General features: G+C 50.1%; 2 protein-coding genes and 2 non-coding genes across 7 annotated transcripts; 2 read left to right on the top strand and 2 right to left on the bottom strand.

Moving 5' to 3' along the window:
• Positions 1-18,671: 18,671 nt before the first annotated feature.
• Positions 18,672-55,801, top strand: Igdcc4 (immunoglobulin superfamily DCC subclass member 4). Of its 3 annotated transcripts, none has more exons than XM_075965473.1 (20): positions 18,672-18,788; positions 29,966-30,319; positions 32,073-32,214; positions 37,356-37,492; positions 39,113-39,253; positions 39,905-40,060; positions 40,550-40,963; positions 41,392-41,556; positions 42,055-42,192; positions 43,081-43,251; positions 44,654-44,890; positions 44,972-45,073; positions 48,576-48,759; positions 49,356-49,483; positions 49,640-49,810; positions 49,977-50,114; positions 51,187-51,292; positions 51,767-51,995; positions 52,518-52,682; positions 53,036-55,801. In XM_075965473.1, the coding sequence occupies exons 1-20, from the start codon at positions 18,725-18,727 to the stop codon at positions 53,450-53,452; spliced, it is 3,759 nt and encodes a 1,252-aa protein (XP_075821588.1). In that variant the 5' UTR covers positions 18,672-18,724; the 3' UTR covers positions 53,453-55,801. The 3 variants fall into 3 exon arrangements, with proteins under 3 accessions (XP_075821588.1, XP_075821587.1, XP_075821589.1); XM_075965472.1 differs by having other exon boundaries at positions 43,078-43,251; XM_075965474.1 differs by lacking the exon at positions 39,113-39,253 and having other exon boundaries at positions 43,078-43,251.
• Positions 55,802-58,927: 3,126 nt separating this feature from the next.
• On the top strand, positions 58,928-102,629 carry Igdcc3 (immunoglobulin superfamily DCC subclass member 3). 2 transcript variants are annotated; one of them, XM_075967760.1, is made up of 14 exons: positions 58,928-59,234; positions 62,202-62,507; positions 93,549-93,693; positions 94,043-94,173; positions 94,469-94,606; positions 95,868-96,026; positions 96,953-97,118; positions 97,408-97,655; positions 97,842-98,006; positions 98,231-98,422; positions 98,534-98,638; positions 99,389-99,467; positions 99,574-99,781; positions 100,808-102,629. In XM_075967760.1, exons 1-14 carry the CDS (start codon positions 59,120-59,122, stop codon positions 101,003-101,005), a joined length of 2,355 nt encoding a protein of 784 aa, XP_075823875.1. In that variant the 5' UTR covers positions 58,928-59,119; the 3' UTR covers positions 101,006-102,629. The 2 variants fall into 2 exon arrangements, with proteins under 2 accessions (XP_075823875.1, XP_075823874.1); XM_075967759.1 differs by having other exon boundaries at positions 99,329-99,467.
• An 11,738-nt stretch (positions 102,630-114,367) lies between these two features.
• LOC142847484 (U5 spliceosomal RNA) lies at positions 114,368-114,483 on the bottom strand. Its single transcript, XR_012910231.1, has one exon. It is a non-coding gene; the product is annotated as a U5 spliceosomal RNA (small nuclear RNA).
• Positions 114,484-118,841: 4,358 nt separating this feature from the next.
• Positions 118,842-118,957, bottom strand: LOC142847483 (U5 spliceosomal RNA). The gene has a single exon (XR_012910230.1). It is a non-coding gene; the product is annotated as a U5 spliceosomal RNA (small nuclear RNA).
• Positions 118,958-122,308: the final 3,351 nt, after the last annotated feature.

Below are 122,308 nucleotides of genomic sequence, written 5' to 3'. Positions count from 1 at the left end.
TTCAGCCTGGACTGACTTCTGATGAGAAATCAGCTTTCCACCAGCTTGCATGCTGGGCTGGAAGTATTAGAGATATCCAGTGGCCACAGCTTCCACAGTGACAGGAGCAAACACAGCCCTAGAACCTTTCCACTGTTGTTTGCGTAACCCCACCCACCCAGTGAATACAGCTGGCAGCAATGTGAGGATCTTCTAATTAGAGCATGGCTCCATGCGGGGGCTGCTATGGTTTCAGGAATTGCTGGGATTTAAGTGCTCATCAGTCTGGCCCACAGTGCTCCACAGATCTGATGCCCTGGCTTTTCGACTCAGAAAACATGCTGCCCCTGACAGAAATAGAGGTTTCAGCTATAACATAGACACTGGGATTGTCTAGATTGCTGTTTGCTTCTTCCTGAAACATTGCCGTCTCTGAACTTGAGTTCTTGAGAGAGAAGTTTAGGGAAACAGCAGCGTAGTGGACCCACGCATGTGCCAGGAACACACACACCTGGGTAGGTAGTCTTTCTTGTTCAACAGTCCACTCGGGTGCGGGTGCAGTCCTTTGCAGGAAGTTGTGAAGTGTGTCCTCTGTGCAGGCTTAGTCAAGGAACACGTGATCATAAATATCCATACACTTGCATAGGCCTGTACGTTTCAGTCCAGTGCTGTGATGTCGGCCTTGCCAGTTAGCCCCTGAGTTGTCTCTGCAGTTCAGTCTTTCCTCCTCATTCCTTTCACCGCTCCTGAAGCAGCTCTCACACTAGCCTGATGGGGTAAAGAAAAAATTCCGGCCCGGTGGTGGTGGCTCACACCTTTAATCCCAGCACTCGGGAGGCAGAGGCAGGCGGATCTCTGAGTTAAAGGCCTTGGTCAGTAGAGGGATTTCCAGGACAGCCATGGCTACACAGAGAAACCCTGCCTAAAAAAAAAAAAAAAAAAAAAAAAAATCCTGAAAAGGAGGAAAGGAGAAAAAGCAAACATCTGAGCAGGCGTGATGGTACATATCTTTATTCCCAACACTAAGGACATGGAGGCAGTTAAGTTGCAAGTTGGAGACCAGGCTAGCTACACAGCAAGACCTGTCCCTACCGCAGCAACAACACAAGTTTCCAGAGAGTCCAGTGGGTATGGTGGTATGCACCATGGTCCCACTCAGGAGGCCACTGGAGCACAAGATATTGAGGAAGCTTGGGTAATATAGCAAGACCTTGTTGGGGCAGTGGGAGGGGGCTTGGGAAGAATTGTGTCACCTGACCTGGTTTTATTTTCCCTCTCCCCAGCACATGAGGCGGGGGGGTGGGGGCTCTTGAGGCTTTCAATTTTCAGTCAGTATAGCTTGGGTCTCCATCAGAGCTTTTGCCTGTGTGGGGTTTGGGATTGCTGTCCAAGAGAGGTGGAGAAGCAAAATGGCAGCCACATTAGCTCTCAAAGCTGGCTGCACCTTTGCTCCCTGCCAGTTTTAGGCGTTTGGGCCTGGTCTACAGTATCCTGACCCTCTGTGTCCCTAGGTGTAAGATGGCAATGATAAAACCGTCCTCAAAAGACCCTGCCCAGAAGGCACCTGCAGCGCTGGAGGACTCAATGACAGTCAACTCAGAATGAGTACTTCATTTTATGCCACACAGTCCCTGCTGGCTCTCTTCCTCTAGTGGGATTACAGAGTCTGGAGGTAGCGCTCCTAAGCTAGTTGGCTTCTCTTCGGGTGTCTGTGGAGTCAAATAGGATTCACTTGCTAGATACTTACTTCCAGAGTTTTCCAGATAATACACGGCCACTGAGGTGACTCAGCAGGTAAAGGCACTTGCCTCCAAGCCAGGTGACCTGAGTTCAAACTGGGGACTAGCAAAGAGAGAGCCAATGCCCAAAGGTTGACCTCTGACCTCCATACATGAGCCGTGGCATTTGCACGCACACAGCACACACAAAATGAAGGAAACAGAAAACAAATACTGGAGGGCTGGGATGTAGTTCAGTTGGCAGTGCTCAGCCCCAGGCTGCATGCTGGCATTCCTTCTGCACACAGCCATCAGCATTTTTCTGTCTTGTGTTGATGATAGCCATTTGACTGGGTGATGGTATAGATCTGCCTTCCCCTATTCTGAGTGCTTTTCATGAAATTGTTAGCCATTTATTTTGGTTTGTATATTTGTTTGGGTTTTGTAACTTTTTAAAAATGTCTATCACTGGGCTGGAGAGGTGGCTCAGAGGTTAAGAGCACTGGCTGTTCTTCCAGAGGTCCTGAGTTCAATTCCCAGCAACCACATGGTGGCTCACAACCATCTGTAATAAGATCTGGTGCCCAATTCTGGCGTGCAGGAATGCATGTTGACAGAACACTGCATACATAATAAATAAATATTTTTAAAAAATGTCTATGACTGTGGTGGTTTTAATTAGATGTTTCCTATATTCCCAGGCATCTGAGGCCTTTGTCCCCAGTTGGTGACACTGTTTGAGTAGGTTTAGGAGGTATGGCCTTGTGGAGGAAATGTCACTGGGGGCAGACTTTGAGGTTTCAAGAGCCATGTGCTATCTGAGTGCACTCTGTCTGCTTCCTGCCTGTGGGTGAAGATGCGCGCTCTGCTGCTGCTCTTGCCACCGTGTCTGCCACCGTGTCTGCGTGCCTGTTGCCGTGCTCCCCCTGTGATGTGATGAACTCTGGAATCGTAAGCCCGAAATAAACTCATCTATAAGTGGTTTTGGTCATGCTATTCCATCCCAGCAATGGAGCAGTAATTAATGCAATGAATGTTTTGCCTGTGTGTGTGTATGTGATCCATGTGTGTGTCTAATGCCCAGGAGGTTTAGAAAAGAGGGTCAGATCTGGAATTGGAGCTCCCGTGGGTGGTCAGCCACTGTATGGGTGCTGGGGACTGAACTCTGGTCCTCTACAAGAGCAACAAGTGCTGTCAACTGCTGAGCCATCTCTCTAGCCCTAGTTTTTATTTTTTAGGAAGGCAGTTGTGGGTTTGGGGTTTTTGTTTGTTGGTTTTTATTTTGTTTTGCTTTGTTTTGAGACAGGATCTCACTGAGTAGCCCAGACTGGCGTCTAACTCACAATCCTCCTGCCTCAGTCTTCCAAGTGCTGGGTTACAGGCATTCACCACTTTGCCCAGCTCTATACCAAAGCCTTGAACAACAGTTCCCATGTTTTATTCTCGGAGTTTCACGGTTTTAGGGCTTACATTTCGAACTTTGATCTATTTTGGGTTGGTCTTTGTACGGAGTATTAGGCTTCACCATTTGATCTTATTCGATCTGTTGAAAATGCTGCCCTTTCTCTGATGAGCTCTTAATGTGTTTGTCACCAGCTGGCTGCAGATACGTGCATTTATTTCTGGGATCTCTATTAACAACAGGAAGAAAACTCTAGACCAATATCCTAAGGAACACAGATGCAAAGTATGTACAAAAGCAACCCAATTCTAGCAACTTGAGCCCTACAGCACACAGAAAGATCCTTTACTACGATCAGGCTGAATTTATCCAAGGGTTACAAAGATGGCTTATTGTATGCAAGTCATCTACCAGGATGAAGAAGAAAAATCAGTTCCCGATGAAATACAGCTCAGTGGTAAGAGCTTCAATCTCCAGCAGTAGGAAAAAAAATATACACAGGCATCTCAAAAGCTGCTGGGCATGGGGGCTGGAGAGATGGCTCAGAGATTAAGAGCACTGACTGCTCTTCCAGAGGTCCTGAGTTCAATTCCCAGCAACCACATGGTGGCTCACAACCATCTGTAATAAGATCTGGTGCCCTCTTCTGGCTAACAAGCATACAGACAAAACACTGTATACAAATAAATAAAATCTTTGAAAAAAAAGCTGCTGGGCTGAACAGTGGAGGCGCACGCCTTTAATCCCAGCACTCGGGAGGCAGAGGCAGGTGGATCTCTGTGCATTTGAGGCCAGCCTGGTCTACAGAGTGAGTTCAGCCAAGGCTCTACAGAAAAGCCCTGCCTCAAAAACAACAAACAATCAAAAGCTGCTGAAAAGTATTTGATACAATCCAATATGCCTATGCCTTCATGGTGAGAATTCTAAGCACATTATGCACAGGGCCTTCCATACAAGCATGAAGACCTGCATTTGCTCCCCACAACCCACGTGACAAACGTGGTGTATTGGTTTAACACTTGTAAGCCCAGCACCAGGGAGGCAGAACCAGGTGGGTTTCTGGGGCTCCATGGAAGCTGGCATAGCCTACTTGGTGAACTCCAAGCCAACAAAAGATCGTGTCTCCGAAAACACTGAGATGACCAGAGGCTAAGAGCACTTGTAGAGCATGAGGACCTGGGTTCAAATCCCTAGGATTCACATAAAGAGCTCGGCATGGCAATGCACACTGTAATCCCAGCATTAGGGATAGGAACAGGCAGATCCTGAAAGCTCTCTGGCTGGCCATAGCCAAAATGATGAGATTCTGGGTCAGTGAGAAAACCTGTCTGGAATCAGTGAGGCAAAGAAGGATAGAGAAAGACATCCAAAGTTTTTTTTTTAACTAATTAATTAATTAATTTTGTATGCAGTGTTCTGCCTGTATATATATGACTGCAGGTCAGAAGAGGGTACCAGATCTCATAGATGGTTGTGAGCCACCATGTGGGTGCTGGGAATTGAACTCAGGACCTTTGGGAGATCAGATAGTGCTCTTAACCTCTGAGCCTTCTCTCCAGCCCCAGGACACCCAAAGTTTTACTTGCGCCTCTGTGAATACACATAGGTATGCACACCCACAGCCCATATGTACATACAACACACACACAAAGTGGTTCTCCTGAGGAAGACCTGAGTTTGACCTCTAGCCTCAAGCACACACACACACACACACACACACACACACACACAGAGTTGAACAAAAAGCACAAAGCTGGAGGCATTATAATATCTGATCTCAGCTCAGCTACAGTAACCAGAACAGCGCAGGGTTAGCAGAAGAACAGACACTGAGCTCAACAACAGAACAGAGCATCGGGATCCTTTCTCATGACGTCCCACTGAGGCTTCAAGCCAAGAGGAGAGCTTTCCTCAGCCTGCTTGCTGTTACAGTTGCCTGGGGAGCTTTTAAAAACATGGTGTCTGAGTTCTTCCTGGGATCAATTACATCAAAGCAAAGGGGAGGGTCCTGCCATCGTTCAGTTTCTATAAACTCCCCAAGTGATCTTAACGCACAGCTAAAGAGCCTCTGAGGTGTTACCGGTTGAAGATGTTCGCAGAATAGAGCTTTACAATCTATTGCTTCACAGAGCTGAGACTGTGCCGGGAAGTGGTTACACTCTAGCCATGCCAGGAGGGAAGAAGGGGAGAGAAGGAGAGAAGAAGGAGCGTGTCTGTGGGGCTGGTGATAAGGCTCAGTGCTTAAGAGCACAGCTGCTCTTCCAGAGGATCTGGGTTCGATTCCCAGCACCCACATGGCAGCTCACAACTGTCTGTAACTCCAGTCCAGGGCACCTGACAGCCTCTTCTAGCCTCAGACACTAGGCATGCATATAATGCCCAGAAATACACAGGGGCAAACACCACTCATATAAATAAAACATAAAAGTTAATAAATCTTTGTTTGTTTGATTGTTTTTCAAGACAAAGTCTCTCAGTGTAGCCCTGATGACCTGGAGCTCGCTTTGTAGACCATGCTGGTCTCAAATTCCACCTGCCTTTGCCTCCCAATATTCTACCAAGCCACATCACATCCAACGCCAAAGTGAAGGTGTCTGGGTGGACCACAGAGAGTGAGGAGGGCTCTGGGTGTCTAGCCCTCCTCCATCCTGAGCAGCTGGGCTTTCACTCCTGAGTGACGGGAAAACATGGTAAATGAAAACGCCCAAAATTGAGCTGGAGGGCTGGAGAGATGGCTCAGTGGTTAAGAGCATTGCCTGCTCTTCCAGAGGTCCTGAGTTCAATTCCCGGCAACCACATGGTGGCTCACAACCATCTGTAATGAGGTCTGGTGCCCTCTTCTGGCCTGCAGACATATACACAGATAGAATATTGTATGCATAATAAATAAATTAAAAAAAACTGAGCTGGAGAGATGGCTTGTTCGCTGTGTGATCATGAGGACCCGAGTTACAATCCCCACCACCCACATACAAAGTTGGGTAGTTCAATAAGAGACCCTGCCTCGAAATATAAGGCGGAAGGCCTTCTAGATGGCTCAGGGGATGAAACTGCCAGCTGCACAAGGCTTGCAACCCGAGTTCAAGCTCCTGAGCCCACGGAAAGATGTAAGAAGGAACCTGACTCCACAGAGCTGTTCTCTGACCTCTACACGGCCCCTGTGACATGGGTACCTGCACACGCATCATATGTACCCATACACACGCACGCTCTCTCTCTCTCTCACACACACACACACACAGGCACACACATCATGTACCCATACACACGCACGCTCTCTCTCTCTCACACACACACACACACAGGCACACACATCATGTACCCATACACACGCACGCTCTCTCTCTCACACACACACAGGCACATGCATCATGTACCCACACACACGCACGCTCTCTCTCTCACACACACACAGGCACACGCATCATGTACCCATACACACGCACGCTCTCTCTCACACACACACAAGCACACGCATCATGTACCCATACACACGCTCTCTCTCTCTCTCTCTCTCTCTCTCTCTCTCTCTCTCACACACACACACACACACACACACACAGGCACACACATCATGTACCCATATACACGCACGCTCTCTCTCTCTCACACACACACAGGCACATGCATCATGTACCCACACACACGCACGCTCTCTCTCTCTCACACACACACAGGCACACGCATCATGTACCCATACACACGCTCTCTCTCTCTCTCTCTCTCTCTCTCTCTCTCTCTCTCTCTCTCTCTCTCTCACACACACACACACACACACACACACAGGCACACACATCATGTACCCATACACACGCTCTCTCTCTCTCGCTCTCTCTCTCTCTCTCTCTCTCTCTCACACACACACACACACACACACACACACACACACACACACACACACACACACACAGGCACACGCAGAGGAGGGAGAGAGGGAGAAATGAGAGAGGAGAAAGAGAATGGAGACAGAACACCAGCCAAGCGTGGTGATGTGCACCTGTGATCTCAGCACTTGGAAAGCTGACACAGTAGGATAATGAGTTCAAGGCCAGTCTGAACTACACAGTAAAACCGTGTTCTAAAACCTATGTCCCTAAACCCTAGCAAGAAATCTACTGTCTTTTACTAAACTGTCATCTTTTCAAACTGCCTTCTAAAATATTTTATACACACATACACACACACACACACACACACACACACACACACATAGAGAGAGAGAGAGAGAGAGAGAGAGAGAGAGAGAGAGAGAGAGAGAGAGAGAGAGAGAGAGATGACTGGCTACTCAACCCTAAATGTAACATCTACATCAAGCCCCCTGTCTTCAAGGTTCAGGGAACATTTTGGAAGAGGGGTAGAAGCCTGTAAGAGCTGGAGGATGGCAAGGAGTCCTGTGAAATGCTCTCTTTAGAAACGGCACACATGCCCTCATGAGCTCACCCCGCTGTCCTCAGATGCACAAGATCAAGTCAGTTAAAATTCTAGTTTGAGCAGGGCGGTGGTGGCGCACGCCTTTAATCCCAGCATTCGGGAGGCAGAGGCAGGAGGATCTCTGTGAGTTCGAGGCCAGCCTGGTCTACAAGAGCTAGTTCCAGGACAGGAACCAAAAAGCTACGGAGAAACCCTGTCTCGAAAAATAAAAAATAAAATAAAATAAAATTGTAGCTTGAGCTGGGAGGTGGTGGCACACAACTTTGATTCAAGCATATGGAAGACAGAAGCAGACAGATCTCTGTGAGTTCAAAGCCAGGTCTACAGTGCAAGTTAGTTTTAGGATGTAGTCAAGGCTACATACAGAAACCCTGACTCAAAAAAAAAAAGAAAGAAAGAAAGAAAGAAAGAAAGAAAGAAAAAGAAAAACAACAAACAAAAAGGGGTGTGGAGAAAATTCCAGCTTGGAGGCTGGAGAGATGGCTTGGGGGCTAAGAGCACTGTTGCTCTTCCAGAAAACACAGGTTTTATTCCCAGCACCCATGTGATGGCTAGTAACTGTAATTCCAGTTCCTGGGGATCTGACACCTTTTTCTGACCCTCACTAGCACCAACCATGCAAGTGGTACACAGACTTAAATACAAGCAAAACACCCATACACATAAAAAACAACAACAAAAAAAAAACAAAACTTAAATCCAGCATGGACTGGGGAGGCCCCACCCCTAGCTGAGGAGACATTGGCAGTTGATGGCTCCTGGGTTAGAGAGAGCCAGTTTTCTTTGGGAGTGTGGCCAACAGTAGATTGCCAATTCTCCAGGGGATGACTCCATACCCATCCTCACATGAGCAGCAATAACCGGACTCAGTGAGTTGTTTAAAAAAGGAAAAGGACATGAAGTTAGGAGGAGAATGTGTTGAAAGGCATTGAGGAGAGCACTGAGTGGGTATGATCAAAACCATTGTACAGGACTGGAGGGATAGCTCAGGGGCTGAGAGCACCAGCTGCTCCTCCAGAGGACCCATGTTCAATGCCGAGCACCCACGTGGCAGCTTACAGCTGCCTATACCTCCAGTTCCAGGGGATCCAATGTCTTCTGGACTCCAGGGACACTAGGCAGACACATAATGTACCTGCATACATACACACAAAACACATAAACATAAATAAATACATTTTAAAAAAATGTGTTTCATACAAGTATCAAATTCTCAAAGAATGAATTAAAATACTACTAAGAAACTAACAACTACCTCGGTGGTGGTGGTGGCACACACCTTTAATCCCAGCACTCGGGAGCAGAGGCAGGCGGGTCTCTGTGAGTTCAAGAACAGCCTGCTCTACAGAGCAAGTGCCAGGGCAGCCACAGCTGTTACACTGAGAAACCCTGTCTCGAAAAACCAAAGAAAATAACTAAAAAAAAAAAAAAAAAAAAAAAAAACCACCACAACAAAAGAAAGAGCTGTGGCCCTGTGCTGTTCTAGAATCAGCTGCTTCCATGCCTCCCGCTCTGTCCTTTGGTTCAGGGTTGCTTTGGCTCCTCAGAGTCCTTTGTGTTTCTATATGACCGTTAGTATTGTTTCAGAATGACGTTGTTAGGTGTGTTTTATTATTTTATGTTTATGAGTGATTTGCTTGCGTGTATATCTGTGCATCGTATAGTTGTTTTTCTTTGCTTTTTTTTTTTTTTTTTTTGGTTTTTCAAGACAGGGTTTCTCTGTGGCTTTGGAGCCTGTCCTGGAACTAGCTCTTGTAGACCAGGCTGGTCTCGAACTCACAGAGATCCGCCTGCCTCTGCCTCCTGAGTGCTGGGATTAAAGGCGTGCGCCACCATCACCCGGCTTTCTTTGCTCTTTAAGGGCCCACCACCCCACTTCCAAATAAATACATGGAGACTTATTCTTTCTTATAAATGCCCTGCCTTGGATTGGCTTCTTTCTAGCCAGCTTTTCGTAAATTATCCCATTCACCTTCTGCCTCTGGGCTTTTGCCTTTCTCTATTCCATATGCCTTTCTTTACTTCTTATTCTGTAGCTGGCTGTATGGCTGGCTGAGTGGCTGGTCCCTGGCATCCTCCTTCTCCTTTTCTCACTCCTCCTCTTCTCTCTTCTTTTCCTGCTGGTGCTCTCTGAATGCCAGCCCAGCCAATTTCTCTCTCCTGCCTAGGTGTTGGCTGTTCAGCTCTTTATTAGACCAATCAGGTGTTATAGACAAGTAAAGTAACACAGTTTCACAGAGTTAAACAAATGCAACATAAAAGAATGCAGCACATCTTTGCATCACAAAACAAATATTCCACAGCACAAAAGAATGTAACATTTCTAACTAATATTCTGCAACAGCATCATATGCACACATTGTGCCCTTGGCTGTCAGAAGAAGGCACTGGATCCCCTGGGATCGGAGTTACAGATGCTTATGAACGACCGTGTGGGTGCTGGAAATTGAACCCAGGTTCTCTGGAAGAGCAATAGGTCTCCGAACTGCTATACCACCTCTGCAATCCTAACATTTGTATTTTGACATGATTTGTAAATCACTTTGGATAGTATGGACATTTTGATTTTTTTTGAGACACAGACTCATGTATTCCAAAGTTACCTCAAGCTTACACATTGCTAAGGATGATCTTGAACTTCTGATTCTCCAGCCTTCACCTCCCTGCTGAAACTATAGGCAACATCACCATGCCCAGTTTATTTTAACTATTTTTTTTTACATTCATTCACTTGTTCGTTCATTTTGAGCGTGTGTGTCTGCACACGCATGCAATGGCATGCACATCGGGCTCAGAGAACAACTTGCAGGAATAAGTTCACTCTAAGTTCGCTCCTTCCACTATGTGCGTCCTGGGATCGAACTCAGGTTCTCTGGCTTGGGATGAAGTCCCTTCATCCAACAGACCCTATCACAGGTCCTTAATTTTTGTTTGTTTGTTTGTTTGTGATGCAGGGTTTCTCTGTGTAACAGCCCTAGCTGTCCTGGAACTAGCGCTTGTGGACCAGGCTGGCCTCGAACTCACAGAGATCCACCTACCACTGCCTCAAGAGTGCTTGGATTAAAGGCGTGCGAAACCCCACCCAGCTCTTAATTTTTTTTTTTAACTATGAACATAGTCTGTGGATGTGCCTCAGGGATAGAGAGTTTGCGTGACTTATAAAGCCCAAGATTCAATCCCCAGCGTTGAAACGACCTCGCGAGGGATGTGTATCTTAAAATCAAGGAAGTGTAATATTTGCTTGAAATTTGAGTTCCTTCAGAGCTTGAGTGGCTGCCTAGCACAAAAAGCGGGCTTTGGATATGTCTTGGAGACGAGTCTTCTTGCTCGAGGGATGGGGGGAGCGTGGGAAACAGAAGGCATCTTGGAATCTAGTGGTGCTCCGCTCACGCCCAGCAGCTGTGGTTCCCAGCGACCCTCTTTTTCCCTCGCTGGAGCGTTCCTAACTTAACATGGGTTTTCCAGACTTGTTCTATGAGCCGCTGTGAAGCCAAACTGGAGAGCAGGAGGTGGTGCTTGGCGGTGATTTGTGAAGCTGAAGCTGGCCGTCTGCCATTGGTCTGACCCCACCCCTTCACAGCTGCCAGTGGGAGCCCTCTGCTATCCAGGACCTGGCTGTACAGCCACAGGGAGATGACAGATGCTGGGTGGGGGAAGGACTGTGACTCAGCCTCTGGGATCTTGAGAGATTGGCAGGTTCTGGGCCATGAGCAAGACAGGGTTCCAGAAGCTTCCATCATGGTGACCGGACTCTGCCTGGCCCCAGCTTCTTCTCACCTTCCTGACGCACGTACTGATCTTGCAGTACGGTGCATTGCTTTGAATGGCGCAACTCTAACTGTAACAAGGCCACTGGTAGGAATGACACATTTTACCGAGTGAGCAGGTGACACATCATCCTCGTGACACAAACTACTGACGTGCATACGTTGAGTTCCCAGAAGGCGCCACAGTGGGAGTGTGAAGGTCAGAGGACAAACTCAGGAGTCAGTCCCACTTTCTACCTCGTTTGAGACAGCGTCCCTGATTGTTCACCAAAGCACTTGCCTGGTTAACTGTCTGGCGAGCTTCGTGGATACTCGGTTTGGTTTCCCATCTTGTTGCCTCTGGTTCTGCTCCCCATGCTTCGGGGGCAAGCGCTCCATCCCCTAAGCCACTGCCCAGGCCCCAACATGTTCAATTGGCTCGTCACTGTGTAATAAGAAAAATGGAGAGGCACAAACTCCCAGGTCTTTTTTGTTTTTTATTTTTCTGGAGAATGAAATTGAAGCCCAGAGATATTGTAGGCCTTGTCCACAAAACAGGAATGCTAACCCTGATCCCACTGGCTCACGCCGATGGATCCGGGAATCAGGGCATTGTCAAAAGAATCAGATTTTCCCCCTCTGAAAGGGCTCTCGGTCTAGTAGTGGGGACAGATGTGTAAACAAAAAGTGTCAGTGCCAAGAGAGCTAAGCTGAGCGCTGGTTGAACCCCAAAAGGTGGGAGAGAAGAGGAATGTGAGCTTTGACCTTGAGAGTTGTCCTTCTGCCTCACTGATCCAGTACCTGTCCTGTGACCCTAAGCAAATGAGCTAACTTCTCTATGCTCTCCGCTGTACTGAGCTTCACCGGCCTTTAGAACATTCCTCACATACTCGGAAGCTTTCTGTGAGACCACCTGAAAAGAATAGAATGTTTGGTTTGTTTGATTAAAAATTAAAACAGGGAGCAAACACTGCCTACTTCTTAGAGGTGCAGGTAGATAACAGGCTGCGTCCCGCACCTCACCCCAGGAAGCCACTAAAGTTCACGGGACCAAAGTAGAAGCTTCTAAGAAATAATGGATGGAGAGGGGGAAACCCATGGTAGCTGTGAAGGAAGGCTGTGTCAACCAGCGGCTACCGATGGCCATAAATTTGCTGTGAAAGAAAACAGACACTAACATCAGGAGCTGGGAAGCTGTGTGGAGGGGCCAAGTCAGTTTGCTGAGACAAAAGCAATGAGGTTAATTTTAGAGAGATCCCTTCGCTGGAGCCGACTAAAATACACACATACCTTACACAAACAGCTCCCCCAGGGCTTCTGAATTTCCAATTGCACGTGAAATTCCACAGGAACAGCCAAGGGCTGCAAGCTTCCTAGATTATTAAAGAAAATGAATTGTAGGAACCAGAGAATTTTCATTTTTTTTAGTATTTAAAAGAATAAATAAATGAAATGGAGTTGGGCGTGGTGGCATCATTCACCAATGATAAACCAAATCCCAGAGAGAGGATAGAAGTCACCCAAGTCTACAGAGAACCACATTCTACTTCACTGTTCTGGGTTAGGCTGCCCCCGCCCCACGCCTGTCACTCTTGCTCCGCCCTCTTCCTCTCTCATGCCCACTCTCCACCTTTTTCACAGGGGTCGCCTCAGACCATCAGAAAACACAGAATAGCCGGACGGTGGCGGCGCATGCCTTTAATCCCAGCACTCGGGAGGCAGAAGCAGACGGATATCTGTGAGTTCGAGGCCAGCCTGGTCTAGAAGAGCTAGTGCCAGGACAGGCTCCAAAGCTACAGAGAAACCCTGTCATGAAAAACTAAAATAAAAAAACCCACAGAATATTTACATTACAATTCATAACAGTAGCAAAATTACAGTTATGAAAATAACTTTATGGTTGGAGGTCACCACAACATGAGGAACAATATGTATAAAGTGTCGCAGCGGTGGGAAGGTTTAGTCTGTGGACTAATGCATTTGTATTCCTTCTTTTTACTTTTGGGTGCTGTGGTTGAACCTAGGGTCTGCATGTGCTAAGCACACACTCTGCCCGTGAGCTGCACCCCAAAGCTGAGATTGGGATAGAGAAAAGTTAAAGGACCTTTTTGGTGGCTTGTGGAATTTACCTCTTTATGCAGTGATGTTCCTTTACACTTTCATTCCACACCTAGCTCTTCAACTGCTTAGGGAAGATGCAGGACCTCCCTTCCATCCCCAGCCTCTCTGTGCATGGCCCAGTTCACACTTCCTGGGTTCTGCCTGTCTAGATTTCCTAGAAAACCCTCCCTGTTTCACCAAGTCTGGCATGACTCCTGGCTCCCAGTCTAAACCACAGAGCAGTAGAGCTGCACTCGGTAGCCCAAACACTACACAGGGAAGGCAGGGAACCCTTTTCAGCTCTGTGCTCCAACTAGAGTGTAGTGGTGTATGTGCGGACATCAGTGGATCCGAACCCTCTCTCCTTAAGACGGTGTGTGTGTGTGTGTGTGTGTGGTGTATGTGTTTGATATATGTGTATGGTGTGTGTATGTGTGTGTGGTGTGTGTTTGTGTATATGATGTATGTGTGTGGTGTGGTGTGGTGTGTGTGTGTGTGTGTGTGTGTGTGTGTGTGTGCGCGCACGCAGGTACCAAAAGAGGGTAATGAATCCCCGGGAGCTGGAAGTTATAGGTGGTTATGAGCCGCTTGACTACTTCTGTGCTGGGAACGAACTCAGGTCCTTAGGAACAGCATCTAGTACCCTTTAACCTCTCGGCCACATTCTAGGTCCAAACAGCCACTACTGGAAGGTGTCCTGTGTTCTTGCAGCACTAGGAGCCCCAGAGGTTTGTACTCGGCTACTCCTGTTAGAGCCACCCACCTTTTGCTGAAGTCTTCATCCACGGTTCAAAGTCCCCCACCACAAACATTGCATCCTTCCTGCTGCCCCCGCCCTCTCTGCCACCCCACACCTCTGAGTACTCTCTTGTCACTGAGTGGTGAATACCTCTTACCCAGCACTCTTCTAAGCTCTGGATCTCGTCTACGTGCTGAGAGGTCAGCTGTGAACCTAGGGAGCAAAAAGTCCTGTCCTTCTGAGGTTCGAATGGACAGAGGGTGTGGGGGTTCAGACTAAGTTAAAATGTAGAATATTAAACACAAAGACAAGAACAAAGCAGGGGGTGGGTGAGATGGGCCAGTGGGTGAGGGTGATTGCCATCGAGCCTGTAGACCTTGGGACCTACAAGGTAGAAGGGAAAACTGACTCCTGAAATTTGTTCTCCGGCTGTCACATGTGCTCTGTGGCGTGCTCACACACACAAATATAAATAAATAAGTAAGTAAATACATAAATGTAATTTAAAAAATTAAAGCGAAATAAAACAGAAAACAGGTAAGGAGAACAGGAAGAGGAGGGGAAGTTGTAAGAGATCTTTTATTTTGTTTTTGAGACCAAGTGTCATGTATCACAGCCTGGGCTTGAACTCCTTAAATAGCTGAGGATGACACTGAACTTTTGATCTTCTTGGCTCTGCCTCTCACGTGCTGGGATTAAAGGTAGGTTTGAACATGCAGTGCTGGGGACTAAATTCAGGCTTTCACGCATGCTGTGCAAGCTCTCCAACAACCAAGCTACACCCCCGGCTTGTTTGAACTTCAGCACAGCGTCTGTGCCTTAATCTACTGTTGTCTCAGGCAGCAATCGCAACTCCACAGTTACCCACCTGCTTCTCTAGCAGCAACCTGGCCACTCAGGCTGCAGCCTGCGGGAATTCTGTTCCTGCAGGCACTGGCTGTTGCTGCTGCTAAAAGAAGCCTTAACTGAATCTCTATTGTTCTATTTATAAATAAGACTCAAGATTCAAAGGCTATGGTGAAAACCTGCTAGCTCAGAGAAGCTGGGTCGCAACTAGCTGACCTTCTATTCTTGCTGGTGTCTCTGAAAGACCCACACTTCTGCTCAGCTAAACCAGACAAAAGCTACGCCACGCCAAATCCCTCCCTACTATTTCTTGTATCTTTCTATTTTAATATTTATTATGTATACAATATTCTGTCTGCGTGTATGCCTGAAAGCCAGAAGAGGGCACAGACCTCATTACAGATGGTTGTGAGCCACCATGTGGTTGCTGGGGATTGAACTCAGGACCTTTGGAAGAACAGGCAGTGTTCTTAACCTTTGAGCCATCTCTCCAGTCCCTTTCCTGTATCTTTCTATGTCTCCGGAATGCCCTCTAATGCTCTATGATTACTCTCTGTAGAAACTCAAGTTTCACAGTGTGATTGACTATCCCTCAACACCAGCTCCTGGAAGGCTTCTTAACAATGTGTAGTATGGAAAAGTAAAGTGCTCAACCTGTGTTGGGTAGGGAAAGTTTATCATCATTTCCCCCTCCTCCCCCCCCCTTCTGCCTCCTTCTCCTCCTCACTATTTCTTCTGCCTCCTCCTCCTCTTCCTTTTCTTCTTCTTCTTCTTCTTCTTCTTCTTCTTCTTCTTCTTCTTCTTCTTCTTCTTCTTCTTCTTCTTCTTCTTCTTCTTCTTCTTCTTCCTCGTTTTCTTCATGATGAGAATTGAACTTCATCCCCAGTCCTGGGCAAAGTCTTGAAGCTGGAGGAGAAGGATTTAGTGTGATTGGAGAAAGGGTAAACAAGATAGTTTCAAGGAAGAGTCAGAGACAAAACTTTGGGCTTTTTCTTTGAGACGGAAGCCACCGATGAGATTTGAGCAGAACTGTGACATGATCTTGTCCCGACAGGAATTCACTGGCTGCTGTATGGACCAAAGCACTGAAAGGGGAAAAGGTGACAGCCAGGTGCCAAAGAGGTTACAGCTACAATCCAGGGGAGAGGTAAGGAGTGTGATCAAGGCAGAATGGACAATCAGGTGGGGAAGAATCAAAGCGGAATGCATGATATGATGTAGACTTGAGCTGCAAGGTCATGAGGAAGCTCAGCAGGTATAGGTGACTGCTGTGCAAGCCCAACAAACTGAGGCCAATTCCTAGAACCCATGTAAAAGATGAAGGGAAATGCCACTAAGCTGTCCTCTGATCTCCAGGTTGCACTGTGGCAATCATGCCTAACCCCCACACAGATCACACACACACACACACACACACACACACATACACACACATCATTTGTATTGAAAATCAAAAAATTAGATCTGAGCTACAGGAAGGATGTTGGTGTTTGGAAGTGACATCAGGATGTGGACTACTGAGCAGGTAGCTGGATATGCAAATCTGGAGATGACTCAGGCTGGTCCATTCAGCATCACTACTATAAAGATGAGAGCCTATCAAAGCCTTGAGGACCAAGGGATCACTCAGCCTCAAGGAATGGGCATCCATCAAGTTAAATGCTAATGGTGACTCTAGAATAAAATAAAACAGCAGGAAATGGGGCAATGCCAGATTCCATTAGCTATGTAAAGTACAAAAATTGGGACTGTGGCTCAGTTGGCTGAGTGCTTGCTTGACATTTGTGAAGCCCTGGGTTCAGCCCCATCACTTGTCAATGGGGCACAGCGGTGCATAGCTGTTATCTCAGCGTTCTAGAGGCCGAGGCAAGAGGATCATAGGCTCAAGGTCATCTTTGACTATATAACGGATTTGAGAGTACAGTCTTAACCTCTCTCTGAAGGTACAGTCCAAAAGTGTTCCCAAAGACATAGTAAGGGCTAACTAGCAGCACATGAGTCAGAAACTAAACGGTTTTGAGTCATGGGAACACCATGTGTATGTATATTTACATGAGTTTATATGAACCGTGTGTGTCAGCTCCCACAGAGACCAGAAGAAGGAATCAGATCCATTGGAACTGGAGCTACAGATGGTTGTGAGCTGCCCTGTGGGTGCTGGGACCAGGACTCAGGTCCTCTGGAAGCACTTTAAGCACTGAGCCATCAGCTCTCCAGCTTCCAATGTGGTGGGGTTTTTGTTTGTTTGTTTCTTTGTTTTGTTTTGTCTTTTCACAACAGTGTTTCTCTGTATTACAGTCTTGGTTGTCCTGGAACTCACTTTGTAGACCAGGCTGGTCTTTAAAGAGATCCGCCCATCTCTGCCTCCAGAGTGCTGGGATTAAAAGTGTGACCCATCACTATCCATAGGTTCTTGGGTTTGGTTGTGTTTTTTTTTTTATATAAAAAGATTTATTTATTTATTTATTATGTATTGGTGTTTTGCCTGCATGTATGTCTGTGTAAGAATGCCAGATTCCCTGGAACTGGAATTACAGACAGTTGTGAACTGCCATATGGGTGCTGGGAATTGAATCTAGAGCCTTTGGAGGAGTGGCCAGGACTCTTAACCACTGAGCCATCTCTCCAGCCCCTTGGTTTTGTTTTTCAAGGTTCGTTTTATAATTGTAGGCAATTGTGTGTCTGCCTGTAGGTACTAGTGTCACAGAGGCCAAAGGTATCAGAACTCCCAGAGCGAGAGTTACAGAGTGATGTGAGCTGCCCGAGTGGGTGCTGGAACCCAAACCTAGGTCCTCTGCAAATGCAATAAGCACTCTAGCCAGTGACCCATCTCTTCAGTCTCAAATGTGGCATTATTTAAACAGCCGTTGTGTGTGCATTCCTCTCCCCAGTCCAGCCTGACAAGACACTGAGGCAAGTGACCTGGCTATGTCAATTAGAGAAATGTGGAGAAGACCTGAAAATGAGAACCACACAATGGGACGGAAAAGGTGGAGAGGACCCAACACCACAAGGGCAGGCCCTGCACCTGCTGCTCTAAGCCTCCTGCCCTCACAAAGTCCACCCTCAAAGCCCCAGTATTCCCAGCATGCAGGTGGGTAAAATGGGACCAAGCAAGTCTTCATTGTCCCTCAGAAAGGCGGAACACAGTCCGGACTGGGTTGGCAACTGAGGAGGAAGGAAGGAAGCCAAGAGAACCTTCAGCTTGGGATGACAGAGGTAAAGGGGACTGTGGTATCTCCTGTGGGTCTGTTGGTACAACCTGTGGAGAAACTAAGCAGGACTCAGGCCAAGACGTGAGGTGGAAAAAGACAGCCTCAATGAATTGGCCTCCACTGAGCCTAGAACAGAGATGGAGGAGACCCTGAGGTAGGGTCATGACAAGGACAAGATCCAGAGGCTCAGGTGAAAAGATGAACAGAAAGAAGCCGGAGGTGACCAGGAGGGAGAGCAGAAGGCGCCGCGTGCAGAGTGGGGCGCAGGAGTAGTTCGGTGGTGCCCTGGCGCGGGGTCCCCTGTGGGGCACGGTGGCCACACTGGCGGGGCGGCCCCGCGCGGGCCGCCCGCCCAAGATGGCGATAGAGGGGCGGGCGAAGTGGCCGCGGCCCCGGCCCCCGCGCCGGCCCCCGCTCGGGCCCGGGCCCCGGAGGCCGCGCCCCCGCCCGCGGCGCCGCGCCTCCCGGAGCCACTGACGCCCGGCGCGCCCTCCCCCGGCGGCGGCCCAGGCGCCCGGACGCGGCGGCGGCGGCCCAAGCCCGGCCCTATGGCGCGGGCGGACACGGGCCGCGGGCTCCTGGCGCTGACCTTCTGCCTGCTGTCCGCGCGCGGTAAGGGCCCGGGTGGCCGCAGTCGCGAGTGGGCGTCCCCAGCGCCCGCGATGTTTGCACGCCGGGGGATGCGGGGACTTGCCCGCAGGGGGTGTGTGTGTCCTTGCTGTGTCCGTGCGTGTCCCCCTGCGCGTGGACCTTGTGTGTGTGAAGTGTGCGTGTCTGTGTGTCGGGGTGGGGGTGTCCTGCGGGAGAATGTGTCCACAGCGCGTGCCTAAGGCGCCGGGTGGCATTGCCGGCGCGCGGGTGGCTGCGGCGCTGGTAGCTCTAAGCCGGGCATGCTTCTGCCCTGCCTGCACGCGTCTCGCGGTCGCGAGTGTGCCTGAGAGAGCAGGCGGGGCGGGAGTGTGCTCTTACACCTCCATTTGTGTCGGGTGCGTGTGTAACTGGATGCGGCTGAGCTAATATTTGGCCTTGGCTTTTGGGGAGTGTCCTTGCTCATGGTGGGGGCGGCGGTGAGAAAAACCACACTCAACTTTGCCCAGTGGGTGTGGCCCCTGGGGCCAGCTAGAGCGGTAGGGGAATATGGGGTTGTTGTGGACCCAGACCTGGGGTTCGGAGAGGGTTGGGGGAAGGGCAGGAAACCAGTTGCTTTAGTGAACGGACCCAACATTTGGTCTCTGGATGGGACGCGTGTCACTCCTGCCCCACCCCAAAGGGCGGACAGGGGAAGCGTGGACGAGGTCAGCAAGGCCCCCTCTAGTCTCCCGGTCCTACCGTATGGTAGGGTCAGGGGTAAAGATCACAACTGTACACATCGGAGAAAGGGCTGGGAGGGAGTAACGAAGTGTCCAAGTGTGTGTGCCAGAGCTGCTTCTGCCACCCCTGGGTCCTCTGACTCTCAGTGGGACGTGCGTTTGCGGGGCGGCCCAAGGGAGGTTAGGTGGTAGGGCCGCGAGGGGGATGGGCTGCCCGCTTTGTTCGATTACTTCTTGCCTTCCCTGCCGAGGGGGGAGTTGAGGATGTGTCCGGGGCGAGTCGGGGAGGGACTTGGCAGTGGGGGTGGGGAGGGGGATTTTTCTCCAGCTGCTGCGGCTTTCCAGAGAGACTGGGCCAGGCCACGTGGGAGGGAGGCAGGGAGGACGGCGGGAGTGGGTTGGGGGGGGGCGGGAAGGAGCCTCGCCGGGCCAACCCCAGGCCCATCTCCAGGAAAACAGCGTGTGGGAGAGTGCTGGAAACAGCTCGGACCCTAGCTCGCCCAGCCAGACACGCCCCTTTCCCTCTGAGACCGTGGACCCAGCTGGAAGCCGGTGGTGGCCGCTCGGTGCGTGGGGCTGGCTGGGCGGCAGAAGCTGGGGGCCCGGGAGTTGTCAGGTGAATGTGGCGCGGGCAAATGTCAGAGAGGTGTCTGTCTTCCTGGAGCCCAGAGGATTAGGAATAGTTGCGTGTCCCCTCCTCCTCCTGCTCTTCCAAAGCTCCAGTAACGCGGGATCCTGGCTGGCAATCTCACTCGCGCTTTATTAAATACTTCTGAGGCCTCGGGCCGGGGCACCGGAGAAAGTCTGGAGACTGGCCTTTTCCTGCTCCCCACTACACAGGCAGAGAGCAGAGTGCATTGAGTCTTCCTGGCCACCTGAATGACTAACAGCAACTACTATTCTTGCCCTGGCTTAACCTCCTTTGAGTGTTTAAGCCTCTGCAGTCTGTGGACACCCCTTTAGAGTAGAGGTCATCCATTCTTTCACAGTTTTTGTTGGGCTGTCTTTATAGGTTAACGTTTGCCTGACGCCCAGAATGTTGCAAACAAGGTCCTAGCGGCAGGCTGTCAGTCTTAGGGTCAGGGTCGGAGCCCAGGACTGGCAAGGTGCTGCGGAAGAGAGGCGCCTAAGCCATACTGGGAAGATAAGGAAAGGTTCTGAAGAAATTGATGGAGAGGGGAAGAGCCAGCCCCGCAGAGGGAGGAGTCATCCAGATCAAGCAGGGGGTGCCAATACTGGGAGGAGATTTCGTTCACATCATTGCATCAAGCTAAATCTGGCTGGCGGTTAGAATACGGGGTGGGAGTGGGGCAGATGGGGGAGGGGTAGGCTACTACCGTGTCAAGAGAGGAGGCTAAGGAAGGAACTAGTCCCAGCTCCCAAAGAGCAGTGTTAGTCCCACCAAGTCTGGCCTGAGACCCCCCCTACCCCTCTACGGGCAGGTTTTCAGACCAGCTTTGCATCAGCTCACGGTAGCCTGCGTGGAGGGTGCAGGGCGAGACAACAAGCCCTCCTGGGGAGGAGGTGGGGATACAGGAGACAGAACGGTGGCAGCTAGTGGCTTGCATGGCCAGAGGCACTGGATTCTAGAGATATTAAGGAAATGGAATGGGAAGGGTGTGAGCATAGATCAGTGGGTTTTTCTTTGTTATCAGTTTTTTATCTGTGTATGGGCATTTTGCCTGCAAATATGTCTGTACACCACGTGTGTGCCCAGTGCCTGTGGAAACCAGATGACAGTGTCAGATTCCTTGGAATTGGAGCTACAGATGGTTGTGAGCCATGATGTGGATGCTGGGAGCTTAACCCAGGTCCTCTGGAAGAGAGTAGCCAGTGTTTTTAACCCCTGGGCCATCTCTCCCGCACCTATAGATATAGTCTATTTGGAGTGAAGAAGAAAGTCAAACAATAGTCTTCCCAGAAAAGTCAGTGTGGGCCAGAATGAAGGGCTGGGGCTGGGTTAGGACAATGCCCAGTCCTTTGACCTTGCCTATGGGTCAGAGGTTGTGGCTGTGAGCTCTTAGGAATAAGATTTTCATCTGAGGGCAGTGGCTGGAAGCTGTGCTCTTTTACCATATGAAGGAGTGGGGCTCCCCCTTCCACTCAAGTTAGAATTTGGGGCTTGGGGGACCCAGAGAGCTCTGAGAACATAGGAGCTTTACCTCACCTGGAACGCCTCCTCCCTGTCATCTCTGTCTCAGCCTTGAGACTCAGGCTCTTCCTAGAAGTCAACACTAGAAGTCTTTTGTTTGTTTGTTTTGAGACAGGGTTGTAGCCCTGGCTGTCCTGGGACTTGCTCTGTAGACCAGGCTAGCCTGGAACTCAAGACATCTGCCTGCCTCTGCCCCCCATGTACTGGGACTAAAGATGAGGAAGCTTCTTTTGATAGTGATTCTTGCAGGGAATTTACCTAGACCTTTGTGTGAACCTGTGTGTGTTTCCATGGCCTCATTAATCACATGTTGATATATGGATATTTTCCTGACAGTATCTCTTTCAAACTAAGAAATCTCATGATCATCATGTAATGTCAGCACTCAAAGAGACATAGGAAACTGGGCATTCTGGTGCCTCTCTGTAACCCTAGTGTTTGAAAGACTGAGGCAGGAGGATTGCTGTGAGTTAAGTGCCAGCCTGGTCTACATAGCTACTCAAGTTACTCCCGTCAAAAAATAGAAAGTAATAGAAAGAATTTATTGTGAGTCCATTTTTCAGATGAGAAGCCTGTGTGGCTTTCTGGCATTACTCAGAAACTGATCTTGGGTCCTACCAGTCTCCTGGCTCCTCTTTGTAAGACCGCCCAGTCACTCTTCCCAGGGATCTGGGACATAACCCTCTGCACTTCTTCCGTAAGACAAGTTAGCAGCTTTAGACCTGAGTTTTCTCTCTGGCTGGTCCGAGGATGTGGGATTCTTTTGCTCATCTCCTGTTCACTCTCTGAGGTACAGCAAACAGATTTGGAATTCCAGATGCAGAACACATGTGGCTGCCAGACAGGCCTGGGGCTCCCAGGAGGGCAGGGGGAAGAATTGATGGGATAGAAAGTGGGGTTCAGGAAGGAAAACCAGAAAGGTTACCCTGGGGTCCTGCATTCTCCTCTGGCCAGGCCAGCTGTAGGACTTCTGTAGCTGTGGAGGAACCACGAGGTCACTGGGGTCAAGGAAGCCAAGGGCCAATAAGCTTTCTTCCAGGTACAAGTCAGGACTCCTGATCAACTAATAGGGGAGTCTCTTTCTTGTTTTGAGGACAGAGCTATGGCACCCATCAACAGTTCATATGAGGAGACAGGGTGAACTCAGAAGAAATCCTTTTTTTTCTAAATATTTATTTGTTTATTATATACACAGTGTTCAGCCTGCATATACACCTACATGCAAGAAGAGGTCCCCAGATCTTACTATAGTTGGTTGTGAGCCATCATGGGGTTGCTGAGAATTGAACTCAGGACCTCTGGAAGAGCAGTCAATGCCCTTAATGTCTGAGCACCTCTCCAGCCCAGAAGAAATACTTTTAAGAATATGAGATGTATAACAGAACCAGCAAGCTAAATGATTCCCTGCCTTAATGATATTTAGACAAAATTTTACTGTGAATTTGCTGTTCTGTTTCTGTGTGGTTATAGTTTGCTTGTTTCAGATAGGCCCATTGTAGCCCAAGCTGGCCTTGAACTTACTATATAGCTTTGAACTTCTGATTTTTCTACTTCTACCCGCTGAGTGTTGGGATTACAGGGTTTACCAACACATGCAGTTTATACAGTGTTGGGACTAAACCCAGGGTTTCATGCGTGCTAGGTAAGCATTCTACCAGCTGAACATATCCCCAGCCACCAGTCTAGGTGGTTTTAAAGCATTTTATTAGGTGTCTAATAATAATATGCCAGGCAGATTCTGTCTGTATTATTCAGATTGTTCCTAACTCTGAAGGGATTTACTCTATTTTCACAGATAACAAAGCCAAGGCTTGGAAAGGCATAAGGGTAGAATTCTATGATATGCTTGAGAGGGTCTGCATATCTACACAGCTATTTAAGTAGAGGATCTGCTCTACACAAGACACTGTTACAGATGCTAAAGCCTAAAGGACAACTAGGATATTAACCCTAAGAGATTGTGAAAGTCAAGCCAAAAACAGGGCCAGGGTTGTTGCTCAGTTTGTAGAGTGCTGTGCCCAGCATGCCACTGGCCCTGTGATCCAACCTGTGATCCATCCTGTAATCCCAGCACTTGGGAGGTAGAGGCAGGGGGACAGAAGTTCAAGGTCATTCTCAGCTGCATATAGAGTTCAAGAACAGCCTGAGTTATATGGGACAAGGGTCTCAAAAATGGTCTGGAGTGGTAACTGCAGCAATCTAGGCACGCAGTTTCCTCAAGGCCGGAAGAAGTGCAGGGACACGTGTCCTAATCAGACAGTTCCAAAGCCATTCTAGGAAGAAGTAGCCAGGGGAACCACAAGGTGTTCACTTGGGGGTGGCTTGTTTTGTATGGCTTGGTGGGCACAAGTATTGGGGACCAGGAGGAGGCAAGCCATGTTGAATGTGGCTTTGTTGTCACCCCAGATGACACTGAGTCTCTGGATTGGAGAGAGAGAGAGAGAGAGAGAGAGAGGACTGAGGCCTTTCTCGTGTCCATGCCACCTATTCAGACGCCCCGTCCAGCTGTTGGAGGGAGGGACTTAGTATGTGGTGAGGATGGTGGCCAAGGCTCTGGAAGAAACTGCCTTGTGTTTCTTGGGAAAGAAGAATGGCCTATGGTGTCAGGGAGGACAGCGAGGAAGCTCTGATGTTTGGCCTTACTCTCCCTCCCCCACCTACATGCCCTGTCCTTCTTGAACATTCCCTGGAGAATGGAACCCAACTCAGGCTCCTGATGACTTCACGGAATAACTCCAGCCAGACCCTGGAACGCTATAGCAAATTGCCTTCCTGACTAGGTTCTCATTGGTCTCATAAAAATCTAACTTGTCCTCCTAAGTGGGCAAAAGAGTTTCTCAGAGCCCAACATGGTGGCACAAACCTGTATAAGAAGCAGGGGTAAGATTGGGCAGTCCTGGCGCATGCCTTTAATCCCAGCACTTGGGAGGCAGAGGCAAGCTAATCTCTGTGGGCTCGTGGCTAACCTGATCTACAGAGAGAGTTTCAGAACACCTAGGGCTGTTACACAGAGAAACCCTGTCTCAAAAATCCAGAGGTGGGGGGGGGAGAAAAAGTAGAGGCAGGAGGGTCAAGGACAGCCTGGGCCACATAGTGAGACCAGGTCTCAGAGAGAGAGAGAAAGAGAGAGAGAGGGGGGGGGGGAGAAATATCCCTTTGAAAGATTGAGGGGCTGGGGAGAGGGCTCAGTGGTTAAGAACATTGGCTGCTCTCCCAAAGGACCCAGGTTCAGTCCCCAGCAGCTCACAAGTGTCTGTAACTCCAGCTCCAGGGGATTCGACACCTTCATACAGACATACATACAGGCAAAACCACTAGTACCCATAAGATAAAAATAAATTAAAAAAAAAAGAAGAAAAAAAAACAAAACAAAGAAAAAGAAAAATAAGATTGAGGGCCAGGGAAAGTGGGGAAAGCCTGTAATCCTAGTAGCCCTTAGGTGGCAGAGGTAGGAGGATCTCTGGATCTCTAAGTTTACCATGTGAGTTCCAGGACAGACAGAGCTAAGTCAAAAGACCCTGTCTCGAAAGAAAGGAAGGAAAGAAGGAAGGAAGGAAGGAAGGAAGGAAGGAAGGAAGGAAGGAAGGAAGGAAAAAAGAAAGGAAGGAAGGAAAGAAGGAAGGAAGAGAAAAGAAGACTGAAAATGGCAGGGGATCCCCAAAACAGAAGTTCTTTATCTCTGTTAGGGGATTGAGGGGAAACCCCTGGAGGCTAAAGACTGGTGATCAGCAAGCGTCTCTGATGCCTGCAGTGTGCTAGAGAAGAACAGGAAAACACTGGGTGGGACACAAGACTTGGGAGTCAGCCATGCAGTGGGTGGGGGAGCAAGGTCCCTTGAACAAGTAAGGTCCACCCACTTTCAGTCACCACTCTTACAGGTTTGGTGGCAGAGGAATCATACTTTTGGTTTTGTTTTGTTTAGTTTTTCAAGTCAGGATTTCTCTGTGTAACAGCCCTGGCTCTTCCAGAACGCCCACTGTAGACGAGGCTGGCCTTGAACTCACAGAGCTCCACCTGCCTCTGATTTGGTTTTAATTACCCCAGACTGGACTTGAATTTCCTACGTCATTGTGGGTGACCTTGAACTTTATGTACGCGTGTTAGGAATTGAATTTAGGGGCTCAAACATATTAGGCAAGTACTCTTTTCTTTCCTCTTTGTTTTGTTTTTGTTTTTCAAGACAGGGTTTCTCTGTGCAACAACCCTAACTGTCCTAGAACTCACTTTGTAGACAGATCTACCTACCTCTGTCTCTTAAGTGCTGGGATTAAAGGCATGTGCCACCAAATCCAAGTTTTTAGGGTTTTTGTTTGTTTGTTTGTTTTTTTGGGTTTTTTTGTAAGCACTCTTATCACTGAGCTATGTTTCTAGCCCTGCTCTTGAACTTCTAATCCCCCTGCCTCCACCTCCCTAGGGCAGATATTTCCTATTTCAGGTGTCTAGCTCTAAGCCGCAATTACCCAGAGCTAGGGATCAACCCCAGATCCCCCAGCATGCTAGGCCTGAGCTACTACTTCCCTAGCCCAAGAAGTTTGATGCAAATGTTTGAGTTTGGAGATTCCCCTGTTTAAGGCTGGAAAACTGAGACAGAAAGGGAGAAAAGGAGCTAAGCCAAGGTTGTGCAAGAAACGTTTGGCCCTAAAGTCCTGGAGAAGACCAAATGATGGCTGGAGCACGACGTTGTTTCAGCTCTAACAGGAACGAAGAATGCTTAAGAGACTCTCGCAAATGGCATGGGAAAAACTTTCCTAGAGGAAGGCAGAGCTCTCTGGGAAGTCTCTTTCTCAGGAGCATCTCCCCCACATCCCTTCCGGGTTCATCTCCTGAAAGTCAAAGGACAGTTTGCTCAGCTCTCCCCACCGCACCCCTGTGTCTGGTCCCTAGTTTCTTCATCCGTGGACTGGACCTTGAACATGGGGAAGTTGCCACTGAAATGGGTCCATTAGTCTGCGGCACAGTGCTGCTGCCTCTCTGAGACGGACCCCCCTCCTTCTGTGTCTTCATCCCTGTGGGTTTCCCTGATTCCGCCTAGCTGGGCTCCTCTGAGGTAGTCAAGCCAGACATCTGCTGATCCATGAATATTCAGGAAGGGAACTGGAGCTCCTGGGGCCCCCCTGCCAGCCACCAGCCCCTCTGGCGGCTGTCCTGCCCGCCTGAGCCCAGGCTGCTGACATACCCAGCAGCTGCTCGGGCCCCAACTGTTCACATTGTTTGTTCAGCGCGGCAGGGGATTTTCCAAGCCCCGGACATGCTTTAGGGGGTGGGGAGGCTGCCAGAGGGCTCGAGGATTCGTGTTCTGTGGGTCTTTTTCTCCTCTGAAACCCAAGCCTGCAGTTCTGCCTCGGGACTAGAGCATTTGAAGCTGCTGGGCTGAGAGCCCATGCTTGCCTTCCACAACTCTGAATTTGAATCGTGGAATCTAGGGCTTTAGAAGAACAGAAAGGACTGGGTGCTAAGGGCCGCAAAGAGCATTTGTGTAACTCCTTGCCGTGTGCCCAGGGTCTTAAAGAATGCGCCTCTGCAGCTTCGGGTGCAGCCGTGTGGTGAGCTTTTGCCTAACCTTACAAAGCCGTTAGTGCTATCCCCAGCACCCCACCAAAAGAGAATGAGCCCCTCTACTTCTTGAGCGATGTCCTTCATGCCCTGGGCTGAACCTCTGACATGCAGCACTTAGTTGATTCTCAGAGGCTCATAGCACCTGCATTTTAAATGTGTGGAAACTGAGTCCCAGAGAGGACGCCGGCTGTGAAGACAGCTGGAAGTTGAAGCGGCAAGACTGAGACCTTGATCTCTCTGTCTCCATCTGTGTGTGTGTGTGTGTGCATGCGAGCGCACATGTTGTCTGTGATGTATGTACATGTTCACGTGTAAGTGTACATGCAGAGTCAGAGGTCATTGTCTTTTTTTTTTTTAAGTGAGGGCATGGATGAGATGGGGTTCACTGAGGATAACAAATAGCAAGCAGCTATACCAGGATGCTACAGCTGGGGGGGGGGGGTGAGAAGGAGGCAGTCTATAGCTGTCTCAGCAGCTGAGGAGTGGCAGCAAGGTGAACCCTTTATTCACTCCCAGCTCATCTGCTAGTGCTAGCCGTGTCCTGGCATCACTCGTACAAATCCTGCCTCTCGAGCAACTTCATGGGGAAAAATAAATAGAAAGAAAGAAATAAAAGTTTAGAGTTGCTTATTGTATTCGATGTGTATGAGTGTTTTGCTTGTGTATGTATGTATTCATGGCATACACAGGCAAAATGCCTATATACATAAAATTAATAATAACAACAATAATACAGGGGAGGAAAACGGCAGTCTTAGCTGGCTGAGGCAAGGGATGAGGGAAGGAATGTGAAGGATGGAGAGTCAGCAGGAAGCTGACTGGACCACTGTGCTCACGCTCTGTATGTGCTCAACTGCATGGACCTCAGACCCCTTAGAACTGGAGTTATAAATGTTTGTGAGCCACCATGTGGGTGCTGGGACTTGAACTCTGGTCCTATGCAAGAGTAATAGCCTTAATGGCTAAACCAACTCTCCAGTCCCGTCCCCCCTTTTTTTTTCTGAGACAGGGTTTCTCTGTGTAGCTCTGGCTGTCCTGAAACTTGTTCTGTAGACCAGGCTGGCCTTGAACTCATAGAGATCCACCTGCCTCTGCCTCCCAAGAGTGCTGAGATTAAATGTGTGTACTGCTGTCTAGCTCATGGACTATCTTATTCCTCTTTGAATGCTATGGGGAGGAAGTAATAGGGACACAGAGGAGTCTAGGTGTTGACCAGCGTAGCAGACAGAAGAACATGTATACAGGGGAACACAGATGAAACCGTGTGGGGTGTGCGTGGGATGGTGCTGTGTTTTCTCCAGAACCAATATCTCTATGTCATTGAAAAACCTGAGACCTGGAAGAAATGCTTAGCTGGAGTCATACATCTCCCAGAATGCCTAGCCTTCCTGCTTCGTGTGGCTCTGTCACTCCGGACTTGCCTCATACTGAGGATGTCATCTCCATCCTTGGTCTGGTCAGGCCAGAGACTAAGGGGAGACCTTGGGCTACTGAGTTTTTATGGGACTGGGGGATAGCAGTTCAGTTGTGATGATGGACTTACATGGGGAACCGTTGCTCTATTATGATGATGGGCAGGCCCTGTTGAAGCATTAATTATGACAAGAAATATTTCCCTCTGTGATTTTTGTCTTGATTCAGGGTAGTGTGTGATCCTCCTTCTTTTCCCTTTGTGGCAGGGGCAGTGTTAGGGTCTACAGGCAGTATGTGCATGCGCGCACACACATACACATACACACAGGCACGCATGCTCATACTTGCTTTACCCTCATAGCACGTTTCTCAGAGTTTTCCACCTACAACATTTTTCTAGCTTGTGGTGTGTATTTAGTTGGGTAATAGTGGTGGAGATGACCCATTGGATTGCAGAGGGAATAAAACCACTGAGCCACCACACAGAGCAAGGCAATGCTGCAGTGGGCATTCATGACAGCCCTAAAGGAAAGAATTGCTATGTATTTCTTAAACCAAGATACAATTTACATAGAATTTGCCACGTGTACGAGTATGCTTTTTTGAGAGAGTTTCATGCAACCCAGGCAGGCATCCAAGTTGCTATATAGCTGAAGACGAGGAGGAACCCGAGCTATTGATCCTCCTGGCTTCATCCCCAGAATTTGGGGATTATAGGTGTGCACCACCCACCCCACTTATGTGGCTCTGGGGTTCAAATCCAGGCCTCATGTGTGCTGTGCCAGCAGTCTCCTGCGCACCGCACCCTCCACCCTGTGGTTTTTAATATACTAATAAAGTTGTGTTCCTCAACTGCTGTCTAAGCCTAGAACATTTTCACCCCAAGGGAACCTCGTGCTCCTTAGCAGTCGCTCCCCTATTCCTCTCTGCTCAAAATCCTTGGTAACCGTTAATCTCTGGACATTTCCCAGAGATGAGTTCACAAAGTTTGTGGCATCTGGTGGCAGGCGGCTTGCACTGGGCATGACACTCCCAGGGTTCCTCTGTGTACTAGCCTGTAGAGCTCTTCGTCCCTTTTGCTGACTGAACAAAACAGCCACCGCTTATCAGGTGGAAAGCAAACATTTGGGTCTGATCTACTGTCCGGCTGTTGTGATAGACTGCCATGAGCTGGGGTTTGTGGTAGGTGAAGAAGTCATGTTCCGGGAAGATGGGACCCAAGAAGGAAGGAACTTCTAGCAAAGGAAGAACTGGCTTTGATAGACAGGGTCTTTCCATAAGTGATTGGTACCAGGTGGTGTGTCTCAGCGACCAGGAGGCCACCCGCCCACAGCCCTGGTGGTTCTTCCTCCTCACAGGGGAGCTGCTGTTGCCCCAGGAGACACCCGTCAAGCTAAGCTGTGATGCAGGGCCACTGCAAGTGGTCCTGGGCCCCCAGCAGGCTGCAGTGCTGGACTGTAGTTTGGGGGCTACTGCTGCTGGACCACCAACCAGAGCGACATGGAGCAAGGATGGGGACACCGTGCTGGAGCATGACCACCTGCACCTGCTACCCAACGGCTCCCTGTGGCTGTCCTCACCTCCAGAACCAGAAGATGGTGCTGATGAGGAAGCTTTTAGAACATGGAAGGTCATTGAGGGCAGCTATTCCTGTCTGGCCCATGGCCCACTGGGAGTCGTGGCCAGCCAGGTTGCTGTGGTTAAGCTTGCCAGTAAGTGCTTGCATCTGGGGTGAAAATTGAGATTTGGAGACCAAAGGGAAGGGATGGGGTGGGGGTAGAACTACGGTTAGTTACCCACACCAGAACCAGGAGCCCAACCCAGGTTCCCTGCCTCCTGTCCTGTCCTGCTCAGTGGGTCCCTTCCTGCTATTATCTGCCCTTACCATTCAGGGCTCCTTCAACTGTGTCTTCACCCCCTCACCGTCCTTTCCCCACTCTTTGAGTTTTAGTGTATAGGATTAGCTTCTCTGCCAGGAAGAGGTCAGGGCCCCAGAGCTGTCTCTTTGTGTTTCCCACCCACACAGCACTGTGCACAGGGATATAGCCGACCCCTATCTGCGCTGTGCACAGGGATATAGCCGGCCCCTATCCGTGCTGTGCACAGGGATATAGCCGGCCCCTATCAGTGCTGTGCACAGGGATATAGCCGGCCCCTATCCGTGCTGTGCACAGGGATATAGCCGGCCCCTATCAGTGCTGTGCACAGGGATATAGCCGGCCCCTATCCGTGCTGTGCACAGGGATATAGCCGACCCCTATCCGTGCTGTGCACAGGGATATAGCCAACCCCTATCAGTGCTGTGCACAGGGATATAGCCAACCCCTATCTGCGCTGTGCACAGGGATATAGCCAACCCCTATCCGTGCTGTGCACAGGGATATAGCCGACCCCTATCCGTGCTGTGCACAGGGATATAGCCAACCCCTATCTGCGCTGTGCACAGGGATATAGCCAACCCCTATCCGTGCTGTGCACAGGGATATAGCCGACCCCTATCCGTGCTGTGCACAAGGATATAGCCGACCCCTATCCGTGCTGTGCACAGGGATATAGCCGACCCCTATCCGTGCTGTGCACAGGGATATAGCCGACCCCTATCCGTGCTGTGCACAGGGATATAGCCAACCCCTATCAGTGCTGTGCACAGGGATATAGCCAACCCCTATCCGTGCTGTGCACAGAAATAGAGCCGACCCCTATCCGTGCTGTGCACAGGGATATAGCCGACCCCTATCAGTGCTGTGCACAGGGATATAGCCGACCCCTATCCGTGCTGTGCACAGAGATAGAGCCAACCCCTATCCTTCTGGCTCTGGACACTCAGGGCTCTCTAGAGCACATGTTACTAAGAAATGTACCTATAGTATGAGCATGATGGTGATGCTGAGCAGGAGGACCTTGGAATTTACTCAGCACCATCTAAGTAGAAACCCCTGGCCTCCTCTCTCTGCTCCCCACCTGTGTCTGCCTTGGCCACCTCCCTCTGCTCCCCAACTGTGTCTGCCTTGGCCACCTCCCTCTGCTCCCCACCTGTGTATCCCTTCGCCACCTCCCTCTGCTCCCCACCTGTGTATCCCTTGGCCACCTCCCTCTGCTCCCCAACTGTGTCTGCCTTGGCCACCTCTCTCTGCTCCCCACCTGTGTATCCCTTGGCCTCCTCCCTCTGCTCCCCACCTGTGTATCCCTTGGCCACCTCCCTCTGCTCCCCACCTGTGTATCCCTTGGCCTCCTCCCTCTGCTCCCCACCTGTGTATCCCTTGGCCTCCTCCCTCTGCTCCCCACCTGTGTATCCCTTGGCCTCCTCCCTCTGCTCCCCACCTGTGTATCCCTTGGCCTCCTCCCTCTGCTCCCCAACTGTGTCTGCCTTGTTCTGGATTTGCTTGGCTCTATGTTCTGTGTCCCTATTCATACTGTGTTCACGCCCTCACGCTCGTTCCCTCTCCTCACTCTGCTTATCCCCAGCACTCGCTGACTTCTCTCGGCACCCAGAGTCCCAGACCGTGGAGGAGAATGGGACAGCACGCTTTGAATGTCACACAGAGGGGCTGCCAGTCCCCATCATTACTTGGGAAAAGGACCAGGTGACAGTGCCTGAGGAGCCTCGGTGAGTGTCCCGCAAGGGAATCTGCCCCAAAGTGCAGGGCAGAGGGTTCCCGTACATGCTTAGAGCTGGGATTCTTAGAGGCAAGGTGATTCTATCCACCTAAACTCAACCAAGAGCCAACTGCTAGCCTGACTTCTAGTCAAGTTAGGTTTTTTTCTCTAGAAGAAAAGCCACCAACCAGAACTGGAGGACAGTCTAGAGCCCTCCCGTAGTCTGCTGACTGCTTTACTGGGGCACTAAGTGCCAGGGAGCTGCCGTGTTCTATTTACGACCACACCAGGAGCCACTGCAGAGGGCTGGCTTCTGCTCAGATTGCTCTTTCCAAGGTTCCTCTGGAGTTTCTCCCTGGACTCCTCTTCTCTTCCTGACTCCACTCTACCCTGTCAGGTGCAGACATCTGACCAGGAGGCTACAGGGTCTATCTTGTTTCATCCTCTTCTCTTCCTATAAAAATAGTGGCTTGGTGGAACAATCCAGGCAAAGTTTCAGGTTGGGAGCAAAGCAGAGAACAACCAGGACTTTTTCCCTGCGGTGAGCTCCTGGCAAGTCCAGATACACACATAGCAGGCCAGAACCCTCCCTGCCTCTGTGGCCTCTGGGTTGACGTCAAGTCCTAGGCCTCACCTATGGATTACACATCTTTGAGGCGTGCGGCTCCAAAGATCTCTCCCAGGCATTCCACAGTCCTCTCCTGCATCTGTCTGTCAGCTGTGTCTTTCTCCCCTTCTTCATGGAAGTGAGATCCCCCAGCTCAGAAACACTAACTTCCAAATCACTCCCAAGCACCACGCCCAACTTGCTTCGTGACTGTTGGGCTGCTGCCAGCCTTGCTGACTTTTGCCCAAGTCAGGGTGGAAGGTGTAGAGAAGTCACAGGACAGCTGTGATCAGATAGAGTCAACGGATAGGATCATCGTTGACCTAGTGTAGCTTGGCCTCCACTTGTCCTTAGTGTACCACTTCATTGAGCCCTATTCTACCCATATCTGCAATGAAATGGGAAGGACATTCAATTAAGTTGTGATTTCCCAAAATGTGGTAATTTATAACATGTTAGTTTTTTTTTGTTTGTTTGTTTGTTTTTTTTTTTTTTTGAGACAAGGTCTCATTATAGTTCAGGCTGGCCTCACACTCAACATTAACCTAGGGTGATCCTGACCTCCTGGTCTTCCTATCTGCTGGGTTCAGAATAACAGTTTATGTGGTACTAGTGATGGAACCTAGGGTTTGGAGCATGCAAAGCAAATATTCTTAGCGACTGAGCTACCTCCTCAGCTCAAAGATACATTTTTAAAATTCATATAAACAAAAAAGAAAGGAGAATTGTCTCATTGCCCAACTACTGTTATTTTCTTTTGGAGGGGATCAATTGTTTCCTTTTTTTCTGACATAGGGTCTTGCTAGGTAGCCCAGGCTGGCCTCAGACTTATGACCTTTCTGCCTCAGTTTCCACAGTCCTGGATTATAGGCCTGTGCCACCATACTTGGCCCTATTTATTAATTTTTGTTTTTGTTTCTCTCATTGTTAGGTTTCTGTTTTGCTTTAAACATGGTCTCCCTGTGTATCCCAGGCTTGTCCAGACCTCACTATGTAGATCAGGCTGGCCTCAGCAAAACAGTGGGGGATCAGACTTCCCCTCCCAGCATCTAATTCAGGCATCTTCCCATGGTGTTACAGGCCTCACCCATGAGGTGAGGCTGCCAGCTCCCAGCTCCAGCAGTGCTTGCCACCAAGTCCTCTGAAAATTGATCCTGGACTATAAATAGCCCAGGCTCACATGCCCTAGCACATTGTGTCAGGGAATAAAGAAATGTCTAAAACAGCAACTTGATTTAGGCCAAGGTATGTATTTTTGCACGTGGCCAGATGTACAAATACGATAGTCGTAAACTCAGCCCAGTGGTTATAGGAGATTGTAAACTGAGCATCTGTAGCACAGGGGTACCCTGTCGGGGGAAAAGCACGTATTCTCCAACCAATGATAGCGCTAAACCCACGGCAATTCCCTGGCGTTTAGTATTTATTTATTTACTTACTTACTTACTTATGTACTTGTTTACTTATTTAAAGGCAGAATCTCAGGAGCCTAGGCTGGCCTTGAACTCCTAATTCCCCCACTCCCTACTTTCCTAGTGCTGGGACTGCAGGCATGAGCCACCGTGGCCTGTTCACAAGGTGCCGAGGATAGAACCCAGGCTTTTGTCTGTGTCTATCCTACCAGCTGAGCTACAGCCCAACTCCACTTACATGAATTTCTACTAATAGGGGATACTTTTTCTTCCATAGGAACCAGTCATGAATGAGACTAAAAATTGAATTTATGTTAAGATTTATGCCAAAAATACACAACTTTATAGAATGAGAAGAGAAGCCACTAACGTTTTGAGCATTCCATCCAGGTCCTTTGAAATATATACGAGGCTCATACCTGTATAGATGTGCTTGGAACTGGTAACTTACAGTGTCTCTGTCCCCTGTAGAATGTGAGCTCATGGGAGAGGGTCAGGGCTATGAAGCTTGCAGGGCAGGACTCACTGGGTCCCTTTTCCGGACAAGAACCCTGTTGCCCAAACACGTCACATCACTCGCTACAACGACACGCATGAGAACAAGTCCTCACCCTTCCACACTGCTGCTTGTGTGCGGACATCCTCTGTCACAAAACAAGGGGAAAGGCACACACTTTGATGTTTCACATTTGAAAAACGTCCTCTCCCGGCATTTAGAAGGTTGAGGCAGGAGGATCAGAAGTTCAGGCTCATCCCCAGCTGCACAGAATGAGTTCCAGACCAGCCTGTGATAGCCTATCACAAATAATTATTTATCTCATTTTGTAAAGCTCAACCAGTAAGAATCCCTACTAGTCCCCCTCACTACACAAGCTTCACTGACCTTGCTTTTTCTTCATCCATCTCAACCTATCATTATCTGTTTTTCAAAACTAGAATTTCTTCCTAAGCAATACTTCGTGACTTCTTCCCTACTAACCAATACATCTCAAACATCTTTCCAGAATCAGAGCTTCCAAAACCACACTGTGGCAAAAACAGAAAAGGTTTAGACAGCCCTGAGCAGGCAGGGTCCCACCTCGCCTCCGTCTTAACTACAGCTCTGTGCCCAAGGAAGGAGCGTGTCCACGCATGCACACGAAGCAAAGCTCAATGAACGGATTTGCTCTTGGCGCTTGGTACACCATTTTCCTGTCAAGACCGAGACCATTAGGGTTAGAAAGTGGAGGCAATTAGCTGAGCACTGTCTGGATGGAGGATGGAGAGAAGAGAAAAGGCTGCGGAGCACAGCATGTTAGGTAGAGTCTGGAGTGAGGGGGTCTCACCAGGCACCTGCTTGCTCTACTTCTTTTTCTCCAGACAGGGGGTTGGGTAGCAACCCAGATACTTCCCTGCATTCTGTCCTGCTCTGCTGCCCCCACCTCCCTACCTTAACGCATGTGGGAGTGGATCTGGAGCTGAGGTCAGAGGTTATGGGGGGGCAAGGGTTCACCTGGGGGACAGGGAAAGGAGTCATATTGCCTCTGTAGATTTCTAAGCACCTGTCTAGAATGTCTCCCAGAACCCTTCTTCAGTCCCTGGGCCACTCCACTTCTCTGACAGTTGGGTTTTCTCAGCCCCTGCTTCTCCAGGAGCAAAGGGTCTTCCTCCAGCACACAACTGCCCTGCCCCCTCTGACTCCACCCAGTCTGTACACCTAAGATTGTCACCACCCGGAGCTGACCACTTCCTGCTTGGTTGAGTATGCTCAGTGCTCACCTTCCCAACCCTCCTCCTGCTCCAGATTTCCTAAGCAAGGTCTCCTGGCCTCCTCATCCCTCCTGGCCCTCCAAACTGCTGTGCAGATTGCTGGATGGGACCTGCTGGAAACCTTGTCCATTCCCTCCCTTAAGCCTCCCTAGCTATGAGTAGTGGGCTAGGAGACCTGGGCTCAAGATGTTTTGGTTTTGTATTATGGTGTCATGTCATCTAGGCTGGCCTCAAACTTACTACGTATTACAGGATGACCTTGAACTTCTCATCCTCCTGCCTCCACCTCCCTAGTGCTGTAATTGCAGGCATGGAGCATCGCTGGTTTATACAGTGCTGAAGATGGAAGCTAGGGCCTGGTGCACGCTAGATAAGCACTCTGCTTAACTGAGCCATATCCCAAGACCCTGGTTTCAGGGTTTAACTGCCCCAGCTTGAAGATCCTAGGTCAACATTCTAATCTGAGATTCTCTTTCGTTACCATAAAATGGAGGTTGTAATTCTCCAGTCTCTTGGGATTCCTCTGAGGGTCAAATGAGATAAGGGGATAAGGGAGTTTTTCTCAGGGAGAGGAAAAGGAAACACGGTAAGAGGTTAATGGCGGGGGGGGGGGGGGTAGCAGAGAGATGGCTCAGAAGTTAGAATGTGTACAGCACCTCCAGAGGACCTGAGGTTAGTTTCCAGCATCCATATCAGCTGCTCCAGACTGTCCATAACTCCAGCTCCATCTGTAATTCCAGCCCTCTTCTGGTCTGCAGACACCTGACAAACACTTGCATATACCTACGCATACGTAATTTTTAAAAAGTCCAAATTATTAAAAGGGTATGTCTGCATAATAAAAAATAAGTTCCTCATACACCCAGCTTCCAGGCTCCCAGGTCCCCTCCCCAAAGACAACCTCTGTTTACAGGGACATTCAGTTCACACACAAACTGGTAAGAATTTTAGTCTGGCTCCTGCCCCTGCTGTGTCCCATTTCAGGAAGTCCCCAAACCTGTGAACTCAGGCCAGGCCCAACAGTTTCCAGCCTCTGGCCTTGTGGAAGGGGGGGGGGTGTGTGCAGTGAACACTGGCATGTGTTTGTGCACACGTCTGGGACTCACTCGATAAACTCCAAGAAGTGCCAGGGCTAGATGGAAACCTCCTTGATGCTGAACGGTGGGGCTTGCCCAGGAAAGAGGATATATTCAGTGACAGCTACAAGACAGTTGTGCCTTCCTCGATTTCCTCACCCACCTGAGCTGTCACTAAGTCTTCTGGTCTTGGCCAGTCTGTTAGCCGAGGTTGGATCTGACAGTTTTAATTTGCATTTCTGTCACCATGGGCCACCTCGTACATGCCCTTCCCCCACCTCACAGGCTCCTTCTGCTCCTTCTCAAGGCTTATCACTCTTCCCAATGGCGTCCTCCAGATCCTGGATGTCCAGGACAGTGACACAGGCTCCTACCGCTGCGTGGCCACCAATTCCGCCCGCCAGCGCTTCAGCCACGAGGCTTTCCTGAGTGTGGCCCTCAGAGGTAAGGGGATAGGTGAAGAAAACCTGAAGCTTTCTGGGGATGAAAGGGATCAGGCAAGATCTTCAGACAAATGATTGGATAGTAGTTCTACATGAAGACAGAACTGGGGTTTGAGAACCAAACCCCAACTTCCAGTGGAGGGGTCCTTCCTTCTCACCAGGTGTATGTGTTTCCTAGAATTAGGCAGGAACTGGTGAGCAGACGAGGTATCAAAGGAGAAGTGTCAATGCCTCCATAGGTCTCTGGTTCCCTTTCGCCCTCGGGTGCCCTAACTGACCCACTCTCCCTTTCCTATACCATCAGTCTGGCTCCTGCCGCTTGTACGCCGGTCCTTTTCTTTCTGCCTTTCTTTCTTTCTCTTCTTCTTCTTCTTTTAAATATTTATTTATTTATTATGGATACAATATTCTGTCTGTGTGTATGTCTGCAGACCAGAAGAGGACACCAGACCTCATTTCAGATGGTTGTGAGCCACCATGTGGTTGCTGGGAATCGAACTCCGGTCCTTTGGAAGAGCACGCAATGCTCTTAACCGCTGAGCCGTATCTCCAGCCCCTTCTTCTTCTTCTTCTTCTTCTTCTTCTTCTTCTTCTTCTTCTTCTTCTTCTTCTTCTTCTTCTTCTTCTTCTTCTTCTTCTTCTATTTTTACATTTATTTTTGTGTGTTTGTGCACACGTCCATGACAAAGAGAACAATTTGTAGAAGTCAGTGTCTCCTTCCAATAAGTGGGTTCCTGGGATCCGACTTATGTCTCAGGCTTGGCGGCAAACACCTTTAGCTGCTGAGCCGTTTTGTGAGTCCCTTTTCTGCTTTTCTTTGAAAGGCTCCTGCCGGGATAAGATATGGGCAAGGGCACCCCCTGGTTTTGGGGTCACAAAGACCTGTTTTGAATCCTTATCCCTCAGCGTGGCCCTGGTCTGGCGATCAAATGTCCAGCTTAGAGGGGTGAGAATAACAGCTGAGATGGGAACGCACAGTGTTTGGCGCTCAGCAGCTGCTTAACAGATCTCACTTCAAGCCTCCCCCAAGGTCGCTCTCTTGTGCCATTCCTCCCTTCTCTGATCCCATCCTCTCCTCCCTGGCTTCTCTAAAACGCTGCTCAGGGAGATCTTTGCGCTCTCTTCTGCACTGGGTCTCTGCCTCCCCCTGCTGGACAAACAAGGTGTTCACCATTTAGCGGTGCCGAGAGAGTATTGGACAAAAAACACAATGTGAAGCTTCCTGGCTGAAAATTGGAGCCCAATCCTTGCTTTTGCACTTAGGAACCCCCCTTCCCGGCGCTTTGGGAAAGGGACCTGCCTAACTCACACAACGCCTTATCTGTCTAGGCAATGCTAGATCTAGAACTGAGTGCTGGATCCAAGGTAGAGGCTGGGTAGGATGGATTTGGGAGGAAATATGGGTATGATCTGCCCAATCATTTGAGGAAGGATTCATTTGTGTCGGAGAGCATTCTTGTGGCTCCAAGATAAGCCCTGAGGCCTAAGTCAGCTCTTTTGAACTTAGTAGCTGTTTTCCCCCTTCTGACATAAGGAATTTTGATGCCCCCTGCTCCCCTGGCTCAGCCATTACAGGAGCAGCAGGTGGTAGGTAGACCCCATCCTCCTATTGTCTCTCCAGGGTCCTTGGAGGCTAGCAGGGGCCAGGATGTGGTCATTGTGGCAGCCCCAGAGAACACCACAGTAGTGTCTGGACAGAGTGTAGTGATGGAGTGTGTGGCCTCCGCTGACCCCACGCCTTTTGTGTCCTGGGTCCGACAGGGTGAGTGTGGAGGGAAGAGGCGAAGAGTGGGGGAGTGGTCGGGATGGTACAGTGTCTCACAGGCTCTAAGTCAGGAGCTACCTAAAGATGGAAGGAGAGGACTGGAGAGATGGCTCAGTGGTTAAGAGCTCTGACTGCTCTTCTAGTGGTTCCGAGTTCAATTCCCTGCCCTCTCTGGCCTGCAGACATACATGCAGACAGAACACTATATATATATTACATAAATCTTTTTTTTTTAAAAAAAGTGTAAAGAAGGTTGTATTTAAAAAGCCCAGTGGTGGTGGCTTATGCCTTTAATCCCAGCACAGAGGGAGGCGTATCTCTGAGTTCAAGGCCAGCCTGGTTTCCAAAGTGCGTTCCAGGAAAGCCAGGGCTATACAAACTCTGTCTCAAAACACAAAAAATAGAACACCAAAAAAGAAGGCTATATTAAATGCATGCCCCACCCACCAGAGGCCACCTCCCATCTCTCATCTTCCATCTATCTAGGGATCAGAGTTCCAGGTTTAGGACCAGAGGAACTGGGATTCTTCAAGCCAGTCACTGTGATCCTGCTTTGTCCGGGAGGGTGGGGAGGGTCTCCTAAGTTGAAGAGGACGTGGAGGGACAGCCCCAGAGTCCCCCTCCAACCTGCTCCTTCTCTGTTCCCAGATGGGAAGCCTATCTCCACGGATGTCATCGTTTTGGGCCGGACCAATCTACTCATCGCCAGTGCCCAGCCCCGGCACTCTGGTGTTTATGTCTGCCGAGCCAACAAGCCCCGCACCCGCGACTTTGCCACCGCTGCAGCTGAGCTCAGAGTGCTGGGTGAGGCCTGGAGCTGTGGGACACTAGGGACAGTTGGGTGTCAGAGGGAGGAGAGGGGTTGCTAGAAGATGAAGCGTGGAAAGGGGTAACATACATGGAAGGAATCTTTGGAGGATAGAGTGGAGAGAGTTGAGACAGGGATGGAGAGGGGTATGTAAAGCCTGGTTTGGATGATGGAGAGAGAGAGAGTGGGTGAGCTGGAGTGGGGTGAGGTTATGGGAGGAGATAGTGGAATGGACTATATGGTGTGAAGCCTGGAAACCAGAATCTGGACATGGTAGCTCTTGCCTGCAATGCCATCACCCGGAAGGTTGTAGCAGGAGTGTGGGTTCGATGTCAGGCCCTGAAAGAGAGAAGAGCTATCTAGGAGGGGCCAGAGCAAGTGGGCAGGCGGGTGGACCCAAGCTTGGCCCAGGTGACTAGGGGAGAGGACCTCAGGGAGAGACTGGGGGTGCGGTGTTGGGACGCTTGAGACTCTCCTGTCTCCAGGGGCTCCTGCTATCTCGCAAGCGCCAGAGGCTCTGTCGAGGACACGGGCCAGCACTGCGCGTTTCGTGTGCCGCGCGTCGGGGGAGCCACGGCCCACGCTACGCTGGCTGCACGACGGGGTCCCGCTGCGACCCAACGGGCGAGTCAAGGTGCAGGGCGGTGGTGGCAGCTTGGTCATCACGCAGATCGGCCTGCAGGACGCCGGCTATTACCAGTGCATAGCAGAGAACAGCGCAGGAACCGCGTGTGCGGCCGCGCCCCTGGCGGTGGTGGTACGCGAGGGGCTGCCCAGCGCCCCGACTCGGGTTACAGCCACGCCTCTGAGCAGCTCCGCTGTGCTGGTGGCCTGGGAGCGGCCTGAACTGCACAGCGAGCAAATCATTGGCTTCTCCCTTCACTACCAAAAGGCAAGGGGTATGTATACTCAAGACCAAGTGGCCCCACTTAGGGCAGCCACGGGTTAGATGACTGAAGGATTGCCCGGTGGGGACCTCTGCGGATGGGGTGAGGGGCAGCGATCTAGTATTAGAGTTCGGAGCCGTGCATATACTCCCCTGAAAGGATGCTTGCTTTTACAGGGTTAATGGAGCCGTCGTCCACCCTAGTTAACTAACTGCAGTAGTAACTACTTAACTAGACAGCACAAGGAACTTCCTGACCAGTTCTGGAATTAATACAATGGGTAGACTAGAAGGCGAGGGCCTTTATACCCGTCAGCCTAGACTGTCTTCCACGATTTAGCTATACATAGACCATTAGGATCCCCAGACCAACTCCCGACTGGTAAGACCTGAAGTGAGTGGGCTGCGACGGTCCTTTTGTCTCCTGTGCCACCACCTCAGGAGTGGATAACGTGGAGTACCAGTTCGCAGTGAACAATGACACCACAGAGCTGCAGGTTCGGGACCTGGAACCCAACACGGATTATGAATTCTACGTGGTGGCCTACTCCCAGCTAGGGGCCAGCCGCACCTCCAGCCCAGCCCTGGTGCATACACTGGATGATGGTAGGACCTCTGAACCTGCAGTGGCCCGGAGCCCAAGGACATCCCTACCCAGAGACTGTGTACCCCAAGGACCTCTTCCTTACCTTGTGATGTCTTTTGTGCCCTGTAAAGGAGTGGGCAGGGTTTCTTCTTCCCCGTGTAAAATGGGGAAACTGAGGATCAGAAAATGAAAGTGACTTGCCCAAGGTCAGTAGGACAGCTGAGATTTGAACCCTGCTCTTGTGAGTCCCCATATTTTACAGCCCTCCTTCCTTACACCCATGGACCATCCAGCCATTGGATACAAAAATCTTCTGACCCACACTGTCCTCTAGCCTTGGGGTAGGAAGGAGGTCTCCTCATCCTCCAGCTTGAGGCTCCCCGAGAGGCTCCCTTCCCTCCCTCTGATCCTGGGCCTGCTCCTGAGTTGCTGTGTGACCTGGGCAAGTCTCTGACCACTCCTGACCTCGCCTTCCCCGTCAGTGGGGCAGAGCTCATGCCAGCGTTCTTCTGTCTCAGTCCCCAGTGCGGCACCCCAGCTCGCCCTGTCCAGCCCCAACCCCTCAGACATCAGGGTGGCATGGTTGCCCCTGCCTTCAGGCCTGAGCAACGGCCAGGTGGTGAAGTACAAGATAGAGTATGGCCTGGGAAAGGAAGGTGAGTGGGGCTGGGGCAGTGGGGAGCTGCCAGTGGGAAAGGAGGTTCTCCCCCAGATGGGGGGGTCTGTGGGAGTAAGTCCCAGCGGGGCATGGGAAAGCTCTGGAAAAGAGCGGTGGGAGGCTAGAGAGATAGCTCCATGCATAAAGTACATGTTCAAGGCCAAGGACCTGAGTTCAATCCCAGTCTGCCATGGTGGTGGTGCCTGCTTGTAATCCCAGTACAGGGAGGCAGTAGAGGAAAAGGGAAGAAAAAAGCAGAAACAAGATAAGGAGGTGCCATGTGTATAGCCAGCGGAGCCTCCGACTCAGTTTCCTTTCTGTGAAGCAAGCAGTTCACCTAGTTGGTCCTTGGAACCCTTCTAGTTTAAGCACCAGAGAAGAGATGGGATGCTACGGGTGTGCCCACGGGGCATGGGATGTTCTTGTTGGGGAGATTGTGGTGGTCTAGGGGCGCTGATGTGGTTCTAAAAGGAATGGGGGAGTGCAGAAAAGAAAAGAGGCTAGGGTCAGAGTAAAGCTAAAGAGAGAGACAGGAGGCTAACCCAAGGTAGCAGTCAGGGCTCCTGACAGCAGGCACTGCTGGGTGCTCTTGGCTAGCCCTTGGGACTGTACGGACTGTACAAGGGGTGTGTACTGGCTATTTTGACCATAAACAGAGAGGAGAAAAACATGCTTTGGTCTTTTCTTGCTGAACCAAGATTAATGGGCTTCAGCAGTTGGAGCCAGAAGCCCCAGGGTCAGCCTGGAGGCGTAGAGACTGCCTCCAGCTGAGGGGTCAGTGCCCAGAGGACCTCGGGGGCCTAAGTGGAAGAGTCAGTGTGATAAGTTAGAGATCTCGGTTTCCAGATGAAGAACACTCAGCAATCCATCTCTTCTGTCCTAGAAGATCAGGTTTTCTCCACTGAGGTACCCGGAAATGAGACACAGCTTACATTAAACTCACTTCAGCCGAACAAGGTATACCGAGTCCGAATTTCGGCCGGCACTGGGGCTGGCTACGGAGTCCCTTCCCAGTGGATGCAGCACAGGACACCTGGTGTGCACAACCAGAGCCATGGTATGGAGCTTCAGGGGCAGACCAGACAGGGGGGACGGGGGCCTTGGAACCCCAGGCCACACCCAACACAGACCTGTAATTGTCACCTTCCTCCTCCGCCTCCCTCCCCACCCACCCCACCCCGCCACACACACACTCAATGCATCAGGGAAGCCTTTGTGACCTTTGACAAGTCGCATCCGGAAAGCTTCATTACGACTGTAAGGGGCAGCAGGGTCAGTAATGCAATTATACATAAAGTGGTTGGCACAGAGTAGGTACTCCGTGAGCTGAGAATGTGGCTCGCTTGGTAGAACACTTGCCTAGATGCACAAAACCCTAGGTTCGATCCCCAGCACTGCACAAACCCAGCATGGTGGCCCATGCCTGTGGTCCCAGCAGAAAGATCAGAAATTCAAGATCTGCCTCACCTACATAGTGAGTTTGGGGCCAGCCTGGGATGCGTGAAGTTCTGTTTCAAAGGAAGGGAGGAAGGAATCATTAAATGGTAGCTGCTTTTGCCAGAGGCCTAGTAGTAGAGTGATTAAATGCCCACAAAGTCGAACACTGTTTTCAGACATCTGGCAAGTTACTTGACATCCCGAGCTCAATTTCTATCTGTAAGATATAGGTGATAGCTTTTTTTTTTAGTTTTAGTTTTGTTTTTTATTTGTTTGTTTTTTGAAACAGAGTTTCTCTGTAGGTTTGGTACCTGTCCTGGAACTAGCTCTTGTAGACCAGGCTGGCCTCTAACTCACAGAGCTCCACCTGCCTCTGCCTGGGATTAAAGGCGTGCACTGCCGCCGCTTGGCTGCTTTGTTTTGTTTTGTTTTGTTTTTTACTGGATTATAGAGTTATAAGAATGAAGGGCTGCCAAGATGGCCCAGCTAGTAAAGGGGTTGCTCTTTTTATCAGAGGATCAGACTCCCATTGTCTCCCCAGAATCTATACGATGGAAGGAAATAAATGAGTCCACAACTTGTCCTCTGACCTACACACACACACACACACACACACATAAATAAATACCTAAAATTTTAAAAATCCATATACGAAGTGTTTGAAACAGTGTTTTACACATAGCCAGCCCTCTATTCTTGAGCTCCGAGTAGGGCTCCTCACTCTAATGGTTCCAGACCTCTTTCCTTACCTCTGCAGCCCCTTGTCTGTATTTATTTCAAGAGACTAGCAGAAGCCCCTCTGTTCCCTCTGACAGACGCGCCCCCTGCCGTCTCTTTTGTGCATGCCTTGCAGGCCCGCCCTCACAGCTAGCATGCAGTGCTCAAGACCACCGGGAGGTGGCAGAATGGAGCAGTAGGGAAAGTCCTGGCATAACTCTGTGCTGTGCCCAGCACCCGCTCAGGTTCCTGACGTCCTCACTCATTCTCTTCCCCTTGTCCCCATCATCTCCCTCTGTCCCCAGTTCCCTTTGCCCCTGCAGAATTGAAGGTGAGGGCAAAGATGGAATCCCTGGTGGTGTCATGGCAGCCGCCCCCTCACCCCACCCAGATTTCTGGATACAAACTCTACTGGCGTGAGGTGGGGGCAGAGGAAGAGGCAGACGGTGACCGCCCCCCAGGGGGCCGAGGAGACCAGGCTTGGGACGTGGGACCTGTGCGGCTCAAGAAGAAAGTGAAGCAGTATGAACTGACCCAGCTAGGTGAGCAGGCCTGGGCTTGGGAGGGTCTTGTGAGCTGGGCAAGCCCGGTGCAGGGAGAGTGACCCTCGTGGCCTTCCCCAGTCCCTGGCAGGCTGTACGAAGTGAAGCTCGTAGCTTTCAACAAACATGAGGACGGCTACGCAGCTGTATGGAAAGGCAAGACTGAGAAGGCGCCCACGCCAGGTGAGGAGGCGGCAGGGGGGTTGTGAAAGCATCTTTCCCTCTTTCCCTGATCAGCCAGCAGGCAGTGTATGTGCCACGCTCACTCCTGCTCACCCTCTCGGGCAGGAGTCCTCCTGCTGTCGGATATGCCCCTCATTCTCAAGCTAAGCCGGGCAAATGGGAAGAGTGTGAAAAGGTTTAGGAAACCCCATGCTCGATGCGTGATCCCTGGCTCCAACCTTCAACCTTTAGTTTTTCAACCACATCCACCTATATCGCGTTATCCATCAGATTATCCCATAATTCTTTTTTTTGGGAGGGGGCGGGTTTCGAGACAGGGTTTCTCTGTGGCTTTGGAGCCTGTCCTGGAACTAGCTCTGTAGACCAGGCTGGTCTCGAACTCACAGAGATCCGCCTGCCTCTGCCTCCCGAGTGCTGGGATTAAAGGCGTGCGCCACCACCGCCCGGCTATCTCATAATTCTTTTTTTTTTTAATTTTTTTATTTATTTATTATGTATACAATATTCTGTCTGTGTGTATGTCGGCAGGCCAGAAGAGGGCACCAGATCTCATCACAGATGGTTGTGAGCCACCATGTGGTTGCCGGGAATTGAACTCAGGACCTTTGGAAGAGCAGGCAATGCTCTTAACCACTGAGCCATCTCTTCAGCCCCCTATCTCATAATTCTTAAACAGGGAGAATATCTTTATGGTTTACTTAAAAATAAATTAATTTTATATGTATGGGTGTTGTGTCTGTGCACCACCTGTGTTCCTGGTGTCCCTCAAAGCGAAAAAGGGCTCCGAATCTACTGGGACTGGAGATAAAGATGGTTGGGAGCCGCCATGTGGGTACTGGGAATCGAACCCAGATTCTTTTTTTTTTTTTTTTTTTTTTTTTGCTTTTTTTGAGACAGGGTTTCTCTGTGGCTTTGGACCCTGTCCTGGAACTAGCTCTGTAGACCAGGCTGGTCTCGAACTCACAGAGATCCACCTGCCTCTGCCTCCTGAGTGCTGGGATTAAAGGCGTGCGCCACCATCGCCCGGCTTCAACCCAGATTCTTTAAAAGGGCAGTAAGTGCTCTTAACTGCTGAGCCATCTTTCCCCCCTCCTGTCATATTGCTTCTACTCAGCGTGAACCATAAGCTTGCTTACAATATTTTAAGGTTTGTTTGGATATAATCTTTTAAAATTATTTTTTAATTTTTTATTACATTTTGTTTATTTTGTGTGCACTTGTGGGGGTGAGAGGAGCATCTGATTCTCTTCCGTCACGTGAGCCCTGGGGATCAAATTCAAGTCCTCAGGTTCGGTAACCTTTACCCACTAAACCATCTCTTGCTCCATGTTGGGGGGCAAGGGAGGGTCTGATTTGGTTTTGTTGTTTGTTTGTTTGTTTTGTTTTTCTCGAGGCAGGGTCTCACTATGCTGTTCTGACTGTCCTGAAACTATATGGACCAGGTTGGCCTTGAACTCACAGAAACCCACCTGCCTCTGCCTCCCAAGTGCAGGGACTGAAGGCATGTGCCACTCTGCCCAGAAATTTCACAGCTCTTTGTTGGCTTTGTTTTTGTTTTTGAGACAGGGTTTCTTTGTGTGCCCCTGGTTGTCCTGGCTGACCTCAAGCTCAGATCCACCTATGTTTGCCTCTCAGGTGCTGGGATTAAACACATGTGCCCCCACCACCAGGCTAATTTCACAGTTCTTGATAGTGAACTTTATAGGTGACAACATCCTGTCACAGTGTCACAAGGGCCAAAGAAGCAAAGGGACTCATCTAAGGCCACATGAAGCCTAGACTAACTAGGACCCAGAACCCTGCCTCCCAGGGAAGAGTGGTTCTCACTGTGTTGTGCTGCCCTGAGGCCCTGCGTTGTCTGTCACCTTGAGGACCCATCCTGACACTCAGAAACAAAGAAACCTGGGTTCTAATTCCAGACAGTTCATTTCTCTTCATTGAGCGAGTATTTTACTAAGTATCCGCCATGTACCCGCTCTGTTCTGGAAATTTAGTGTTGAACAACACAAATAAACTTCGTTCTCTTGGAGTTTATTTTATTTTATGCTTATCTAATAAATGGTTGTCAAGAAATAGTATACACTATACCAGACAGTTTTCTACCTGCATTGTAAGTATTCATTAATTTAATCTCATAAGAACTCCCGTGAGGGGCCGGTGAGATGGTTCAGCAGATGAAGGGCTTGCTGCAAGCCAGCTGGCCTGAGTTTGGTTTCCAGGCTCCTCCAAGTTGTCCTCTGACCTCCACAGGCACAGCGTGGCACACCCACTCCCTTTCCTTCACATAACAAATACATGTGTGGCCAGGCAGTGGTGGCGCACGTCTTTAATCCTAGCACTTGGGAGGCAGAGACAAGTGGATCTCTGAGTTCAAGGCCAGCCTGGTCTACAGAGTAAGTTCCAGGACTGGCTCCATAGCTACTGAGAAATCTTGTCTCAAAAAACCAAAAAAATTAAAAAATTAAAATTAAATTTTAAATAAATTAAAGAAAAAAGAAGAACCTCAAGACATAGGTACTGTCACCAGATCCGTATAAGAACTGGAAATGAACTTGGGAGGCAGAGGCAGGCGGATCTCTGTGAGTTCGAGACCAGCCTGGTCTGGTCTACAGAGCTAGTTCCAGGACAGGCTCCAAAGCCACAGAGAAACCCTGTCTCGAAAAACCAAAAAAAAAAAAAAAAAAAAAAAAAAAAAAAAAGAACTGGAAATGAGCCGGGCGGTGGTGGCGCACGCCTTTAATCCCAGCACTCGGGAGGCAGAGGCAAGCGGATCTCTGTGAGTTCGAGGCCAGCCTGGTCTACAAGAGCTAGTTCCAGGACAGGAACCAAAAGCTACGGAGAAACCCTGTCTCGAAAAATCAAAAAAAAAAAAAAAAAGAACTGGAAATGGAGGCACAGAGAGATTGTGCAGCTTCTCTAAAGTCACACAGCTAATAAGCGGCAGAAATGGAATTTCAGCCAAGCCTGGCTCACGATGCATGGCATGCTTTCTTTGTCACATGCTTGTCAACCATGATTCATAGCCGCTCTGGGTGTGACCTTGGCGGGGGGGAAATCACTTCAGTTCTTGGGTGCCTCAGTTGCAGTGGGAATGATGCCACCCAACTCACAGGGTCAAAAGAGAGAGCCAGTGACAGTCATGGTAGCACACAGCTCCAACCCCTGCACTAGAGAGACAGAGGCAGGAGGATGGAGAGTTAGAGGCCAGCCTGGGTTACTACATAATGAGACACTGTCTCAAAAATAAGAAGGAAAAAGACCAAATAAAGCTTCTTGGGGGGGCTGGCGAGATGGCTCAGTGGTTAAGAGCATTGCCTGCTCTTCTGAAGGTCCTGAGTTCAATTCCCAGCAACCACATGGTGGCTCACAACCATCTGTAATGAGATCTGGTGCCCTCTTCTGGCCTGCAGGCTTAATAAATAAATAAATATTTTTTAAAAAAAAGCTTCTTGGGACTATGAGTGTCTGCCCCCTCTCACCACGCTTTGATGTCCCCTCCTAGACCTGCCTATTCAGAGGGGGCCGCCCCTACCTCCTGCCCACATCCATGCGGAACCAAACAGCTCCACCTCCATCTGGCTTCGGTGGAAGAAGCCAGACTTTACCACTGTCAAGATTGTCAACTACACTGTGCGGTTTGGTCCTTGGGGACTCAGGAATGCCTCCCTGGTCACCTACTATACCAGGTATCAGCAAGGGGAGGCGGCAGGGGCGGAGGGGCTGCAGGGCTCAGCTGTGGCGAGAGCTCACCAGGACCTCCATAGGTGTCTCTTCCCTGGCTGCTGACCAGGGTGTAACAGCGAGAAGGGCAAGCTGTCTGGTTCTATCCCGACGGCAGAGCCTGTGGGTCACCGTTTGGTGAGAGTGAGGTACAAGACTAGAAGCTTCCTTCCTTCTGATGGGGCTCTGCCTCCCATCATGCAGAAGAAGGCTCAAGTTGCTGCTAGTCTAACTGAGAGAACAACCGAAAAAGGCAACAGAGACACAGGCTAAGACAAGAAAAGATGCCTCAGAAGTGATTGGTCCCCCAGGTGCAGAATAACTTAATTAATCCAGGAAGGCTTCCTGGAGGCCAGGAGGGTCTGGTTTGGAGTTTAGACGTGGAGTAGCGTACATCCGGTCTCTCTGTGGATTGCCTGGGTGTGTGTGTTGGGGAGGGTAGTGGTCCCAAAGAGCAGCTTCCTCCAGCATAGGGTCTGGCTGGTGACAGGAGCTTATGTCTGGGGTTCTGCCTGGCTTGAAGCCTGTCTGAGGGCACTAGCCCTGTCCCTTCCCCCGGAAGCTCCGGAGAAGACATCCTCATTGGCGGGTTGAAGCCGTTCACCAAGTATGAGTTTGCGGTACAGTCCCACGGTGTGGATATGGATGGGCCTTTTGGCTCCGTAGTAGAGCGCTCCACCCTGCCTGACCGTGAGTAGCCGCTGCCTCTCCCCCATGTGCCACCCATTTGCTGGGTCCAGTGAAGGAGGAAGAAGGGGAGATGGTGCCCTCCCTCATCCCCTAACTTCCAGCCACCCTCCGCCGGGGCTGTGTCTCTGACCCTTCCCTCCCTTCCCTGCACTGCAGGGCCTTCGACACCCCCCTCTGACCTACGCCTGAGTCCCCTGACACCATCCACTGTTCGGCTACACTGGTGTCCCCCCACGGAGCCCAATGGTGAGATCGTGGAGTATCTAATTCTCTACAGCAACAACCACACTCAGCCTGAGCATCAGTGGACGCTGCTCACCACAGAGGGTAAGAGTGCCCTTTCCCTCTCCCAGGTGACCGAGTTAGTCATTAGGACGTCCTTCGGGCTTCTGGGGTTAGAGGCAAAAGCTACTGTCCGGGTGCCAAGTCAGTGGTACTTCTGCCTCCTGCCCCTGCCTTCTGCCTGCCCCCCTGCTCCCCACCCCCACCCTAGGAAACATCTTCAGTGCAGAAGTGCACGGCCTCGAGAGTGACACCCGGTACTTCTTCAAGATGGGGGCCCGCACAGAGGTGGGGCCTGGCCCCTTCTCCCGCTTACAGGATGTGATCACTCTCCAGGAGACATTCTCAGGTACCAGGGAGGAGGGAGGAGGCCTTTGGGGCACCCTGGGGCCCTAAGACCCCTGGATTGGCTCCTGAGGCCCTGCTTTTGGAAACTATACTCTTTCGACTTTGGAGTCCTTGGGGGTGGAGGGTGGGTGAGACAGTGGCAGCTTGGTAGAGGGGCTGTCGTGGTCAGAGGCTGTCAGAGAGATGGTTTTCTGGGAGCTCTGTGAAGGGGAAGTGGGCAGCAAGCTGGACGGGAACTCACAGCTTTCAATTAAGATAAACGTGAGAGCCCAGGGCCGCTATTGAAAGTTGTTACAAATATGAATGGAGTATTAAGCACACATAGGACTGAGGAGATGCTCAGTTGGTAAAATGCTGCCATATGAGCAACAGGACCCGAGTTCAAATGCTCAGCACCCGTGTAAAAGGTAGACACGGCCATTTCCGTTATACCCCCAGTGCTGAGGAAGTAGAGACTGGATGATCTCTGGGACTGAGAGAGGTTGAGGAAATCTTTTGATGTGGACCTCTGACTTCCACAGGACACATACATGCGCCTATGCACCCCCCACATGAACGTCCACATACATTACAGAAACACATGTGTACACACCACACCTAGCCCTCCTACGTTATACATGTATACACCATGAAAGCCCTTGTTGGCAGGTGGGGGAATACGCCACTGAAAAACTGATTCTGTAAAGTCCAGTTTTCCAAGTAGAAACAAGTGGTGTATACCAGGGAAGACCATGGTGGGCTTAGTGTGAGGCCTAATGAGGTTCTGTAACCTTCTATACTCCAGTCAGAAGAGAGGGCGCTTCCAAGACAGGTATGCTGGCACACACCTTTGATCCCAGCTCTCCAGAGGCAAAGGCAGGTAGATCGCTGAGTTTGAGGCCAGCCTGGTCCACAGAGTGCATTCCAGGACAGCCAGGCTACACAGAAAAACCTCATCTCAAAAAACAAAACCAAACCAAAAGAGAAGAAGAGAGGGGTGTCCCCAAAGGGTGGGACTGAGGCTAGCCATCTTCTGCAGAAGCCCCTCCCCTCCTGGATTTACGAACACTGTGTCCTTCTGTCCTCCCCACCAGACTCCTTGGATGTACACTCAGTCACAGGCATCATCGTAGGCGTCTGCCTGGGCCTGCTCTGCCTCCTGGCTTGCATGTGTGCCGGCCTCCGACGGAGCTCCCACAGGTGAACCAGGGAACCATCGGGACTGAAAGGGTTTCCAGGAGAGATGCAGAGTGGAAAAAGGAGCGTATACTTCCCTGCAGCACATGGAGCCTGTTAAAGTTAGGGCTATGGAGGAGGTGTGGATTCAGGGCGGCGTTTGCCCAGCCTATGTGAGGTCCTGCAGAAAAACAGATCAGTAATTTATTTATTAGTATTCCGAGATGAACAATTGAGGCGTTGTTCTCATGAGAATGTGAAATGAACTTAGGGGAGCCCCAGTCTCCCCACCTCGGTAAAAGCAGGCGGAGCCACCCTGTGTGCTTCCTTCGTAGCCCCCAGCAGCGTGAATGGAGAAGCCCAACCTCTCTATATGAGGAAGGGTGCCATTTGAGGGGTCAGGCTGGACGGGCAGTATTCCTCCCTTCCTGGTTGCACATGCCACACCTGGAAACCAAATCCACTCTTGTCTGGCTCATAACTTTGTTCCTGTTGCAGGGAAGCCCTCCCAGGGCTGTCCTCCACAGCCACCTCTGGGAATCCAGCACTGTACTCCAGAGCTCGACTTGGGCCCCCCAGTCTCCCTTCTGCCCATGAGCTGGAGTCCCTCGTGCACCCCCGCCCTCAGGACTGGTCCCCACCGCCCTCAGATGTAGAAGACAAGGCTGAAGTGCACAGCCTTATGGGTGGCAGTGTTTCAGATTGCCGGGGCCACTCCAAGAGAAAGGTGAGATTGAGTCCTACATGAACCCATTCCCAAACTGAACAACAGGGGGTGACAGAGCACAACTTCTGACCGTGAGACATACTCCAGGCCCTGGGCCAGCTAGGGAAGTCTGTGTGCGGTTCCTTATCCCTTGGATAAGGGTAGCCAGCCTTATTTTCACTTGGGAGCACCCAGATCTCACTTCCCTGATCACTTAGGCTGTGGCCAAGTAGGACTGGACCCAGGATAATGTAAGACCCCATAGGCCAGGTCCCCTGGGAGCTGCAGTGGTGAGACACCCTGACCAAGAAGACAGTCAGTCTTCCCATCTCTCACCCTTCCTTTGCAATGAGGAAGAGTCCACCAGGCTTGGGAGCCTCGGGCTTTGCACATCAAGTGTCGTTAGGGTTATGATTCTGCCCTTCCTATCTCCCAACCCAGTGCTCACCCCTGCCTAGGGGAGAGGTTTTAGCATGGGTCCTGTCTGGAGATAGTAGGGGTCCACAGGCCTGGACCATCATTTGTCATCTTCCTTCTTTGCAGATCTCCTGGGCTCAACCAGGTGGCCTGAGCTGGACAGGCTCCTGGGCAGGCTGTGAGCTGCCCCAGGGGAGTGGTCCTAGGCCTGCTCTGACCCGTGCCCTGCTGCCTCCAGCTGGAACTGGGCAGACACTGTTGCTGCAGGCTCTGGTGTATGATGCCATAAAGGTCCGTGTCCTGAGAGGAAGGGGGAGGCAGGAGGGAAGGGCCCTCCATGCTTTTCCAGGGAGTGATGTATTCAGGAGGCCGTGTAGCTTCCAAAGGGGAGTGGGTGACAGGAAGTCCAGTTTGAGGGCAGTTCCTTCTTCACCTGGAACTGAGTGACCCCTCAGATACCCCTCAGAATGGGTGGCATTCTCATTCCCTGCCTTTGCCAGGGGCTGAGCATCATGTCAGGTGGGACAGTCTTTGGTATATTATCTATGGAGAGTCAGCCTTCCTCCATCCGGCATATGTTGGCCATTTTTCTGATAACCATTCTCAGTGATGTTCACCTGGACTTCTGTTCTCTGCTCTGCCAGAGCAACGGGAGGAAGAAGCCGCCCCCAGCCTGCAGGAATCAGGTGGAGGCTGAGGTCATTGTCCACTCCGACTTCGGTGCATCCAAAGGAAGTCCTGACTTCCACCTCCCAGACCTGGAGCCTGAGGAACCCCTGCCTACAGAGGCTCTGCCTTCCACCTCAGGGGTTGTGGATCTGTCTCAAGGAACAGACTGGCTGGGCGTGGAGCTGGAAGGGTGCGAAGAGGCAACCAGTGGGCCAGAGAGGCTCACCTGCTTGCCAGAGGCAGCCAGTGCCTCCTGCTCCTGCCCAGACCTCCAGCCCAGCACCTCTCTAGAGGAGGCCCCTGGAAAAAGCTGTCAGCCCAAAGCCCTGTGCCCTCTCTCGGTCAGCCCAAGCCTCCCCAGGGCTCCTGTCACCTCTGCTCAGCTTCCCTGAGCAAAGGCTGGTGTGGCTCAGGAGCGTGACATGCATGGCCACTTGTGCGTCCTAGCGACAAGCCTTTTGGAGCCTCTTAGGATCCTTTGGCTGGGATGGGGGAGATCTTTACTCACTCCTCCATGTTCTCCACATACGGGATGCTGGAGGGACTTGAGGCCAGCTCCATGGGCTAGACATGTGTGAAGTCCCGTGTGTGCGCTGGTTGAGCTGGGAAACCTCACCCTATGTAGCGGTCACCGTGGCCTAATGGATCCTCCATGGCAGGATGGTGTAACAGTGATCAGTGCCAGCTCTTTGAGCCATAGCGTTGTCACCCAGCCTTTTATTACACTCTGAGAGTGTCTCCAATGCCGTGTCTACGAAGACAGCCCCAGCCCCTCTGCCGTCAGCTGGGCTGAGCTGAGGGCCTGTCAACTCTGCAGGCCCACATTGCAGCTGCATGGCCGTCATCCCCCCTGGCCTCCTAAGGCCCAGAAGGCTGGGGGAGCCCAGCTCAGCCCCCCTCTCCCTGGAGCAACCCTGCACCTAATTTTGTAATATGGGAAGTGCCTGGTTTGGGAAATCTTCTTTCTCCCCGTCCCCTCTTTTGTGCCCCTTCATTGTTCTAGTGATCTGTCTCTTGTTGCCTTGCTCTCTTATCCCAGGGCCCTTCTCTTTCCTGTGATGCCTCTCATCTTCTCACTGCTCTTTCCCTGTCTCTGTGTCTCCCATGCTTGTCATTGTGTCCTGTTTCTCGTCCCTGGCTTCAACCTATGCACCCTTCCCTAACAACATGACTACCTCATGTCTGCTTCAGACCATAGTGTGACCCCTGGGTCCCCACGGCTCCCTGCCAACACCCTTTCCAGGCAAATGATCCACTCAGGGTAGATTTGGGAAAGACCTTTTGGCTTCCCTGGTCCCCTTCTCCTTGGAATTGAGATGGGTAGGTTTTCTATGGAAGTGATGAATCCGGCTGTACCAGGGAAGCTGCAGAAGGGGTAGGGACTGAAACCCAGAGGCTGAGCAAAACGACCGCCACCCATCTGCACAGAAAAATGGGTGTGCGTTTTTGCCACGCAGTTTCCAGTTCTGGCTGAGGCTGGAGGGGATGAGGGTAGCTGAGTTAAGTGAGCAGCAGTAGCTCAGCTCCCTAAACCTTGAACTTGAGTGGATTCGGAGTGGGAAAGGAGTTTCCTCCAAGATGCTAGAAGGGATGTCCCTGCACAGGAAAAGGGTGGCTGGCTCGTTTTGTTAAATGGAATCCTGAGATCATCTTCCCACAAAGGGACAAGCCTGACTTGTACCTCGTGTGTCACGAAAGCCATGCCATCTGTTTGGTGTCTCACCTTAGTCATTCTCCAGGGGTGCAGAATGTGGGACCTTTGCTCTCTCACTGGCTGGCATACCAAGTGTTAACTCTGGCTTCTGGGCCAAATTAGAAATAACCAGTGTATCTTTCCTTTTTTTTTTTAATGTCTTTCAGCAGAGTTGCAGCCTCCGCAGCCCCTGAAAGCATCTGTGTTTATTACCCTCGTGTGTCACTCACGTTTGACACCTCACCTACATTTCCTCCTCCTCCCCTCTTCAGCCAGCCTATGATAACACTAAAGATTATTAATGTGGGTTTCGCGTCTCGTTAAAGACGGGATTGTCACTTGAACTACTTCTCTAGCATTCAGAGTGGCCATGGCCAACACCACTGTGTGTTTCTTCACTGCTTTGAAGGTCAAAAGCCTCATTTTATTTTGTTGGTTAGATTTTTTTCCCCATTGCCTTGAATGAAATAGCTGTTTTAACAGTAGGCTCTTAGCATTACACCACATAGTCATTTCTCATGTTCTTGTTTAACAGGCACTGAGGTTCTGGTTTAAATTAAATAGCTGCAAATGAGACAATTTATAACCCATTAGGTTGGGTGGAAAATTGTTTCTCAAAAGCAAATAAGTAATAAATCTGGTATCTGCCTATAACTCACAGTTGATAAGAAAGTAGCCGTTACACACGAGCATTATATATGATTCGGGCTCCGAGGAACTGGGGAGCGCTCCATCTGTGGCTTTGCAGCAGCAGGTTTTATTAGAAAAGAGTCAATTGGCCTTTTACAGGGTATTAATCCTTTTGTCGCTTGCCATGGATGCCTTAAATTCTTGAGTCTCATTTGAAAATCTTCCTTTTCTCGAAGCATGACAAGTGTACTCAGTACTGACATGCTCACTTATTTACCCATGCTTGGCTTATGCTGTATTATTTAATTGCATTTCCAGCATCATGTTTCCTCTTACAAATATGATATTCTTTAGTGTTACACTAAGGCGTTGATCATATATCTGTCCCTATAATGAATTAATAAACTATTTTCCAGACATGTTGCTCTCTTTTTTAAAAAACATTTCCTTAAAGACTTGTGTCTGTGTGCGCACTCAGGACACACATGTGTAATTGTATGTGTACCACATGTATGCAGATGCTTACGGAGGCCAGAGTGCTTCAGAGTCCCTGGAACCGGACCTTCCAGGAGCTGTAAACCATCCAGTATGGGCACTGAGAGCCAAGCAAGGGTCCTCTGCAAGAGCAGTGAGCACTCTTTTGTTTTGTTTTGTTTTTTCGAGACGGGGTTTCTCTGTGTAGCTTTGGAGCTTATCCTGGAACTAGCTCTGTAGACCAGGCTGGCCTCAAACTCACAGAAATCCACCTGCCCCTGCCTCCCGAGTGCTGGGATTAAAGGTGTGCTCCACCACCCCCTGGCCCAGTGAGCACTCTTAAGCGCTGAACCAGCCTTCAGCCTCATGATAGTTCTTCACGGAACCAAATGACTAGGGTTTCCTCAGTCTTCCTGGCCTAGGAAGTTTATTTCCTGCCAGGATGGGAAATGGTAAATTTTTAGAGGGAAGATGGGTCCAAGAAAAAAAAATCTGGAGCCTCTTTCCCACTCAATGGGCACTTAGGAAACCACACACACACACACACACAAGCATATATTCTCATAGATACATATATACAAACATGATTTTTTTTTCAAATTTCAAGTTAAGACAAGGGGGCTGAAAATGTCATTGTGTGGTTGAGAATGAGCACACCTAGCATGTGTCACGAGCGTTTGCCTGCGTGAACACACATGCACCTCGTGCATGCCTGTGCAGGGAGAGGTTGGAAGAGTGTGACCTACATTGTGGCCCACAGATGCGTCGAGCCCCGCTCCTAACTCTCCTGGGATGCACCTGCTAGCAATGCACTCCAGCTCACCGCTGCATACTCATCTTCACAAATACCTTGCTATCCAAGAACTCAAAGGTATACACGGTCTCCCAAATCGTGACAGCTGCCCTTTACTGAAATCTTTAAGGAGGCTCTAAAGTGGTTTTCCCCACACTGGAAAGAATCAGGAGCCAGCAAAGGCTGTCATGCCCGGGACCACCCCCAAAGTGAGTGGTGGGCCAGGCTCAGAGTTAATTGACAGATCCCACAGAGAGATATTGCACATTGTGCACGCAGCAGAATAGCCACTATTTGCATATCACTCTCAGACCAAGGGTTGCGATAAAGAAAAATTAAACACTTGTCAAGATGAATTTAAAATGACAGCAATTCAGGACACCAATTTGACCTCTCTGGAGTCCCGAACACGCCAAGAAGGGGTGGTTGATGATTCAAGGCCTGCAGGAGGGCATTCCGGGACTTTAGACCCCAGAGAGGCCCCTCCTCCAATACTATCTTCCCTGTTGACTGTGGAGGCCTCACCCCAGCCCTTCCTCAGTGAATCCTTTTATGGCAATGGCAGACCTGGGTCCCTGCTCTTGAATCTCTCCACTGCTCACATGACTCCAGACTATCATTTTAGCCTTATGATAATGCAGATTTGTCTGTGTGCAGGCATCTGGTTTCTAGAGATCTGAAGGGTTTGTTTTTTTGTTTTTAGCCAGGGTTTCACTATGTAGCTCTGGCTGTCTTGGAACTCGCTAGACCAGGCTGGCCTTGAACTCACAGAGATCCACCTGCCTCTGGCCCCCAAGTACTGGGATTAAAGATGTGAGCCACTATGTCCAGCTCTTCTGAACGTTTTTTAAATATGAAAATTTTAGCATATTTTATTTATTTATTGTGTGTGTGTGTGTGTGTGTGTGTGTGTGTGTGTGTGTGTGTGGTCTGTACATGTGCCACAGAGCAAGTGTGGCCGGCTGTCAGAGGACAGTTTGCCCTGGGTGTCAGTTTTTCCTTCAACCATGTAGGTGCCAGGGATGGAACTCAGCTGGTCGGTCAGGCTTGGCCACTGGTGCCCTTCCCTCCTGAACCATCTCATTGGCCCCAAGCCTGCACCGCTTTACCCACCTGTACCACAGCGTGGTGGCACATGCTCCTAATCCTAGCACTGTGGAGGCAGGGGGATTAAAGAGTCCAAGGTCAGCCTCCGCGAGAGAGAGACGAAGTGAACTCAGGCCAAGCTGGGCTAGCAGAGGTGAGAGAGACTCGATACACTCCGACCACTCCAGTCACCTCAGAGCACCTTCGTGAGGCATGCGCTGCCAACTTTAAGGCTCTAGCCGCCAGGATTTACTTTGGATGGACACACCCACCAAGTTGGACCCGATGGATGGTCGCGTAGAGTAGTAAGAGGCCAAGATTCAAGGTCCTTGTAGGGTAACATAAGTGTCTCTCTTAAGAGTTGCATCCCCATAGGCGAAACATCAGATAAGGCACGGAGATGATCCTGGCGATTGTAACTTCCAGGGTTCTTACCCAGTTACCAGGTCATTTTCTGGACCTTGGCTTTTAAACATCTGAAAAGTTGAGGGGAGATACTATTGTCTTCAGGTTTCAGACGAACTCAGTGAGAATGACTGGGCTGATCAGCCGGCAGAACCGGGCGGGGTCTCGGGTTTCTATGGGGCTCTTATTGTCGTATTGGTGTTGCTCTTTCCAGATCATCTTTCGGAGTGTCCAAACTCCTCAGTCTAGAGAGTCCAGTCTTGTAGTGACACGACCCGTTCCCTCGGACAGGACTGGGAACCTAGGGAATACCAAATTTCTAACAACTTTGAACAGTTTTAAGAAAATTGTCTTTAAAACAGAGTTGGACATTGTGGAACAGGGCAGGCACCTCAGAGAAAGTGGATGAGAGCAAACCCCTCAGCTTTTCGTGTTTTTCCGCATCCCGGACCCTCTCTTATAAGTGTTCACTTTCCCAGATCCTAAAGTCCGGACCGGCCACGAGGAGCGGATACCCGGTTGCAGCCCGGGTCGGCGCCGGCTATTCCCGCTGCAGTTCAAAGCGCAGGGGGCGCGTCCGCCGCGCAGCCGGGAATGTCCGGCAGCTTAAAGCGCTCGCCGGCTCTTTTGTTCCCCAGACCCGGCCTCCGGGGAGAGGGGGCTGGGGGAGGGGAGAAGAGGGGGGCGGCGGGCAGAGGAGGAGGGCGGTGCGGGCGCGGGCGGAGAGCGGAGCGCGCACCCCGGGCGCGGCTGACAGATCGCCGCGGTGGGTGCAAGATGGCGCAAGCGGCGCTCTCCCTGATCCCCGCTCCCCGCTAAGGCCAGCATGCGGCCCCAGCCTCCCGCCGCCCGGGCTCGGCCCCGGCCCGAGCCCCGGCCCCGGCCTCGGCGCCGGCCCCGCGGGACTCTGTGAGCCTGCGAGAGGCCCCCACCCCGGGTAGCGCCGCGCGTCGCCGAGCTCAGCGGACCGAGAGCCCCATGGCTGCGCCGCGCACCGCGTCCCCGCGCCGCCCGCCCGAGCTGCGCCGGCCCCGGCTCCTGCTGCCGTTGCTGCCGCTGCTGCTACTGTTGCCGCTGCCCGCACCAAGCCAGGGTGAGCTGGGGCTCAGAACCAGGCGAGAGGGGCGGACCCCGGGACACCGCGCAGACCTGCGCTAGGAGCGCGTGCTGGCGAGACCAGGCGGGACAGCGCGCTGCGGGCACGGGGAGAGCCACTCTGGCAAGGCTACCTGTGGTTGGGAGGGTTGTTGGGCAGGGGGCGGCGGGGGGCGCAGAGTCTCGGGAGAGGAGTCGGGGGTCGGTTCCCTGGGCCTCGGGCTAAGTCCACGGCTGGACCCTGATTCTGGTAGGAGGAGCTGAGAGCGCGGCAAAGCGGGAGTTGGGGAGACAGGCTGGCTTTGGGGACTGAAGGAAACCAGCCGGAGGAAAATGAGCGGACTAGTTCTAACTAAGGAGGGAGAGCTCGGGTGTGCAGAGCTGAGCTGGAGTACCCTCAGTAGCCCCAGGCAACTGAAGCCGGAAGCGGCAGATCCGGGTCCGGGGATGGGGGCGCGCCTGCACGGGACTGAGAAGGCATCATCTCCCACCCACTCCCACCCCACATACACACCAGTGTTAAGAGCTGGGACTAGATCCGGGAGTGTACGAGGAAGAGGAAAGAAAGATTCCCGGTGGGCGGGGAAGGTGACACTACCAAGAGCCCGGAGAGCCGCCGGAGAGTTGATGTCGCCCAGGGCAAGCGCCTGCCAGCCTCACTGCCCAGGGCCCCGCCCTTCCCCGAGGGAGCTTTCTAGGAGTCCTTCCCTGGGCCACCCGTCCGCTTCCTAGGTGCCTGTAAAAGATTCATTTCACCCAAGAAGGGTGTAAATCTAGGTCCTTCTCTTTCTCAAGTTCATCGCAGACACACATTTGAACTAGTCTCTCCCTCCCCAAAAGCAAAATATTGCATCTGCACCCAGAAAAACTTTATCCCCTATGGCTTCAGCGGGGTTGACTTGGAGGTGGAGGCGGCTCAAACTTAGGATGTGTGAAGGATGCGAGGGATCGGAAGAGTGTGAGCATCAAAGGTCTTAAAGTGTCCTTATCCTAGAAAGGAGGCAATGCCTAGGCACCCCTGCCCCGCCCCAAGACTAGGTCTCGCCCAGCAGCGAAGGGCTTGGATCTGTAAGAGAGAATCCAGGTCCAAGATCACAAGGCCTGGAAATGTGAGGAGGGGGCTCTATGCCCGCCCTTTTAGACACGGAGGGCTTATTCCTCTTGGAGTGAAGTCATAGCTGATCTGGTAAATTGCTTGCAGGAGAGATTGCCTGTCACCCGTGGGATATGAGTGCTTATTCCTTTTGCCTGGGCCCCTGATTCACTCCTAGTCACGATCACACACACACACACACACACACACACACACGCTCACATGCTCATTTTTATCCTGTTAGAGCAGTGAAGTTACCTGGGAGTGAAAATTATAGACACACACATACATACACACTTTCTGCTAAATTTAGGAACTCTAAATTCATGTTTATTATTTCTGATCTCTCCTTATAACACAGGCCAAAGGACCAACACCCAGGGCCTGGGTTACCCTTACAGCACAGGTCACGCATAGTCTAACCTGTACCCTGAATACTGAGTCCATACCTGAATACTTCTCCCAACCAGGCCCTGGAGGACCAGGTCTCTGATAGTTTTGCCAGCATTTAAATGGAAACCTGATTTATTACTATCTTGCTCCATTTTTTAGGTTTGATTTAGTTTGGTTTTTCTTCGAGACAGGGTTTCCCTGTGTAGTTCTGGGTGACCTGGAACTCCCAACTCACTCTGTAGACCTGGCCGGCTTCCAACTCAGAGATCTACTGGCCTCTGCCTCCTGAGTGTTGGGACTAAGGGTATGCACCACCACACCAGGCTTAATTTTTTTCTTTCCCCCCCTTTTTTTAAAATTCACAGTAAGGGGGAATCTTTGTCACCCCTGTATGTGGATGGCCAGAATGCCTCCCTGATTAACTGATCAGCCGTGCGCCTCCACCTTACCAACGCTGGGATTACAGGCAACCATGTTGGATTTCAGTGCTGGGGACCGACATATTTTGTATGCTAGGCAAACACTCTACCAACATTCCCAGCACTTTGCATTGCTTTAGCGATTTTAATTTTCCTCGGCGCTCTCTTTTAATTACGTCACATTTAAATAGTTGATGAGGGGCTGCCAGGATACATAGGAAAGTCTGTGCGGGTTTGGTGCCTGTGCTGGGCGGTACCGAAAGCAGCAGCAGAGTGTTAGAGGCAGTCTTGCTTTGGAGACTCTGATTCGGTTTTATTTTGGGGGTTGGGGGCAGGGTTTCTCTGTGTAGCCCTGGTCGTCCTGGAACTCACTCTGTAGACCAGTTTGGCCTCAAACTCAGAGACCCACCTGCCTCTGCCTCTGCCTCCTGAGTGTTGGGATTGATGGTGGGTACTGGGATTAAAGACATGCTACCGCTGCCCAGCTGAGACTCTATTTTTTTTTTTTTAAGTTTAGTTTGTGTGTATGGGTGTTTTGCCTGTATGCATGTCTGTGTATCTCCTCTGTGCCTGGGTCACAGGGAGGCCAGAAGAGGGCATTAGATCCCCAGGGCTGGATGCAGGTGGTTGTTGTGTCCCCATGTGGGTGCAGGAAAATGAACATGAGTCCTCTGGAAGAGAAGCCGGTGCTTTTAGCCACTGAGCCATCTCTCCAGTCCTCCAAGACTCAGATTTGCAATGATCAATTGTGAGGCCCTGGGCAAGTCACCTGACATCTAGGTTCCAATTTTCTTATCTGTGAAAGAAAGAGTGATACAAATGGCGTTCACTTTTCTGCAGTGGTTGGAATTGAGTAAAATACTGCACAGGATGGCATTTTGTAAACACAAAAGTTCTGTGTATAATAGGGATTTCTATTAAGCCCAAAGATACATTACAGGGATGTGATGGGTACATAGAACCATAAAATTTGAAATCTCTGTGTATGGAATTCTTCCTGGCTGTACATACATTCCATGCTAACATCTCCTTTCCTTCCATGTCCCCTTCCCTGACGCAGGTCTGGGCCACTCAGCTGAACTGGCATTTGCTGTGGAGCCAAATGATGATATTGCAGTCCCTGGACAGCCCATAGTGCTGGGCTGCAGAGTAGAGGGGACCCCTCCAGTGCAGGTCTCCTGGAGGAAGAATGGAGCAGAGCTGCCTGAGGGCACCCACTCTACCCTCCTGGCCAATGGGTCCTTGCTGATCCACTGCTTCAGGCTGGACCACGAAGGTGGCCCTTCAGACGAGGGGGACTATGAGTGCGTGGCTCAGAACCGCTTTGGGCTGCTGGTCAGTCGGAAGGCCCGTATCCAGGCTGCAAGTAAGTAGATAACGCTTTTTCCCCTTGACATAAACCAACCTGGTAACCAGTGTCAGTCTATGTCACGAGAGCAGTGTGTGTGGGTGCAGGGGAAGACCCATTTTGTGAAGCTCAGAAGAACAGATTTTCTAGTTTGGATCAGTTGGCTGGTGGCACAGGGGTGTCTTTGCATGGAAATGACAGTTATGTCATGTGCTCTTTTTAGTGACTCGAATGTAAACTGACGAGACTGTAATCAGAGACTCATAGGCTGTTGGCGGGGCCTCATCCATGTCTTCATTCAGCTTCTCAAGCTGTGTGTCGTGCCAGGAGCATCCTGGTCCATTGAGTGTGTTCTGGGGTATAAACATAGAATAATCTGCCTTATTTTGTGGGGTACTTAGATTTTTAAAGAGTCATTTTAATAACATGAAATTTTTAGCTATAGATTAATTTTTGAAACATTTTGAGTAGAATAAGGCTTCACTATGCCAGTAATAGGGTTCTCAAACCTGTCAACAATTTTCTTTAAGAACAAAACAACAACAAAAATATGTGGTAGATGGCGCTGGGGAAACAGCGAAGTCACAAAGCATTTGCCACACAAGCAAGAGGGCCTGAGTTTGGTCCCTGGAACCCTTGTCAGAAGCAGCCTGCAGTTCTAGCTGGGGAAAGGAAGATAGGGGGTGTAGTACGGACGCTAAGTGGTTTTAATAATAAAACCTCCTGGTCAGATATAGGGGTAAATGCTGAAAGATCAGCGAAGCAGAGTAGCCAGCCACTAGTTCTTACCTCTAGCGAATCCTCAGACTGAATGCCGTGAGCTCCTGTCTCCACCTGCCTTATATTCCTTCCTGCTTTATATCCCTCTCTCTGCCCAGCCATATCCTTTCCTGTCTCCACCTCCCTAGTGCTGGGATTAAAGGCATGTGACTCCTAAATATTGGGATTTAAGGTGTGAGCCACCACCGCCTGGCTCTGATTCTCTTTTAGATTGGATTGTTCTTGTCTAGCCCAGGGTGGTCTTGAACTCACAGAAATCTGTTTGCTTCTGTCTCCTGAGTGCTGGGATTAAAAGTGTGTGCCACTACTGCCTGGCCTCTATGGCTAACTAGTGGCTACCTCCCCACTATGATGTCAGGCGAGCTTTATTGGTTATAGCACAAACAAAATATCACCACAAGGAGGAGCCCTGAATCTCATTGCCCAGCCAGCTCAGTTGAATTGGTAAACCTTAGGTGTCAATGAGAAACCTTGCCTCAAAAAAACAAGGTGGACAGCATTGCTGAGGAAGATACTTAAGGTTGATCTCTGGTGCATGCATGCGTGCGTGCACACACACACACACACACACACACACACACACACACACACACACGCTCCACTTGAACATACATACACACACACAATAAATAAATGTTAAAAAGAGAAGAGAATAGCCAAGCGGTGGTGGCACACGCCTTTAATCCCAGCACTTGGGAGGCAGAAAAAGGTGGATCTCTGAGTTTGAGGCCAATCTGACCTACAAAATGAGTTCCAGGAAAGTCAGGACTCTTACACAGAGAAACCCTGTCTCAAACAATGGGGGGGGGGGTATTGGAGGAGGAAGAGAAAGAAAGAAGGAGAAAAAAATGACACTCCTCTTGAGAAATGGCAAGGGTTGAGAGGCCAGTGGACAGTGTTCTCCATCCTAAATTTCTGTACTTCAGGGAAGCAGCTTAAAAACGCTGCTTTGACTTTGGTCAAATGCTAGCCAGCATTTATTCAGTACTGGGGGGACAATGAACACCCAAAATTCCTTATGCGACTTATTTCATTGATTCATCACAACGACTGAGGGAAACATTCACTAACACCCCCCTTTTAGAGATGAGAAAGTTGGGCCTGAAGGAGGATGGGATTTGGTAGTGACATTCTGGGAGGCAGAAGAGCCAGGCTGCAGCCTGGGCAACCTGAACTCTCTATCCTCCCACTTAACTCCTATGGCATGCTGCCTCCTTTCCTGTGAAAGCTGACAAGTTCCTTCCTGGCTCAGGGGACATTTGCAACTGTGACTGTGAACAGGCTGGTGAGTGATGGATTGTTCCAGGCAGGAGCCCTCGTGCTGGGCTGAAGATGCCCCTTTGTTCTGAGGAAGGCCGATCCAGGCCCCCATATGGAGCTTGCTGGGAAGCAGCCCTGGACTTGGAGATGGGAATCACTTTTGGCTCAGCCACCCCTGGCCCTGGCCCTCTCCACCAGGCAAGAGAGACTGGTTCAGCCTCTGAGCAGATGGCCGGGTGGGTGAGTAGAGGGTGGGATCCAGGGGAAGACCTGGAGTCTGGGCTTGAGTAAGGATGAATGAGGAAAAGGAGGAAGAAGGAGACTGAGAGGAACTGCCCAGGAAAACACTGCCCACCTCCCTGGTCTGTTCTGTTTTATTTTATTTATTTCGGCAAGTGCAGTGAACTTATTGATGGTGTTCAAGAGAATAGTGCTCCCTAAGCTCCTCCCCCTTCTTCTGTGGGTCTGGAATGGAAACTGTTGAGGGGAGATAGATACTCAAGTATGTGTTTCAGGACTGAATTGGGAGAGGAACTCCTCAGCAGCGACGGCCTCTCTCTTTCTCTCTGTTCTTTTGGGGGTGAATTGTCCAAAGTTTCTTACTCCTTGGAGGCCATGGAAGTCATCCACCACCCTGTCACTGTCATAGCAGGAAATGGGTTTTACAGTGTTGTTACTGAGAACAGCGCCAGCTCCAGCAGCAAAGGCAGAAGGTGGGCAGCACAGTTGAAGACTTGAGGGACAACCTGGTCCTCAGGGTAGCCCAGGATGCCATTTAGTGAACACTGCTTCACCATCTTCTGGATGCCATTGTACCTGGCAGCTTTCTTCAGGTGGCATGTCAGATCCACTAGGGGTAGGAACACGGAAGGCCTTGCCAGTGAGCATCCTCTTCAGCTCTGGGGTGACCTTGCCCACATCCTTGGCAGAGCCAGTGGGTACAGGGATTATGTTCTGACAAGTCCCACAGTGAGCACACGCCACAGCTTCCCAGGAGGGCTACCCAGAGTCTTTGGGGTGGCAGTGATGGTAAGGGCTATGGTGATGAGTCCTTCTACACTGTCATGGCCTGTTTTAGTGCAGAGAGATAGAGGCCTGTTGGGTCTTTGTATCACCAGCAAAGGATCCGGGGAGGTAAAACCTCAGAAGGAGAGAGAAGAGGTATGAGGGGAAAATGGTAGATGTGTTTCCCTTTTCTTTTTTTCATGCTGGGAGAAACTTAAACATACTGAGTAAGGATTCTATCTCTCGGTGTCTTCGTATGTGTGTTGTATTGTGTACATGTTCATGTGTGTGCACATATGAGGGAATGTACATATATGTGTGGAGGACAGAAACTTATGTCAGGTGACCTTCTTAATTAATAGCGGCCTTACTTTTTAAAATAGTGTCTCTCATTGAGCTCAAAGCTCACTGATTTAGCTAACTCAACTGGCCAGCATGCCCCAAGATCCTGCTGCTTCCACCTCCCTAGCCCTGGGGGTATAGGCCTAGCTTTTTTACATTGGTTCGGGAGATGGGAACTAAGGTCCTCACACGTGGGCAGCTGGATATCAACTAAACATGGCATATCAAGTTGCCATGAGACTAGGCACCTCTTCTTGTGTTAAAGCTGGACAAGGCAGCCCAGTATGAGGAGTAGGATCCCAAAAGCCAGCAAAAGAGAGACAGGACCTGCCCCCACTATTAGGAGTCCCGCAAGAAGACCACGGTATACAACTGTAGCATTTATCAGTCCCATGCGGGCTCCTTAAACCACATTCTTCCAGAGGTGGGCTGTGCTGCAGTCTGACATCCTTGGAACTTCAGTTTGGGGTACAGCAGCTCGAGGTCCTAAGATCTATGCATGACCTTGGGATTCTTGGACTCTGCTTTGCTGTCTCACAGGCTCATAGCGTGAGACTTGAAAACAGACTTGCTAATATGGAGTCCCTGTTCCCTTGGCCATCTCCTGACCCACAGCACGTGCATTGTCTTTCCTTGAAGGAAAGTCACGAGGACCAATGCATCCTAAACTTCCTGACAAACAGGGATCTCTCTGGAACCCATGTTTGTTTAAAGTCATCTTCACAGACAAAAAGCTTTAAACGTCATCTTCAGCTAAAGCCAACTGCCTGATTCCACTCCCAGCCTGGGTTTTCTCACTTGTTGGCATTCATCTAGAAAAAGCTCCATGGAATCTTCCAGGCCATGAGTCTGTGGGCTCCATGCTCTGTGGAACCCTTCCCAGCCTACCTACCAGAGACTCCCTGCTATCCCTCTTGGGGACACATGCATTCATTGACTCCCTCTTGTTGAATGGGACTTTTGTAGCTGGTTTACTTAAAAAAGGGATGATTTTAAGGGCTGGAGAGATGACTCAATGGTTAAGAGAAACTGTTGCTCTTTCAGAGGACACAGGTTCAATTCCCACCACTCACATGGCACCTTACAACCATCAGTAACTCCAGTCCCAGAAAATCTAATGCTTTCTTCTGGCTTCCTTGGGCACCAGGCAGAGACGTGATGGTGCATAGACACACATGCAGGCGAAACACCCATACACACAAAATAAAAATGTTTTAAAAGGAGGGGATGGCCGAGGCTCAAGTGGTAGAGATAAGGAAGGGGTCTATTCCAAGCTCTCTGTCCTCTGGTAGAACCTCTCAGTCCTGCCTCCTTGACTCTTGGTCCCAGGCTCCTGGGGGAATGGAAGAGAAACACCCTATGATCAAGTTCAAGGATTCCCCAAACTGAACCCATCCTGACAACCCCCCAGGGTGGGGAGATCTTGATGAGATACGGTTTTGAATCTAAACATCTAGACAAGGCCCAGATTTCTGTGTTTAATGAGAGTTCAGGGAATGTCAGTGCTGCTGACACACAGCTGCCGCCGTGTGACCACCGTGGCTACCCAGGCTCAAGTCATAGAGTTTGGAAAACTGTGGGTGGCCTAGTGAAGTCCATAGAGCCAAGGCTTCAGGGGCAGAGGTTTGAAGCAGCTCTGTTTCTCATCGATCAGAAGTTCTGCACAGTGTTACTTAATCCTCTTGAGTCACTGTCTCTCCATCTGGCCACAGGCTGTGATCCACTCAGTGTACCTGGCTTTGGGAACATTCTTTGAGGCAGTGGACTAAAGGGCTTGACATCTAGGAAAAGCAAGTGAGCATCCTGGGTAGGGGTAGGCATTGTCTGCTAATGCCACCTGTATATTTATCAAGCAGGCTGGGCAGTCCCAACAGTGAGTTCAAACATGGGCTGGTACAGCAAACAGATCTGGGCAGGGTGGCCTTGGGCCTTGGCCCCCACTCTCCACTGCCTTTGGGACCTTGGGCACTTCACTTAACCTCTTGGAGCCCCAGATTTCTTAGGACTATGTGCACAGAGAGTTCAGCACAGGCAGTGCTCTTGGCTACTGATGAGGAACCACAATGTGAACGATTTCTATTCTGAGCTGTGACTCCAGTCTTGGCTGTGGCGCGATCCTAGGAAGGACACACAGTAAGACCCTGTCTTAAAACACAAAAACAAAACAAACAAGATCAGAGATCAGGACCTAGGTAAAACAGTGGGTATGCTAAGGAGGAAGGCCAACTCTAGTTCCTTGCTCTCTCCAGAGCTACAGTTCCTGCTTCAGAGAACGGGATCACTCTCAGCACATACAAGAGAGAGCAGCTGGGGCAGCTGGGGCAGCTCTGGGTCCCCTTTCCACACGATTGGTGGTGGTGTGGATCTGGAGCTAGGTTTGGGTGGGACTAGGAGAAGTTTGGGCAGGAGCTGCTGGGGGCTACGCTTGGCGGGAGGCTCAGAGCATTTACAAGGCTCTGAGTAAGGTGATGGGGAGGTAGGGTGATAGGTGGTAAGGAGATGGGTCCTGGAACCGTGGCTGGTAACTGTGATGGCCTCTGTCACCTGATGGTTGATTGTCCAGGTGTAGCGTGTGGAACTAAAGCTGACCTACTGTCCCTGAAGGGCAGCCTAGCTCAGGAGAGCCCAGGAAATGCCCCTCGCTGCTTTGTTTGTTTGTCTTTTGTTTTGTTTTTTTGGGACAAGGTTTCTCCGCCTAACAATCCTAGATGTCCTGGGATGCACATTGTAGTAGACCAGGCTGGCCTTGAACTCACAGAGATCTGCCTGCCTCTGCCTTCTGAGAGCTGGGATAAAAGGCGTGGGCCACCATCACCCAGCTCCCTAACTGCTTTTCAAAACACATGGTTACTGTCAGGGCAGAAAGCAGGCACTGCAGCCAAAGTGCCAACTGGTGGGTAACTGTCCACATGTAGAAGTGTTTCCTGCTGAAGTTCATCCCATTATGACAAGACAGATGGGTGAGGGTCAGCCCCTTTACCTGCCAGTCAAGCCTCACAGTGGTGTGTGTTTGTGCACGTGCACATGTGTGTGTGTGCGCGTGTGCGAATGTGTGTGAGTGTAGAAACCCCAGGGCGTTCTTGGGTGTCATTCTGTAGGCGCCACCTACTTTGTTTGTTTTTTAAAGATTTTATTTATTATGTATAGAAAGTACAGATGGTTGTGAGCCACCATGTGGTTGCTGGGACTTGAACTCAGGTCCTCTGGAAGAACAGTCAGTGCTCTTAACCACTGAGCCATCTCTCCAGCCCTTGTTTTTGTTTTTTAAGACAGAGTCTCGCTGCGTGTCCTTGGCTGGTCTGGAACTCACTGTGTAAACCAGATTGGATTTGAAGTCATAGAGACCCACCTGCCTCTGCTTCCTTAGTGTTGGGATTAAAGGTGTGGCCTACTACACCCAGTGCACCTTGTTTTATTAAGACAGAGTTTCTCAATACCTTGGCTCTCAAAGTAGAACAGACTGTTAGCCAGAGTGCTGGGAACCTACCTGTATCCACCTAATGTCTCATTTTGTTTGTCTGTTTTTCTACAAGCAGGTTCTGGGGATTGAACTCAGGTCCTAATGCTGGCAAGGCAAGCACTTTATTGACTAGAGTGTCTCCTAGCCCACGTGTGCACCATTGTTTGGCAGTCTTGAGCCGCTTTGATAGAAAGGGAAGGAGAGTGGAAAGGCCCTTTGGGGACCCAAGAGTCCTGTGTGCCTGAACAAACAAGGCCCTGAGAGTGTGGCCCAGGCCCATCTCTGCTATAAGGTCCTCACAGACCTGCCTTTGCTGGAACTCTCCCCAGCCCATTCTTGCCCTTCTTCCCATACCAGTTCCTCCCTAGCCATCTAATTTACAGTCATTTATTTTCCTTCTCCTAGGGTGGGAACAATTGTGGTCTGTGGCATTCAGATTAGAGTCCTTCCCCTGGGTGATGGCTGCTTGCATTGTTAAGTAACTGGTTTATAGCTACACACTCCATCTGTCTCTTCAGCTAGATTTTAAGCTCCTGGAAGGCTTCTCAGTTTTTGTCTTCCTCACATCTCCTGCCTGAGTAAAAACTAAATGTGGCCTCTGTACCCAAAGTATGTGTCTCTCCTCTCTCTCTCTCTCTCTCTCTCTCTCTCTCTCTCTCTCTCTCTCTCTCTCTCTCTCTCTCCATTTCTAAATTTGACGGACTGATAACACAGCTCCAAAGAACAGAGACCACGAGCATGGAGATTGGGCCTGAAAGTACACTGTGTTCATATGGGGCAGGATCATGGGTGTCCGCTCTTCTCTAGAGGAACTGAAGCTCTGTCTGCCCCACCAGATCGGGTGTGATTGCCTAATTCTCCCAGTAGGTCTTGGATCTCTAGCCTGGAACTTTCCGCTCTGGCCGGATGGGCCCTGCTAGCCCAGGCACTTTGGCCTGATGGGAGGGAGACGTCCAGTCCTGTGCAGGGCTCAGGGCTGCCCCTCACCCCACCCGCGGGCCTTGAGTGTGGAAGTTGAGTGCTTCTGGTTCCCACACCTTGGCTCCACTGTCGCAGGCAGCCAGCTGGCCCCTTAAACACAATGTGCAAATCTTCTCTGTTCCTGTCCCCGCATTGTCAGTGGCCAGGCGCCTGGGCTGGGAATGTGGGCCCGTGAATAGGAGAGGCATTTGCAGCCTGCAAATGAAACAGGCCCCCAACCCCCCCTAGCCCTCTGCCCCCTTCCCACCCCTAGGGAGAAAGGACTTTTTCACTCCTGGCCTACTTGTATCGCCTTTCTCTTTCCTCTCCAAAGCCCCTGCAGGCTGGTGTGTGTGTGTGTGTGTGTGTGTGTGTGTGTGTGTGGTGTGTGTGTATGCACGCGTGCGCGTGTTTGTGTGTGTGTCTTGAAGAGAGACTTTTGCACAGTAGCTTAAAGGTTATTTTACACTCCTTTAATAAAAGTGAATGGAACAGAAAGGTACCCAGAATGGCAAACCCAATAGCTCCCTCCTGTCTTGTTGAAACTGTACTAATTCCATTAAAAAAATGTCTGCCCTGTGTGCAGCTAATCTGTGACACCCTAAATTTCTCTAGTTGTATCCATGGAGTGGGGACAGGTTCATCTCTCCGCCCTCCGAGTGTCAATCTGTGACACCCTACATTTCTCTAGCTGTAGCCGTGTGTGTGTGGGGGGGCAGGTTCATCTATCCGCCCTCCTCGTGTGAGCAGCATAGCCTGGCTGGGCTGCGGAGCTGGCGCAGACCCCATAAAGGGTTGATAGTTTCCTGTCCTGATGGGCCGAAGTGCAAAGGAAGCAGGTGAACCACGGGCCAGGGCTTGGAGGGTGAGGTCTTAGACTGTAAGGCGGTGAACATGGCCGTAGCTCCCCAGGTATCTAATTTTTAGTTTTCATTCATTTTGTGGGTCCCTAAATCTGCCTGCCATCCTAAGTGAACCTATGGACATGTGCTGACCGCCCCCCCCCCCCCACAACCTCATTTCTGAGCTTGCTGCCATGTCCCAAGACTTGATAAAACTCTGATATTTACTGCTATCAAAGAGCAGGAAGGGGAATGCTTGTGCACTTCACAAGGAGGGGCTCCTGGACCTGATGTCCCATACGAAGAAGATGGGGAAAAGCCTGAAGAAGGGCTGGAGGGGCAGGTTAATTGAACCTAGGCATTGTATATCCTGGTTCAGACAGAGGAGAGAGTTTGGGGTAGAGACTTGCAAGCACCCACTGCCTCTTCTGTCTCTGTTGTGCTGCTCACAACTTCTATCCATACACACCTCTGCCTTCCTCAGAGCAGCTTTTAGGGTGTTTGCCTTTAATAATGGGACCAATCTCTTCTGCTCTGTTCTCCCTTTTTCTTTTTCTCCCTTTACTGGTCTGCCATTTCTCCTGCCTTCCTCCATAGTGATTTCTCTAACCTGCTCTGCTCCCAGGGAACCCTCTGCTATGGGAGCAGAAGGCCTCTGTAGAGAGCCAAAGAGAGGGAAGCTCAAAGAGGACCCCAAAAGAAGGACTCCACAGGCTTCCCCCATAAGCAAGGGCCTCTCCAGAGGAATCTGAGAAGCTAGCGCCTCTTAGCTGGACACTGACCCTGACTGTGAGCTGGGGCAGCCCTAGGCTGCTCTCTGGAATGCTGGTGTTGGGTTGCAAAGAGATGCTAGCAATTGATAATGGGCAGAAACTGGACTTTCTGGTCTCGCTGCTGCCCCCAAGGCCACTGGAATGTGAGGGAGTGGAGACTATCAAGAGGCCCTGGGGACTTGGGGTGGGCAGATGGAGACCAGACCACCTAAACGGAGAGGAGGGGCAGATGAGGGGCAGACCACCATGAGAGAGACCCAAGTTGTAGCTCTTGCCTGAATGGCATGCTGCAGAAAAAGATCCTAAAATGCTCAGCCCACTGAGTAGCCTACCCAGTCTCCAAGAGAAACCAGCAGAAACTTGTGAGTGAATCTAGCTCCTTTTTCCTTTTCCTTTCTTTCTTTTTCCTTTTTTTTTCCCATGTAGCCCAGGCTGGCCTTGACCTCAAGGCTTACAAATGTGCGTGGCCATACTTGGTTTTATAGACTTAATAGCTGAGGCTTCAGAGTTGGAAGGATGACCCAGAGGTAAAGAACGTTTGCTGCCACTCTTGGAGAGAACCTGAGTTCGGTTCCCAGCACCCACATCCAGCTGCTCACACCCATCTGTAATCCCACTTCCAAGGGATCCAATGTTCTCTTCTGGCCTCTGGAGGCCACCGACACACACGTGTGGCATACACTCATACAGATGCACATGCAGACACAGAAAATTTTTAAAAAAACATTTTTTAAAACAAAAAACTGGGGTCTCAAGGGCAAGACCTGCCCAAGGACTTCTCAGTCCTTCTGCCTGGGCAGCAAACCCTTCTCCCTGAACCAGGGCAGCCTGTACCCAGGACTCCCAACCCCGTCTCTCTATCCTATTCTTCAGGCTTTGGCCCAGCCACTTCCATGTCAGAAATTTTGGAAATCTGGCTCGTCACCTCTCTGAATTCTGGCCTTTGCCAAGAACCTTATTCCCCGCGACTTCAGAAGGGGGATAGGGAAGCGTCCCTTGTGCCCCTCCTAGTCGAACGTGTATGTCTCTATTTTGCTTTTGTCACGGTTGGAGTTCTGAGGAGGATGCTGACACACCCGTGGCAGATTGCGGAGGTCTTAATGAGTTCCCAAAGCACGCTGGATATAGGGCACTGGCCATGAGCTGGCACTCAGTGAACCAGCTAATAATAACAATAAAAGATGCAGCCGTGATCACGGGGGAGGGGGGCTGCTCTGCTCCGTGATGAACTCTCTCTGGGCTTGTTTACTTAATTTCCACAACAGTTCCATTAGTGTTTCTAGTGCTGTTTTGCAGATGAGAAAATGGGGGTCCAGAATAATTGAATAACTTCCTCAAGGGTCACAGGAAGTAGGGAAGCTGAGATTAAAGCCCAGGTTAGCCCGCTGCGGAGCTCTCTGGAACACATGGGGGTGGGGAGGAGACCAGCCTAGAATCCTGGCCTAGGAGGTTCCTCTTTCCCTCCTACCTTGAGCCACTGCTGGGCCTCCCAGAGAGGCTTGGGCTCTGCTCACCTTCCTGGAGGGGGCAGAGTGAGAAACGCACTAGCGAAGGAAGTTGGGGCGTTTGCTGGGGCTGCTGGAGGTAGAGGAGGGAGTTGCCTGTTCTTGAGGAGGGAAGACGAATTCCCCTCCCCCCCACGGGGTCCCCAGGCTCCCTTTCACTTTCTTGTTCCTCACGCATAATGATGCTGATTGCTCCACAGCTGTCATAATTACTCTTTGTTTGAAAATTCAGAACAAATCACAGGAGAGGAACTGGGTTGGTTTGTGATGGCTCCTTCTCCCCAGGGGTCCTAGCAGGAGGGGGAGGGGAAGGAGGGTGTCAGGGAAGAACCATAATCAGCCCAGAGGAAGGAGCGAAGGCTGCTGGCTGCTGATTGTCCTTGTGCTGTCCCCTGGCCAAGGCGGTAACGACTGTCCCCAGGGCTCAGTGGCCTGAAGCTTCCAGGAGTTATCTGCCCACTTCTGCCCAAGGTTAGACTCTCTCTGGGCCTGCGGCGGCGGAGGAAAGAACACCTCCTCCCACTAATCCAGAGAAAAGTCCACGGTGGTCCCCTTGCACTCTTGGCCCTCATGTAGCAGCCTACTCACCAGGGAAGAGAAAAAGATGTTTGTTGGAAGGGCACAGAGCAGAGATCCTTAGTGAAGGGTAGACGTGGCCGAGAGGCCCCCAAACAGATCAATCGTTGTATCTTTTGGGACTCAGTTGACAGCCATGGTGCTCAAAGCTCTAGTCTTCCTCAGCCACTGTTACTTCTGATTCTGCCCGGTGCACTCTCAGCCTGAAGTCACTTCGTAAATGCATTGCTCAGCACTGTGTCTCTGTTGATCTTGTGCAGCCCCTCATGTCCCTCCCAACCTACGTCCTCTCTCCTCTGTAGTTTATTAGTCCCTTGCTGCCAAGTCAGCTCTACAGCCACTAGCATCCGTGCAAGTGTGAGAACGTGTGTCTGTGCCCTGGTGTGTGTTTCCTTGCTTCCTTGGCTCTGGCTGTCCAGGCCCAGTGTCTCAGAGTCCCTCCCTCTGTAGCCTGCTTGGTCATTTTGAACAGGAACATCTTTACCTGGTGAACTCTGAAAACTTGCCCCCCATGGCAGTTTGGGAATCTAGAACTGCAGAGAAAAAAATGCCAGAGCTCTAAGCCTTGGGCTCCCCCTTCTGTTCTTCCCAAGGGGGCTTGGCCAAGGAATTCTGACCAAGGGGCAGAGCTAGACAATTTATCTACAATTTGAACCTGGGAGGGAAGAATCAAAGGTCTCAGAGGCTGCGGGAAAGCAGACTTAAACATGATGGGTGCACGTCAACCTGACAATGTTTCTGCCCAGACTGCATCAGAAAGGGAAGGATAACTCTTAGGGCATCGCAAGCTCACACAGCCCCGGACCTCCCCTCTTCCATCCTCCTGACTAGTCTGCTTCTCATACCGCTGGAAATGGAGAACCTTGTCCCAAGTCCTGAATTTAGAGCTGTGACAGAAGATAGCAAGGGACCAGATGCTCTTTCCCATGTGCTGATTGGTCAAATGGGATTTGAGTTTTAATTTCAGAGCCAGAGTTGAATAGGACCTTAGAGAATTGTAACCCAGAGATAAACAACAATTCCTAGATCTCTTTCTGCCATCTTCAATTCTGGCTTATTTTTTTCCTTTTCTTTTAAGGTATTTTTTTTGGTCATGTCTCTTACATATCATCTTATATAGAATGTCACACCCTTTCTGCAACAATTCTCTTCTCCCTGATTTTCTTGAGATCCCTGATAATTATGTCACACTCTTCTATCGCCCTAGAGAAGCCCTGTCTAATGTAGTATCGCCTGCAGGTTGCCTAGGCTATGCTGTTTCTGTGGCTTCAGATCACCAATGTGGTATTAGATAGCATTGTTCGTGATTGATATTCCTCTTCCCTCCTTTGCTTCTGACAAGTCCATCATTTTCCCATCAAGCTGTGCCAAAATTAAGATCACACCAAGCACCCTGTTGTGATGTTTCTGGGATTAAGACTTTTTGAGATAAAATGCTGCTGCTTTTTTTAATTGAATGTATTATTTTGTTTTATTTTTTTGAGAGAGGGTCTCATATATCCCAGGCTGGCCTTGAACTCACTATGCAGTTAATGACAATCGTGACCTTCTGATCCCAGAGTGCACCTGGTTTATATAGAGCTGGGGACTCTGACCCAGCACTTCCTGCATGCTGGTAAGCAGTCTACTGACTGAGCTATAGCCCCAGCCTGATTGCTGCTGAGACAGTCCCAAATGCTGAACTGGAAGCGTGTACCACCAAGCACCACAAGCTACTGCTTTTATCCCGTCATTCTGGGGGCGGGGGAGTCACGGGGTTGTGTGCACTGCTCTGCTCTTTGGGGGCTTAAGTGGGCTCAGTCCTTCTGGGATAGGTGTGTATGGCTCAGCTCTCGCTCTGACCAGACAGGGGAGAAGACACAGATGGGATCCTTCCTTCTTGTAGCCTCGGAGCACGGCCTGGAGTTGGTCCCTGAGGATGGAATTAGAAGTCCAATATAAGAAGATAGGATCCCTGCCTGCTGTCATTTGCTTGCCTTCTGGAGTTCCACAGATAGGATGGGGTGGGTGAATGAAGCTGAGCTTATCTAGGGCTCCAGTAGTGGCTTCCTCTAACCCACTTCAGTGAACTTCTCGGTCCCTACATCTGGAGTCCACAGTGGTGACTGTGCCTGGCTGCTCTTAGCTCAAAGATGAAAAAGAGTTTCCTTCCTTCCTTCCTTCCTTCCTTCCTTCCTTCCTTCCTTCCTTCCTTCCTTCCTTCCTTTCTTTCTTTCTTTTTTTCCAAGACAGGGTTTCTCTATGTAGCTTTGAAGCCTGTCCTTGAATTCACTCTGTAGACCAGGTTGGCCTCGAACTCACAGAGATCCGCCTGTCTCTGCCTCTGAGTGCTGGGATTAAAGGTGCGCACCACCACCGCCTGGCTTGATCTCTTCCTCTGACTGTGCCCTTTAGCGCCCATTCTAGTCACTTATAGTCTTAGCAAGCATCCACTCCTACGTCACCGTTCTGTTCACGTCTCCGAAGGGCCTTCCCTCCAAGGTCACAGGCGTCCTTAGCAAGTGTCCTGTGCGAAGGGCACTTCTCCCCACTAAGAGAGGTACAGTCATCTCGGAGTGGACTATCTCCTGGGAAAGTGAGAGGCATTTCCAGGATGTCAGACTACCGACCTCAACCCGAAAAATGATAACAGGCCAGACTCTCTGCTGAAAGTCTCCCTTTTCTCCAGCTTCTGTGCCTTCTCTTTGGAAGAACAACTCGTATCCCTGCCTGTCTTCCAGTCACCCGAAAGCATTACAACCATAGAAGCACAGAAGCCAGCCGTGGGGTGGACGTTGCTGTGGAAATGGTGAAGGGAAAAAGGAGCCTCATCTTTCTTTCAGAGTGCTTACCTGTGGAGTATTTTTCTCAGAAGTTACTTATTTGGGTTGAGTAGATAGGTGAAATCTACTCTAGCCAAAAGTACAGAGTCAAATTTGAGTTGGAGGCTCCTTTTGTTTTTGAATCATGAACCATCTTCCAAATTATAATATATCTGAGGATTAAGCACTCAGCATTGACGCTGAAATCTGGTTAAACTACAAAGACACCATGTGCGTGCACACATGTTATTTCTGTTTGATTCAGCATTTAAGTCTTATAAAATAAAGGCAGTAGGCTGGGGGATAGCTTGCTTGGTAATGTGGTAGCCGTACAAGCATAGGGACCCAAGTTCTGATCCCTAGCACCCATATAAAAGTCTGACACAGCAGCACATGCCTGTAGTCCCAGAGCTGGGTAGGCAGAGACAGGAGTACCCTGGAGATTTCTGGGTAATTATTCAGTCTAGCCAAATTGATGAGCTCCAGGTAAGCCCGGGAACCTGTCTCAAAAATGGAGGTGGTGGGGTCAGCCATTAAGAGTCCTTGCTGCTCTTCCAGGGGACCCCACTTCCGGCCCCGGCACCCACTTCCAGTGGCCAGATTGCCCACAACAGCTTGTAATTCTAGTTCTAGGGAATCTGACACACTCTTCTAGCCTCCAATGACATGTGTGTGTGTGCGTGCACACACGCATAAATAAAAATCTAAAAAAATTAAAATAAGATAAAGAATGTTTGAGGAAAACACCTGATACTCCAGCTCTAGTCTCTGCCTGCGTGTGCACACATGAACACATGTGCACACATGCATTCACAAGTACACACACAAAGTGAAGGTAGTAGACTCTATTAGATTACAAATGATCTTTGACCCTGCTACTAGCAGCTGTCTCCTTGGATAAAACCTTCTCCTCTGTAGAAGAACAAACATTAAACATCATTTCCTAGAGTCTTGTGGCTCTGCAGAAGGGACTCCAGATCTAGAGGTGGAAGAAGAGGGAGGGGGAATGGGTCTGGGCTGGGGGCGGGCCCCAGACCCCCTGCCTCTACCCCATACACAGCGACTCCGCTTTTATCTCTTTGTTTTGCTCTGGTGTTCTCTAAATTGACTAACTAGGCAGATCTTTCAAATGTAAGTAGTTCACAGCAGCAGGTGTTGTGAAGCCAGGCAGGCTTAAAAGGTCCCATACAGCCTTGGGCAGGAGAAATAAAAGTCCGGGGACAAAGATTTACTTAGAGTTATGGAGGAAAACATCGCGATCAAATCTAGGGCGAGGACCAGGGTTCCACTAAACCTTGACTCAGAATTGGGTAAGGAAAACAATGAGCTAGACTTAAAATTTGAAAACATGCTTTTCACATGTGATTACAGCCAGTACTTGGTAATGTTAAACACATTTGCTTACAGCAAGGAACAGCTTGGTGGCTGCTCACTCATTCCCTCCAGTGTCGTCCCCGTTCTCTTCTGAGACAGGGTCTCATACAGCCCAGGCTGGCCTGGAACTCACTACTCAGCAGAGGACAACCTTGACCTGCTGGTGCCCCTGCCTCCTGGGTGCTAGGATTATGCGGTACTGGGGATCGAACTCTGGGCTTTATGTGTGTGTGCTAATATCTGAGCTACATCTCTAGCCCTCCATTCTTTTTTTTTTTTTGATGCTATTTCTCTAACTGAGGAGTTTGCTGTGTCTGCCTGCAAAGGCCTTGTGATGCTGTAATGACACGGATGTTAGAAAATCCTGCAGATGCAGAGAACATTTTTTTGGTATGTGTCAAAAAGATGATGCTCGCCGGGCGGTGGTGGCGCACGCCTTTAATCCCAGCACTCGGGAGGCAGAGGCAGGCGGATCTCTGTGAGTTCGAGGCCAGCCTGGTCTACAAGAGCTAGTTCCAGGACAGGAACCAAAAGCTATGGAGAAACCCTGTCTCGAAAAATCAAAAAAAAAAAAAAAAAAGATGATGCTCACTAAAACCAGGCATGGTGGCACACACCTGTAACCCCGGGCAGAGAGGGAAGACACTCCTCATATGGAGGGTGTGCTGTCCATGGTAGCCCAAGCCCTTGTCTTTTTTGTTAGTGATGAAGAAAAGACAGAAGCCCAGTGGGCATGAAGCATCTTACACAGCAGGACCATCAGCTTGCCCATCTGTATCAGTTTCCTTTAGTTCTGATTGATTTCTTAGCTGAGCTAACTATCCTAATAGATGAAGAAATGCCTCAGGCTTGATTGGTTTCTGACGAGCTGTCTGTTTTCACCTATCTGTGGCTGGAACTCGGCGTTGGTCCCTATCAGTCCAAACTTTGGCTTCAGTGCTTCTGATTCAAATCCTGCCTCCTGGCCTCCCAGACTGCCTCCTGCCGTTTTTTTCTATTACTTCTAAGCTTTTCTGAGTCATTCTGCCCAATCTCTAAACTTTACCGTTGCTTGCAGTTGGTGACCCACAGGTGGGCACCAAAGTTGGCAGTTCCCCCCACTCTCCCGCCAATGGTTTCCTGTGTTCTCACGAAATCTAATTAGGTCCTGGAGAACGCAGGCCTTTACTGGCTTTCAGTGTCAAGCATGGAAGCGGAAGACCAGAGGAGGTGACTGCGGCCAATGGAGACGGCTGGCTGACGAGCTAGGAGTCGTTCGGAGCAGGAGGGGTGCTCCCGTCTCGTCCATCATCTCTAGGGGACAGCGACTGCTGCCTGCCTCAGTTTCCCCTTACCAGAGTAGGAGGCCAAGCCTAGCTGGGGAATTCGAACCCCTAGGGAGGGAGGGGGTGGCGGGAAATGGTGCTTTGCTCGCCCCAGCGACATCAAACCCTCGTTTGGCGTGCGAGGACAATGGCTGTCTTATTTTCTCCATTCGCCGCGCACAATGTCGGATTCTCTCATTCACCCGCGGTGGTGCGAGCGAGGTAATTAGCCAGTGCCATTCAGCGCGGACACTATTGCTATGCGGGGGGGAGGGAGGTTGGGGGGGCGCGACGAGGACGCCCGCGTTGGCCCGGATTAGCCGCGGGGCGGGGTGTGCAGCTGCGGCCACTTCAAAGGGGCCCGGCGGACCCGACGGGCTGTGGGAACCCGGCCTGGCTCCTGCGGGAGCGCCCGCTGCCTACGCCTGCACCGCGCACCGAGATCGCGCCTCTTGCGCTCGGGCTGCGGAGATTCTGGGCCGAGGCTGTGCGGTGGTGCCGCGGCGGCTGGTGTCGCTCCCCATCACACTCCCACTTTCATCAGGACCTCAAGTGCTTTTCTCCCTTTGAGTCTTGGGAGTCAAAGGGCAAAGAGGGGGAGAAAGGAGCGAGGGGAGCGAGGGGGATGGGGAGCTTGACACAAAGCAATGACCTCCGAGGAGTGGAGCAGATGGTCCCACTTACTTCTGCGGCTGAGCGAACGAGACTCTCAGGGCCCCCGGCTCAGGCCCTGACCTTGCCCGCCCGCCCCCCGAATGCCTCCACCGGGCCCCCGGGGGGGCTGCGCTCTGAAGGCTCCCCCACCGCCCGCCTGCTGCCCTCTGCGCCTTGCCTTGGGCGCTGGAGTCGGGATACTAGGACCAGCCGGCCTCCAGGAAGAGGTGGGGGGCTGGGCTGAGAATCTGCCCTTGTGACTGTTCTCAAGAACCTGCTCAGGGCCAGAGGTACCCACAACCAGTTAAGTGTGTGAGTCGTCTCCTGGAGCTTTTGTAGAAACGGATTCTTGTCCATTTCATCCACCCCAGACCAAGGAATCTCTGACAGTGGGATACTGCCTTTTGCATTGTTAGGCAGAACTCTGCTTTGCTGGAATCCACAACCAAGTTTGAGTACCGAGATCTGTCCAGCTTTTTAGTTTTCACTGAAGAAGCTTAGGCTGAAGTAGAAGAAATTGTGCTAAAGTGGGGGTTTGAGTGGAAGACAAGATGAGGAAGGCCTGGGGACTTGTTAGTAGCGTGCCTCTCTAGCATGCTTGAAGCCAGTACTTCATAAACTCTGTGTCATAGTCCCATATCTAATCCCAGAACCTGGGAGGTGGAGGCAGAAGGATCAGAAGGTCAAGGCTGACTTCTGCTACATCAAGTTGCAGGCCAGCCTGGCATACAGGAGGCCTTATCTCAAGATGACAAGGAACCGCCAACCTAGACCGTTCCGAGTAGACTGCAGTTTATGAAGACCTATTTGCTTTGTGTCTGTTCCTACAAATAAGAAGGCAAGTTAGTCTGTTCTTCATTCTCTGGGACTCACAGCCCACAGGCGACGAGGCAGAAAGCTATGTGGGCACTTGGCTCTGATACAGTTTGATAAGGGCCGGGGTGGGAGCTGTAGGCAATGCTGTCTACTTTGGGAGAAGTGGAAGATGGGAAGTGTTTGCAGGGGAAGGTGCCAAATAGTTCTGGGCCGAGCAAAAGCATCCATGGTATAGCCTGGTGCCCTGGTCTACATACCCTTTTATGCCAGCACTCAAGAGATGGAGGCAAGCAGATGGATCTCTGAGTTTGAGGCCAGCTTCAAACATATAGGTCTACATAGAGAGACCATGTCTTTTAAGGGGGAGGTGTGTGGGAGGCTCAGGTTGCTAGGGAGATGGCTCAGTGCTTAAGAGCCCTTGTTCTTGCAGAGGACCTGAGTTGGGTTCCCTGTACCTTGTAACTAGCCTCAGTTTTAATTCCAGAGGCTCTGGTGCCCTCTTCTGGACTCTGAGGTCACCTATTCACACAAGCAAAATACGCAGACATATATAAAACTAATGAATCTTTTTTAAAAACAAAAAAGACTATTCAGAGAAGGAAAACTTATCTCATGTGAGTGCACGAGCTGTCTTTTGAGCATAGAGAGGTGCAAGCCCCTAATATAGAAGACCATGAATGTCAATCTAAGTAGAGTTCCCCGGAAAACAGCAATGGAGAGACACTACCCATGCTTTAAGAACGTCGTAGCTTTGGACATTTGGGAGGAGGGACAGAAGACTGAAAGGGAGAAGGTGGAGGTGGGTGTGCTATTACAGCAGGTGATGAGACCCTAAGCCAGGGCAGTAGAGAAGAGAAAGGAAGATAAGTCGGGATCAGCTAGCCATGGGAGGAGGGAGGTGGACCCGTGACTCCTTTGTTTATAACCTGTCCTCCTGGCACATGATGAGGCTATTCATAAAGTATACAGAAAGAAGAGACTCTCCACTTGAGTAGGTCGAGGAGTCCTATGACTTCTTGGGGAAACTTTTGAACCCCTCTGCAGATGGTTCCTAAGGGATTAGGAGATCTCCAGCCACTGTCCCGTAAGAGCCAAGGGGCCCCAGGGTCCTCTCGGGGTTACAGACCTCCTCCTCCTGAAGACAGATATGGCTGGCTCTAGAGAGTTATTGGGGTGGAGGGCCTACAGGTCTCCATCTGTTGGGTTTGGTGTTGAGGCACCAGAGATTCCAGGAAACAACAGCGTGCTTTGAGATGTAATACAGAAGTGCCGTTTGCAGAATGGGGAGGGGACATCGCCTAGTGTCCTAGAATCTTTTTAAGTTTTTAATTGTGGCCGGGCAGTGGTGGCGCACGCCTTTAATCCCAGCACTTGGGAGGCAGAGGCAGGCGGATCTCTGTGAGTTCGAGACCAGCCTGGTCTACAGAGTTAGTTCCAGGACAGGCTCCAAAACCACAGAGAAACCCTGTCTTGAAAAAACAAAACAAAAAAAAAGTTTTTAATTGTGTGTATGTGTGTTCATGAATGCAGAGGCTCATGGAGGTCAGATGCATCAGATCTTCCTTGAGCTATAGTTATGTGATTATCAGATAGGAAATGAGCTCAGGTCCTCTGCAAGAACAATATATGCTTCTATCCACTAAGCCAACTCTCTAGTCTTTAAGTAAACAATAAAAGACCCCCGAAGTCTCACGTAGCCTAGGCTGGTCCCAAACTCAAATATTCAAGAATGACCGTGAACTTCTGGTCTTTCTGATTTTCCACTTGAGTGCTGAGAGTACCTGTCTGTGGTGCTAGGGCTAAACCCAGGACCTGGGCAGGACAGCCAAGCCCCGGTTTAGAATCCTAGATATTCTCTTTTTCTGTTTTAGGTCTGGATCTTGGGTATTACCTTTTATATCCTCCTCCACTTCCATTTTACAGACAAGTAAAAGCCAGGTTGGAATTGAAAGGCTTCCCAGCCTGGTCAGAGCCGAGCCTGATCCAGTTTGCCTCTATTACCTAACCCCACTCCACCAATCCCTACAAATCCTAATATATGGCTCTGGAAATTTGGGGGAAGTGTCTGTTTTTGTTGAGTTGTCCTGGTGGTCATGTGAAAGCAATTTACTTAATAGCTCCAGCCTGGGCCCCCTAACCAGACGCCCTTCCGGGAGGTGAGGGAGATCCGGTGTCCGGACCAGAACAACGGAAGTTAAGGATATGGTAGGACCCGGCAGGTTTACATAAGGAAGATTGGTGACCCTGACACTAACAGAGACACACAGTCTGCATAGGGAGGCTCTGCTGGACCTGGGCATTTTCAAATCCAAAGCAGGGATTCATTGCTAGGTCCACTCCCACCCCCTGACCGGCACCACAGGCTGCACTTGGTGCCTTGAAGGTTATATCTGGATAACACTTTTTAACTCCACAGCCTTAACTCCCCAGTCGCACTGAGGGAAAAGCAAACAAAACAAAAACTGAGGCACAGAGAAGGACTTTGACTTGGCCGTGATTGCCGAAGCAGTTATTGAAAAGCCCCTGGCATTTCACCATGCTTTGCCCTCTCAGCCTGAGGAAAAAAGACTCCTCCATTTGTATATCCTACTGGGGTATCCTGGGCCTCCCCACTCTGGAAAGAGCGGTACCTCAGATTTTCTGATGTGGGAAGAACTGGACTTGCGTAGGAAAGAGCCACCTGGGACAAGCACATCTTGGCTATTTATTTACCTGTGTTAATAGAATTTAGGGGCCATTAGTGTGGTGAGAACACCACCTTATCAGGGTGCTTTTCTGCATTAGTTACACTCTATAAAACCCCAAAACCCTGGGGCAGCTAGACTGAAGTGAAGCTGGCTGTGTGTGGGTAGCTCTAAAGTGGTCAGGAAAGACGGCTGCAGGGTCTAAGATGCAGGGCACCCTGTGCCTTCCTGTGGGCTTGCCACTCCTATTTGAGCAGCACGGAAATGTGTCCCTTCTTAGTGAGGGCAGCTGTGCTGCTGGGAAGGAGCTTGGAATTTGGAGTCAGCCCACCTTGAGTTGAAAATGAAAATGAAGAAATGCCTGCCTTAATCCCAGTGATTATCTGTGTGCCCTTGATTAAATTCTCAACTTCTCTGAGCCCCAGAAAAGCTGGAAAACCCTACCTAATGTGGTTATTATGCTAACATAAGAAATAGAGTCCTGTTTTTTTTTTTTTGGTGTGTGTATGTGTGTGTGTGTGCATGTATGTGTTTTGTTTGTTTGTTTGTTTGAAGACAGGGTTTCTCTGTGTAGCCCTGGCTGTCCTGGAACTCACTCTGTTGACCAGGCTGGCCTTGAACTCAGAGATCCACTTGCCTCTGCCTCCTGAGTGCTGGGATTAATGGCGTACCCCTGGCTCTCAGGGTCTGTTTTTAGGGCCACGTTTTAAAATCTTTGTTTCACTTGTGTGGGTGTTTTGCCTATGTGTCTGCCTGTGTACCAGGTGTGTATCTGGTACTCTCAGAGGCCAGAAGAGGGACATTGGATCCCCTGCAGCTATAGGCTATTGTGGGCGACAATATGGATGCTGGACATCAAACCTGGCTTCTTGGAAGAGTAGCCGGTGCTCTTACCGGTAAGCCATCTCTCCGGCCTTCACAGCCATGTTTCTGTGACAGCATATAGGAGCCTGCTGATTTCACTAGGTTCTTTTCAGAGTGTGGTGGCGGTGTCTAAGAACAGTGCTCAGGGGTGGGGTAGTTTTGTTCCTGGGATGCCAGCGAGTCTGATGTTGGCACTTCCTTTCAGTGTGTGTGTGTGTGTGTGTGTGTGTGTGTGTGTGTGGAGTAAATGTTCACGGAGGGCTCAGCAGGTCTACTGTGTGACTGGGACAGGTGACTGGACTTCCTGAACCAAACCCAGGACATGGGTTCACCTGACATGTGGCATGAGAACAGGACAAAATACTTGAAATTGGGTATGCTTTTGAAACCCCAGCTGTGGCAGAAGGACCACACGGAGCAGGAGTTGGGGCAGGGGTGGGGCTCCCTTACATTTCCTCCTTCACCTTCCCCGCCCCAGTGCTCCAGAGGCCACCACCACGTGTCACATCCCCCTCCCCCATTAGGCACACATACTTAATAGGCAAGCACACCCTCTCCAGGCGCACTTCACACCCTCCATGGGAGGCTGGAAGTGGAGGAGAAGGTGTCTAGGGAAGAGCTGGAGCTTCCAAACGTCCTGGCTAAGTAATTAAAAGTAGGGCTTTGAGGTTTTATTCCCCTTGGCCCCAGCCTCTGGGATCCCCTGCCATCCTGCCTTTGACCTATTGTGGTATCAAAGTTTGGAGGTTCCCCCAGTCTTCCAGCGGCCAGTAGCTGGACGCACAGACGTTCCTAAGGAGAATGCAGCCCCTCCATACACCATCCCACACCACTGCTCCCCCTTCCAGGCCCCCATCTGTCAGAGGCGGCTGCAGAAGGGTGAGCTGTGGATTTATGGCTGGGGACTTGAAAGACAAAGTTGCCTTTTGTGTTGGAATTGGAGCCAGGGTAGGGGAGATTGGTGGATTGGTGGTGGAGCCAGAGGGTGGGAGAGAGAGCCTGGGGTTCAGGGGCCCAAGAAAGGGTCAGGAGCTCGGGGAGGCCAATGAAGGGATGCTGGCCGATGAAGGGATGCCGGCCAATGAAGGGATGCTGGCCAATGAAGGGATGCTGGCTGATGAAGGGATGCTGGCCGATGAAGGGATGCTGGCCGATGAAGGAATGCCGAGGTTTCTCAGCAGGGTCACCTGGCCAAAGTGGGCCAGCAAAGCCCAGCAGGCTTCTGAGCCAACCACAGTCTTAGGAAGCTGTCTGTAGGTCCATCTACCCTCCTCTGCTAATTCCAACATCCACATGGCCCTTCCCACTTCCGAGTGAACTTTTGGATTCAGAGCCCCATCTCCACCCACAGCAAAGTCCCCAGGACTACTGAGTCATGCGCTAACCATCTTGATGACCATAGCTGGTCAGGGCATATTGCTCCTTAACAGAGCTAAAGTCAAGGGGGGGTCTGGATAATGGGGAAATGTGAACAGTGTTAGGGGTGAGCCTGGGTCCGATAACTGTGTTTAAAGGCCAGTGCTTCCCACCCCTGGGGTAAGGGCAGCAGGAGCAATACCCCCGCTGCCCCAGGACCCAGGGTTTCTCACCATCTGCCCTCCTTTCCCTAGTCTTTTTGGAAGGGGGCATTTACAGAGGTATCCTGGTATAAAGAACGTATGAGGGACACAGCTCCTTGCCCTTCAGCGTTCAGATTCCACTAGGCTTCACTGCTGGTTCTGCTGAAAGGTCTGGACTGAGGTCTGGACTGAGGCCAGAGTCGCCCTCGGTGCCTAGTTCAGCAGGTGTTTTAACTACGCCTCAGAGAGCCACATCCAACGCTGGGAATGAGCCTGGCCAATAAAGGCATGACTTTATGGGCTTCATAAACATTTTACTAGAGAAATCAAGGCCTCGATTACCCAGCGGCCTCTTCCAACTGACAGCTTGCCTCCGTGAAACCTCCCAGCAGAAGTCAGATAGAAGAGACCACACTCTGGTTAATGCCCTGTTGTCTCCCACCCAAGAACCCCCTCCCCATTCTCCATCCTCTTGCAAATTCTCTGCAGTCCCATCTCCAGGGGACTGCACCTGCCCTGTCCTCCAGGGAAAGAGTCTCTACCCTGGGTGGAGTCATTCGCCTCTGGTCTTGCTCTTCCATTACCTGGGGGCTCTCTCTTAGTTCCGTTCAGTTCTCCTGATCCCCTCCAGCAGCAGGGAGCAGCAGGGAGCAGCAGGGAGCAGCAGGGAGCAGCAGGGAGCAGCAGGGAGCAGCAGGGAGCAGCAGGGAGCAGCAGGCCTAGTGAAGGGAGCACACCTGTTTTACAAATAATAATAATAATAATAATAATAATAATAATAATAATAATAATAATAATGGAAGTTCTGAGGACCAGGTGGAATGGCACAAAACTCTTCTCCCAGCACTTGGAAGGCAGAGGCAGGTGGATCTCTGAGTTTGAGGCCATTACTTCCCACCCCTGGGAAGTGAGTTCGAAGTCATTCAGAGCTACATAGTGAGATCCTGTCCCAAAATAAACAAAAAAAACCCCAGAAAGTCAACAAAAATAAAAGTTCTGGGAGGTCATCTCACTTGCCCAAACTCTCAGAGTTCATAACAGTGGACTGAAGTTGGACTGAACTGTAGTGTTGAACTTTGAACTCAGTTCTGGGTGATTCTAGAGTCTTCTGTGATGTCTGTACCACTATCCTAAAACATTCTTAGCAAATATTTGCTGACTTGGGAGAGTACAGAATCTTGCCATGTGAAGCATCGTGGCTTACAGGTCAGCCTACAAATGTGGCTCTGGTCCTGTTTCTGTGTTCATATGGCCGAGAGGGGGCAACTGTGAGACGCAGGGGCAGGACAGGAGTGAAGACAGAGAGTCCTTTTTGATGGCGCAGCAGTGAGACAGGGAAACAGAAGCAGTTAGGGCTCTGAAGCCTTGAGATGAGCACTAGCGATAGAACTTTGTGATGGCTGCCCACTAGCCAGCGGCCAACCTGTGGCTGTGTGTGATGGCTGCCCGCTAGCCAGCGGCCAACCTGTGGCTGTGTGTGATGGCTGCCCGCTAGCCAGTGGCCAACCTGTGGCTGTGTGTGATGGCTGCCCGCTAGCCAGTGGCCAACCTGTGGCTGTGTGTGATGGCTGCCTGCTAGCCAGCGGCCAACCTGTGGCTGTGTGTGATGGCTGCCTGCTAGCCAGCGGCCAATCTGTGGCTGTGTGTGATGGCTGCCCGCTAGCCAGTGGCCAACCTGTGGCTGTGTGTGAAGGCTGCCCGCTAGCCAGCGGCCAACCTGTGGCTGTGTGTGATGGCTGCCCACTAGCCAGCGGCCAACCTGTGGCTGTGGAACATTTGAAAAGTTGCAGTAAGTCAAGGAACAGAATTTACATTTTGTTTGTTTGTTTGTTTTTTGAGACAGGGTTTATCTATGTAGCCCTGACCATCCTGGAACTCACTTTGTAGACCAGGCTGCCCTTGAACTCATATATATCATATATATATATATATATGCAAATAGTGTGTGCACTATTTTATGTAAGGAACATGAGCATGGATGTGTGCTATCTGCAGAGGGCTCTGGAACTGACGCTTCATGGCTTCCCAGACATGACTTACTGAAGAATGCAGTTCTAGGGGCAAGTTTGAAGCAATGGGTAGCAGTGTCTAGGGTGCAGGCGTGTGCTTGGTGTAAGCAAAATGTTATTAGTGTTCATGTTGCCTGAGGAGGAGCTGGGTTTCCAGATGTTGTGTGCCCTAATCCTTGACAGTGGTAGATGGGTAGGGAGATGGTGTGTGTGCATGTTTGTGTGCACGCGTGTATACGTATGTGTATGTGTGTGTGTGTGTGTTTAGACTTCAGGATCTTAGGATTAGTCTTCATAGTGATCCCCTCTTGAACGAGTGCATGAGAACGTGGCAGTGAGCTCTCAGAAACCTCCACCCCCATCTGCGAACTCTGGCAAAGTCGAAGTTTTCCAAATATGTCCCCAGCTCTTATTTTATCATCACACATCAGATAGTAATGTGGCTGCAGCCAAAGGTGGGAGACTTGAGCTTCATTCCCAGTGCTCTGCCTTAACCTTTCACTGCCCCCCATGTCCCTCTGGAGCCTGGCTAATCAAATCCAGGCCTGACCTCTGCAAAGGCCCTGGACCAGGTAATAAGTTCCCTTCTTGGAGCTGCTGTAGCTCTGGTTCTCTGGAGACCCTGTCCCTCTGGGTGATCTATAGGGGTGTCCAGGACCATTTCCTGTCATTTCTATTCCCCTCTTACCTCTGCCGTAACCTGCTGCATCCACGGTGAATGGGTCATAGGAGAGCCGGAAGACCCTTTCACAAGTGCACAGGGATAGGGTGCTTGCTATCTCCTTTTCCCTGTTGCTTCCTTTTGGCCCTCACACCTGGCAGGCTCCCACCTACTTCCTTACCTCTTCTGTCACCCAGCGAAGGGAAGAACCCAGAACTGTCCTCAGAGGACCGAGAAGTGCAGAAGTGGACGCATCAACTGCCAGGGCCATAGCACTGGGTAATGGGTAGCAGCTAACGCAGGCCACAGTCATCAACCACACTGTGGCCTCTGTGATGACCTTATTTTCATTTTTGATTCAGAATCCCACGGTGTAGCTCAAGCTGTTCTTGAATTCATGATCACCCTGCCTCAGCCTCCTGAATACCTGGACTACAGATGTACGCTACCACACCTGGCTAAGAACAGGTTTCTGTGGGGGGTGTGGTAGCTCATACCAACACCTGGGAGACCTCAGAAGGAAGATTACATTGAGTCTGAGGTCAGCCTGGGCTACATAGCAAAACTTTGTTTTGTTTTTTTTTTTTTTTAAAAAAAGAACAGGACAGAACAAACAAACAACACAAACACACACACACGACTTATGAACCAAATATGCTCTACCCTTTTTTTTTTTTTTTGGATCTTTCGAAACAGGGTTTCTCCGTAGCTTTCGAACTCACAGAGTTCCCCATGCCTCTGCCTCCCTCAAGTGCTGGGTTCTGGGATTAAAGGCGTGCGCCACCACCACCACCGCCTGGCTCTCTACCCTGACACTAGAGGAGCGCAAAAGCCTGGTTTTTTTTTTTTTTTTTTTTTTTTGGTTTTTCGAAACAGGGTTTCTCTGTGGCTTTGGAGCCTGTCCTGGAACTAGCTCTGTAGACCAGGCTGGTCTCGAACTCACAGAGATCCGCCTGCTTCTGCCTCCCGAGTGCTGGGATTAAAGACGTGTGCCACCATTGCCCGGCCCAAAAGCCTGTTTGTATGTAACAAGTCTTTCTCTGTCCCTCCAGCCAGCTTCCAAATAATGACATGGAGACTTTTTATTAATTATGAAAACGCAGCCTATAGCTTAGGCTTGTTCCTATCTAGCTATTGTAACTTAATTAACCCATTTGATTAATCTACTTTCTGTCATGTGGCATTATCTCTCTTCCATCTTGCCTTTCCTATTTCTTTCCCTGTCTCCTGTCATCCCTTGCAGGTCTAGATTCATCTCCTACTTCCTCTCTCTCTGCCCTGAAGTCCCGCCTACACCTCCTGCCTGGCTATTGGCCATTCAGCTCTTTATTAAAACAATTACAGCAATGTATCTTCACACCGTGTACAAACATCCCACAACAAACAAACAACACACAAGACCTAAGAACCAAATATGTTCTGCCCCGATACAAGAGGAACCCAAAGCCTGTTTGAGAGCCATGAGCGTTCTCCAGCTAAGCTGGGTAAGCTCTCTGACTTGGAGACTGTGGTAGAGGTTAGCGCAGAATCTGAGGGTCCTGAGGGCACCTACCCCTCCATGTATGCTGCGTAAACTAGGTCACTCAGCAAGCCCCAGGCTGACCAAAGAGTAAGTGAAGGCCAGGAAGAGGAGAGGGAAGCAGGAGGCTTGGTGAGAAGAACGCATCTGATAGCCCGCTGGACTCCCCGGGTGAAGCTGAAGCTGACCAGGCTGGAGAGATTGTCCAGTTGAGAACACTGGATGCTCTTCCAGAGGACCCAGGTTCACTTCCCAGCACCCACATGGCAGCTCACAACCATCTGTAACTCCAGTTCCAGGGGATCTGACACCCTCTTCCAGTCTATTTGAGGAATAGGCAAAATACCCATACACATAAAATAAGAATAAATAAATATTATGTATTTTGTTTGTTTTCTCGAGACAGGCTCTCACTTTGTAGCCCATGGCTGTCCTGGAACTCCCTCTGTAGACCAGACTGGCCTCAAAGTCACAGCGATCCAGTTGCCTCTGCCCCCGAGTGCTGGGATTAAAGGCGTGCAACCACCACCACCCAGCCAAAATGATATCTTTAAGAAGAAGAGGAAGAGGAAGAAAGGAAGAGGAGCCTGGTTTAATGTACAGTCTGCTGCAGGGGTTCCTGACCTTGGAGAGAGAGAAAAATTGGCTAGGGTAGTAAGGACACCCCTGCAGAAGGCCTGGCCTTCAGTACCCCTTTTACAAGACAAAAGGATTCACTTCAAAATGGGTTTTCAAGCATTTTTGTACAAGCAAAGCAAAAGTGTTCCAGTAAGACAACACGCAGGGTCCACCAGGTCCCCTCCAATGAAGGCAGTGAGGGCTAGGAGGGCCCCAGGGAACCTCTAGGGGTCCAGTGACTCTACTGGGGTGCCACCCAGTTCCAGCACTGGCATCCCTTCCCAGCATCATCATACTCAGCCTCGCTGTGCTGATAGTGTCCTTCTAAGGTTGAGCGTTTGAGGGAGGCCTGACCCATAAAGACCAGACTCTGCCATCCCAGCGCCCAGACCTGAAAAGTAGGAGCTTCTTCTGTCTCTCCTCAGACCAGTTCTAGGGCCTCCAGGGAGTCCAGCCTGGGGCCTAAAGGCACAAAAGACTCAATTCAGTAATGAGGAAGCATCTGTAAGGATGGGGGCCTAGGGATACAGCTCCTCTCCAGCTAGAGAAGAGGACACCAGCTCCTGTTTAGGCAGGGTCTGGATGAGAGAGCAAGATAGCAACTCTGGAGCCTGGGTACTCGTTCCCCCACCCCCAAGGTCTATCTCCAGCCCTGGAGGTTGGGCTAGACAGGACCCCAGAGACTTTTCAACCTCCACTCCCGAGCCTCTGGGTTGACCTACAGGCCTTTGGCCAAGGACACCCTTTGGCCTGAGTCAGGGCAGGCTGACCTCTGGATGCTCCCTGGGGATCCTCTCATCCAGCCTGATGGGGGCCCCAGCTGGACCACTTGTCCTTCCCTCTCAAAGCCAGGCTCCAAAGTCCTGTCCACAAGAGCTTTACCCACAGGGAGACACTCGTGATTGATCACCAACACAACACCAGAAACACATACCGGCCACAGTAGCTGGCAGATCAAACCCCTACTGTTGTCCAGACAGGGACAGTTAGGCCAGATACAAGAGACAGAGCCAGGCTTCCCAGCAAACACTCAGCCTGGAACACATGTACAAGAAGCTGTGCACACCCATCCACCACACTCCCAGGAGGCCATCAGAGAGGAGGAGGCTGGGCAGGGGATTTTTATGCATGTTTATATTTAATGAACCACATGCAAATGAGATGGAGAATGGCCACAAAGGAGCCAGCCCCTAGAGACTCTCGAGGAAGGCACAAAGGCTTGTCCTCGTCCTTGCAAGCTGCTGAGCGGCCATGGAGTCCAGAGCAGGACTGTGGATTGAGGGAGCCTGAGAGAGGACGTTGGAGCCATGAGGAGGGCTGTCCAGGCATGCCAGGGAGCCTGGAGCAGGGACAGCCAGCAACAAGCTCCAGGGTCCCTGCTTGCTGAGGGGGGGGCTCCTTCTGGGAGGGAGGGAGCCACTGCCCCAATTGATGGAGTGCCAGAGGGGAGGGGCCGCAGCTTGGACAGATGGTGTACCGCCTTCCTGCACTTGAAGCAAAGTGGATTTTAATGAAATCTCAGTCCGGGTGCTGAAGCTGGGAGCTTGTATGGGAGGGGCCTTTCCCCAGGTTTGCAGTGTGGGGCCTGAGCCAGGGTGGGAGCAGGGTGGGGGGAACACTTAACCAGCTGGGGGTACAAGGGGGCACCATGGCCCCCTCTGTAGATCAGAGTTTAAGTGTGAGTCTGATCCCCAAAAGGTGGGGAGGGGGTCCTTGAATATTTATGACACATTGAAATGTAGATTGGTAGGTTTGACAGTCTTCTGAGAGGCCTGTCACCTTGCATGGATACACTACCCTCTTGGGGCGCTTGTGGAAACTACAGAGCTTCATGTGTGTGTTGGGGGGGGGGAGGACAAGGAAGGAAAGGATAGAAAGCCACTGGGCCCTAGTAGGGAAGAGGCTGGTCAAGCTACTATTGACAATGTCCCTACAAGGTGACAGTGGTGAACCGGTTCACTCTCTGGGCCTTAGTTTGCAGTTCTGTAGAATGTGGCACATACTGCTCAGGTACCAGCAGATAAAAAAAAAACAGTAGCCAGTCTGGGAGAAGTGCCTATCTCTAGGTGACTTTCACGAATGAGGTCCAGGAGACCCTTTCCTCCCTGGGAAGCCTCCACAGCCCACACATACCTCCTTAGAGTCTTATCGCTCTGTTCTGGTTTTGGTTTTTTTTTTTTTGAAACAGGGTTTCTCTGTGTAGCAGGTTGTTCTGGAACTCGCTCTGTAGATCAGGTTGGCCTCAAACTCACAGAGATCCGCCTGCCTCTGCCTCCCGAGTGTTGGGATTAAAGGCGTGCACCACTGCCCAGCAAGCTTCATCATTCTGGAGTTGGCCTCCCAGGAATGTTCACCCTACAAGCCAAGGGAGGTCATAAATCCAGTCTAGCACAATGTTGTAAATGTCTTTAAAACATTATGAATTTTTTATTTCTGCCTTTTTTGTTAACTAGATTGCATGGTTCTCAGTTGTGAACTTTGCATACAACAATGTCTTGTCTCAGTGTCTCCTCTCTAGGTCTCTTAAACATTATGTCATCTCTGGGATCAGAGTGTGCCTACCCATGGTAGAGAGGGCTGAGGGGAGGGCTGGTATGTCTCTTAAGCTACTGTCCTGCCTCAAACAGACTGCACCTCAGCGGGTGACCCCTCATCACTTCCTCTGCACCTGCCCCCCTCTTCTGTTTCCCCAGCCATGTCAGACTTCCACGTGCACCCCCAGGCCACCATGGGTGAGGAGGGTGGTGTAGCCCGCTTCCAGTGCCAAATCCATGGGCTTCCCAAGCCCCTGATCACGTGGGAGAAGAACAGAGTCCCCATTGACACGGACGATGAGAGGTGAGCCTCTGGTGGGGAGGACAGAGAGGCTGACGGAGGTACTGAATCTGGATGAAAACTTGGCAGTCTCGTGTGTGCTACAGTGCCTACAACCTGGAGCAGTGCTCTTTATGCAAGCTGCAGTCAAAATTGGGGGTCCACATGGCTTACTGGACCCTGATCCTAGGCTCAAGAAGGTGTGTGTGAGGGTCGTGTGTGATTGTTATCAAGATTAGGATGGTGTATCCACCCGTGAGGGTCCCAGTGAGTGTCTGATCACAGCAGTATGACTGGGTTAGTGCCCACATTTCGGTTTATGTTGCCATGGCTTGAGGTCATGCCGGTTGTCAACTGTGCCCTCCCCCAACAGGTACACATTACTGCCCAAGGGGGTCTTGCAGATAACAGGACTTCGGGCTGAAGACAGCGGTGTCTTCCACTGTGTGGCCTCAAACATTGCCAGTGTGCGGGTCAGCCACGGGGCCAGGCTTACTGTATCAGGTGAGCTCCTTCGGCCCAGTTCTGTCACCCAAGTTGGTCTACTCCCAGACACACCCAGTTGGCAGCCGAGGCTGGTCTCTAGCCCTCTCCTTTTCCCAGTGATCCCTGGGTTCTTCCAATGCTGGAGGCCTAGCTTGGGGGTAAGGATGGTTGTCAGGACCCTGAAGTTCCCCAACATCTCCTTGTCTTCAGAACTTGTTGGGGGCTGGTGTGTGTGTCTCCAGGGTCATAAGTGGGAGTGAGGAAGTGGAAAAGCTTCCCACTGAATTAAGGAAATGTGGTCTTCTCCCCTCAGGCTCAGGCTCCGGGGTCTACAAGGAGCCCACCATCCTGGTGGGGCCTGAGAACCTCACCCTGACAGTGCACCAGACTGCGGTGCTGGAGTGTGTCGCCACGGGCAACCCGCGCCCCATTGTGTCCTGGAGCCGCCTGGGTGAGCCTCATCCATAGCCCAGCTCTCTGGCCAGCCTACCCCCTGGGAGGGCTGGTGTCATGGTCTCATCACCCAGCTCTGGAGGACTTTAAATTGTGTTTGTTCTCCGCAAGGGTCAGTCTCCTCCCCCGTGGCCTGGGGAGGGGCTGAGCTTCTCTGGAGGTCAGCCTGCTGCTCCTGCATTCTCTCTCTCCCTGCGGAGCTGGCTTAGTTCCCTGGGTTACGGAGTAGAGACAGTTCTCCCTCAGTGTCTCTCCAGCCCCAGAGCTCTGCAGCCCTGAGCACCCAGTCCCTCCCACCCCACCCTCCATGCCCTGGCCACACCCCCAGTTTTGCAATCCTAAGCCTTAGCAAGCATCCCACTCCCAGGCTTGCCTGCTCCCAGCCAGAGCTCGCAGGCAACAGAAGAAAGCAGTGAAAGGGTGCAGATGGGCCACTAGTCTAAGCCGAAAGGTCACTGGGGGAAGGAGCCTCCAGAGGGGTGGGGTGGGGCCGCATGCACGAGGAGACTATGCCACACTAGCAGCTGAGTGATGGGGGAAGGAGGGGCCCTGTGGGATAATGGAGTAGATTTCACCACTTCAGGGCCTGAATGGGGAGCTGTCTCCTTGTGTTCTGGCTGTGCTAATCTGATCCCTGGGGTGGGGGGAGGGCTTGGGTCCCAGGGAGAAAATGGAAAGAGTAGGCTACCATCAGGAGCCACTAGGCACTCCAGGAGCCATCTGCTCCGTCATTTCCCAGAGTACGGCCTAGCAGGAGAGAAAGAATGGCTCAGGGGCCTAACAAGTGTGGGAAACAAAGTTAACCAAGGCTCTTTACTAAGGGACTTCTCAGAGCCTTTATGTTCAGGGCCCTGTCTGTGCCTTGGCAGCCTGGACCAGAATGGATATTCAGCCATGGAGTTTACAACTGCCGATCAAATCCAAGTCCTCTATGGACTCAAGGAGAAGGGACTAGAAGCGCGTAGGTGCTGAAGCGGGAGGATGTCACCCTAGGCTGTGCGGTGGGAGGCTGGGTAAAAACCAAGCAAACAATAACAGCAAAAGCAGCCAGCAATCGTGCTAGAATCAGGACGCTGGCCCCTGCTGCTGGACTCAAGTGCCATGCATTTCTCTGCCACTTCCCAACTTCTGTGGAGGTGCCAAAGCTGTAGGTGGGGGCTTTCCGGAAGACTAGTAAAGGGGTAAGGCTTCTGTAATGTTCTCATCTCTCCCATCTCCACACCCCCGTCGCCGCTCATTCCTCTCCACTTCCATTGCAGATGGTCGCCCCATTGGGGTGGAGGGCATCCAGGTGCTGGGTACGGGAAACCTCATCATCTCAGATGTGACCGTCCAGCACTCAGGTGTCTATGTCTGTGCGGCCAACAGGCCTGGCACTCGGGTGAGGAGGACAGCCCAGGGCCGGCTGGTGGTTCAAGGTACAGAGCAGCCAAACCCCTGCTTCCCATGACCCCTCAGCACCTCTGGTCTGTGCCAGAGATCAGTACTTTCTATTACTGCAGATGCTTAGCCTTGCCCGAGCCCTGCCCCTAACCCTTATACGTCTTCCCAAGAACACAAGTCATAGCGCCAGAGGGGCGTGGCATTCTCTGACTTACAACCTATGTGCCCTGCACATGTTGGTGCCACCCCTTCACCCTGGGAAGCTCTGCCACTTTCTGATATCAGCAGGTCATTCCCCTGGCTCACACATGTCCCTTCCCGCGAAGCCGTTTCATTCACACATGTGGCTCTTCCACGCTCACACTTGCCTGCTGTGCGCCCTAGTGTGCCTGCCGTCTCCTTCTCTCGGGATGTGGGGCCCCCGCAGGCAGCCTCCATTTCCAGGGCTTCTCCCTGGCTGTCTCTCCTCCGTGGCATGGGAATAGAGATGGGAAGTGGGGAATCAGGAACTTAAATGCCGTTTGTTTAGCTTGCTGTGTGCTGTTAATCTGTCCGCGTGAAAGTGATGGAGTATTCCATTCCTGGGTGTTAATGGAGGCTTGAGGCTGGGGATTGGAGGGAAGTGGGATTGGGTGGTGAAGGGGGGCTCATCCATCTCCTGTCATTACAGCCTTGGAGGTGCAGCCAGCCTATTAGCACATTTATTTACTTAACAATTTCCTGAGCAGGGAGCTCAGCTTGATTGCTTTCGGATACAGATGTCAGGGTTTTTTTTTTTTAAAAAAATAGTCCTTAAGATGGAATCCTATTCCTAGATGCTGGGGTGAAGGAAGAAGAAAGGGAGCCATTCCTGGCCTCTTCTCTGACCCATTAACCCTTCCTCCTCACCCCTCCATTCATGGCTGTCCCTGTGCCCCTCTACACGACCCCTATGACCCCATGCTTCTCTGTGTCCACTCAGCCCCAGCAGAGTTTGTCCAGCATCCCCAGTCCATCTCCAGGCCGGCTGGAACCACGGCCATGTTCACCTGCCAAGCTCAAGGTGAACCACCCCCTCATGTCACATGGTTGAAGAATGGTCAAGTGCTGGGGCCGGGAGGCCACGTCAGGCTCAAGAACAACAACAGGTGTGTGTGTGTGTGTGTGTGTGTGTGTGTGTGTGTGTGTGCATGTGCTGTGTTGTGGTACTATACTGGGAAGAAACGGTGTCTGAAGTCAGTGGTCCAAATATAAGCGTGTACCTCTCTCTAGCCAGGGGAGATGGGATGCGATCCTAGGGATTCTGGGACGTGGGACTTACGTCTTGGGCCTGCCACCCTTGTGCCGATAAGTCTTGCTCAGACAAGCAGGGCCTCGGTCTCTCCATCTCTCAGGGGGCAATGTGGCCGACCTCTGAGGCTCTCCCTCTCCCTGCAGCACACTGAGCATCTCTGGAGTTGGTCCTGAAGATGAGGCCATCTACCAGTGTGTGGCTGAGAACATTGCTGGTTCATCCCAAGCCAGCGCCAGGCTGACCGTGCTGTGGGCTGAGGGTTTGCCAGGCCCCCCACGCAACGTTCGTGCTGTCTCTGTGTCCTCCACCGAGGTTCAAGTATCTTGGAGTGAGCCTCTAGCCCACACCAAGGAGATCATCGGCTATGTCTTGCACATCAGGAAGGCTGCTGGTGCGTAGTGACATCAGGAGAGCTCTGTCACCCACCCTAACTGTAGCTAACCCTCTGAACCACACATATCCTGACCCAACACCTTCCTTTCCTTCCACACCGGCTCGCTGACCACCTATTTCACCAAAACTTCCAAGATGCCCTCCCATCTCTTAACACTCCCTGGGGCTCCCTTTTGCCTCCCAGACTCTCCCAAGCTGGAGTATCAGGAAGCCGTTAGCAAGAGCACCTTCCAGCACCTGGTCAGAGATCTTGAGCCCTCCACAGCCTACAGCTTCTATATCAAGGCCTACACACCAAGGGGGGCCAGTTTAGCCTCTGTCCCCACCCTGGCCAGCACCCTGGGGGAAGGTAAGGAGAATGGGATGCAGAACCCTAGATGCTCGGGCTATCGGAGCACCCGGTACTGGTCCTGAGGCTAAGCAGGGACAGCTCTGCAGGGAGGAAGGGGCAGCCTTTTAGAGTGAGGCCATGCCCAGTGCCTCAGGTTAAGAGAAGGCTGTCAGGTTCTTGGGTTCTAGGTCACGGGAAGAAAACTAGAGCTCCGACTGACTGCTCTCATCTTGGCCCTCTAGCCCCCCTCCCGCCCCAACTATCGGTGCGGTTGCTGGGCAGCTCCTCTCTGCAACTTCTGTGGAAGCCTTGGCCACGGCTGGTCCAACACAATGGGGGCTTCAAGCTGTTTTACCGCCCGGTCAGCGCAGCCTCCTTCACCGGCCCCATCTTGCTCCCTGGGACTGTCTCCTCTTACAACCTCAGCCAGCTTGGTGAGACATGCAGGGTGAGGGGCTGGGTACTCGGGGTGGTGTCCCTCCCCTTGCAGAACAAAGCTGCCTGGCAGGGAAGGGGAAGCTACTGAGTAGCCCTGCTTCCTGCAGACCCCAGCACTGTGTATGAGGTGAAACTCCTCGCCTACAACCAGCATGGAGACGGGAACGCCACCGTCCGCTTCGTGTCTTTGAAGGGAGCCTCTGAGAGGACAGGTGAGGGCTACAGATAGGCCATGGGCTGCAGCCTGACCTGAAGAGGGGAATGGGTGACAAAAGGGCTAGGTAGGAGGGAGGCCGTTGTTTGCAGCCCTCATGCACACGGCTTGGAAGCATAAAGCTTAACTGTGCAGCTTTGCGGCTGTATGTGTGACCTCGGGCGAGTTACTCAACTTCTTTCAAGCTTTATTTTATTTATTTATTCATTTATTTTATTTTATTTCCCATTATGAAACAGGGTTAATGGTTCCTACTTTGTAAAACATGGCAAGGATGAAACAGTCCATAAAAACAAAACAAAGTACAGCTGCTCCTGGCTGGGAACACAGCTCAGTTGATGAGTGCTTGCCTAGCAGCTCCAAAGCCCTGGGTTCCATCCCCAGTGCCATAGAAACCAGGCATAGCATCTGTAATCACAGCACTCAGGAGGTGGAAGCTGGAGGATGAGAAGTTCAAGGCCATCCTCAGCTACGTAGCAAGTTTGAGGTCAGCCTGGGCTACGTGAAACCCCGTCTCAAAATAAACAGCACAAGTCTTGGTATCTGACACAGAACCCGGTGCTTAGAACTTAGAGAAAGAGCTGAAAGATTGAGCTGGGGCCCCGAAGGAAAGGTTAAAGGGGTCAAGCAGAGGAAGAAAGCTGGGGAGTCTTGCTTCAGGCCAGCCCCAACCTGCCCTGCCCTCTAGCCTTGAGTCCCCCCTGTGACTGCCGGAAGGAAGATGTCACCACCCATACATCCACCACAGGCATTGTCATCGGCATCCACATCGGAGTCACCTGCATCGTCTTCTGTATCCTCTTCCTTCTGTTTGGCCAGAGGGGCAGGTGGGTCCTGAGTCTGGGGAGGAGCTGCCGCAGGGGACGGAGACAGAGCTGGCAGCTCAGCCTCTGTCCCCAGTGGTACCCCCCTAACACTTGCCTCATCTCTTAGGGTCCTCCTGTGTAAGGATGTGGAAAACCAGCTCTCCCCTCCTCAGGGTCCCCGGAGTCAGAGGGACCCTGGTATCCTGTCCCTGAATGGAATGAGCCGAGGAGAGGGGGGCCAGCTCGGCCGAGATGAGAAGCATATGGATGCCAAGGAGTTGGAGCAGTTGTTCCCCGCAGCTGGACCAGCTGGGCAGCCAGGCTCCAGGCCCACTGTGAGTACCTGTGCCCCACCCACCTCCCTCAGTCTCTGACTCCCCCATGCTGCCCCTTGCTTCGTCTCTTCCTGGGGCACCTAATTCCTGGTCAGGGCTGCTCCTTGGGTCCTGAGTCCGTCTGGGAAGCCTACGGATGGCCAGGCACACCCGCCCTGCAGCCTGCAGTCTGCACGCTTCTGCATTTGGCACGAACAGCTATGAATGTGGCCTAACTTAAAATCGAAAATTTACTTAAAGCCGGGCGGTGGTGGCGCACGCCTTTAATCCCAGCACTCGGGAGGCAGAGGCAGGCGGATCTCTGTGAGTTAGAAGCCAGCCTGGTCTTCAGAGTGAGTTCCAGGACAGCCAGGGTTATGCAGAGGAAACCTGTCTTGAAAAAACAAAAAACAAACAAACAAACAATCAAAAAAAAAAACCAGCAGGATGAACTGGGTATGGTGGTGTATGCCTGTCATCCCAGCAATACTCAGGAGGTGAAGACATGAGAATCAGAATTTCAGGATTAGCCTTGGCTACATAGAGAGCCAACCTAAAAAATTATGATTATAAGCTTGGTGGTCCACATCTTTAATCCCAAAACTCAGGAGGCAGGTGGATCTGTGAGTTCTAGACTATCCTGGTCTACAAGCGCTAGTTCTAGGCCATCCAGGACTACAGAGTGAGACTTGGTCTCAAAGAAAAAAGAGAAAGGATTTTGAGGGTTTTTTTTTTCTTTCCAAGACAGGGTTTCTTTGTGCAGCCCAGAACCAGACTCACAGAGATCTACCTACTTCTGCCTCCCGACTTCTGGGAATAAAGGCATGCGCCACCACTGCCCAGTCGGAAAGAAAGGATCTATATATATCTTTTTTATGTGACTTGGCTGAATGGTCTTCAGCATGATCATTTTGATGACAATGGACAATGTGCTGTAATATGAAAAGTTTAGACACAACCGCTGGCCCCACACCCTGGGGTGGGATGGGGACCGACCCTTGCCTCTAGCTCTGATACTGACATCCGTACCCAACCTTCCTTCCTCAGGATCCTGCAGCCCCTGCTCTGTGTGGGGAGACCCAGCTCTCCGTGGTGCAGCTTCAAGGCTTCAGCCTTCTGGCAGGAAGGACGGCAGAGGCCAAGTCCTCCTTTGCAGGGCCTGGACCTGCCTCAGAACCCCAGGATGCAGGCCTCCTCAGTGAAGGACAGGACGCCCAGCCTCCAGCAGTGCCGGCTTCCTTGTGAGCCAGCGTTTGATGTGTTCCGGAGGGGCAGTGCCCCATTCTCAGGTTGAAGGCAAGGTTTTCCCTGCTCCGTGGGACTTGAGTGGTTCTAGGAGCTCGCCAGGGCTTCTAGTTTAACTGAAGGGCAGGGTTCTCAAACCACAGGAGCCAGTGGGTCCTACAGGAAGGCATCTCCCCTGCTAGAGCTAATGTCCCTTCACCAATGCCTGCTGCCCACAAGAGTTCTAATGAAACAAAGTTTTCCTTTAAAAATCAAAATCTGAAAGTCAAAAAAGAGAAAGAAGAGAGAGAGGAAGTGAACTGTGCGGCCAACAATATGTCCCTGCTGCGGCCTGGCCCTGATGCCCTCGCCCTGTACCAATCTTGTTTTCTCAGGATGGACTCTCAGCACCTACCTCAGCCGGAATGAATGTCCTTGGGAGTAGCGGGGCAGTAGCCTCAGCCCCCTGCCCCACAGAGCCCGAATGCACTCCTACCTCAAGCCCCCTTTTGGGTACCCCTCCCACCCCATATTCTTGCCCTGAGAGTAAAAGAAAAAGAAGAAAAAATAAGAAAAAAAAAGAAAGAAAAAACAAAACAAAAAAACACTATCCCAACTCTAAGTGTGAAAGAAACTGTCTACCTCAAGCCTCAAGGCCCTCGGTGTGGGCCTGTGTTGTCACTGGGCCCTCCTAAGCCTCCCTCTCCCCCAGCCTTGCCTGCCTCTGCCCCAACAGAGGAGTCTGTGGCTAAGTAACCATGGGGTTTACAGAAATAGAGATGAAATTGGCCAGAGAGAAAATGTGAAACAAGCCAAATCAAGAGGAAAATTGTTCCTTGAAGTATAAATTGTTGTCCCAAACTGGTCACCTCCTGGCATACCAAACCTGTCCTCCATCCCCCGTGTCTGTCCACCCCTGCTCTGATCTTCTCAGACAACCCACTGGCCATTGGGATCCCTCTGATCCCTCCCTGCCTGGCACTGGGGAAGGTAGGACATAACCTGGAGGCTGTCCCCTGTCCTGCCCAGACACGGGGCCCAGTCCCTAGAATGTACTGCATTACTTGGAGTGGGTACACCCCAACAGAGGCACCCCAGCTTTCTGTATTACAGGACCCAGGTAACCTGACCTACGCAGTCAGCAGGGGTGGCCAGGAGTTATTTTTGTATGAGGTGTGTTTACGTTTTATTTCTCTTTTCTGTTGTGTTGTTCTTTGAGCTACTTAGGTTAAAAAGAAGAAAAAGAAAGAAAGAAAGAAATACCTATTTTTGGTTACACTCAGAAACATTTTTTTAAATAGCAGAAGGAAAACTTTTTTTAAAGAAAAAAAGGGGGGATAAATGTATTCCTTAAAAATGAGGTTAGAACATAAAGTCCCTGACCCCAGATTCTCTAGGGACTGCCCACCCTGAACTTTAGATATTAGCTGATAAAGGTAGAACTCGTGGTGTTTTATAGAAAACTAGAGTCTTGTCCAAGTGAACTTGGGAAGGGCAGTTTGTCCCTTCTCCCAGATGGTAGGTGGATTCCAGGGCTCCTCCCACTCCTTTGGTCAGAGGGGCTGTGGGGAGACGGGACTGGCCGCCTCCTTGGCCTGGCTTGGGTTTGTCACAGTCTGTCCATTTTTAACTGAATAAAGATACTGTTGCCAAAGTGACTGTTGAGGTTTTTGATACTGGGTCAGATTCTGGGCTAGAGAGGGCAGGGGGATGGGGGGTGTTTTAGGGAAAAGGCCCTCATAGTATCAGGGCCTGGGATATTGGCAATGATACCTTCAGAACTGTGTGAGGCACCCCCAAGTGGGCACTCTGTGGGCAGGTCACACGTCTACTCATGGCCTTGTGAAATAGCTGTACTAGTGATCATTCCCATTATTAGGGTCACAACTCAGGAAGGCGGGGAAGCTGGGGCTGGAGTTCAGTTGGCCGAGTGCTTGCCTAGCATAGGGCCTGGGTTACCTCCCCGCACTACATAAGCCAAGCATGGTAGTGTGTGACTGTAATCCCAGCACTGAGGAGGTGGAGGCAGGAAGATAAGTACAGGGTCCTCAGTTACACTGGTGCCCCTCCTCTCCCACCAACCACCCCATCTAGCGTCTCAAGGTAGAAGATGGCTTGAACCCATTCTGACTGCCTGGTGCCCTGTAATGTGTTTTAACATGGCCTCTAATCTGCCTAGGAGCTGTGGTTTGGGCATGCCTGGGCGCGGGCAGCCATCTCTGTTCTACTCAGCTTCACCCAGCTGACCCTTTTCCCATCCGTGTAATCTATTTCCCTAAGTATGACCAGCCTTCAGGACTTGCTTTAATAAACAATGTAGCGGTCCTAGTGTGTCTCTAGGGCCAGGTTAGAAACAATAGCCCGGGTCTGGAGAGATGGCTCAGTGGTTAAGGGCATTGCCCGCTCTTCCAAAGGTTCTGAGTTCAGTTCCCTGCAGCCACTTGGTGGCTCACAACCATCTGTAATGAGGTCTGGTGCCCTCTTCTGGCCTGCAGACATAGACACAGACAGAATATTGTATACATAATAAATAAAAAAAGAAACAATACTATGACTGCTACATTGTTTATTAAAGCAAACCCTGTAGGTCCAGTGAGAGATGATGTCTCAAAAATAAAAAATAAATATACGCAAACAAAAAACACCAGGAAAAAAGCAATTAAGGCAAGTCCCCCTCCACACACCTGCACATACACACAGAGCCAGAGGCTGGGGATGAAACCCTGGATTCAATTCCCAGACTTGCATAAAACAAGCATGGTGCTACACACCTATAACCCCAGTATCTGGGTCGTAGAGGCAGGAGGATCGGAAGTTCTGGGTCATCTTCAAAAGAAGAGAGTTTGAGGCCAACCTGGGCTACAGACCCTGTCAAAAACAAGGAGAGGGGGCAGGTGAAATGGGTCATCAGGTAAGGGCACTTGCCACCAAACCTGATGACCCTGTGACCAACCCGGTAGAAGGAGAGAACTGATTCTTGCAAGTTGTCCTCTGACCTCCACAGGCACACTATAACATGTACAGTCACATATAACCAACCAACCAAACGTGGCTTACGTGGGGGGAGGGAATCCGCAACTCAGGTGGGAAGGAATTCTATACTTGACCTGACTTCCCTGGAGCTCTCTGGAGCTAAAGGAGCCTTTGGTCCCACCCTGGCAGCCTGGTAGCCAAGCTCTTATGGAACTGGGCTGTGACAAGAGGGATTTGCTGCCACCTTGTGGAATCAATGAACACTACAGCCAATGGGACAGGCGTGCCGTTTTAAACACCAGTAGCTGTCAAGATGTGCTTCGTTTGCCCTCTGCAAGAGAGGCGCAGAGACAACCTCTATGAACTTACAATACAAATAACTCACAAGTATCAAAAGACTGTCTTGGGTGTATAGCAGCAGCCTGCTGTAGAAAGAGAAGGCACAGAATTGCTGAAATACTGGATTGAGGAATAGAAAAGCCAGGGGGTAGCAAAGAAAGGCTGGAGGTGTGGAAGTGAACCAGGAGGTCACCGGACAGTCAGGAGGATGTCATTTGCTTCGTGGGGTGTGGCGCTTAGATAATCAATGGAAAGCGTATAAACGGAACAACTGTTAGATTCCCCCAGCAGATGCTACGACTGCCAGATTCCCCCAGCGGATGCTCTTCACATGGTCTGATGTGGCCTGGAATCTTCTGAGAAAGGAAAGGGGCCTCAGTGAAGACTCACGTCCCAAAGATAATCATGACATCTGTAATTTCTTCTGTTTACTTTGCATTAACATTTTTATTACATTTGTTTATTTATTATGGAGGAAAATGTGTCTGTACATCATGGTTCACATGTGAAGGTCACAGGACAACTTATGGAAGTCTGATCTCGCAAGGACTGAATTCAGCCAGATTTAAAAGCAGGTGCTTCCTCACCTGGGAAACACGGTAGAGCTGATTCTGGTGCAGGCGTGGGCTAGAGGGCGCAGAGGGCATGCGAGCAGAACTGGCCTTGCCCCTTGCTGCTTACTGCACAGCATGAGCTAGCTGGGGCGGTGCTGGAGAGTTCACCCTGCTGGTGAAGGAGAGCTGTCGGTCTGACCAACCCAGCAGCCACCCAGGTCCAGAAATAGGGCTTTGAGTTGGCCCATCCCAACATCCACCCCATCTGTGATCTGCCGGAGCTCGTGAAGGGACTGGTCCTGCAGTTCCTAAGCTGCGGGACCTCCATGACACAGGACGACAGGATAGCCAAGAGGCGTCCCAGTGAGGGCCCAGTATTGGTAGAACAGCAGAAACCAGAGGCCTCGAACCAGACTCGTTTTAATGAACACTTGTAAGTAATGACATGTGAACTAAAGGGTTTAGTGTGTGGCTCACTAAGTCACACTGCAGCTTCTACAACGAGATTTTTCTTTCCTTCCTTCCTTCTTTCTTTTCCTTTAAATTTTGCTTTGTTTGATCTTGGGGGAGGTTACAAGGGCAGAGGGCAGATGTGAAGGGGTGGAGAGATGAGTGAGATCAAGGTTCATGTGTGAAATCCACAAAGAATCAATAAAAAGTGCCAGGCGGTGGTGGTGCACACCTTTAATCCTAAAACTCGGGTGGCAGAGGCAGGTGGATCTCTGGGAGTTCGAGGCCAACCTGGTCTACAAGAGCTAGTTCCAGGACAGGCTGCAAAGCTACAGAGAAACCCTAGAGATACCAGGAAAAAAAAGAATCAATAAAAAGCTAAATGGGAGGGGGGAAGCAAGTGCTTTAACCAGATGAAAAACCCAAGACCCAGGGAAGTAAAGAGTGATCGGGGCTTGGCCGCCAGAGTCCTTGTCCTAGCAGGCCACTGACTTGTTCTGTGTTTCCAGAAGGATTATTGGGGGGTGGAATAGAAACGAACTAACATGGAGTTGTTTTGGTTTTGTTTATTATAAGTTTTGAGTTAAATATAATTACATCATTTGCCACTTCTCTTTCCTCTCCCCAACCTTTCCCATATGTGCCCTTGCTCTTTCTCAAATTTGTGACCACTTTTTCTTTGTGTGTGTGTGTGTGTTCCTGAATATATAAATATAATCTGCTCAGTCTGCATAATGTTACTTGTGTGCTGTTTGTTTTAAGAATGAGGAGATCCTGGGCTGTCACACACACCTCCTGTCCAAAGGAGAGTTAAATATTCATAGAATGAGCAGGGAGCCTCCCGTGACCTCACCACCGCAGATCAGAACAGATGCTTTATGACCGTCATTCAAGGTCTCCTCACCAGAGGCGGGGGTAGTTAAGAGTATGGGCTAAGGTTTATAATCCTGGCTCTGTCAATGTCCAGCTGAGCAACCTGGCAGACACACCCTCATCTCCGTCCCACTTTCCTCCTTCATGGGTTGCTGGAGGCGTGAACAAGAAGCCCCCAGGGCTGAGCACACTGTCATTATTATTAATGAGGCTAACGTTCTATTTCCATCACCGAGTCCAGCTATCTAAAAACAAGGCCTGGCTTCTCCTGGCCTGCCTCAGGGTGAGAAGGCTGGGCCTTTCTGCAGGCTGTGCCTTCCTTGGTCTGGGGAGATCTTTCCCCATCCTCTCCAGCTAGAGCCACTGCTGCGCTCTACGCTTTCCACTGTGCCTTGATTAGCTCTCTTATACCGAACCCTCGCCCCTGAAACACTATAGCACAACGGGCTTGGCGATCTTAGGATTCAATTTCCCAAGGGCCGAGGGACTTTAGGATCGGACTGAGGTTGTGCTAAATGCTCAGTGAAAACTTGTGGAACAGCAGGAAATGTGGGGGAGAGAAGGGACAGACCAAAAGATGTCGATACGGGCGGTGGTGGCACATGCATTTAATCCCAGCACTCGGAGGCAGAGATCTCTGTGAGTTCGAGGCCAGTCTGATTTGCAGAGAGAGAGTTCTAGGACAGGCTCCAAAGCTACGCAGTGGAGAATTCCTGTGGGGAGGGGGGGGGGAGAAAGAAAGACAGCAATAAAACTGGAGATAAAGCCAAGAGTGGTTGAGGCTGTACATGCCTTTAGTCTCAGCATTTGGGAGGATAGGTAGAGGGGTCTTTGTGAGTTTAAGGGCAGGGGCAGCCTGTTCTGCATAATGAATTGTAGGCCATCCAGGATTACACAGTGAGATCCTGTCTCTCAAAACAAAACAAAAGATAAACCTGAGCTGAAATGGTAATGGACCTCTGTAATTTCAATCCTAGGCTACATAGCAAGACCTCATCCCCCCACAAAAGTACTAGTACTAGTAGTAGTAGTAGTAGTAGTAATAATAGGGCCAGAGAGATGGCTCAGTGGCTGAGTGCTCGCTACGTAATCCTGAGGACCAGAGTACAGACCCCAGCACACAGGTAACATCCCACATACCTGCGTGTACACATGAACAGAGGCATCGACACACAGAAATAATATCTAAAAGTAGAAATAAATAAATAAGCTGCTCCTAAAGGTGCAGTGCAGGTAGAACAGGCACTGAGCAGGCGTGAAGCACTGGGTTCCAGCCCCAGCTACCTTCCAACTTTTTTTCTTTTTTTTTTCTTTTTCTTTCTTTTTTTTTTTTTTTCGAGACAGGGTTTCTCTGTGGCTTTGGAGCCTGTCCTGGAACTAGCTCTGTAGACCAGGCTGGTCTCGAACTTAAGGGAAATGAACAAAGAGCCTGGGGAAGCTGGCAGTATAAGACTCTTCCCCGCCCCCTCCCCAGCTCCCGTTCATTCCTCCAGGGCAGGAAAACAGACTCTGAGAATCTCAGTGCAGCCCCAGACTTGACCTTTGCCCCACTGAGTAGTTCCTTAACCAGTGGCGATCATAACCAGACTTAAACCGCTGCTTTGTGAAGAGATCAAATGAGGACCCTACTAGAAAATTCTTGGCACCTGGTTTAATGTAGGCACTCAATAAACATTCTGTGCTGTGATGGTCGCTGTTGGGTGAGTCTAAGGACTCCAGTTGGGATACAGCTCAGGCAAAGGGCTTGCCTGGCTGGCATGCAAGAGGCCCTGGGTAAAACAGAAAAAGCTATTTCAGACATGACAAAGGACCGCACCCTGCTACTGCTCCCCAAGCTCTTGTTCTTGAATCCGGCCCAGCAGTCACACAATGCTTTCTCCTGGCCTCCCCCTCTTCCTGCAAGACACACAATAAAGGCCCTGATTGCCTGATTAGAGGAAGCGGATATACAATTAATTTTAATTTAGACCTAAAACCCTCTTCCTACTTTCAAAAAGAACTGCACACCTATTCCAATTCACACACTGAACAAACATGGGATTTTCCAGTGGGTTTTGTAGCCTTTGAAGTGACCAGACCAGACTATTGATTTATTTCCAACTAACCTCTTTCTTTGAACCCAGAAGGGTCAAGGTTAATTATATAATAAAACTCACTGTGCCCAGCTGCCCTTCTGAGGGTGCAGGGGGCCCCCACTCCCTTTCTGAGCCAGCAGAGGTGGATCGGATTTCTGATTCCTTCTCCCCCCTCAATTCATTCCCTTCATCAGGACCCATTAAGAAGAAGAAAAAAAAAATCTGACCTCTCATTTCCTCCCTGAGAGATAAATTTTAATTTGCTGAAAACCAACAAAGGGATGTGAGCCATGTGTCCACACTATCCCCTGCAGCTGGAAAATCTCGTCGGGCACTCCTGGCCTAGAGCTGGCAGAGGTAGGTGGGGTACAGACCTTTGAGTCAGGAGTCTTTACCACCTGTGAAGCGGGACGCTGTCCCCCAAAGGGATCCTGCTGGCGTTGCTACCACGGCCCAGGCTGCACTAAGGTTGACATGATGATGATGATGGGCTGCTCACGCACATGCTCCGTCTTCCGTAACCTCTGAGATGGGCAGCGTGGCCATGCCTGCTTTCCCTGTGGAGAGCAGTGTCACAGGCAGGAACTACAAAGGGTTTGCCCTGCTTTGTTTCTGTATCTTCCTGCCTGTGAAGTCGTCTTCTGGGACTAGGGAACTAGTGTATGAAAATGCAGACAGATCTAACTTCATTTACCAGAACCCACACAAAAAAAATTAAAGCTGCCCATGGTTGGCACATGCTCATAACCCTAGTACTGAAGATATGGAAACTGATGGATGGTCTCTACAGCTCTCTTGCCAGTCAGCCCAGCCTGTCTGGTGAGTTTCAAACAAATGAGTGTGTGTGTGTGTGTGTGTGTGTGTGTGTGTGTGTGTGTTTGTGTGTGTGTGTGTGTGTGTGTGTGTTTGTGTGTGTGTGTGTGTGTATGAATAAACAGATGGTGAAATAAATGCTGGGCATAGTGGTGGGCACCTTTAATCCCAGCATTTTGGAGGCAGATGCAGACTGATCTCTGTGAGTTCAAGGGCATACGATCTACATAGCAAATTCCAGGTCACCCAATAATAAGACCATCTCATAAACAAATAATTACATACATAAAAAAATACATGAGCCTAGGGCTGGAGAGATAGCACAGAAGTTAAGAGCACTGATTGCTCTTCCAGAGGTCCTGAGTTTTTTCCCCAGCCACAAAACCACATGGTGGCTCACGACTGTCTGTAATGAAATCTGGTGCCCTCTGCTGGCCTGCAGGTTTCATGCAGGGCAGGCAGAACTCTATATACATAATAAATAAATAAAATTTTTGATAGAACTTTTTTATTTTTTTGATACAGGTTTCTCTGTGTAGCTTTGGAGCCTTTCCTGGAACTCACTCTGTAGACAAGGCTGACCTCGAACTCACAGAGATTCGCCTGCCTCCCGGGTGCTGGGATTAAAGTGTGCACCACCACCTCCCAGCAGCACTTCCTTTCTTAAAAATTAATTTATTATATCTATAGCATTCTGTCTGCATGTATCTCTGCAGGCCAGAAGAGGGCACCAGATCTCATTACAGATGGTTGTGAGCCACCATGTGGTTCTGGGAATCGAACTCAGGACCTCTGGAAGAACAGCCAGTTCTCTTAACCTCTGAGCCTTCTCTCCAGCCTGACATGGACCAGCCTCAACATAAATCATTTTTCATACCAGCGTGGAAGTGTGGGCATATTAAAAACGCAATTCACATGACAGTTTTGGGAGGGAGTTTTAGTGATCATTCAAATCGTGAAATTACCCCCATTTCTTTTTCTTTTTCTTTTCTTTTTTTTCAAAATATTTATTTATTTATTTATTATGTATACAATATTCTGTCTGTGTGTATGCCTGCAGGCCAGAAGAGGGCACCATACCTCATTACAGATGGTTGTGAGCCGCCACCATGTGGTTGCTGGGAATTGAACTCAGAACCTTTGGAAGAGCAGGCAATGCTCTTAACCACTGAGCCATCTCTCCAGCCCCCCCCCCATTTATTTTTCAAATAGCTTTTATATCAACATAACCAGAAGGGGAAGGTAACAAAAACTTCATTAGCATTCTGTTTCCTAGGTAGCGGGGAATGACTTAAGTCATGTCCATTTTGTCATGTAGACTGAAAACACTTCTTCCCCAGGTGACCTCGTAGTTACAATACAAGGAGCAGAACAACATTAGCATATCCTGACCACTTGCAGGACGTCGCCCAGTTTGCTTTACTATCCAAGGAGCTAGGTGAGCACCTCCTATGTCGGAAAGTGCAGGATGCACCAGTTAGTCTGACAGCTACTCCGACCGTCAGACAAATGTGGGAAATGGGCTGCATTCTCTGGCTCCCACACCAGCCCAAGAACAAGTTTAAAGTAAATAATAAAATAAAAAAAAAATCTAAAGGCTGTTGAGGTGGCTCAGAGTGTAGAAGCACTGTCTACCTAAATTCAACCCCTAGAACCCATAAGGAAGGAGAGAACTACATTGGAAGGTCGTCCTTTCTTCTCCAGTGTGTGCCCCTAGGAACAGGCATACTCTCATGCACACAAGCCATAATGGTGATGATAATGAACTAAATTAATTTTTTTCCCCAAATGGATAGCGCTTGAGGAACAATACCCTTAGGAAGTTAAGGCCTGCGAGGCCAAAAGGAGCCAACCTAGCGTCTGCCTGACGCTGTCGAGGTTCCTGACCATGCCTAGCCAATAAGAAACATCCAAGTGGTGTTTTCTGAGTGCTTTAGAACCAGTGCTGTCAGAGGTCCTGATCATGTCTGGCCAATGAGACATGGTGTCTAGCATGAGACAGCGACTGTCAATGGATCAGATCGGCTGGATGCTGGGAGGGTTTGTAAGATTTTCCCCGTTGTTAAACGAGTCTGCTGTAAGCCTTCTACCTGACTCCCAGTGTCGGAGACGTTGACACTGTGGCTTCTCACCCCTTCCCCCGAGGAAGATGTTAGGGCCCAGCAACAGATAGGGTTTGAGGCCCCTACATGCATGCACACAGGCGTGTGCACACCTTTACATACACAATTTGTCCTTTTTTTCCATCCATATACTCCCACCCTCAAGCGAGAGAACTTGGTTAAACTGTTATATTTCACACCTGTGATGTTTTCCCGAACGCCCACGTGTTGAAGGACAGGGTACTGGGAAGTAAGAGGCCTTAGGAGGCGGAACCTAGAGGAAGGAAGTTGTAGATCAGGGACAGATCCCGAGAAGACTTCCGGTTTCTGTCGGTCCTCCGCCTTAGGAGGCCTTTGCAGTGCCCTTTCCGCTGTCCTTGCCCTCCTCGGATCCGAGTTCATCAGTGACCCAGTGACCTTGGAGCCCTGAGCCAGAAGCAGCCCTCCCACTGCTGACTACCAATCAGGTTCTTTTTCTTCCTGTCATTTAAAAGCAAAAGATTCATAAGCTGGCCAGCCTGGAACACCTGGTAACGCAGACCCAGAAAAGCCGCCACGGGGGAGAGAGAGAGACTAAGGACAGCTGCAGCTAGCTGGATGGAAAGGTAAACATGTTTCTCTCCTCGCTGTCCAGCCCCAGAAGAACCCTGAGCCTCCCCGTGGGGCTGGAATGTGACTGGCTAGGCCCACCTGGGGACCACCCTCCCTCCCAAAGCCCCAAATCTGGGGAAACTTCCCACTGCATAGCACTGGATCTAAGCGGAAATGCTGTCTCTGAGAACCACTAAATTTTCAGTGGCCTGAATCACTGAAGGACCTACTGTGGCCAAGGTGACAGGCCCAGGGAAGGGATACGGACTCTTAAGATGACCCCAGATTGTTCACTCCACTCTGAGTCAGCCAGGCTGTCCTGCCACGGACACCCTTGGGAAACTGTGGGCCAGGCACAAGAAGTCCAGACACATGGAGGCTACCAGTGGTGCCTTTGAGGATGAATAAGGAGACCCTTTTCTGAACAGGGGAAGAAAACTTGGCATCCCGGCAGAGGGCACAGTGAAGTAAAGAACGGTTTTCATGGCATAAAAAAAAAAAATCTTTCTTAGAAGAGGCTGAGGCAGGAGGATGAATCAAGTCAGACTTAATACATAGTAAAACCATATCTCAAAAGAAATGAAAGTCTAAAGCCATTCGTCAACAAGTTGCTTTATGTACTCATAAACTCCCTGCATATTGCTTAGGGCTCTAAGCACCCACGTGGTACACAGACAGGCATATATGCAGGCCAAACACTCAGATACATAAAAATTTAAAAAAAAATGCTGAAGAGTTAATAACACGTGGCTTTGATATAATAATTTTACCCTTTTTTCCCCCAAGATTTGTTTTGCTGGGCTCAATAGCACATACCTTTAATCCTAATGCCTGGGTGGCAGAGGCAGGGGGATGTCTGTGAGTGTGAGGCCAGCATAGTCTACAGAGAGAGTTCCAGGACAGCCAGAACACAGAGCAACCCTGTCTCAAAAAACCAACTCCACCCCCCCCCCAAAAAAGAAAAAAACTTATCACCTTACTATCTCTCCAGTGAGACCCTCGAGGCCTCTGAAGGCTATGTGACTACCATTATTAGTGGTGCTAGTGACAGGTCCTCAGCTCCTGTCTGGTGGGCTCTGCCTGTGCTTACTCTAGCAATGGACTGTGGGAGTTTTCAGATGGAGCATGTCTCTGTGGACTATCTTTGCAGAGCAGAACCTGGTGATTCTTTACTGTTAACTTGCCATAACCCTTTATATCCTGTCTTCTGCATCCGATGGGGTCCTTGTTAGTGATCCAAAGTCGAATGAAAGCTCTCCCTCCTTTTCCAGCTGGTCACATCTGTACTCCCCTTCACTCCACAACAGCCCTGCTTCGCTTGTTTTTCCAGGACACTGGTGTTCAAATGGTACTAGGTCTGCCATTTTGCAGAGTGATCCCAACTGACCACGGTCAGATGTTTGGGCATAAACAGCCCTGAAGCCGTGCCACATCCTCCTTGATGGGCCGGATGTGGAGTATACACTGGCGGCAGCTTGTCTTAAGTTAGAGACCCAGGATCGCCAGACAAAGGCTGGTTTTCCATCCTGGAAAAGCTACCAGCCTGAGGGGGAGAAGAGATGGAGCAGGAATTAGCTCCTTTCAATAGGAGTTAGTGTGAGCCACAGGGACTCTGACGCAAAGCTTGGGAGGGAGTCTACCCATTCTGCTAGTCCTTGTTGGGACATTCTGGGTTTGCCTCAAGGTCTGACCCCCACACCTCTGTTTCCACAAGACCCTTATGCCTCTTGGGCAGAGTCTGCTTCCACTGCCCTTCGCTTGCCTGGCTCCCCCAGGTCCATTGCTGTAGCGTTCCAGGGGCCAGGCTAATGTTCAACACAGCAAGTTTTCCATGGGCAGTGAATATAACTCAGTGGTCAAGCACTTGCCTGCTGGTGTGCCTGAGGTTATAGTCAAGCAAGCTAACATGCCCGGCAGTTCCCAGGTATGCCTGTGAGGTTATGCAGGCAAATGCATGTGTGTGTAAGTAATTGCATGTTATTTATGGGAATGTATGTATGCAAGTGCACATGTGGTGTGTGACTATGTAAGTATGCATGAGTACACATTACTGTGAATGTGCATGAGCACGTGACAGCATATGGGGCCTGTCGATCTTGGCTTGGCTCTGCAGTATGGCTTTGTCCCCGCTGCTTCTTTCATCCCCACAGGAAGCCTGTCTGAGTCAGGTCCCAGAGGATGGACAGCCTTGTCGTGACTAAAGGCAGGGGCGGTTCTTATAGACTCTGCACTTTGGTTCTGTCTCTCTTATCTCTACTCTCTGGAGCCCAGGGCCTTAACATGAAATGTCAGAGCCTGGGGGACGGGGGTTAAGAGATTATCTGACTCACCGATCTCCCCAGTCTCTTTTTCCTGTTGCCACAATAACCTTGACTCTTGTCAACCACAAAGTCTGCTAAGTTGGCTACTGTGGGACCTTGTTAGTGGGTGTGCTGACTCCTATCAGTAATACCATCCAGCTCTAGAAACTAAAACTGTAGTCTCTAGCATGGTTTGTAGAACTAGTTATAAAAGTGATACACAAGGAACATGCTATGGGCAGCGATTGTACACCCACTATGTGGAAAGACCAGTAGGATAACAAGAATATTCTTATGTTAGACACCATTGTGTAGCCTTGCCAAGACAAGGCCTCAAAAAATTAGTTTAAGACTCAGAGTTGTTCCTCTCCACGGAAATCTTTAGTAAAAGGCGAAAGATTTATACGATCTGAAGAGAAACCAGAGTATGCCTCGGTCTCGTGTCACTCACAGCTCGGGCAACAGCAACTCCTAGTTGAGTGATGGTGTCTTCTTGGCGCAAAAATATTGTAGCTAAAAAGCGATCATTATTTTTGTTTCATAAATCAAAGCTGACTTTCACGAAGACATTCTTAGAACGATACGTTAATTTTTCGTTTTGTTTTTGTCTTGTGCGCAGTGTTCCATGGGTATGCAAATTTTTTGGCGGCCCCGCCCTGTGGACGAGGGTGGAAGCGGCACTTCACGCAGTGCCGGGCCTGGCCGCCAGAGGGCGACGCCGAGAACTGGCTAAGAGCGGATCTGCACTCAGTCCAGAACTCAGGTTTTACGGTTTGTGTTTCTGTGCGTCTATGTTTTACTAACTTTAAAGGCTGTTTTTTTTTTTTTGTTTGTTTTTTTTAGTTTTAGTTTTTTAGTTCTGTGGATGGGACTTAAAACCTCACACATGTCAAGCAAGCGCTCTGCCAACCATCTACATTCCCAGCCCTAATGACTGCAATAGACTCCAACAAGAAAAGAGCTATCAACTGTGGGCGCGCTAAATTCAGGATGCGGGTTCCTCGCTTTACTGAGAGTGAGGGGTGGGTATAAACAAGGTACCGGTTTTCTGCTTCTTACATTCACAGTGGGCATCTAAGTTGTTTACAGTTGTAGTGGATGTTAGCTGTGCTTCAGCCCTTCACTTGCGAATATTCTGCTTTCTTATCTGTTATTTGAGAATCTCTGACGAAGCTTGCTTTAAAATTGGAGTTTGCAGCCAGGCAGGGGTAGTGGTGTGCGGGGAGGCAGAGGCAGACAGATCCCTGTGAGTTCAAGGACAGCCTGGAGTGAGCCACCGTCTCGATTTAAAAAAAAAAAAAAGCAAAATATATAAATAAATAATATAATTGCAGCTCACACGCTGGTTCCGGTTTTCTGCAGGCCTTGCCACCGCTGTGGTAAGATCTTGTGGGTCTCTGACCCTGAACTTTAATGCAGTGGCTCCCGGGATTGGCCCACCCTGACTCTGTCATGAATGGAAACCAGCTCTTTTCGTGTTTTTGGAGACGGTCTTGCTATGTGACTCAGGGTGGCCTCAGACTCCATCCTTTCGTCTCACTCTCTCAAATGCTGGGATCACAGGCATGCACCCCGACACCCTGCTCTGGCCACCTCTCCTTTACGGGGAAAGCCTCGCTGGCAATGGGCTGAGTCAGCAGTTCTCGCCTCAGGGTGGAAGGTGTTGGAGCTCTCGGTTTGGAATAGCTGTGACGGAAAAGAGACGCACACACTGACAGCCACTGTTCCCATGTGACAGTTGGGCCCTTGAAACATTAGCGCGCTTGGGAAATGAATATTGTGAGATAGGTCGTGCACACTCAGGTCCTGCATTATTTTTTAAAAATCTGTTTTTGTTGTTTTACTTTTTCTTTTGTTTTGTTTGTTGGTTTGTTTGTTTTTGAGACAGGGTTTCTCTCTCTGTAGCCTTTGCTGTCCTGGAACTCACTCTGTGAACCAAGCTAGTGTTGAATTTACAGAGATCTGCCTGTCTCTGCCTGTGTACACCATCACTGGGGTTTATGTGCATGTATACCACGTGTGTGCAGAGCCCAGAAGGGGGTGTCAGATCTCCTGGAACTGCAGGGAGAGACTATTGTGAGCCACCACGTGGGTGCCAGGAACCGAATCCAGGTCCTCTGTAAATGTTCTCAGTAAATGCATTGAGCTGTCTCGCCAGCCTCAGCTCCCGGACTTCTTATTTTATTGTTTTAATTAATTACATCTAAATAGATGATTACTATGTTGATCAGGGTTTACTCATCCATGTTTTTGGTTTAGTTTTCTACTTGAGAAATGGGCTTGGAATGTTGGGTTTTTCTCTCACAGGAAAGAGGAGACGGGGGTCAAGTTCCTCTCTCCTGAAGTTAGGTCTGAGGAACAGTAGAATATGACATTGAGGCACAAGATTTATTCTGAGCCGAAGACCTTTGTGTGGGGAAAAACCTGGCTGTACAGTGATGGGGCACACCTTTAATCCCAGCACTCAGGAAACAGGCAGGCGAATCTCTGTGAGTTTGAGGCCAGCCTGGTCTACAGAGTGAGTGCCAGGACAGGCTCCAAAGCTACAGAGAAACCCTTTCTCGAAAAACAAAACAAAACAACAGACAAATCTAATTGTAAAGTGAACTCTTCTCCCTAGAGATGGTCCCTAAGCCAGATGGCTGACCTGCCTTGCTGGATTAAACCTGGAAGGAGAGACAAGGGCAGAGCTCTACCCAATGTGGACTCCATTCTTTAGAGCCGTACAGCCTGGCTCCAGTCCGCTGCTCCTGCTCTGTCTTTGGCAGTGCACAAACACGTGATCATCTATTCAGTGGCCACTTTTCTGTGTTTTTTTTTTTTAGATTTTTATTTATTTATTATGTACACAACATGCCTCCATGTATACCTGCAGGCCAGAAGAGGGCGCCAAATCTCATTACAGATGGTTGTGAGCCACCATGTGGTTGCTGGGAATTGAACTCAGGTCCTCTGGAAGAACAGTCAATGCTCTTAACCACTGAGCCATCTCTCCAGCCCCTGTGGGGTGTTTTTGTATATAAAATTTATATACTTTCACTTATTAATCTTTTTATAAAAAAGATTTGCACCTTTAGGTGCAGGAGTGTTTTGCCTGCAAGAATGTGTGTGTGCAGCCTTGTGTGCCTGGAGCTTTGGGTGTCAGAAGAAGGTGTTGGATTCTTTGGAACCGAAATTACGGATGTTTGTGAGTTACCATAGTAAACCCAGATCCTCTGGGTGAGTAGCCAGTGCTCTTAACTACTAAGCCATCTCTTCTGGAACTCACTATGTAGGTCAGGCTGGCCTCGAACTCATGAGAACAACTGTCTCTGCCTCCTGAGTGCTGGGATTAAAGGTATGTACCACCAAGGTCTGGCTCAGTTATTCTTTTTTATGCCAATTTAATTCTTCTTTGTTTGGTTAATTTGGTTTTGATAGTTTTTTGAGACAGGGTTTCTCTGACTGAGTAGCCCTTAAACTCTCTCTGTAGACCAGGGTGACCTCGAACTCAGAGAGATTCACCATCATTCCTGGCTGCCAATTTAATTCTTAGGTTGAGAGGTTTTATTTATCGATTAGTTAGTTCTCTCTCTCTCTCTCTCTCTCTCTCTCTCTCTCTCTCTCTCTCTCTCTCTCTCTTTCTCTCTCTCTCTCTCTCTCTTTCTTTTTTGAGACAGCTCTGACTGTCCTGGAACTTATTATGTAGATCATACTGGCCTCGAACTCACAGAGATCGGCCTGGACCCTCCCAGTGCTGGGGTTGAAGGTATGTGCCATTATGCCCAGCTAGCTGAGAGGTTCTACAAGAGTAGTAATAGTTTGCTCTGGAATGCCAGGCAGTGGTGGTGCACGCCTTTAGTCCCAGCATTCAGGAGGCAGAGGCAGGTGGATCTCTGTGAGTTCAAGACTATCCTGGTCTACATAGAGAGTTCTAGGACGGCAAGGGCTACACAGTGAAATCCTGTCTAAAAATAAAAACAAAGAACAAAAACCGCAAAAAAAAAAAAGTCTTAAAGTCAAAGTAGCTCTCGTTTCTCCTCCTATCCACTCATCACCTCCTAACTTCTTCAGGCTCTGACAGAGTGGACCCAAAGGTGTATCTGAAGATGACTGAGAGCAAAATCTCAAAGTGATGCCAGGAACGCTTGGGGCAGAAAGGCAGTGGGTGGTCATAGCCAGATCTTTCCTCTGAGCTCTGAATATGCAGTGCATGGATCATGTGTCCTTGTGTGTGTGTGTGTTTCCTGCACACATGCCAGTTCAAGTACTCTGGTGCATGTGGAGGTAAGAGGACAACTTTGGGGGAATTCGTTTTTTTTCCTTATACATTGGTTTTGGTTTTTGTTTTTCCTTCGACATTGGATCCCCAGGGGATGAAACATGGGGCATAAGACTTGGTGGCAATGATCTTCACCTGCTGAGTCATCTTGCAGGTCCTGGTATACATGTTAAAATACAGCTTTCTTCATATAAAGGCTGTGAAAAAAGAATACCCAACAATTGTATCTAAAATTTAATAGGAAAAAAAAAAGGCTTGGTCTGTGAAACCAAACACTCGCCCAATATGATCATTTCCTGGGGCTGGGCTACTTATATTCTTCCCATTATACCTGAGTCACCCCGTAGGTTAGGTGCTGGGACATAGATCTCCCTTGTGTGCAGTCGAAGTCCTATTTAGCACAGCTGGAGGTGTTACCTGGAGAAGCAATAAAGGACGTCATCGTCCTTACTGCTATTAGTACAGCTAAGAAACTAAAGAAGCACAGCACAAACAAAGTAGTTCTACTTTTAGTACTGTAAAGTGGAGCCTTGTAAAAACAAGGCCTCAAAAAATTAGTTTAAGACTCAGAGTTGTTCCTCTCCACGGAAATCTTTAGTAAAAGGCGAAAGATTTATACGATCTGAAGAGAAACCAGAGTATGAGGATCTGGAGGCGTGATACTTTTCTGTAGTAATAAGACCTCCTAGTTTACTGACGGTGACGATATAGTTAAAGCGTTATTAACGCACGGAAATTTCTTCATGATTGCCTTAAATAATATATATGTTTTTAGTTTTAAAATTTCTAGTAATAAGTAAGTATATTTTCACGAAATTATCTATATTAGTTGCAGTGTGTTATGGGTATGCAAATGAAACCGAGCAATCGCCTTAAGCCTGGCTCGGTTCCCGCCTCCTACAGGGGGCGGGGCGAAAGTTTACGCCTCCTGCTTACCCAGGGACGGAGTTTTTACCTTCGTACACTGGAATTTGGTTTCTTTTAAATAAAGGATTTTCCCGATGGTTTAGGCATCGAGGAACTGAAAAGGACGAAGAAATACTGGTAGATTTCCTATTCTGAGGGGTGGGATTGGGACAGGAGCACTGAGGGCTTCGAAAGACTTGGCAATATGTTTTCTGTTTTTAGTCTCTGTAATGAAACCAGCGTAGATAAGATCTCGCATACTCAGTGCAGTGCTATACCTCTGTACAAAGAGAAAAAAATGTCCAACATTTCTAAACCATTGTGGCTTTCATTTCCGTACGGTGCCAACCCAATGTAGTAAAAGGGGATTCTTTTCCCACGGTTGATATCATTATTCGTGAGTACGTCTGTGTCTGTATGTGTACGTTTCTATTTGTATAAAAAGACCAATAATGCAGCACGCTCTGCATCAATAACAGCAGCAGCTTTGCCAGGTTCTGCAGTCCTACGAATAAAACTGTGGAGACATCCAGCACAATTAAAATACAAAGACGGGGGGAAAAAAGGCAAAAAATCACCCTTTTTTCCCCTCCTTTCCAGTAATCTTTTTTTCTTAAGTAAAATTTACTTTTCTCAGTAAAAGTTTTTCCTTTCTTATTTTGTTTTTCGAAACAAGTTTCTCGGTTTAACAGCTCTGGCTGTTCTGGAACTTACTTTGTAGACCAGGGCTGGCCTCAAACTCACACAGATCCGCCTGCCTCTACCTTCTGAGTGTTGGGATTAAAGGCATGTACCACCACCACCAACTCAATTTTTTTTTCTTGAATTTGGGAACATTCAGGTTTGTTTGTTTGTCTGTTTATTATTTAGGTTTTTGAGACAGTGTTTCTCATTGTAACCCAGACTGTCCTGGAGCTCACTCTATAGACGGGCTGGCCTTGAACTGAGAGATCCATAAAGGCACATGCCCAGTTTAGAAATATTTTTAAAAGATTTATTTATTATGTATACAGTGTTCTGCCTGCATGTATGCCTGCACACCAGAAGAAGTCACCAGATCTCATTACAGATGGCTGTGAGCCACCCTGTGGTTGTTGGGAATTGAATTCAGGACCTCTGGAAGAGCAGTCGGTGCTCTTAACTGCTAAGTCATCTCTCCAGTCCCCTAGAAATAATTTTTTTAATGTGTTGGTTTACTCATGTATCCTAAATAATTTTATTTTGTGGGCTAGGGACATAGCTCAGTTGGCAGTGTCTAACGTGCACAAAAAAGCTTCATAAAATTGAATATTGTGGTAGATGCTTATAATCTCAGCACTTGGGAAGTTACGGGCAGAAGTACACACGTGCAATGGCAGCTACGTAGAAAGTTGGAGACCAGTCTGGGTGGGATACATAAGACCCTGTTTCCAAAAGCAGTAAAGAGAAGCTGGGCAGTGCTCCATGAGTAAGGGCTCTTCCCACCAAGCCTGATGAAATGAGTTCAGTCTCCAGGACCCATGTGATGGAAGGAAGAACAGACTCCCAGGAGTTGCTCTCCGACCTCCACATGCACACTCTACACACACACACACACACACACACACACACACACACACACGCACGCACACATATGCGCATGCACACACATGCACACACTCACACAAATAAATAAATGTAGTTTATAAAAGAACTTTGTTCTGTAAATCTAAATGTTAAGGTGGCTTGTGAGGTGCCTGGTTCAGGTTTGGAGTGAGAAATTGCTGATAAACTCAAAGGCTGCTTAGTCTCTGGTGTTACGCAGCCACGACAAGGGCCATTTCCTGTTTGGCACATGTTGAGTGGTCCTGAGGGATCAGGACTGTTGTCTTCTTTGCGGGCCGTATCCCCTGGCTTTGTTAGTTCTACTGAAGCTCTTGACCCTCAGCCAGCAAGAAATGTTAATCAGATCCTGGAGTGAGCGGCTCCTTTCCCTTCCATGTACCGGGAACTTACCCTGTTTCTTTATTCTGCCTTGTGTATATTATCTGCTTTTCCTTGTTGTTCTTTTTCTCACTCGAGTGACCGCTTTAGTAGTCACTGTGAAGTCCCAGATTTTCAGTAGGCCAGCCAGGCTGTGGTGGCAGGGTGTCTGCGCAGCTGCGTAAGGTTTGATGAGCACACAGGTCCACTTTGCTGCTGCCTTAGGGATGCTCTTACAGTAACTTGCTTATTCAGCACCGGGGATTGGACTCGAGTCTGCTTAGCAAGTGCTGTGTGCTGAGCTGTAGCCTCAGTCTTTCCAGTGACTCCTAAATGCCCCTGCATTTCACTCTGCTCTGAGCTGCCCTGGAGCTCACGCTGTAGACCAGACTGGCCTCGAACTCACAGAGATCCTCCTGCCTCTGCCTCATGAGTGCTGGGATTAAAAACATGTGACACCATTGTCCAGCAGGAATTGTTTTGATGAAACCTTTTTACTCTATATCTATTCTTCTGGATATGAAGATGATCGTGGGTTTTCTATTCTATTTTTCTTTCTTTTTTTTTTTTTTGGTCGGGAATCTCATTAAATAGCCCTTACTGTCCTGGAACTCTCCACCTTGAATGCTTAGAAATCCACCTACCAGCTAGGTGTTGGTGGTGCATGCCTTTAATCCCAGCACTCAGGAGGCAGAGACAGGTGGATCTCTGTGAGTTCAGGGCCAGCCTGGTCTACAGAGCTAGTTTCAGGACAGGCTCCAAAAGCTACAGTCCTCCTTGTGCTGGGATTAACGGTGTGGACCCTAATGGTATTTTATTTTTGGTGGGGGGGCACAAGGTCTTATGTAGATCAGGATAGCTTTGAACTCCTGATCATCTAACTTCCACATCCCAAGTGCTGGGTTGCTGCAGGTGATATTGTTATGTCCAGTAAAATTTGGGAGTTCCTTCTGAAGCAGTTAGCAGTCCTTTCAAGGAAACATCCCTTTTATATTTTTTAAAATATTCTCCCTGATTTTTTTAGGTGTGTGTTTATGTATGATGTGTGCACGTGGGCGTAGGTATACATGTGCCTTGGTGTGTATGTGGAGGTCAGAGGACAACGTTCAGGCATTTGCTTTCTCCTACTGTGGATTCCGGGAATGG

This window comes from Microtus pennsylvanicus, chromosome 3, assembly GCF_037038515.1.
Source record: "Microtus pennsylvanicus isolate mMicPen1 chromosome 3, mMicPen1.hap1, whole genome shotgun sequence".
NCBI lineage: Eukaryota > Metazoa > Chordata > Mammalia > Rodentia > Cricetidae > Microtus > Microtus pennsylvanicus.
The sequence above is the reverse complement of the archived record's forward strand: the minus strand, read 5'-3'. Positions and strand labels throughout refer to the sequence as shown.

What these genes read in the sequence shown, in the direction of transcription:
- Igdcc4 (XM_075965472.1), top strand. Translation starts at nt 18,725, where the DNA reads ATGGCGCGGGCGGACACGGGCCGCGGGCTCCTGGCGCTGACCTTCTGC. An exon ending in GGGGCCACTCCAAGAGAAAG is followed by an intron (nt 51,996 to 52,517) that starts GTGAGATTGAGT and finishes CCTTCTTTGCAG; the next exon opens with ATCTCCTGGGCTCAACCAGG. An exon ending in TGGTGTATGATGCCATAAAG is followed by an intron (nt 52,683 to 53,035) that starts GTCCGTGTCCTG and finishes CTGCTCTGCCAG; the next exon opens with AGCAACGGGAGGAAGAAGCC.
- Igdcc3 (XM_075967759.1), top strand. Translation starts at nt 59,120, where the DNA reads ATGGCTGCGCCGCGCACCGCGTCCCCGCGCCGCCCGCCCGAGCTGCGC. An exon ending in GCTGCCCGCACCAAGCCAGG is followed by an intron (nt 59,235 to 62,201) that starts GTGAGCTGGGGC and finishes TCCCTGACGCAG; the next exon opens with GTCTGGGCCACTCAGCTGAA. An exon ending in GGGCCGGCTGGTGGTTCAAG is followed by an intron (nt 96,027 to 96,952) that starts GTACAGAGCAGC and finishes GTGTCCACTCAG; the next exon opens with CCCCAGCAGAGTTTGTCCAG.